The following is a 144,179-nucleotide window of genomic DNA, read 5'->3' as shown; positions in this document are numbered from 1 at the left end:
CAGCAGATGTAAATATAGTACCCATTATAAAGCTCCTCATTAGCATGCTTGTATTCTACCACTATCTAGTAGATGATAATATGTTGGGATTACAAAAGCTTTTGAAACTGTTGACGAACCAGAGTTTAAAAATGTGCATGTAACTTATGCATACATACAAGATGCATATATTTTAGTATATATCCACAATGACCACGAGGGAATAAAATGTATTTATGCCTGATTGTGGATTTAAATGACTACTGAGTTCTGAATTACAATTTTTTGGTGCTGCTTGAAAGACATCATTCCACACAACTAACCTGACTTTGTGTTGACGCCGATTGGTTGTCAGGGCAACAGCAATGTTATCCCAAGCTTTCCACCTGTCCCCCTGGCCTGGTTGTTCACAGCCTAGCCGGTGCCAGCATTCTTCAAACACAGCCTTCCACTTTTCATCAGCAGGAACAGCAAGGTTTCCAAGCTTCCTCCTGGCAAAGAAAAAAGTCTCATGGAAACATATGAAGTCAAAGTGGACAGTTTCTCCCAAAAGTCAGAACATTCTATTAGGCCCTGCAAGCAGGTTGGGACAGAAAATCAACACATAACTCTCAAAAAATCCCCAACAACAACAGGGTTTTGTGTCCCCCAATATGTTTGAGAATAGAGGCAACCCAAATTCTGCAACAAAAAACCCACTAAGGTGTCAAGCAAAGAGAGAGAAACTGTGTCATTTATATTGTTTCCACATAGCAAAGGGATTGGTGCCCTGACATTCTTAATGGTTTGATTAAACTGCTCATGATCTTCAGACCAAGCATTACACAAAATCTAATTATGCCCTAAATTTTTAATGAGTTTGTTCTTATTTGTTGCTCCACTATTACATTGAATTTTAATAACAAGCCACTTTAGGAGGGCATTAGACCTCAAAGGTGTGTAAGTATTTTGAATGCAAAAATCTCTTGCACAAAAGATATTTCCCCTTTGCTCCAATCCCCTTCTTCTGACCTGTAGGTTTCATTATACACTGCCACCGACTTTCAAGGCCTTCACAGCCTTCAGGAGTAAAAACATGCTTCCTTCAATTGTAAAAGAGAAGATAGTTGAAGAGAATGCCAAACTGTGTGAATTTAGTGCCAGTTTTTGCATTTGAATGGTATAAGCACATTTTTCTGGTTACAGATCCTTGGGCTATTGTTCCTTGGCCAAAATCATCTTAGAAAGTAATGCCACTGTAATTTTTCAAAGCAAATTGCCTCGAATTAAGAAATCACCGTAAACATTATAAATAAGCTCTACAGTGATTTCTTAATTTGAAGTAATTCACCTCCAAAAGTTACATTGTTCAACATTAAGCCAGTTTGATTGTGCCCTTCCTTTCTACACAGTGTTTAACTGTTGGAACACACTACAGTTTTAACAGTGAAAATGTCAGAGTACTTAACAAATGCGTTAGATAATGTTGGATGTCTGATACAGCATGTTGTAAATATAAAATAGATTAGTTTTTTTTAAAAAGGTCTTGCCAACATCCTGTAATGTATATATCCTGTATATACACATATTAAAAACAACCTGCTTTTCGAGGTTATGCTTTGACTCAGAATTCTTCCTAACTGCATAAATAAAGTCTCTTGTTCTCTGAAATCTAGTTATCCATGTCTTCATCTTGCCCAATTTAGCTTACTCTAATACATCTGGTGTATGATGAAAAGCCATTGATAATTTTAATAAGTTAAAGTAAGATCATTGCTTTCTCAATCAGTAAATGAATTATCTGTGCCCAAGGGGAAAGCCAATCTGCAACAGAACTGAGAAATGTACATTCAAGACTAAATCCATCCTTTTCACAATATTATTGGAATCTTCCAGTTTTGGAGCAACCACAAAGTCTCCCCTGAAAGCAGAAAGTCTGCCTCTCACTATGCTACTCTGGAAAAGTAAGTACCAAAAAAATTTCTAGTTTTGTTAAAGGAAACGCAACTACCTCACACTAGTTCTGAACAGAAAGCAGCTTTTAAAATAAGGACAGCCGACAATCCATGCTTTACGGGAGCCTCTATGCATTTATTCATAGACCCCCTAGTGGGGTCAAAAAAAAGTTCATAAGAATTTATGTTCAGTGCAGCAGGGAAGCTGACTTCACATTCAGATTTAGGGCATCAGTGATGTCGAAACTAATTAATAGCAAATGTTTTTGAAAAGACGCAGAAAATTTGGGAGCAAGAGACACAGGGTTATTATAAAAACAAGAGGGGGAGGGGAAACTTTGCTTCCAAGACCAAAACAATCACAAAACTATAACTTGAACGGCAGCTGCATCAATACTCTTCGGAGGTGACAAGCTACACACTATGCATAAGTCTTACATGCAACCTATTCCCCAATAGCACTTCTTTGATGATTTATAAAAATGCCTGAAACCAGGCTTGTGCATTAGATGAGTTGGATAGTTTCAATTCCTACTGTCTGAGAGGTATAACTCCAGTTTTCTGTAGGAGCTCCTTTGTGGACTTGCCTCTACAGTATAGATTCCCAAATCCCCTCACGTTCTATTCTTGAAACATTAATGACTTACTGAAGAATATAAGGAACAAATTACAAGTGACAGAATTATCTGTAATAAGTTACTTTTTGTGAATGGAATGGAGGTGAAACATAGCTACAATTTATAAGTAGCTTCGCAAATGGAAAGTGTGTGTGTGTTTGTAACAATTAACATTTTTCTAGTTACTTTTAAGGGACTTTTAACCGGCCTTACATTAAGGCTGTTTAAAAGGTATTTTAAGAGGACTTTTTCAGATTCAATGTCATTCTTTTATCAGTTTAAAGGCCAGGCTCCTCTGTGTAATGGAAAATTGATAAGGAGCAAAACATATGAATTGCTGGATAACTCTGTGGTTGAGACCAGAGGTTGGGAGTTTGATTCCCCCCCCCCGGTGCCTCTTTGACAGGGGCTGGACCTGATGATCCATAGGGTCCCTTCCAGTTCTGTAGTTCAAAGTTGATGATGACAATGAGAAACTTTCAAGGCATAAATGGTTTATCTTTTGGTAACAATACTGAACTGCAAAGGGATAGAAAATCTCCAGAGGAGTGGAAGCAACGTGTGCCCGTCCCTGGACCTTGAAGCACCACAAAGCACCCGCTCCTGAGACATCCCCCTGCCACTGTTTTTTCTTAGAATTGTTTAATTTAAAAAGGCCCCTTGTGCCTTCAGTCCACAGTTTAAATTAATAAAATAAAATCGAGGGGCATGAGGACTGGGGGGGGGGAATACTCAAAATATGGCCAAAATGTATATATATAAAACTGGAGGAATGTGAGCGCTAGGGAGTCACAGGGAGCTGGGAGCACATTTGGGCCTCTTGGGGCCACAGGGTGGCTACTGCGGAACCACAGGAAGAGGGCTGGTCTTTTGTAACAAGCTGTACAACAAATTGTCATCCAAAGATCACAGAACAACAACTGCACTGCCATGGATTAGCAGCAAGGGCGCTATGCCAAACCAGCTGCCCACCCAGGATTTATTTTATTTATTATTTATTTTATGAGATTTATACCCCCCCCCCATCTAGACCTATGGTCTACTCTGGGCGGCAAACAAGGTCATATAGGTATGGTCTGCAGCCACATCAATGCTCAGTACTCCAGCTAGTCACCGACGAAGATACAAGTACAGTAGGTAATCTGCGTCCACTCACAGAGTTTTGGGTTGGTCCTTCTCGTGATCGTATAGACTTGGCTTGATGTAAGTTCCAGCAACCTTTATCCCAGATCCCCATTCACCGCTAAAACTACCTTCAACAGTGTCTCCATTTGGCAATGTCAATGTTCCCTTAGGGGGAGGCAAGTGGGGAAAAAAAACAAAACACAGTGCAAAAGTCATACAATGATTATGAATGACTAGCTTTACTCTACAAAACTAAATGTCCCAAAAATATGAATTACCAACCTTCCCATTCAGGGTCCAATTATCTGAGAACTCTCCTTCGTACACAGTGTCATCTTCAGAAAGCAAGACGCCAACCCCCTACATCAAGGGGTATTAAAGACATTTGAACAAATTTCTAATTATTATGTAAACACAAAACCTGTTCAGTTTAAACCTTCCTACTTGAACAGACGTTACAGATGGAATTCTCTTTTCTTTCACGTTTACTATCTGGTATGTGGTTACAACATTTACAAATATTTTTGCAAATAACACAAAAGTTTACAAATTAATTAATAATTGTAAAAAGCCAAACAACATTACAGTAGACCCTTGACTTACAGATGGATTGACTTACAGACTTTTTGAGTTACAGACTTCTCTGGCCGCAAAATTTAGGTTTGACTTGCAGCCTGAGAATTGACTTACAGACCAGAAAAAAACCAAAATGGAACAAAAACGGCCTGTTACGGGATTAATTGGTTTTCAATGCACTGTAGGTCAATGGAGACTTGACCTACAGCCTTTTTGACTTGAGAACCGCCTTCCAATACGGATTAAGTTCTCAAGTCAAGACCCCACTGTAGTTTGTATGGAAACCACCCAAAAAAAACCCGCCTACCGGACCAGATCCTGATTTGTATTTCCATAGATCAAAGGGCACTTTGCATTTATGGAAAGGTCAGAGAGCCAATGAAATCTCCTCTTGGAAGAAAACCAGGGAGAGTCATCCACTGACTTCCACTTCTGCCTGCATCCCCACCACCACCACCACCTCCCATGCTGCTCCGAACAACTCCAGAACAGATTTAGATGAAGCACGGCAGCTGCCAAGGGAATCAGCAACAGTCACCTTTGTCTCCTCCAGGAGGAGCATGCGAGGAGTAAAATTCTGCTCATGGGTAATCCAGCTCCAACTCAGCATAAGAATGTACATATGCATTTTCCTATCTAAGAAGCAAAAAAGGGCAAAGACTGCTGGGTATGCTCCCTCTATCATTAAATCACAACACAATTTGCATACATGCAACTCACCATCATTTTATTGCTGTTAAAGGCTCCCTCGTAATACAGTCCAAACTGTGTAACCACAACCCCATTGCCTTGGCACAGGTCCTCTTGCCACATCCCCATGTATTTTTCTCCCCTGAAGACAGAGGAAAAAGTTACTGCTTGCAGCTATAAAGCACAGCTTCCTGTTCTTTGCCTCAAAGGGTTTAGCAACGGAGAGATTCTGCCCCACATAGCTGAGCATTGGTGATGCAACCACACAACCTCATCAAAGGTCTATGGCGAGAAAGGGGAGCCTAAGCAGTGTCGATTCGAACGGCAATGTGCAAATCATGCTCATGAATCTAACACACAACTAAATTATTAATGGTAAGCATAATCCCCCTTTTACTAAAATCCTTACAGCTGCCATTTCTTCCTTGTCTGTGTCAGAAGCAATCCAACAACGGTGCTTCCAGAGTGGGAGGATCAGCCAGAAGCCACTCTCTGAAGCTATCTAAAAATTAAAGCATTTTTTGTTCTGTGCCACTCAAGTTTATGAACGGATGCCTCCTTAGGGCTGCTGGTGCCCTTATTTATTTATTTTTGAGACTTACTTGGTCTAGTTTCTTAATACAATGGGGAGTGAAAAGGAAATTATATTATTATCGACTTTCCTTTTAACAAAATATGTATAGAATTTTATGAAGTTGCAAGTTTTCACTGTTCCCTAATTATTTCAAAAAGAGCACCTATATTAAGATTTTTAAATACATGACAGTGATATTAAGTATGAGTATTTATTTAAATACCGATTAATGAATAAGTTAAAAGTAGGGCTGGACACATTTGTCAACTCTGGTTCTCCATTTCTGCAGTCTTAAGTTTTGTCCAGTGTCCACATGTTTGTGATTGGTGTTTTAAAATGTGCAGGTGTTTGTGAGCACATCTCCTGAGACAAACACTCCTGAATACAGTTCTACTTGATATACACATTCATCAAAAGCAATTTCCCGTAAGACAGTGTAATTTACATTATTGTACTAATACAGTACATTGGTACCCTTGGTTCAAACATCAGTCCAAATGGAGCCTGCAGAAGAATAATGAGACTTGGAAGGGTGGCAATGAAAGAATTAGAAAAGATCCTTAACTGTAATTTTATTTATTTATTTATTTATTTATTTATTTATTTATTTATTTATTTATTTATTTATTTATTTTATTTTATTTTATTTTATTTTATTAGATTTCTATCCCGCCCATCGAGACCAAAGGTCTAAGAATGTGTCACTGGAGACCAAGGCCAAGATCATTAACACACTCCTGTATTCCTGATCCTCCTGTATGGGTACAAAAGCTGTGCAGTAAAGAAAGCTGACAGGGAAAAAAACCTGGTTCGTTTGACATGTGATGCTGTAGGAGAGTTTTCCGGATACCCTGGACCACGAAAAAGATGAATGATGATTGAACCAAAGATCCTGTTGAGGACAGGACATTTTGGAGATCTTTCATTCATAGGGTTGCCGTACATTGATGCTCTCATTGATGCTTTCCCTAGTATAATCAAACGTGCATACCTTTTTAATTGGAGAAATAATGGCAAAATTTGGAGCTGTGCAAACACTTTTAATAGCTGCTTTTCACTTTGTATCTCTATTTTGGGAAGAATTACTTAGGTAGGCTTAGATTGTGAAGAGATTTCTTCCCTATCCCTAGTTTCAAAGGCAGGTTATTAATCATTCAACATTTTCTGCCTATCTATCTGTTGGATTTCTATCCCACCTTTGAACTGACAAATGCCAGTCAAGATGCCACTTTTCTCCCAGGATGGAGAACTTAACAGATTTCAGAGGCAGTCAATGATATGCTGGGTCGTTATTTCCTTTGAGTAAACTAGGGTTGGAAGGAACTCCTGTTTCATCTAGAAGGCTCTTAGGTGACTATCAGCCAATAATTTAGACTTTATTCCCTAAATTTGTCGATTATTCTAAACAGTGCTACATGGTAATTTAGCACATTCATTCATAATATTCCAACTCTCTTTACCTTGTGATATCATCAAATACACCATATCCAGTCTTCTTATCCATCACCCACTGGCCAATAAACATACTGGGAGAGGAGGAAGTCAGTTTCCCACTGCGCAGGAGACCGTGACCGTGACGCATGTTATCCTGAAAGCTGCCTTCATATACTTCGCCTGTACCATAGCTGAAATGAAAAACATCTCTCTGCATACAGAACCTGAGAATTTCTCAGTAATAAATGGCACTTTCTCCACATGTTCTGCTTCTATTCTTGAAAGGCAGAAGTCCAGAAGGGTTTAGGACGTGATCATTTTTAAAAGGCATTTATTCCTCCACCAATGAAAAACAGGAGGGAAACTACAGTATATACATGTGTACTTGCACATTCTAAAGGGAATGTGAGAGATTATTTTCAGTAACATGGACATTCCCATCATCACACCACCTGATAGAAATCTCATGTGTTCTATTATGGCTTCTATAATTCTATAATCGGCAACAGCAACTGAGATTAAACCTATGAGTAAATTGTTGCAAAGATGTTTATTAAGTATAATTCATTGTGTGCTTAAGGCCAGGACCCAGACGGCGTTCACCTATCTATATGAGTGCTTGTAACACAGGTGTCTTATACTATTCCCTACAAGAAAGTGTACCTCATATATGAAATGCACTGTGTGTAAAATAGGTCTTTGAAATCTATTGTAAATTCAATTCCAATTTTCTCCAGGACCACACATTCTGCCCTTCAAAATCATCTACATGTTGTATGCGTATTACCTGTAGATGCCCTGTCCGCACATTTTGCCTTCCTTCCAGTATCCAACATAGTGGTCACTCTTTTTCAGTATTTTGTTTGGTACTGTATATTCACCATGTCTGCCATTATGAAAACAAACAAACAGACACAATAGGCATGAACAACCAGATGACAAAATACAGCCTAAAAAATAAACCACAATAGCTTTATCACTACCACATCAAATCTATAACATGGTCAGCAATCCTGTATATGTATATGTTGTAGCAAGATCCATCAGACTGGGTGGCTCTTACTTCTGACTCAATATGTACATGTGAATTATACTTAAAGAAGACAAAAGTGTCAATGTATAAATCATACAATACATTTATGTTGCATCAGCCTATTTCCTATTAGTACCTAGTAATTACCCTAGTGAAGGAACTACACAGGTGTACCTATATAATAATCCATTCAACAATTCCAAGCATTCATGTTAACTTCAATTGTCTTATTTTTGATACCTTATTGATGTCAAAAAGTAAGAACACTAATGACCTGTCTGACAGAAGACTACTCATAAGTTACACCCACTGAATATTTTTAGAAAAGACAACAGTAACCTACAGATGCCAAAACTTTTCAAAATGCTTGACTGAGGCCACTGAGAAAGGTAGATACATGTCTGTTACTACTGTGAAATATGTAGATAACTCCACCAATTTTGTACAGTGGTGCCCCACTTAATGATTACCCTGCTTGACGATGAATCTGCTTCAGGACGATGTCTTTGCGATTGCAAAATGATGTTTTAATGGGCAAAATCCGCTTTACGATGATCGTTCCCTGCTTCGGGAACCGATTCTCTGCATTACGACGATCAAAACAGCTGATCGTTGGGTTTTCAAAACGGCTGCTGGCTGTTCAAAATGGCTCCCCGCTGTGTTCAGGATGGATTTTTTGCTGCACAGGCATCGGAAAATGGCCACCCTATGGAGGATCTTTGCTGGACGCTGAGGTATTTTGCCCATTGGAACGCATTGAACCAGTTTTCAATGCATTTCAATGGGCTTTTTTATTTTGCTTGATGAGGATTTCACTCTACAGCGATTTCGCTGGAACAGATTATCCTCGTCAAGCAAGGCAACATTGTACTCAAAAATATCAATGGAACTTTTAAAGTTCCTTTCAAAAACATTTTTATTTCTTTTACTAGAGTAATCACTGACAAAGTAGGCCACAGGACAATAAATATACAGATATCTGAACCCACTTAGGTTCCCAATAATCACAACAAACATTTTCATAACACCCATATCACTTAACAAGCAGTGTTTAAAAAAATTTTAAACCCCTACTTTGGTACAGCGACTAAAGTTAATTTTAGAAGATGACCAAATACTCATGTTATAGTCAATAAAGGATTACTCCCAATGCTCTCTCTAATTTTTGTCCCCACTGGGAGGGGCTCCACTATCTGTGCACATAGCTTTGCCCCCCACCCAGCTCTGGCTGGGACTGGAACCAAAGGGGGAGAAACACTGGCTGTGGGTGCACACACCTGACACAACACTGCACAGCTTAGAGGGAACGTTGATCAAAATCATACAACTCCCACTGAAAGGCAGAGTACTCACCAATCCTGTTGGTGGCAAGTATATTTTGAGTGATAAACCTGCTGTCCTCCCTCCCTCACCCAGCTGACACCTGCCATTCTCCTGTCATTCTACCTACCCATCTTCCAGGCCATTTCTGAACATGCCAGAATACATTCTTCCATCTGGCCATTTTAAGACCCCTCTGAAACAGACAGAGAACAATAAATCATACAAATGCCTTGTTGGGAGCATCATTAAGTACTGTACTTTATGTAGGATTATTTCAGAGATGACTAGGCAGTTTCAGGCTAGTTTTTAGAGCTCAGGGAAAATGGGCACAAGAAAAGAAGCTGTCAACATACTTTGTTATGTCTTATTCAATTTTATTAAAAAAATTATTAAAGGCTCCGCTCCACTTGTTAATTGTTAAAGCAAAAGCACACATATTTCTTTTAACTTCTTATTTACAAGCAGTTTAAGTAAATAGTATGCCCTCTAACTGGCCAATATATAAAAAGATGTGCACATTTTCACCTGCCATGTGGTTTGCCAGAAAGCCATCGTCCATCATAAATGGCATCCTTAAGCCGAGGGTCCTTGTAAAAGGTGTACTTGGCAGTCCGTGAGATGGGGGGCTCTTGCCTCTGAATGTTTCCACTACCCCCATAAGGAGGCAAGTCAGATGTCCCCTTTAAGGCTTGATCCACAGCTTGGCTTATGGATCGCAACCACTTAGTCTGAAACAATTGCAGTAAAAGAATTCAAAGACTTGCCTGCCCCTCAGAGTTCCCCCTTCTCCTCTCTTTCCACAGCTACTTTTATAGAAAGACTCCAGGAATCACAGGATTAACCATATGTTTACATTCTACCTGTAGCACAAGCCCAGTTTTTAATCTGCTGGCACAATGTTCTATTGTAGCCAACTTCCCCTAACCTGTTTTTCTGCTTCTAAACTTCGAAGAAAAAACATATTGGCATTTGCCAGTGTGAATCACCTTAAGTCTGAAAGTGTCCACAGTGGATTACAAGCCAGTACATGAAGACCAACCCTCTAATCCGATCCTCCGCCTAAGGAAGGGTGTTGCACAGCCATACTGCATATTGTTGCTATCAGGAATCTGCGTTATAGTTTGATTCCCTCTGTCACTATATGAAACAAGGTCAGAACAGACACTTACTCTGCACCTTATCCCCAAAGGAAGAAACAGCTAGAACGGTTAAGATGTTCCTACAGGTAAGCCAACTGCTATCCCATGTGAATACAACTTTCACTAACTAACCCACCTTATGAACAGCAAGGCAGGGAAAGGGCAGGGAAAACAGAAGTCTTGTTTACCTTTTCCTGTGGTGTTGATGAAACAAGAATGAACTGTTCTTCAGGTGTAGTGATTCTCAAACCATTCCTAAGAGGAAGAAAATATAGGCAGATAAAATTGAGAGAAATAAACAAGAACAAATGATGTTCAATGAAAAAGAACACGGCAGAAGAGTAAAGTTTTAAAATAGTTGAAAAGATTATTGCAACTTGCAAAGAAAAAAATTAATACCAATCAAGCAAACAGACTGAAAGAATCATGTACTACTGCTTCTCCTTTTTCCTCCAACTTCTGGCTAAAATCAATGTCCTACTTTCAAATCCAAAACACTTGCATTCTCTAATTCAGAGGTCCCCAACTCTCGGTCCACGGCCTGGTGCCGGTCTGTGGCCTGAGCTACACCGGGCTGCCGAGACTGACCTCCTGCCCCACCCCCGCACGCACTCACCCCCGCACAGCCTGTTTGCACCTGCATGCGAGCGCCACATCGCCATTTGTGCATGCGCACAAGCACACCCAGACAAGCGCCATGTCAAGAGGGCGCACTTGCTTGTTTGCACATGTGCATGAGCACGGGGGGTGCCATGCCTTCCCCAGCCCGTCCGCAGACCGAAAAAGGTTGGGGACCGCTGCTCTAATTAATTGTTTTATTCTGAAACTATTAAAAAATGAGAACCAATTGCAATAATGAAGTATCACATAAGCATTTCATTTCATTTCCATTCATTAGCACAACTGTTTGCACAAATATATGGAGAATATGTGCGAAAATGAAATGAAACATTAAATTAAAAAGTACTACACCCTACACAAATTATCCAGATTGAGTGAAGTTGTAAATTTCTGCTTAACTGGGTGTATTCTATTCTATCTCTGTTGGATCTGCAAACTATCAGAAGGTCTACTTAGCAAACCTTCCAGTTTCTAGGACTAAAATCCTATTGGGGCGGGGGAAACTATGTGCATATGGTGAGCAGTGTTTTTTCCCTTGTCACTTGCTGTTCATTGTGCAGACAGATGCACAACTATTTCCTTGCCTTGGGAAAGCACTGAGAAACATGACAAATGGACAGGAGCGCAGACAGGCTCACTTGCACAATTGCTTACCTATGCAACACAGACTGATAGGATTTCAGCCTTAAAAAGCACCAAGCTTTGCTCTGACATTTTGGGGCCTATTCTCCCATCCATAAGTTACTTATTTAAAAAGAGAAAGAGTTGAAAGTGATTAAATCCAAGACACTCCTATTGGTGAATCCTGCAACAATATCACCCTGTACAATTCCACCCCCTTCCCTATGCATACAACTCTGCATACAAGGGGCTGAGGAAAATCATCATATGTTCCTACCTATCTGTGATCCTGTCCCATGTCCCTTACCCCTTTCAATACTTTTTGACTCACAGAAGATTGCTGCACACCAAAAATCCTCAAGTAGAATTGGTTTATTGTTTAACAAATCTTCTGCTTCATTTATATGTATACGTTCTGGTTTCAACAATAAGTCATAAGTTTTAACCCTCTCAAAATGCATCAAATTTCCTTTGAATGATAGGGGTGAAGAACTCGCAAATCCCTGGCTCCACTTGGGTATGATACCCGATGCATCAGGTGCATGCTCCATTAACATTATTCCTGAGGGTGGTAAACCCAACCCAACTGTGGCTCCCAAACCTTCTTGCCCAGTTGTTGCCTCCATCTCAGTCGGAAGGGACTGGCCCCACGGGATCTCCCAAGGTTCTCTATACATCTCCTTTGCTCTCGTCTCTGGGCCTCTCTTTGCTGCCAGGCTTTGTATTCTTTACATTGCTTTCTTTCTTCCGTCTCCCCCCAATAAGGTGGCTTTCTATACACTTGTCTCTTCCATTCCCTTTCTCTGTACTTCCTGGAACTCTGAACTCTACTCACTCCCCTGTCTGGGGGTCTTCTTGAACTATCTCTACCAAATCCTCCTCTTGTTCTACTTTCTCCTGTGCTCAAAAATCTTCTTCTTCCTCCTCCTCCTTTGAACTGGCCTTTCTTTTTTATCATCCTCTTTTTTATCTTCCTTCTTTCCTGCCACACTGGCGCCCTCTGGTGTTTCTGACTCTATCTTCAACTGCCTTAACTCTCCAACAATGGTTGCCACTTTGTCCTCTGTCTTTCTGCTGGGAGAGACGGACGGTACACTCTGTGGAGTACCCTATGGGTTACTCCCAGCCTTACAATATATAAACATGAGAAATGTGTAACCTCCTTTAAAGAAGCCATACTGAAATGTAGACTAGGCTTGTGTATAATATCTGTATGTCTGACATCCAACCTCAATAATTTCAGCATCAGCCAATCCACAAAATCGAGGGCCAAATCAACACCTTGGACAATTTTACCTCACTAACCATGAACAAGCACGATACCGGCTTTAAAACCAATATGATAAAAGATCCAAGAGTAGTATAAGGCTGGAGTATTTTTTTTAAAAAAGTCTTTGAGTAGTAGCCCCAAAATACTTACATATTTCCAGACTCTTCTGAAACAGGTTCGACCCAGAGTGTGGACAAGGAGAAAACATGATGTGTTGAAAACTACCAAGAACAAGAAAGAAATCATCATACTATGATTACATTTGATTGCTATGAGTGTTCTTCCTTTATTCCCCCACCCCCAACCCCTTTGGAAAGAGACACTAAACCAGATTGCGAACAGTAGTTGTTATTAGAAGGTGCAGCCAAACCTTACACTAGCTCCTGATTCGACTGTGACACTCTTGACTTCAGTTTTCAAATTGTCTGTGAATCACAACAGTGTGATACATCCCATCCTATATGTGAGTGATGGAAAGTGTCAACTCTGATATGCATGGATCACAAAGCCTTTTCCAACCTCCCCATCAATCTATAGTGGGAAAAATGGGATAAACGTATTAATTAGCAGAACCTTTGGCTTTTAGTGTACGTTGTGGGGAAAACGTGGTGGTAGCTTAAATGCCTACAACTTGAAGTCTGTCAGCCTAATGCTAGTGAATTACAAAATGTGAACTTTGAGAGTAAGGCAAAGAACAGGCCTCATTCTCTTTTGGCAAACTAGAAAGAAGAAAGTGGTGTAATGTGAACTGAAAATGACAAAAGTGACCAGCTCCCAAAACTCATATCCCCTGGATAAGCTCACACAGCTACCCTGATGGCCTTCAATTATTTGTTTTATCTGTTCTCCTGTAGATGCTGCATGCTTCCCTATGGAAGACGCAACTAGAGTGAAAACAGCTATGTAACGTTGAAAATAGCCTTCCACAACTGCTCAAAAACATCCAGTAATCAGACAGTTACTACTATGTATCTTCTCAAAATATCCCTTAAGAAAACTACCTCTGCTGCCTTAGTCAGCCAAGTATAACGGAAATGCTCCTCAGTTCTAGGTGTGCAACGAAGGCTCACCTGCGCATGGACCAATGCATCATTAAAGAGGATGAACCAGTTTACTGAGAATCTCCCAGCATGCTGCAGGGACAATCCCCGATTACTGCTTTCACAGATTAGTCGTCGCTCAGGTTTCCTCAGAGAATCCTATAATTGAAAAGAGAGATCAACAAACTTGACGATTAGTAACAACCTATGGTCATTAACTCTAGGATGAGTCATGCACCACAGCTGGGGTTTATATCTGCTTCTTGATGGCAATAAACACTGTGATGAATAATAAGTAAAAAAAGAAACATTAGCTAAAGATAACCATTTTTTGAAAATGAAGTGTTGTTAGTATAGAAAAGGGGAAAGGAAAGGGAAGGAAGCTACTATGATTTCACTGAAGTGCAATTAGCATAGAATATAATTAGTTTTAACAGGACATCCAAGTCAACATACTGTCATTTTCCCGGGAAAGGTCTTCCAGAAGCCCTGTGTGTATTCAGCTTCTTTTCTTCTTCTGCTCAGGTGGACTGCCAAGGTTTCATAACAAGAGCTGGAGTCCTGAAGACTCTGGTATTCAGGAGACGTCTACAGAGAATGAACAATTCAAGTAAGATTGGCAAATGACTTGGGTTTCCGCAGGCCTATCCTAATACCCTTCAGTTATTTCGTTCTGCTATCATTAGGAAAATCACTGAGGGCCATAAATCACAAGGAAATAAAATTGTTCTGTATGACCCTGAGACACTGAAGATGTGTTGAGAGTCTTTATTAAAGAGGGGAACTGATAAAAGCCAGAATGCTGGCAGTGCTTACATTTTAAGTTGCATTCCTACAACAATTTGGGAGTTCATAGCATGTGTCGTTCTGCCAACTCCTGCGACGTCGCTGAAACCAGTTGTAATGGCTTTTGCCTTTCCATTGGACTATTTCAGCAACGTGGAGAGGGGGGATCTGCTGCTTGGGTAACAGCCTATCCTCCATATAACTTTACTCAGGCTTCATGCTCTGGAGAGAACACTCCTCGATTCAGAGCATGTTACCATAGTCTCTCGAGACTGAAGGATGCCTATGATGATGAACCTCATGACTCCATTGTGTTTTCTAACCAACTGACTTCCAGTGTACAAAGAGCTTCGTCTCCTCCAGTTCTGTAGACTGCTAGCTCAGAAATGCAGTAGAGGGAAAAAGACAGAGAGAAAAGTAGTGATACCTAATGAGGAGAAGGACCTAGAATAAACTCAGATAGGTAAGTGTAACAGCCGCCATTGGGTGGGGCTGGATGTTTCCTTCCTTATAGATACCATTAGGACTTCACAGTAAGTAACCAATACACCATTGGGGGGAAGGAGTCCTCCATCAGGGTGAGACTTAAACAAGCAATCAGGAAAAAAGGGTGGGAAGGTGACTAGTATTCAAAAGGTTCAAAATTTTCCTCTGGTATAACTTGCAGGATTCTCCAGCAAAAGCAACCTCAGCAGAAGCATATGAATCAAGTCTTTAATGGTCTGTAAAGGTTGAGGGATTAGGCCAATCCACCACTTTACAAAATCCTGCTATAGAGACATCCACAGAAAAGACTGTCACAGAAGCTATGACATTGGTGGAATAAGCCATGCCATTTTTAGGTTTGAGAACATGAGAAACTTCACAGACCAAGGAAACTTAGGCCCTCATCTACCTGGCTAAATTGTTTTTAGAGAGCTGCTCTACTTCTCCATGAAAATGCTTAAAGTAGGAATAGGTGTCAACAGATGCCTTGCCTTGCTTGGACAGAACAAAAGAGAGGGTGTTGGCTCTTCGCTTGACGTCCCTAGACCAAACCCCAAGAGTGGATCTAGAATGATAACAGGAACTCTAAAAGTTCTGAGACGACTGTAGAAGAATGTGAAACAGATTTCCACCTATAGCAAAAGAGGAATGCTTCCCAAGTCATCACATAGATGCAGAGAGTGGAAGGATATTTTGAAGACGACTTATTAACTACTTTGTCAGAGCAAGCCACTTTCAAGTAGGAATCTATCTTTATGAGCTAAGCAGAGCCAATCTGAATGAGGATGACAAATGGTCCCTGTGTTAGGAGGTATAGCAGAACTGGAAAGATAGTGGAATCTTGATTGCTAGGTGGAAGATTTCAGAAAACCTCAGCCCGAATGCACAGCGAGGAGCTATTGGAATTGCCATGGCTTGCTCTCATGGGATCTCACGGAGGACTCTGGTAATCAGAGGAACTGGAGGAAAGGCATAGTGAATACTGGGTGGCCAGGATATTGGGAAAGTATCCTGACTTCCCACCCTGCTCTTCTGGAACCTGGTAAAGAATTTCATGTAGCTGCTGAATGAAAACAGGTCCACCAACATCAAGCTGAATCTATGCTGAATTTGTCTGAACACCAATGGATTTAGATTCCTCTCTCTGGGACTGAGGATATTCATGCCAATGAAGTCTGTATCTGTATTGAGATTCCCATTGATGTGCTGGATTACTTGACACTGCTGCACAATATCTTAGATGCTCTTTTGTACAGCTATAAATCCACTAATTATGCAGAAACTCAGCTAAGGGCTCTCAAGTGACCACTGCCAGCAGGGAAGCAGTTGTCCACAGCTCCACTGGCATCCAGTGAAGGCAAAAAGGAGCATGTAAGCAGTCTTAAGAGAAGCAGATGTGTCTGGGATTTGTCTGACTCTGCGGTAAATCTGGAAAAGACTTGTCAGATTTGTTGACAGGGGATACTGTAAACAAATGGGAAAATGGGATTAAAAAATAGAAAGACAGTGGGAAAATGAAGCAGTGGGGAAACAGCAGAGAACTGCAACTGACACTAAAGTATTTAAAACCCAAGGAATGACAAAGGGGAGAGAGAGAGAGAGAGAGAAATAACTCTTTGGAGAGTTAGAACAAATAATTTCTGTAACCACAAGCATGTATTATCAACACAGCAAGATGCAAATGACCTGGGAAAAGACAGGAGAAGAACTAGAGGAGGAGATAAACCTGCACAGTTAAAAGCTCCTCTTCTGATATATTTCACCCTATGGCAGAAGGAAATAACCTACACAGCTAAATGGCTCTTTCTCACAGACTGATAATAAACTGTAACTTTTATATAGTGTAATTCCAAAGAGCAAGGGTCTCCAAACTACAGCCCGCAGGCCCCATAGGGCATGCCTTGCCTTTTTATCCAGCCTGGCAAATATCACAAGCTCATGTCCGTTCAGTCCATGCATATGCATGTGTGCATGTTCCTTTGACCCTAAAAAAAAGTGGAAAATATATGATGTGGCCTTCATGCTGAAAAGTTTGGAGACCCCTGCCACAGAGCATAAGAATCTCCAGATTACTGACTCATGTAAAAGTTTCATTGAATTTAGGGTTACTATTCCATACTACATAGAGTAATTAATATAGGTGAAGAAGTTAATAGCTACAGGCATTTGGAACCATGACTATAAACCAAATATGCAAAGCACCTAAGCCTCAGAGGTTTTTGAAATTCTTACGTGTTGTGAACCAAAAGCATTTCCTGGCCAATTCCTGTGCTCCTCAGAAAAAATTCACTTCTACCTACATTTTTCCTCATTCTAATGAACAGTATAATTTGTGTACGTTTGTGTGCATACGTGCAAACCCAGCAGCTACAATAAAAATAAAAACAATAAAGGGGGAATAGCATGTCTCTATCTATGGTGGATACTTGCTAATGTGTACACACTTCCCCCCTTTCTCCTTACAGACCCTCACAATACCTAACAAGTGATTGTGGAGAATTCAGAGGTAGTTTTGGGGTACACACGGGGGGGGGGAAGGAAGGAAGAGGTGGGAATCTTTCTCTTCTACTCAGTCCCATTGATGGAAGCATTTCTGTCAGTGGAACCTCCAGCATTCGCTGGATTCTTGCCACAGTATTTTCATTGTATGTTTTATTAATCACATAGTACGTATATTAAAAACACTGAACTATTTTTACTTAATGAAACTACAATATCCATCTACTTACCACTTCAAAACATGTTGCAAGCTTTAGCAAAACTCTAGCATAAGTATGAAGTCGCCTGAGTGGCAAGAAAAACAGAGCATTGAGAACTTCCACTAATGGCTGAGCTTCCTCGGCTGTCTCTGAAAGATCCTGAAGCCATGCCTGGTTTTTACTTAAGAAATCCCTACAAAGAAAAACAGATGTGTTGTGATGCTTTGGTGTTGGCATTTAGTAATAAAAATGCTAGAAACAAATAGCTATATGATGAATTTCAGTCACACTTTTAAAAGAAGCAAGCATTTTGAGTATAAAACACTTATTCTATTGTGGCAAAGAAATAGTTGGGCAGTCATTTTTTAGATTTTAATGTTACTAACATTCATTTTAAGGAACTATTATGTTTCATGTATACCACACTTTTTCTCTGAGTTGCTCAGAGCAGCTAATGCATGGTTCCGAGGTGGTTTTCCATCTGGTACCTTACAAGTAGAATGGAACCTATTTGTCTTCAGCAGTGGAAGTATGTTGCCTCTTTGGGCCATTCTTTGGGTCAGCCTATAGACGACTATTCAGATGGCTAATAGCCCGCAGTGGGGAGGTCAACTCAAAATTTTGGGCTCCCACCACTGTAAGCTAGCTATGGATGACTACATATCCTTCTTTTCAATCACAGATTAGATCTAGACTCTACGTAGACCGCACATAATTCAGTGGAAGTAAAGTTAATGATGACTAACTTTCCACAATGAGTCCCAACCACAAGTTGGTCTGGGCACAAATTTATGTCTATTTGAATTTCTTATTAGAAGCAGCATGGCTCTATTAGGAATCAAATGGGGGGAAATTCTTTATTAACTATACATGTTTCAATAGGCATTGCTTGACTCTTATCCAAGTACATCTACTTTTTAGCGTTGCTGAAGGAACCTGACATGACTTTGCATTCAACAGGAAACCGTATTATCATATGTCCAGAAATGGAAAGAGAGTATTTTGTTTTCTGAGTGATGACCAGAAAGAAAGAATTTAAAATACCATGCTAGAGCACAATAGTGAAGATAAAAAGTTTACTAATCTTGCCTTCCTCTGTACTGTGGGCTCCATCTAGAGACTCCGCTATCCCTATATTCATACAGCTATGAAACAAGTTAGGAAGGTGAAAATCTGGAAAGGAGCAAGCAAGGCAGAGGAGAAAAATCAAAGCTTTTTGAACAAAAGAGTAGCTAGGGAACCAAACAGCAGGGCCACTCTACATGATTAATGAGGTGCTGCCAAAGAAGCATCAAACACAGAGACTTTCCCAGGTTCCACAACTCCTCATTTTTTAACCACATGGAAGAAAAAAGGTGCTGTTTTTATCAGAACCCTTCAGTTCATGGCCACTACACAGACTAACCATCTGGATAGTTTGCATTCTTTAAATGCTTTGAGATCAACACTTGGAACTCACAATACACAAGCATCAAGGACTATCAGAGCTATCATTACGACCAAGTCTCAGCTAATATCTCAAAGGAAATATAGCAAAAGTTGCCTGACAATGAATCCTGGTGAGTTTCTTCTTCCCTTTAACAGTGAATTACTTAAAAGAGCATAGAGTCAGAGAAGATACAATTAACCAGTGACATTCATATACGGAAGAAAGGATCTCATTGCCTCAATCTCTCATTCTGAACATACAGCCATTGTACATAAAGAGACATTCCTGCGGCCTTTGACTAGCATTGTTGAACAAGTCGTGAAAACACTTCTGTGGTTTCCCACATATATAATAAAAACAGAGTTGCCTAATGAGATGCTGGTCACCAGGTAAGGTCCTTATTACTACATACCATACTTGAGATTAGTATTCACGTGCCATTGATGTTTGCTGTAATTCCATTATTTGTGGCAGAATTTAGGCCAAACCTGACAATACCAGTTAAATCTGTGTTCCTCTCTCAGTGCACTAATTTTAAAAGGCAAAATTCTTTTTGTATGTGTGTGACTACACAAATAGCAGAACTTGAATAGTTCACCATTACATCCCAATAAAATTTCGCATTCCTTTGTCATAACCCTGATTTCTGGGACACTGAAAAAGAGAAACAACAGTACTAGGAATGGCAAAATTGGAACTAGAAAGACACGGTGGCTGAAATCCTGTTCTTTAGACTGAAAATTTCACTGAAGTAGATCCATTGATTCAATGGGGATTTGGTGAGTCAACTTATCCACAATTTCCATTGATTCAAATGGGCCTACTCTAGTTATGATTTACTAAAGTCACAGCTAGAGGCCCATTTGAATCAATGCCACTCATAGAGGAACTGATTCACTAAATCCCCATGGATTCAACGTGCCTATTCTAGTGGATCTTTCTAGCAAAAAGATTTCAGCCTATACCCCAGATACTAGAAAACCATGTGGAAATGAAAGGAATAGAATCATAGAAAAGTCAAGTCCAACCCCTTGCTCAGTGCAGGAATATCATCAAAGCATATTGGCCAGGTGATTATCCAAGTTTTTCTTGAATTCCTGAGGTAACTGGTTCCACTGTTGTACTGTTCTAACAGTTAGGAGGTTTTTCCTGATATTCAACCGAAATCTGGCTTCCTTTAATTTGAGCCCATTGTTGCATGTCCTGCACTCTGGGCTGATCGAGAACAGATCTGGTCCCTCCTATGTATGGCAGCCTTTCAAATATTTGAAAAGTGCTCAGTCTTCTTTTCTCAAGGCTAAACATGCCTAATTCTTTCAGCCTTTCCTCATAAAATTTAGTTTCCAGCCTCTTGATCATCCTTGTTGCCCTCCTCTGAATTTGTTTCAGTTTGTTAGCATCCTTCTTGAAGTGTTGTGTCCAGAACTGGACACAGTACTCAAAGTGAGGCCTAACCATTGCTGAATAAAGGGGGACTAGCACCTGGCAGGATTAGGAAACTATATGTGTATTAATGCAGCCTAAAATAGCATTGGCCTTTTTTGTAGCTACCTCTCACTGTTGGCTCATACTGAGCTTGTGATCTACAACAATTCCAAGATCCTCCTTGCTCTTAGTTTTGCTGAGCCAGGTATCCCCCATCTTGTAAACTGTGCAATTGGTTTCTTTTTCCTGAGGTGCAGTACTTTGCACTTATCCCTGTTAAATTTCATTCTGTTGCTTTCAGCCCAGTACTTCATCCTATCAAGGTCATTTTGAATTTTGTTTCTGCCTTCTAGGGTATTAGCTATTCCACCCAATTTGGTATCATTTGCAAATTTGATAAGCATTCCCTGCACTCCCTCATCCAGGTCATTAATAAAAATATTGAAGAGCACCGGGCCCAGGACTGAGTCTTGGAGTGCCCCACTTGTGACCTCCTCCCAGTTAGAGAAGGACATATGCTGCTACCAATTTTAGTGGGTGTCTTTTAAAATCTCTTTCCATTCTACACTTGCAACAGTTCTACAGACCTAATGACTGCTGCACCCTTTGTGATGAGTGTCCCTGAGGCACAACAAAGTCAACCCCCGCCCTTGCCTCCTGGCTCAGCTGGCTTAGGCAATTGTAGTCTATGGAATCAGTAAAGCAGAAGAAATGCAAAGAGAGAGAGAGAGAAAGTCAATGAGAGACTTGAGAACAGGGAAACTGTTATGGCGAGGGGTTCAGTGCTTCTGACTGGATTGCCAAAATGAGCAAAACAATTTAGGGCTAAAGGAAGCTATCACCCCCCCGCATTGTCACAGGGACTGCCTGCATATTTTCAAGGGACACCCTGCATATTTTCAGACGTTCACCACCCCTATCCTGCAAATGCTCCCTCTAGCTGCCAACAAACCACAGCCTTTGGACGCAGGCAAGCTGCAGATGCTCAGGAGCACTAATGGTGGCACCCTCCCTCTGCCTCTACTCTCAGTCTGCATTTTGGCTTTTTCTTTCAGCTGCCCATGTACATCTTTGTTGGGCAGGCAGTTGCTTCAGAGAGTGGGGACACATAGGGCACCTAGGGTACTGCCTCTGGCTACTGTAATTCTGCTTTGCATCAGAATCCAGACCTTTAAAGTAGTTAAACAGAGGCTAACTAGTGCAACAGTTAGCCAGAGGAATGATGGGAGGCATCACCACACAAGTTGGAATTGGGGGCGGTGGGGGAGAGACAGCGAGAAGTAAGGATTGGCTAGGAATATATCGTGGAATGCAGAGCATGCAGCCAGGTCTGCTTGCTTCTGTTGTGTGAGTGTGCTTGCCCCAATCCAATGGGCAGACCAATAACCTTAACCAGAACATGCTGGTATATGGACAATTATTTACTAGAGGGCATCTCTTGTTCCATCTTTTCCCACAGGAGCACAGGCCTATGAGGAAAAAACACACAAGAGTAAAGCAGCCCCTCACTGTTACCAGAAACAGCATGAAACAACACAGAAGTAGGCAACAGGGATGGGGACTCACAAGTTGTGACTAGCTGTCAAGTCCAACTTAAGTTCCATTGGTGACTTGACTCAGACTTGAATTTATTTATTTATTTATTTATTTATTTATTTATTTTATTTTATTTCTATCCCGCCTATCTGGTCATACTAGACCACTCTAGGCGGCTTACAATTAGAGCAACAATAAAATTATTAAAAACATTACAAATAGACAAAAATGGAAATCAAAGAATATAAAAGAAAAATCGTCAGGGATTATCTGTTGGGAAAGCCTGCCTATACATCAGTGTTTTCAATTGTTTCTTAAAAATGCCCAGCGAGGGAGCCGCGCGAATCTCAGGAGGTAAGTTGTTCCAGAGGCGAGGAGCCACCGCCGAGAAGGCCCGATTTCTGGTCTTTTCCTTCCGGGCCTCTCTCGGCGTCAGGCTCCTCAGCCTCACCTCCTGGCTCGCACGGGTGACACGGGTAGATCTAGGTGGGAGAAGGCGTTCCACCAAATATTGAGGTCCTAAACCGTTTAGGGCTTTGTAAGTAAGCATCAACACTTTGAAGTCGATGCGGAATCGGATGGGCAGCCAATGCAATGCGGCCAGAGTGGGCGAGATATGTTGGTATCTTCTCACTCCACTGAGTAATCTGGCCGCAGCATTCTGCACCACCTGTAGTTTCCGCAGCAGCCTCAAAGGTAGCCCCACGTAGAGCGCATTGCAGTGGTCTAATCTTGAGATTACAAGCGCATGTACCAAAGTGTTGAGAGCCCCCACATCAAGGTAGGGTCGCAGCTGGGCTATCCGCCGAAGATGGAAAAATGTGGTGCGGACCACGGACGCCACCTGGGTTTCCATAGTAAGCGCCGGGTCCAGATGAATCCCCAAGCTGCGAACTCCATCCCTGGCAGGCAGGGTCACTCCCCCAAAAATGAGGGAGTTTCCCAAATCCCCAACTGTGGGAGCACCCACCCTCAGTACCTCCGTCTTGTCCGGGTTCAGCCTCAGCCCATTCTCCTGCATCCATTCCCGAACGGTCTCCAGGCAGCGCTGAAGGGACAGAACGGCATCTCCTGTAGTTGGAGAAAAGGAGATGTAGAGCTGCGTGTCATCCGCATATTGATGGCACAGGGCTCCACACCCCCTGATGACCCTCCCCAGCGGCCTCATATAGATGTTAAACAGCATTGGGGAGATGATCGACCCCTGTGGAACCCCACAATTGAGGCTCCACGGGGCCGAGACATTCTCCCCAAGCTGTACTCTCTGGGGACGGTCCTCCAAGAAGGAACGGAGCCAGGCAAATGCCCGGCCACCTATTCCCAACTCGGTGAGCCTCCCCAGGAGGATACCGTGGTCGATGGTATCGAAGGCCGCTGAGATATCGAGGAGGACCAGCAGAGACATTTTGCCTCTGTCGGCCTCCCTCAACAGGTCATCACACAGGGCGACCAATGCCGTCTCTGTTCCATGGCGCGGCCTGAAGCCCGATTGGAATGGATCCAGGGCATCTGTGTCATCCAGGAACGCCTGAAGCTGATCGGCCACCACCCTCTCGACTACCTTGCTTAAGAAAGAAACATTGGCGACGGGCCTATAATTGCCAATTTCGTCCGCCGCCAAACTAGGTTTCTTTCTTATGGGCCTAATGAGTGTATCCTTGAGGGCAGAGGGAAATCTGCCCTCAAGGAAAGACCCATTAATTATTACAGTAGCCCATTCCGTTGTTGAAGGCCTGGCTGCCTTGATTAGCCAGGCCGGGCAAGGGTCCAAAGAGGAGGTGGAAGCACGGCAGCGATCAAGCGTCCTGGCCACAGTGTCGGGCGAAACAGGCTGAAAGGAGTCAAAAATCACCGGACAAGACGGAGCGCTGGACATCTCAGCTCGACTCACTGTATTCAAAAAAGGGGAGAGGTCCCGGCGGATGGCCTCCACTTTAGATTTTAAAAATGCTGCAAATTGGTCCGGTGTAAAACTAGGGGGAGGCCTATCACCCGGGCCAATTCCGGATAGGTCACGTACTATACGGAATAATTCCGCCTGCTGATTAGACGCCTCGCTTATCCGGTTAGCGAGGTATGTTCGACTGGCAGCCTTTACCTTGGCCTGGTAAAGGTTAGTAGCGACCTTAACAGCTATGCGATTAAAAACCGTCGGGTCCTTTCTCCATTTGCGCTCTAGCCGTCTCCTGACCCGCTTCGACATCCGGAGATCCTGGTTAAACCAGGGCGCCGGGCGATCTCTGCGGCTGAGAGGGCGTTTAGGCGCAATCGTGTCTACGGCACTAGCCACGGCTGTGAACCAGGCGTCAACCAGAGCCTCGACAGGAGCGCCAGCCAGGTCAGCCGTAACCCCTCTCATGGCATCCTGGAATCCAATCGGATCCAGTAGCCTTCGAGGGCGGACCATAACAATAGGTCCCTGCTCCCTGCGAGGGGGGAGAGCCATCTTGATGGTACACTTTATTAGGTGGTGATCCGACCATGACAAGGGGACCGACTCGAGGTCAGTCACCATCGGACCACTCTCGCTCCCATTGGTGAAAAAGACCAGGTCTAATGTGTGGCCGCCCACGTGTGTAGGGCCATTGACATGCTGGGACATGTTCAAGAAGGCCATGGTCTCCAAGAACTCAAGAGCTGGTCCGGACGTTTCTGCCCCCGCATGCACGTTGAAGTCCCCCAGGACTAGTAGCCTCGGGGAACCCAGCAGTGCCGCAGAGACAAAGTCCACCAGCTCCGGTAGGGAAATGGCTGGGTCGCGGGGAGCACGGTAACCCAGCAAGATCCCAATACCGTCCCTGGCCCCAATCCACACGTGGAGAGCCTCAAGACCCGGTTTTACCACCGAGGAGCGCCTAACCACCTCCAAGGTGGACTTATAGAGGATGGCTACTCCCCCTCCCTGTCCCTCCAGTCTACCCTGGTGTTGGACAGCATAACCAGGCGGACAAATAAGAGCTAGGGGGGGACCCCCCTCTCCGCCAATCCATGTTTCCGTTATGCAGGCCAGGTCTGCATCTTCCTCCAAGATAAGATCATAAATCAGTTGGGTTTTATTAGATACAGACCTGGCGTTCAACAACACCAGGCGTAGAGTTTAAAAGAATTAAGTCTTTTAAAAAGAGACTTGGGCTTGAGGTTGACTCAGCCTTCTGTCCTTCTGAGGTTGGTAAAACTGAGTACCCAGCCCGTGGGAGGGGGGCAACATGTAGCCTGTATAATTAAATTGTAAACTGCCCAAAGGGTGCTTTAAGCACTGTGGGGTGATGTATATGAGCACTGCACTTTCCTTTTGGCTTTTGCCAGCAAATATCACCCCAAACACAGATGGATGGACTCAACCTCAGGACAACTTACATTGCTGGTTTGGCAAGAAGTGAAAATCCTCCCATTACCAGAAAATTGGTCAAGGAAGTGCAATACCTAAACCAGAGAAATTGAAGAAAAGTGAGAATACTTGGCATTTAAAAACAACAACATAATGAATTCGCTGGATGGGAGTGGCCAAGGATTGGGCAAAAAGAACCTCTTCTGGCCCAAATCAACCTTAACCAATACTGCCCAGACCCTGCCCACATTATCTTTGCAACATAGCTCTTTCCCAGTTTGCTGACTAACACCCTGTGCCCAAATTGTGGCTCTTCTGGATGCTAGCTTTCCCCGCCACCCCACAACATTTGTGAGAAGCCCGTAGATGGAAAACACAGCATGCAGAACCTCCCGTGGGAGCCAAGGCATCTCAAATAATTGAAGAAGTGAAGCTGGGCAATGTCAAATCCTACCTCAAAAAGGTAAGATGAAAATATACTGTGCCCACCCCCCATTTTTGAACAACGGAAATGTTACAAAGAATGCAATCTTCCAAGCACCTTTTCTGGGCACAACGTCAATTTATACCTTGGCTTGCACACCTTCACTTATTTGCTGCACTGAAATGAGCAGAAATTTCACAGGATGAATTCTTGCTGGACTACCTCGTTAAAAGATTAATGAGTAGCAGCTTTAATATTCCATTTAATCCACAGAAGCAGGTAATTTATGTTGGTGAATTTAAAATACCCAGTTCTTCTGTTTTTCATAATAACTCAGCCATGAATGTAGTCATGAGGTTTCTGTGCTGAAGGGTGGCTTCATTCTCTGCCTATTGCCTGAAGCACTATAGCTCAAGCAGTCTGCTTTAGGATTTTGACAAAGACTGAGGGCAGCCTTAGGGTCCAAGTGCTTAACACGGAACACAGTGAACTAAGTCCAACAGCTGGTCCCAAATAAAGAAAACCTATTGCACTATTTACGCAAATGAAGAGTTGGCACTCACCAACTAATTCAGATGGCCTGTTCAAGCTGTAGCAATTGGATTGAGTCCATTAAGCACGATCCTTTGAAAAACTCTATGCACTTGGGGTTTTCTTTAACTATATCCATACTATACCCATTTCCCACCCTCTTCTGCACAGAACCATAAAATCTCCAGAAAACGAGAATGATAAATTTCGATACTTGCTCGGTGTAACTTTCCAAAAAGAGACTTGAATGCTTCAGGATAGCCAAGTTCTTTGCCTCTTTTAAACCTTTCAGAAAGGCAGTCAAAGAGGCGCCATGCTGACCTATTAGGTAGCACAGCTTGCTGAACGTACTTGCCATTTCTTGCAAGAGCTTGATGGTTGAAGCAGCACCTAAATTATCTGCAAAAGAACAAAGCAAGCCATACATATGTGTACAAGGATACTTGGATGTGAAATCATTACTGGCTCATAAATCAGAAACAGAAATAAACCAAGGTTATCAGGGCATTAATTTTACACAAGCTCATAAAGAACACTGTTAACCAGTGACCAATTTATGTTGTTCTTGCTGAAGGAAACTTGCTTATCAGGACAAAAGCATAAAGCCAGGGCACTTTACGCTAAGAGCATGAGATAGTTACCCTCCACACACAGGTTAGGAGAGAAACAGTTGTGCTAGAGAAGGGAGGGGGGGTCTGGACGAGCAGCAGGAGATCAGCAGGTGTGAGAAGCTTAAGGGAGAATTTGCAAGGACTGGGTGGCCATGAAGAAGGCAGCAGAAGTCTTGCCTGAGGGTTGGAAGCCTGCTGTGGAGTGTAGGAGTGAATTCAAAGATACTGCAGCTATGTAAAATATAGAGTGCACGGCTGCTAGCGAAGCCCCAAGGCTCAGCTGGTAAGAGAGCAGTGATGTATTAAGTATTAAAGGAGTGGCATTCTATCTGGGAACAGCGGGAGATGCAGCACTGCGCCGAGTGAGCACAAAGGTAGCTCGGCAAACACAATGCACGGCTGGTGGGGGCAGGATCCCTGATTAGAGAGGTCTGGGTACCACAGTAAAGCAGACAGCAAGATTGACAACGGCACTCTCTTTCAAAGGAATGCAAATAAAAGGCAGTGGTGCTTAAATCTTCACACTCAGTCAGAGGCAGAAAATAAAGCTGCGAAATACAATTTCTTACCTAATCCCAAGAGGGGTCGGAGAACTTGAGACTTTATAGCACTTAGTTTGGAGTAAAACTGTCTCTCTGTTGAAGCCAACTCATGCAAGCTAGCAATGTATCCCATAATGTTTTTGTCCACCAAAGCCAAACAGTTACTGCCACCTGCTGTCACGCTGCTAATATACCCTAGCTGGAAGAAAGACAAACTGTTTTTAAAATCCACTGAGACAAGACTTAGGGTTAGGATCTGCGTGGTTGTGAGACCCATTATGTGAGTCACAAAGATCACAAAAGAAATAAGAAATTAGGTTTTCCTTATAACAGTATCTGAAAGCACTTCTGACTCTCCTGTTTTGAATACAGTGAGTCGAGCTGAGATGTCCAGCACTCCGTCTTGCCCGGTAACTCTTGATTCCTTTCAGCCTGTGACGCCTGATTCTGTAGACAAGGTGCTTGATCGCTGTCGAGCTACCACCTCCTCCCTTGACCCCTGCCCGGCCTGGCTAATCAAAGCAGGCAGGCTGCAAACAACAGAATGGGCCACTGCGATAATAAATGGGTCTTTCCTTGTCAAGGAGACACTCATTAGGCCCATTAGAAAGAAACTTAATATGGCGGTGGACGAGATTGGCAATTATAGGCCCATCACCAATGTTTCTTTCATGAGCAAAGTGGTCGAGAGGGTGGTTGCTGACCAGCTTCAGGCACACTTGGATGAAACAGATGCCCTGGATCCATTTCAGTTGGGTTTCAGGCCATGCCACAGTACAGAGACGGCATTGGTCGCCCTGTATGATGACCTATTGAGGGAGGCTGACAGGGGCAAAATGTCTCTGTTGGTTCTCCTCGACATCTCGGCGGCCTTTGATACCGTCGACCACGGTATCCTCATGGGGAGGCTCTCTGAGTTGGGAATTGGGGGCTTGGCGTTAGCCTGGCTCCGTGCCTTCTTGGAGGACCGACCCCAGAGAGTGCAGCTTGGGGAGAATGTCTCGGCCCCGTGGAATCTCAATTGTGGGATCCCACAGGGGTCGATTATCTCCCCAATGCTGTTTAACATCTACAGTATATGAGGCCGCTGGGTGGGGTCATCAGGGGGTATGGAACCTCGTGTTATCAATATGCTGATGACACCCAGCTCTACATCTCCTTTTCACCAACTGCAGGTGATGCTGTCTGTTACATACAGCACTGATGTTACCTGTCTGTCATGGGTTTGGAGGGAAAGTTCCATCCTATGGGGAGTGGAAGGCGGGACATCAGGAGGAGGGGCTGTACTGTATATATATGTAGAGCTGAAGGAGGAGAAGCTGGGAAGAAGAAGCTTGAGTGGGAGTCTGTGTGTCAGACAGGGTACTACTGTGTGTCAGTCAGTACCAACCTGATAGGTTCAGGTGTCTGTATGGTTAGCCAGAACTGATAGGTTCAGGGTCTGTGCTTCAAGTTAAGTGTTCTGTGTGAACCAAACTGTGTGTATGTATGATTGAGACTAAGCCACGTTACTGTATCTTATTCATTTGATCATTTTATTTTCCCTGTGTGTTGTTTTAAATAAACCTTATTCCTTTATTTGTTGAAAATCCATCCCTGGTCTGTGTGACTTCTTATAGGGAATGGTTGGTGGCAGCTTAGTGAAACTGTGGCATATCCCAGTAGGTCTGGGTTTGTCACATTGATTGGTGTCCAGCGTGTGGGATACGACTGGTCCAGTTGTCCAGTGGTACAGCAAAGCCTTGGCAAGTGTGCCCAGAGCAAGGGGGGTCTAGTCAGGGACAATCTGAGAGCACGTAGGTAATCTTCTAGGTGTACCTCACGGGGGGGTGCGCTAGTAGAAGAACGTGTAACCTCAGATTGGGGACTAGATTAGGGAGCTCTGAGGTAACTTGTTTTGGCGGGAAAAAAAGCTGAGGCAAAACTGTGTAGTAGCAGTGATCTAGCCTGCCTGCTGAGAGGCCTAGCAGAGGGGGGTAGACTCTGGCTCGCAACTGTTGCAAGTTAGTGCTGAAGAACAGCAGCAATCTATAAGAAAGCTGGTTCTGAGGCAAAAAAAAAAAAAAAGTGGTCGCTTTATTTTGAGGCTTGACTTTGAAAGCAGCCTGTTCTGGGGGGGATTATGCCCTTGACTCGAAGCCAAATGGCAGAAATGGGTGAAGTGAAAGACCCCCAGGTTGACCAAGGTTCTGAGGATGAATTTGGCTCAGTGCAGGGTGACAGCACGGGAGAACAGAACCCAGAACTCAGGAAAATGCTCATAGCCCAACAGCATGAACTGAGGATGAGGGAAATAGAAAGGGAAGAGAAACAAAGGCAATTGGAAAAAGAAGAAAGATTAGAGAGAGAGAGAGAATGGAAATGGAGAGGGAATTGCAGAGAGAGAAAATGGCGTTTGAGTTAAGAAAATTGGAACTGATGAATCAGAACAATAATAACAATAGGGATTCTGAGGGAGGCCAATTGTCTAAAGCTGACCTGAAGAAATTCCCTGTGTACCACAAGGGAGATTGTCCTGAGGTGTTCTTTTCCCTAGTGGAAAGAGCGTTTGTGGACTTCTCAGTAAGGGAAACTGAGAAGATGACCATCATGCGATCTTTAATCAGTGGCAGCCTTGCAGAAGTCTATGCAGAGATGCCAGAGGAACTGATGAAAGATTTTGCAGAGTTTAAAAAACTGGTGTTTGCCAGACATGGGATAAATGCGGAACAGCTGAGGCAGAGATTCAGGTCACTCACCAAGAAACCAGAGCAGACTTTTACCCAAGTGGGGGCCCAATTGGTGAGGCTGCTAGAGAAATGGCTATCTCAGGAGGGGACAGAGACCTTTCAGCAGCTCAAAGACTTGATAGCGCTGGAACAGTTCTATTCAGTCCTGCATGGGGAACTGAAATTCCAGGTGAGGGAAAGGAAACCTAGATCTGTGGCCGAAGCGGCAGAGATCGCAGATTTTATTTACCAGATAAGAAAGCCCTTGGGTGAGGGGAAATCGATGGGAAAACCTAAAGAAACCTACAGCAAGTACTCTCAGGGACCAGGGAAAAGCCAGCAAGGGGGAGGGACCCATGGTGAAGGGAAGCCCTCAGACATGAAACCAAGACCTCAGATTTTGGAGGGAAAACCAAAACAAGATGAGAAAGACTCAAAATATAGCAGAAAATGTTATTTCTGTCAGGGAAAGGGCCATCTAATATCAGAGTGTGAGAAATTAAAACAGCTAAAAGGAATTGTGCCTCAGGATTCGAGTGGAACCAAGCCAAAAGCTGTGTTCTGTGTCCAGAAAGAGCAAAGCTCCTTGTCACTGAGGGAGCCTGTTGCCATGGCTACTCAATCTGGAACAAGTACATCTGCTGATCAGGCTGAGGAAAATGGTCCTCTTGGGGAGGTCAAGCGCTGCTTGCTCGTGAGAACAGATTCTCAGTTGTTTGAAACAGCAGGGGTGGACGTAGGAATACTTGACCATCAGTATCGGGGGCTGAGGGACACTTGTTCCCAGGTGACCCTGTGCCATCCAGATATTATTCCTAGGGAATATATAATCCCAAATGAGAGCATGAAGGTGGCAGGGATTGAGGGGCAGGTGATCTCACTGCCAGTAGCGGAGGTACCTGTGAACTTTCAAGGCTGGAGGGGAGTTTGGCGGCTAGCGATTTCATCGACTCTGCCAGCAGCCGTGCTCGTGGGAAATGACCTGGCTGAACATGTGAAACGGGTGCTAGTGATTACACGTTCACAAGCCACCACGGGGACAGTTCAGGGGGGTAATGATGAGCCAGAGACGGAAGCAGAGGGGAGTTCAGAAGCTGTGGTGGAAACCTTAACCACAGACAGCCGATTTGGCCAAGAGCAAAAGGCAGACGCCACTCTCCAAAAGTGTTTTGAACAGGTGACTGACGCCCAGCTAACACCTGAAACCCCAGTGAGATTTCTAGAGAAAAAGGGGATTTTGTATAGAGAGACCCTGAGGAATATCTCAAAAGGGGGAGATGGGATCCGAAGTCAGCTGGTGGTACCTGAAAAGTATCGCCCCATGATCTTACAAAGGGGGCACTCTGACATGTTTGCTGCACACTTAGGGGTGAACAAAACACAGCAGAGAATCACACAGAATTTTTACTGGCCTGAAATAGGGAAGCAGATCAGGGAGTTCTGTAAACAATGTGATGTGTGTCAAAGGCAGGGGAATAGCCGCGACAGGACCAAAGCAAAGTTGTGCCCTTTGCCTGTGATTGACACTCCGTTCAAATGCATAGGGGTGGATATTGTGGGACCTTTGCCCAAGGCCACAAAGAGGGGGAACAGGTTCATTCTCACCATTGTGGACCATGCCACGAGGTACCCTGAAGCCATTCCCTTGACTAACATTGAAACTAACACAGTGGCAGATGCCTTGGTGGGGTATATGTCCAGGATGGGATTTGCCTCAGAAATAATCACAGATTTGGGCGCATCGTTTACATCGAAGCTCATGAAACGCTTATGGCAAATCTGTGGAATTAAGCACAAGGAAACCACTGCCTATCACCCTGAAAGTAATGGGTTAACTGAGAAGTTCAATGGGACTCTAATGCGCATGATTAGGGCTTACTTGGCAGAGAATCCAAACAATTGGGACCAGAAGCTGCAATCCCTTTTGTTTGCTTATCGATCAGTGCCACAAGCCAGTACCGGGTTCAGTCCGTTTGAACTTTTATTTGGGAGAAGGGTGAAAGGGCCCCTTGATTTGATCAAACAAAATTGGGAGCAGATCACCCAGGATGACCCACAAGACGTTGTGACATACATAGACACCTTGATGAATGACCTAAAGAGAAACCTAGAGCTAGCAGCAGAGACCCTGCAAGCTCAAAAGGTCAGAAAGAAAACTTGGGATGACCAGGAAGGCAGGGAGAGGCACTTTGACCCAGGGGAGGAAGTGCTTTGGCCTAGGCTCTGCAAAGAGAGCAAGTGTCAGCTGGGTAGCCCAGAAATAAAATACTTGGGTCACATGGTAGGGGGAGGAGTGATAAAACCCCTAGAGGCCAAAATAGAAGCCGTTCGTGATTGGCCTAGACCCAACACCAAGAAAAAAGTCAAATCATTTCTTGGGTTGGTGGGCTACTACAGAAAGTTCATTCCGAGGTTTAGCGAGATTGCGGCTCCGCTGACCGATCTGACGAGGAAGAAGGCTGATGACCGCATCCCGTGGACCAGCGACTGTGAGGAGGCGTTCCAGAGGTTGAAGCAGGCGCTCATCAACTATCCAGTGCTGCGTGCTCCAGACTTCGACCGGGAGTTCATCATCTACACCGATGCGTCTAACAGCGGGGTAGGAGCAGTTCTTTGCCAGGAGGATGAGAATGGTGACCAGCATCCAGTGTCCTACCTGAGTAGGAAACTCCAGAAAGGTGAGAGACATTTGGCAACTGTGGAGAAGGAGTGCCTGGCCATAGTCTACGCGATCCAGAAGGCCAAGCCTTACATCTGGGGAAGACATTTTATTCTGTGCACTGACCATTCACCACTGCAATGATTAAAGACAATGAAAACCCACAATAGCAAACTTATGAGGTGGGCTTTAAACCTGCAAGACTATGACTTTGAAGTGAAGGTGGTCAGAGGGTCAGTGAACTGTGTTGCTGACGCCTTGTCAAGAAGACCTGAAGAATGAAGACGGCGAAAGAAACATGGACTATGTATATATTTTGATGACAAAAAGTCAAATGTGTCTGTTTATTAAACATGTTGGTTTGTATGAATAAAGGTAACTTGATGTATTGTTAATGGTAAATGTTTAAATGCCTAATAGAGTGTAAGTATAAGTAAGTATGGTATTGTATGTTATTATATGACTGTTTTTGTATGTTTTGGGTCCTGGTTGTTTTTTGGTGAAAAGCACCTTAGCTGTCCCCCTACAAAACAACTTATAAAGAGGGGAGGTGTTACATACAGCACTGATGTTACCTGTCTGTCATGGGTTTGGAGGGAAAGTTCCATCCTATGGGGAGTGGAAGGCGGGACATCAGGAGGAGGGGCTGTACTGTATATATATGTAGAGCTGAAGGAGGAGAAGCTGGGAAGAAGAAGCTTGAGTGGGAGTCTGTGTGTCAGACAGGGTACTACTGTGTGTCAGTCAGTACCAACCTGATAGGTTCAGGTGTCTGTATGGTTAGCCAGAACTGATAGGTTCAGGGTCTGTGCTTCAAGTTAAGTGTTCTGTGTGAACCAAACTGTGTGTATGTATGATTGAGACTAAGCCACGTTACTGTATCTTATTCATTTGATCATTTTATTTTCCCTGTGTGTTGTTTTAAATAAACCTTATTCCTTTATTTGTTGAAAATCCATCCCTGGTCTGTGTGACTTCTTATAGGGAATGGTTGGTGGCAGCTTAGTGAAACTGTGGCATATCCCAGTAGGTCTGGGTTTGTCACACTGTCCTGTCCCTCCAGCACTGCCTGGGGGCTGTACTGCGGTGGATGCAGGAAAACGGGCTGAGGTTGAACCCGGACAAGACAGAATTTCTGAGGGTGGGCGCCCCTGAGGTCGGTGGCCTGGGTGGTTCTCTCACATTTAGGGGGGTGACCCTGGCTGCTAAGAGTGGGGTTCACAGCTTGGGGGTACACCTGGACTAAAAGCTCACCATGGAAACCCAGGTAGTGTCGGTAGTCCGTACCGCCTTTTTCCATCTCTGGCGGATTGCCCAGCTGCGACCCTACCTTGACACGGGGGTGCTCACTACCTTGGTACATGCGCTCGTAATCTCAAGATTAGACCACTATAACGTGCACTGTTCCATTTTCAAAAGTTATTTATTATGCTCTTGTCATGCAACTTCAGTGTTTATCTTAAGTACTTGATGGGTATATTGTATTTTCTTTTATGCAAGAACATCTCTGATGATTCTAACACATTTCAAGAAATATGGATTGCAGCTACCTGCACTTCCTGTAGTGCCTTGAGCCTCTTGGGAAATTTAACCAGGAAAGAAAATAGAGTAGCTAAGATAAAGGAGGCCTGTCACCCAGGTGATGCCTGAATTTTGGTAGGATATGGATTCAGTTTAAAATGGGCTACTGGGGGTAAGAAAATAAATTTCACATCTTTTCAACCACTCCTATGGTGTCCCGACCAGAAAGCCCCCACCAGCAAGGTTTTCCATAGACACACACACGCACACACATCAATTCTACATACCTTGCTACAGTTTTGCAGCAGTACTGGATTCTTGAGTCCACTACCTTCAGATGAAACATCACCCTCTCCCTTTTCCTCCTGACCACTGTAATATAACGCAGGCTGAAAATCTTCCCCGTCTACCAGGAATAGTGAATAATCAGGACCTGCTGCTATATTCCAGATGCTGTGGTCACTGCATACCTGGAATACAACACCACAAGTGTAGATACTATTTATAAGGATAAAATTAAATCCTTCTTGACAACAAAGTACATGTTATAGTGTTTTACTGCAACACAATAGTGCAAGGACTGAAATATTTCACCTGTGAGATTTGTGCAGCAGTTTAAAATGACAGGGACATGTCTCAGACAATGTGAGTGACTGGTGTTATATTCTCTTAACTTTACCTATACAGCACAGCGATGTTATTTTCCTTTGTCAAAACAATGCTGACAAAATCTGGAAAGATTCTGATTCTGCTCGTAGTTCACTTGCTTAAGCTCTAGCCTTTCTGCATGATTGCAGGTTTCAGATTTACGTGGCTAGATCCAGATTCTGGGCTTTTCACTTGCTTTGGTAAGCAGGCCCCTGCCTTTGGGTGTTTTCTTCCCAGCCCTGGAGCAGAAGAGTCTAGAGACTACCCCGCTGTCTGGCACTTCTCTTGAGGTCCTCAGAAACCTACCCACTCCTCGGTTGCAAGGAAGGAAATAACAAGCTCAAGCTTCTTCATCAGATCTAGAGAGGGAGGGCCAATCTCATGCCAACAACAACAAAGGGCTAGTCAGTTCCTCCAAACTGCAAGATAACTACAGGGAAGGGCCCCCATTTTCAACTGCAAGCTGGACAGAAGGGCTAAGATCGACCCCCCTCCTCCTCTTCCTCATACTGACACGTGGCAATGCAGAGGGAAGTCAGAGACTGTTCATGGTTTTGCACTGCATGTTTTGGAGATGCAGTAAGAGGTCAGGAGCAAGACTGCACCCAAAGGAAGAAGTACAGGTCCCAGAGACCAATGGGGTTGGTTTGTTATCCAAGCTAGACTACATTTGTTGATCACTGGCAACACTTCCTTTTCCTCCAAAGAGGAAGCAGTGTTACTTTAACATCTGTCAGCTACAGAGACGCAAGCCTAAATTTTAAGCAAAAGATTTTTATTCTAGGAGAAAGAATCCAACTCTTAAAAATGTACCTTTGCAAGACGAGGGACTGTGGTCGGAGAACTTGAGTGACTAAGCTGTCCAAAAGTATTACTGCCCCACGAGTATACCTGTAAGAAATATTAGGAGAAAAGGAGGGAGGAGGATGAAGAGCCACGTTATTATGGTATACAGGTCAAAGCAAGATAGATATACTGCATAACATACAGTAATATGAATGAATACAAGTCCATTCAGATATTTTCCAGGAAGAAGGGGAAGGGATTACAGTATGTTAATCTTTGGGCAGGGGGGATGGTGAGCTTCTGAAGCATCAGCAGTGGCACAATTTAGTATCCCTCTGTTCAGAGGCCTGTCCATTTATGGATCCAACTGCACCCACGGAAGCCATGTGCAGTGTACCCATGCCTTACTGCCAAATAACTACACCCAGTGTTTCACACTGGCAGGACTGAATTTTGGAAGCCTCTGCTTTTTAACATCATAACATCTGTCAGTCTGGCGTATTTCCTGTCCCGCAGTGAACTATGGCCTCCCCTCCCGCATTTAATCTCCTCAAACATGAGGATGCATTTGAATGTATTTGCTTCAAGATAGATCTCGATTCCTCATGATGTACTAGAATGGAGGAATTGGGGGCTGCTTAAAGTCCAGTTATTTAAAACAGATTGGGGTAAGAGATCTCTACTCCTCCCACAGGTATCTTGCACCTCTTTCACCACGTTACTCCTCACCCATCCTATATTTTTGTAGGCGTTTAAACATCCTGTGTTCATTTTTCGCCTCTCCTTTATTATTCCCACACTCCCCACAAACATCTTCCAACCGTCATTTAGTCCAAAGGCAAAGAATTTCAATTGCTTCAAAAATTCTAGACTACAACTCCCAAACTGCCTTATGACTGTATTGGCAGGGACCTCTGGGAGTTGATGTCCAAAACATTTGCCCCTCCTTTAGCCACCATTCTTTCCTAGCTTCTCCTTTCCTGCTTTGCATTTGCACTCATTCATCTATGGGAGATCAATTAAATCCATGGGGACCCCATCAATAGCAGAGAGGGGAGGAGCCTTCAGGAGAAGGTCAGTCAGAATAGATTCTGCCCACAATCCTCTAGGTCAGAAGTCTCCAATCCCTGGTCTGCGGCCCGGTGCCGGTCCATGGCCTGAGCTGGATCAGGCCATGGAGACAGACCTCCCCACCCACCCATGCATTCACTCCCCCACGCACAGCCCCTATGTGCGAGCACGTGCACCCGTGCAAGCACTCCCCCACCCCTTCACACATGCGCATGAGTACCCCGAGTGCCACACCACCCTTCATGTATGCGCATGAGCGCATGTGCACCCACACAAGCACCCTCCCGCTCCTTTGTGCATGTGCACGAGCACAGGGGGTGCTCCGCCTTCCCCAACCAGTCCGTGGGGTTAAAAAGATTGGGGACCACTGCTCTAGGTACTTATCTCCACTTTAGGAGAAGCTTATATCCTCTTCCTGCTACATTTCAGTAAAAGTCTCCATACAGACATGTATGTTTTAAGTCTCAGACTGAATAAATATATTAATTCAAATTGATTTGCACAAGTTTCCTTTCAACAGCATGAAATGAGATCTGGATGTCACCAAGTCTGAGCCAGAAAACAGAACAAGTGAATGAAATTAAGTCCTGGAATTGAATCAAAATGCACATTATCCTCGTACCTGTGATTTGGCAGTGAGCGCCAAAGAATGACGGCCACCAGCAGACAAATGAATTACTTCCTTTCCATCAAGACTTTTCACACAGAGTGGTTGGAGCCTGTGAATCCATCAAATAAAATCAGGGTGATCAGTGCAGACACTAAAAAGCCAACACAATGCACAATGCTTCACAGGAATAAATATCCTTTAGGCTGATTTAAGCTGCATAAAATATTATTATTGATACAGGTGAGAAAGCAAGGTAATCTTGATCCACAGCTTGTTTTGTCTTATAAAAGATGGCATTCATATACTGAAGCATTAAAAACGTAGTGAAATGCTACAAATGAACTGCCCACCACCCCCCTTGCTAGTGCCTACACTGCAGGGGTGGGCAAACTGCGGCCCTCCAAATGTTGCTGAACTGCAACTCCCATAATTCCTAGCCCACACAGCCAATAGTGTGAGGAGAGTTGGGCCTAGCCCACACAGTGAGGAATATTGGGATTTGCAGTTCAGGAACATCTGGAAGACCTCATTTTGCCCAGGTCTGGCCTACAGGCACAAGAGACTTTTCCTCAGCAAACTCTTACCTTGGCAAAACATCCCCATGTCCCAGCTGTCCTTCTTTTCCTTTCCCCCAGCTCCACACCTCCGTTCGCAGAGATGGCAAAAGCGCATCAGCTTTGCCACTGTAAGTTGGAGTGAGCGCCACCGTCCTCATTTTGGCTCTCCCTACTTTCCTCAACAGCCTCGGAGAAACTTGAAAATGGGAAACAAGAACAAATCCTTAAAGGACAGAATTAAAACATATAGCCTATAAATTCTCCCTGTGGCCAAAACACAGAAGGAAGATGAACAGCTGTTTGGGCCACATCAGAATGTTAGCATCTATCATGAAGACCGACTTTATGGGGGGGGGGATCAGTGCCAAGTGTCTTCATGATGCTGTTGTACTATATAATACACATACAGTACTCCCCAGCCATGGTGACTGGACTTATGGGAACTATAGTGCAACATCTAGAAGGTCAAAATCTCATCCTTCTGGATCATATGAAAACAGATGGTGATTTCAGCTGTTTGCTGGGTGGATAAAAAAGCAATGATTTTTTAAAAATTAAATTGATTGGAATTATGATTTAAATTTAAAATAGATTTTTAAAATTTAAATCATAAAAAAATCTGATTTGTTGATTTAAATCATGACCTTCCTTGGTTCCTTGCCTAAGAGTTAAGGTAACAATGGCCAAAGTCTTGTTGTGCAACTACATATGCCATGCCAAGCTGATGACATCATCAGCCATGGACTTTTGTTGCTAATTTAAAATTTCTGATTCCCCAGTCAAGAATCTGAGACTCCCTAGAGATCCCTTTCAACCTGAGGAAGCCTTTGGGGGGGGGCCCTCAGGATGGAGTTGGAAGTCTGGTGGCAGTGATATTCAGCTATTAAAGATTTCCCTGCTCTCCTCTCAAGGCCCTCCCAAAAGATTTTGTAGGGCAAAAGGGATCTCTAGAGAGCTTTAGAAGTGGGGTCAGGGATCAGAAATTGAATTAGCAATAAAATGTCCTGGCTAATGATAGTATCAACTTTCTGCAGAGTAAATTTACACTACTACATTCCAGCCACTACACCATAAAACATATGTATTCTTGAAGGCTTTCACGGCCAGGATTCGATGGTTGTTGTAGGTTTTTCGGGCTGTCTGGCTGTGTTCTTGAGGTTTTTCTTTCTAACATTTCGCCAGACAAAAAGCTGATCCCACAGCTATAAATACTCAACTATTCCACAAAATGCACCAGCGCTCAGAGTTCTGACTCCTGTCCTCTGAAAATGCCAGCTACAGAGACTGGCAAAATGTTAGGAAGAAAAACCTCCAGAACATTGCCAGACAGCCCGAAAAACCTACAATATCCCATAGTTTATGAGAGCATTTCTTACTAAGCATCAATTAAAACTGAACTTTCTTTTGCTGTTTTGAAGGATATGGTTTTTGTCAAAGTTACCATCTCTAATTTGCTATCCAATCATCCAGAATGTTTGTGTCCCAAGTTTTTCAGCATTTTTAAACTTAGGGACCATCTGCTAGGATTCTAGCTTCCGAGACCCCTTCCTATTCTGGGCTGAACTGCTCTGCTGAACTGCTCTCCATACCCCTAATCCCTCAGGATCCTCCCCCTGCTCAAATATTTTTAAAAACTGGCCCCAAGGTTCCTTTCCTCAGAGGGGAATGTCACCATGCCTTTGCCTTTCTGCTGTACAAAGTGTCATAACGAGAAATATACAAGAGCAAGAAACATTAGGATTAGCACAAGAATGACAAAATTGCTCCCTGTGGCCACTACATGTTCAATAGAGCTTCCTCGGTTATTTTTTTAAAAAGAAAAATATTTCGTGACTTGCCAGAGAAGGTGCAGCCCACCAAGATCCAGGCCATGAGCAACCCTTAGTCCTCAATAAGTTCCCCATTCCTAATTTAGGAGAGGAGTACCACTATTCAAAGGAATAAGCTGTGCTATTGCCAGAAATCAGGGAGAGGAGGAGAAAAGGTTTCCTGCTTCTCTGTGGCAAACAGGGAATCACTGCTAGAATTCCTGAAGAGAGAGAGAGAGAGTGAACCATCTACCCCTTCAATCTCCATGCAGTATCTCAAACTCTTCAGGATTTTTAAAAAAGAGTCTTGAACTGCTTTACCAAATGAAAATCTGCACAGGCACACAGAGAAGATGGCAATTATTATTTCTCTTGCCACACTTTGTCATAAATGCAGCTGAAAAAATGGCAACCAGAAGAAACGCTATCTCTCAGTAACAAAACTAAAAAGTTTTCCTGCAGAAAAGATGATTTTTATCAGAGATGGGCCAGAACCCAAAGTAAGAAGAGCATCTACAAAGCTAAACAACCTAGCTGTAAGGGATCTGCTTGGGAAGATGCTATGATGCACGCAATATACTCAGTTCTCAAGTGTACATCCCTTTTCACATTTGTGACATTTTTATGATGTATGAAGATAAATGTGCATTGATGGATAATTAGTGGAAGGAAGCAAACAAACACCTCCTCACATGTGAAAAACCATATTTCTTGGGAAAAGAATGAAAATCTCTAGACTATGTAACACTGGAACTATAACATTGGAGCATCTCACCTTGGGACAGCAAACCAGGTAAGGAAAGTCTCCGAGAGACACCTTCAGATTCCTCCTCTCGAATATCTACCAAGCTTGAACTCTTTTTCCCTTGCATAGACTCCAATCTGACCTGCTCCTCTCGGCTGTCCTTCAAGCCGTCCTGGCCTGGAGATCCACCACTAGATGAGGATACTGTGTCACTGGGAGCTGTGCCATAGAAGTTCATCACCTTCTTCAGAGACAAAGCCCCAGCTTCATAAGTAGCAGCTACTCTTACACCAACAGCAGATGCACAAGAGACTACCAGACTGTTGAGGGCAGATGTGCCTGGTCCAGGAGGGCCAGATAGGCAAGCAATGAGATCCTCTTCTGATGGTTGCTGGAGGCAAAGTAAAAGAAATCTAAGAAAACTAACATAAGGTTCAACAAAGTCATTCTAACATAAGATACATCATGTCTAGACTTCTGTTTGATTTTCGATACTGTCATGATAACATACAAATATTAACCTGTCGCCTGAATACTCTCCATGACACAAACAAATAGGTTTGAGAAAACTTTGTAATTCTTTAAAAACAGGGTAAATTTCTGCCTCATGAGTTCTGCTCAGCACAAATTCAGACTAACTGTATAAACCCAGGAGGTACTTATCTCTCTCTATGTGAAAAGTCTGTTGCTCCTGTCTTGGCTAATTTTTCGCCAAATATCTTACCCTAGCAGAAGAGGGGCTCACACAAGAATTAAACAAAAACACCTTTTTTGGATAAGCAACTCAAGGCATTAATGGATGAAAATTGCCAATATCCCATTGAAACAAAGTAATTTCTAACCAGATTAAGTTCTATTCATACTTTTGACAATAATATTACCATAGTTATAGTCACTAGCTTATTTGAAATTTTGAAAAATAATTATGCTACTTACCCTTCTGGATAGTGTCAATACTTATTAGGGTCAATACTTATTAATGGACTTAAAAAGAGGGAAAATCATATTATACACATTTCTTTGGAAAGACCTGTCAGATTCTGTCTGTGAATGATTTGTGTATATAATTATGAAGCATTTTTCTATGCATTCCAAAATGTAGAAATGTTTTTAAATGAATCTGTGTTTGAAGCATTGCTCAGCTACCATTTCTTTCCACCCACGTACAAGTTTTATCTCACTTCTTTTGCTATTTAGTGTCCTTTCATATCTTGTGCTACTAGACAGGTGACACTGTACCTCCTGCTTCTGGGAACAAAGTGTATGAGGCAATGTCTATTCCAAGAAAATTCTACATAGATGCCATTACTAGGAAGCTAGAATGGTTCTTTATAAGTAGCCAAGTGGCAAAAGAGAAAAGCTATTCACTTTGGGGACAATGTTTATTTTTTCAGGAGAGTGGACTTCTGGATCTCTCCTTGGTTAAATGGTTTTGGGCTACTGTCAGGGATCTTGGTATTTAATTTAAGTAACATTTCCCTCACCAGTTTTCTGGAATCCATGAAGATGTTACACAAACATATCAATACAATTAGAATATTCGGAACAATCAAAAATTAGCAAAACAATTCAAAAGGTCAAGTTCAAATAATGTCTTCAAATTCCCTTCCTCAGCACAGAGGGGGACCAACTGCATGTCTAGAGAAAGTAGCTAGACTCCTGCAGGTGTTAGCATAAGTAAGGTATGTGTAATTTCAGTGGCTAATTGTGGCTAACCAACAAGATGCCAGGGTATATCTTGCTTGCATGCCTGGTCACACACCCAACTATAAAACCAATAGGTACCCTGGAAACTCATTAGGTAGCTGCAATTAGCCATGGCAAGTTATGGAAACCTTATACAAATAGCAACAGGATTCTAGCCAGATTATTCCAAAGTCTGAGTGTGATATAAGAGAATGTTCAAGAAGCAAGCCTGCAAACACAGGTATCTTCAAAAAGGCCTCTCCTGTCTCTCTTAAAGATAAGCAGGTTCATAGCAAGGTAGTTATGCAGAAAAGCCAGATCCTACACTATTGAGAGTTAAGAAGTTTGAAACTCACACTTTGAATGGAGCCCAGAAAACAACTGGCAACCAATTAAGGGCTTTCAATAGTGTAGTGATGCAATCACATGTTCCATTTTACTAGATTAGTTGCTGAATTTTGCATCAACTAAAGCTTCAGAATAGTTTCCAAGAGTAGCCCCTCTTACAATAGTCTACATGTGATGTAATCAAGGCACAAATAATTGATACTAGATCCAATCAGATGAAGAACAATGACAGCACACAGAAAAATATTTGTACAAAAAAAAAACCCTCCTCACCACCACCAATGCAATGTGGGTTAAAACTTTCGTAAGTTTGATGCTGTCCAGAAGCTTGAAAGTCCCTTTCATAAAGAAAAGAAGTTTCCAATATATCATCACAGAAAGAATCAGCCTAATTTTATTTGTCACAGCTAAAGGCCTTCACGGCACATTATTTGAAACCTGACACTGGTCTCTTCATTAAAGAAAAGCCAAAATTTCCACAGTTCTTAACACTAAGTCATTCAAGAATCCAGAAAAAGCAAAGTTTATTAATTTATTTAACTATTTCTGCTTTTACAGTTTCAAGTGTTAGTACTGAATTCCTGGGGTTTTGCATTGATTAAGAAAAATTATCAAACAATTGCTCCCTTAACTACCAACTGTACTGAATAGGAACCTGGCATATGAAAATAACAACTAGTTCAGATATGCTAGTAAGTGCTGGAGACTATTTTGGACAAAAAATCCATTTTATCCCTTCTCTGAGTCTAATTAAACTACAAGAAACTGCATTCCTTTAACAAGGATTCCATTTAACAGGAATTTAGTTTAAAAGAGAAAGAGAGCGAGAGCGAGAGAGAGGGAGAGAGCAGGAATTCTTACTAAGAACAGATTGAATACATTTGTTACACTCAATGATGTTATTTCATTTTACTTTTAAAATTATAAAATACAAGTGAAATGCCTAGAATATAAAATAGATTGACTCAATAAAAGAAATCATGACTTTTAGTCTGCAAGACTTGACCTGGACTGTTAAATGACAGGACTTTTTGAAGGCCATTAATTCATACCATCACTCTACCTTGAAAGTGACTTGATAGTGTATAACAACCACCACCACTTAGAATCAGTTTTTCCAAAGTACAGTACAACTCAGCCAACAGTGGAGTACTTGCCCAACACAGAAAGCTGTGCTAGTAGATGAAAACAGGCAATGATATTCTTCGTATGGTACACATCCAAAGAACAATCTATCACCATGGGAAGGTCAGAAAGCACATATATGTACTGCACTACTCACGTTGCATAATTTGCAATAACTTTCAAAATATGAAGGAAAAAAATAAATAGTGTTCCAAAATTTAAAGTTTATTTAAAAGACATAGACTCAACTCCTTGTGTAGGAAAAGAGCTCAATATTATTAACCATGATCCCAGAAACAGTGAGAACGTGTTGGCTAATATTCTATTGTTAATTTACACCAGCGTTACTGTGACTGTGTAAACTGAAAGAGCTAATTGTTACTAATTAAAACGTTGCTGCTCACATTCCTGGCCAAGTGCCAAGTTGTGTGACTGGCATGTGACTCCCAAATAAGAGTGGCAATTTGTGGCCCTAATTTACATAATCCCATTTATAACTTCTGTGAATCTCCATAGGGATCTATCCACTACATTCTTAAAAACTATAAAGCTTTAAGTTTTTTGCGGTATTGACTTTCATGTTTATGCTTTACCATAGGGGTGTGCATAGGGATCTTGAAGTTTGTTTGGCTTATAAACTCACCAGGGGCTATGCTGACAAGGAGTGATGGGAGGTTTACATTAAAGCCATAAGGAGAGCCAGAGTTGTCTATTCTGCTTTACAATAAAACAACTAGACATAACATTTAACACAATTACGTAAAAATGATCTTTAAAGCTAATTGTAGGAACTCAAATTGTAAAATAACTGCCAGATACCTGTATTTATGAAATAATTTTTCTAACGGTATCAGTTAATCACATAAAAATGCAGCAGAAAAAGAGGATCAGCAGAGAAGTAAAACCTAGTGTATAAAAGCTGAGTGAATGAAGGCCCAAAGGACCAGAAACCTCCGCAAAAACCAGTGCAAGGACAAGTCTTTCCAGTCATTGCATTCCTGGTTCAGGGCAACACAACACACTGAGTGTAATGTTGTAGAAAATAATCCACTTTGCTTCCAAGGAAGGGAAAAAAGGGCCTTAGTAGCATGGTCACTTTAAAGCTCTTTTCCTCCTGCTTTGGAAGCTAAGAGGATGGTTACCTGTAACATTACACTCTCAGTTGTGGTGCTCTGAACCTGAAAAGGCCAGATTACTTAACCTATAACTGGCTCTTCCAGTGATCCTGTGAATTCACATACATGGGTACCTTCTGCATCTGCACAGAGACCCTTGAGAACATTCTGGATATTTACTTTTCTCCTTCGTTAATATACAGTTCCATCCAGGATTACTGGACGCCATAGCACAATTGTGGGTAGTGTGAGAGACAGAGGGGAGGATGGGTAGTTCTACATTCAAGAACTTGTGAGACTCAAGGCAGGAGTGTAAAGGCTCTCACCAGAGTGTCATCCTCCCTCAAAAGAGAGCTGGAGGCACAGACAAACCCGCCTACACCGCCCAGCAAAACTAGACAGCAGGGAGTTGACACCCGGGAGTTGGAGCGGGAACTTTTGAAAATGACGGTGGCCACACAAACAGGAGGTGAACTGGCTGGAAGAGAGGAAAGGGGGAGGTCCACTGTGGAGGCAGAAATGGGGGATATAAAAGGGCATGTTGACCAGAGACATTGGGGGGATGGGGAGATGATATGGGTAGAAGACCCATGGACTGGTAAATGGGAAACAGTGAGGGTTCCTTGGAAGGAGGCAGACTACCGAAGAAGAGGTCTGCTGCAACGTCCCTCCTATTGGGGAGAGTCTGAGGCCCGAGAGTGGTGCAGACGTCTCAGGGAGGAGAAAGAAGCGGTATCCAGAGAAGAGAGAGAATGCCGGGCATGGTGTTTAGAGGAAGCCCGGAAGAGGGGCTACTTAACGGGCCCTAGACCCCTCTATGAGGAGAGGAGGATGTCTACAGGACGGAGGGACAAGATGATGAGACTACCCCGCTTTTGAACCCAGAGATAGTGGTTCATGACTTTGAGGAGAGTAACCCGTTTTGAGGGGACCTTGGGACGAGTTGGTTAATAAACCCTTTGTTAAAGACATTTGGATGCCCTCGCCGGACCCATTGGCGCCGAGAGAGAAGATTGAAGCTAAAGTTATGCAACAAGATTTATTGCTAAATGTTCCAATAAAAACTAGTTATGATTTTACAGCAGACATGTCTCCAGAGTCTCAGTTGGACACCGGGGAGGTAAAACAAGAACCCTCACAGAACCACAGTTATAGGTAGGTAACCTGAACTACTTATCTGTGATCTCGGTGATTTACACACATGGGTGACTCCCAAGCTAATGTATTGACTGGTGGAATGTCACACAAACATGGAAGACAATAGAGTACAACACATCCAATTTGGCTCTAACATCCAGCTTGCAATGGCTGGCAAGGTCATAGGCTGGGTGGGACCAAGTGGCAGCCTTACAAATGTCCTGCAACTGAAGCCTTTCTAAAACAGCTCTTGACTCTACCAGTGCTCCTGTGCCATATCTCTCCAAGAAAGTTGGTAAGGGGCATTTGGTTAACTCATATACGAGATTGCTTTCACCACCTGCTTCGGACAGTCTCTGTGATGACATTTGTTCAACTTTTTTGTTTCCTTAGTAAAAAATAAACAGTCTAGTAGTTTTCCTAAAGGAAGTTGTTCTATCATTGTAAAATGCAAGAGCACATGTAATGTATGAAGAGTCCTTTCCAGGGAAATACTCGTGATGGAAAAAAATGTGGATAGGTCTAACGGCTGTCTTGTGTGGAAACCTGACAGTACCTTAGGTAGGAATGAAATGTCCATACACAAAGCAACTTTATTTGTGTACAGTTGTCAGTAAGGTTTATTGGAACGTAATGCAGCCATTCTGCTTATCTGTCTAGCTGAAGTTGTAGCCACAAAAAATATGGTTTTATAAGTCAGAAGGCTCAAATAAGCTAGAATGGAGGTTTTTAAAATTGATTTAACACCATTCTGTTAAATGAATTGATTTGAGACCATTGTAGTATTGGTGTCTTTATATTTGGGTACATAGTACTCAAAGTGCAATGAATTTCTTTTCCTGTTAAGCTGGCATCCGTTGTTATAGTCATAAAAAGTTGTGGAGTTTTGAATGGCATGTCCATTTGTACGTCCTGCCACCACTGAGTTGTACTGTAGTGCCAACTTTGATGTTATTTGTAGTCTTTTCTAGACATTGTCTTTCATGCTGTTGAAAGATGCAAGGAACCATAACTGGAGAGGTCTCATCCTGTGCCTGGCATGGGCTACTAGTGCAGTAGTGAATGTCATTAAGCCCAATAATCTTTAAACTGAATGAGTGGTAACCTTTGGCTAGAACTTCAAAGCCAGAGAAATAATTTTGGGCACTCTCTCTTGAGGAAGGCAAAATTTGGAACAGTCATAAAAGGGGGATTAGATATGACAATTTAATAAAATATTATGAAGTGCTTTAAATAGACAAAGCTGTTAAACTTGTAAAAATGAATAAGACCCCCAAGTGAACTCAAATGGGGGAAACTGGGGATATCTGTGTTGTTCACGCTATACATAGCTAAACTGCTAAAAAATAGGATTAAAATACAGAACCTTTTTACTAGTGAATTAATTTCTATATGGTGTAAATACATAGGATTATAGATTTATTAATAACAGGAAAACCAATTTCAATTGAGAGTTAAAAGGAAAAAAAGTCAAAAATACTTATTATTTCCAATCACTTCAAATAAATTGTTCTGCAACCCAGTTGTAATATTCTATTAGAGCACTCACCATATCTGAAAACTATTGTATATAAGATGATTTTAATTTTTAAAAAGGATAAAGTCAGTATTTTTTTTAAAAAAAACATTGTTAATAAGGAATATAATAATTATATGGGAGCTAAGACTGTTTGGGAAACAAACCTAAATAGTAATATATCAGAAGATTCTCGGGGAAAAATATGGACTTATACAATCTTATCAATCATTACTGGAGAATTCTAGAGAAATTGTATTAAAAACAGTTCATACACAGTATCTGTGTCCTATAAAACTTCATAAAATTAATAAGGAGACATCAGCCACATGCTGGAGAAATGGTAGTTCTAAAGGGTCACTGGAACATATGTGGATCTCCTGTCAGAAGGACAAATCATTCTGACATGATGTAATAGAGTAGCTGAGTGTGTTTAACATAGTATGAGATAATCCTTAATGAAATCCCTATTGTTCTTATTATTTACCAGAGAGAAGTTAGCTGATAAAGAGCTGGTGTCGATTCTTGTAGGGGCTGTGAGAACTGAAATTCTTGGACATAGAAAACTGCACAATGATGTTACTTCCATATTCTATTCAAATAGAACATGGAAGTAACATAATTGTGCAGTTTTCTGGATAGAATATGGATAATAACCGTAATGGGAAAATTGACTACTTGTCTTAGACTGCTTAAAGCGTGCTGCTTATATACTACCCCATAGTGCTTAAAGCACTCTCTGGGTGGTTTACAAGTTAATTATGCAGGTTGCACACTCCCCTCCCCCCCCAAAGAGCTGGGTACTCATTTTATCAACCTCGGAAGGATAGAAGGCTGACTCAACCTTGAGCCGGCTACATGTAATTGAATCCCGGGTTGTGTGAACACTTTTGGCTGCAGTACAAGTAGTTTAACCACTGTGTCACGAGGTTTAGAGAAATTTTAAAAAGATAATTTCATTAATTTAAAGATAATTTCCCCTGTCGTTGGGGGAGCTGCTGGTAACATCTGCCGTCCCGAGGCACTGGGTGAGAGACAGTGCCTGGAAGTATTTCTGGCCTGCACTCCCCTACCCTTCAGGACCGGGACCCTGCTGCTGCGCTGCTGCTGCTTTGGGCAAACCCACCCCTTCCTCAACACCAGCCACCTGGCTGGGAGGGGAGGGAAGCTGTAAAAGCAAGAAGCCGGTGCCAGGACCCTCTGAGAACAACGTTCCTGTCGTTGGGGGAGCTGCTGGTAACATCTGCCGTCCCCAGGCACTGGGTGAGAGACAGTGCCTGGGAGTATTTCTGGCCTGCACTCCCCTACCCTTCAGGACCAGGAACCCTGCTGCTGCTGCTGCTGCTGCTTTGGGCTACCCCACCCCTTCCTCAACACCAGCCACCTGGCTGGGAGGGGAGGGAAGCTGTAAAAGCAAGAAGCCGGTGCCAGGACCCTCTGAGAACAACGTTCCTGTCGTTGGGGGAGTTGCTGGTAACATCTGCCGTCCCCAGGCACTGGGTGAGAGACAGTGCCTGGGAATATTTCTGGCCTGCACTCCCCTACCGTTCAGGACCAGGACCCTACTACTGCTGCTGCTGCTGCTGCTGCTTTGGGCTACCCCACCCCTTCTGCAACACCAGCCATCTGGTTGGGAGGGGAGAAGGGGCATTAGAAGGGTGTGTGGGTTTGTTTTGTTTGTTTTTAACTATCATTGAGTTGCATAGAGACCCACAGTGGACCTGATGGAACAGGAAGGGGGGAGGGCGTTGGAGGGGGCAGCCATTGAGGTGGTGCTGGGTAGGGGAAGGAATGGCGGTGGGGGTAGAACATGCCCGCGTAGGAGAAGAGAGGTTAGATATCTTACATCTATCCCCTCTTCTAGTCCTACCTCCAACCAGATGGTATCAGGCAACCATATCAGCAAACCCTCGAGCCACACGGTGCTGTTGATGAACGCCAGGTCAGTACAAAACAAAACTGCCCTCATCCATGATGTAATTCTGGATGAGGGGGCTGACCTGGCGTGCATTACTGAGACCTGGGTGGGAGAGGAAGGTGGTGTCCCCCTCTCCCAGCTGTGTCCTCCTGGGTACTCAGTCCAGCACCAGTGTTGCTCGGAGGGTCGGGGAGGGGGAGTTGCTATAGTCTATAGGAGTTCTATCTCCTTGACCAGGCTTCCTATCCCTTTGAGAGGAGGTCTCGAGGGCCTGTATTGTGTGTTGGGCTCACGAGACAGATTAGGAATTCTGTTGGTGTACCGCCCACCCTGCTGCGTACCAACAGTCTCCCTACCTGAGCTGACGGAGGCAGTCTCGGACCTGGTGTTGAGGACTCCCAGGCTGCTGGTGCTGGGGGACCTCAACATCCATGCTGAGGCTGCCTTGACTGGGGCAGCTCAGGACTTCATGGCCGCCATGACAACCATGGGGCTGTCTCAATGTGTCATCGGCCTGACACATGAGAAGGGCCACACCTTGGACCTGGTTTTCACAACGGGACTGGAAGGTGGTGGTTTGGATGTGGAGGGGCTGGTCGTGACCCCATTGTCATGGTCAGACCACTTCCTGGTCAAATTTAGTCTATTAGCTTCTTCTTCCCTCTGCAAGGGTGGGGGATCGATTAAGATGATCCGCCCCCGGAGACTAATGGATCCGGATGGTTTCCTGAATGCTCTGGGGGAGTATCCGTCTGATATGGTTGGCGCTCCTGTCGAAGCTCAGGTCACCCTGTGGAATAGGGAGATGACCCGGGCGGTTGACACGATTGCGCCTAAGCGCCCTCTCCCTGCTCGCCGAGCCCAGACAGCTCCCTGGTATACTTCTGAACTGCGGGCGATGAAGCAAGAGGGGAGACGGCTAGAGCGCAGGTGGAGGAAGTCCCGCTGGGAACCCGATCGAACACGACTTAGAGCCCATTATCGGGCCTATTTCGTGGCAATACGGCTGGCGAAACGGCAATATTTCTCCAGCCGTATTGCTTCCTCAGAATGTCGTCCAGGAGAGCTGTTTCGGGTGGTCCGGGATCTTCTTCAACCGGGAAACCCGGTGGAGGTCCCGGACTGCTCATCAGCTCGCTGTGATGAGTTTGCTATTCATTTTGAGGAAAAAATCGCTCAGATTCGCAGTGGGCTGGACTCCACTGTTACTGCAAAATCGGAAGATGTGTCCAGTGTGCCGTGCTTAGGTCAAACTTTAATGGATGAGTTTCAATTGTTGAGACCCGAGGATGTGGACAGGGTGCTTGGATCTGTCCGTTCTACCACCACGCCGCTCGACCCTTGCCCATCTTGGCTAATTAGAAGATCTGCCAGGGGGGTTCGCACTTGGGTCCAGGAGGCCGTGAACGCCTCTCTGAGAGAGGGAGTGGTCCCTACTGCCTTGAAAGAGGCGGTAATTCGACCACTCCTTAAAAAGCCTAACCTGGACCCAAGGCTGGTGGTCAACTACCGACCAGTGGCGAACCTCCCTTATTTGGGCAAGGTGTTGGAGCGGGTTGTGGCCGGGCAACTCCAGGCGCTGCTGGATGAAACGGATTTTCTGGATCCATTTCAATCGGGTTTCAGGCCGGGTTTTGGTACAGAGACTGCCTTGGTCACCCTGTACGATGACCTTTGCCGGGAGAGAGACAGGGGGAGTGTGACCCTGTTGATACTCCTGGACCTCTCAGCAGCTTTCGACACCATCGACCATGGTGTCCTTCTGGATAGGCTGGCTGGGTTGGGACTTGGGGGCACTGTTTTACGGTGGTTCCGCTCCTTCCTGGCTGACCATGTCCAGAGGGTGGTGCTGGGGGACAGTTGCTCTGCCCCATGGCAGTTATGTCATGGGGTTCCTCAGGGCTCAATACTGTCCCCCATGCTGTTTAACATTTACATGAAACCGCTGGGAGAGGTCATCAGGAGGTTTGGGCTGAGGAGTCAGCAATAAGCTGACGACACTCAGCTCTACCTCTCGTTTTCCACCAAGCCAGGTGAGGCGATTTCTGTGCTGAACTCGTGTCTGGACCTGATAATGGACTGGATGAGGGTTAATAAATTGAAACTCAATCCAGACAAGACGGAAGTGCTGTTAGTGGGTGCTTCGCCGGACAGGTTGGAGGGCCACTTCCCTGTCCTGAATGGGGTTACACTCCCCCTAAGGGACAGGGTCCGCAGCTTGGGGGTGCTCCTGGACCCCAGTCTAACACTGGAAGCCCAGGTGGACTCGGTGGCCAGGGGCGCCTTCCTCCAGCTGCGGAAATTATACCAGCTACGGCCCTACCTGGACGAGCGGAGTCTCATGACAGTTACACATGCACTGGTAACATCTCGTATTGATTATTGCAATGCGCTCTACGTGGGGCTGCCTTTGAAGACGGTCCGGCGACTGCAACTGGTCCAGAATCGAGCTGCGCGGCTGGTGAGTGGTGGGGCCGCCAGAGAGCACATCAAGCCGATTCTGTATAATTTACATTGGTTACCAGTTGCTGTCCGGGCCCAATTCAAAGTGCTTGTTTTGACATATAAAGCCCTAAACGGCTTGGGCCCTGGATACTTGAAGGACCGCCTCCTTCCATATGAGCCTACCAGGCTGTTAAGATCTTGCCAGGGGGCCCTTTTGAAAGAGCCATCCCTCAAGGAGGTAAGAGGGATGGCTTGTAGACAAAGGGCCTTCTCGGCAGCTGCCCCCAGACTATGGAACGCCCTCCCAACTGAAATTCGCCTGGCGCCGACACTGATGATATTTCGGCGCCAGGTCAAAACCTTCCTGTTCCAGAAGGCTTTTAATTGAAATAACATTAACTGTGGGTCTTAATGATGGCAATTTTAATTGTATTTTTTAATTGTATTTTAATTGTATTTTAACTGTATTTTAATCATTTTGTTTTACTGTATTGAATTTTGGTTGTTGTGAGCCGCCCAGAGACCTTTGGGTAGAGTGGGCGGCATATAAATTAAATAAATAATAATAATAATAATAATTTGGCGCTATTGTTAGTTTTTAGTTCAGAATTAAATATTGAGGTTGATATTTTGAGAAGTTGGCTGAAGTGTTGGTCTGTTTTTTTTTTAAGTTTAACAGAATGAATATATTAAGGGACTATAGGAATGAACTGTATTATTTTTACAGATATATTGCTGAATGTGTGATTGTACTGGCAATTGGGCTATAAAATAAAAACTTGCATTTAAAAACCTCTCTTTTGAGAAAGAAAAGTTTTTCCTTTGTTTGAATCTAAAATGGCACTTATGTATTGCGTTGTCGTTGTTGTCTGACGATTTGACTTTTTCAAGTTGATTTTGAACCTGAGATCCCACAGAAGTCGTAGTGTCATTTGTAGATTTTTTGGAAATTTCCCCATCAAATTCATTACAATTAACCAGTCATCTATACTGGGGAAAATATTTACTCCCCTAACCCTGAGACATGCTGCAAGTTGTGCCATATATTTGATAAAAAATTGGAGTGTTGTTGAGAGGACAAATGGAAGCACCCTGAACTCATAAATTTGATGTCCCAAGGCAAAACAGAGGAAACGACGACGGTTTGGTGTTGTCGCTATATGGAAATAAGCATCTTTCAGATCCATTACTGGGAACCAGTCCCCTCTTTCAAAAGTGGGAATATATTTGTTAGCATTATTTTTGAATTTTCTGGCAATAATGTAACTGTTTACAAGTCTAGTATCAGACATAACTCTTTGTCCTTTTTCAGCATAGTAAAATAATGAGAATAGAACTCTTTCCTCATGTAATCTACAATTGCATTCTTCTGTAGAAGGGTTACAATTTATTTCTCTAAAATTTCTGATGATTTTGTTGACTGAAAAATGTTGGTTGGTGGAATTATTTCTAATTCGATGGAATAATCAAGAGCTATGATACCAAGCACCCAATGGTCACTGGTAATGGAGCACAAAGTGTTGTAAATGGATGCTCAGGTGGTCTGGGAGGAGTAGATAGTTGGAAATTCCATAATTTTTTCATGTATGCTGTTGGTTTCATGTGCATTTAAGCCAAAATCTCTGTATGGTAGTTTTTTGTATATTCTAAAGTAGGTTTGCATTGGGGCCAACTGTGCTGGTATTTGCAGAAGCTGGTGGATGGTTATGAACATGACATTTGCTTTTCTACAGGAGATCTCCCTCTCTAGTATGTACATATGATCTTTTCAAAGAGGTTCTGCACTGCTTTTATAGGTACTATGGTGTAAAACCCACTCATTTTGCTGTGTTTCTCTTTTCATACAGATCCGCCATAATGCAATCTGTTTTGCTGATGAACAGGCTTCCCCCATCAAAATGCAAGTCCTTTTGCAAGCTTAGCAAAAGAGGCTGCATTTTATCTGCAGAGGAAAATAGAGCGGTAGTATCTCCTACATCAGAATCTGGAGATAAGGAGATAGATGGGGATAACTCCAGATCAGGTTCAGTATTGGTAGACTCAGTCTTGCTTGACTGTATCAGTTGTGGTTGATCAACACATTCTTCAGCAGACTCTGTTTGAAACACATGTAAGTCTATGTACTAAGAGTTTCTAGGTACCAGCACTCTGATTTGAAATACTCGAACTCAATCACAATCTCAGTAACAGTTTTATCCACTTCAGGAGAATTGGCAAAATGTCAGCTTGGAGAAGAAGCATAAGAATCACTTGTTGGTGACCTCTGTCACTCACATACAGAGAGGCCAGCTCCTTTTTCTGACATTGACTCCAGGCATACAAGGTCTATGGTTTTTCTGAAAAGAGGAGTACACATTTGTGCTGAAGGGAAGACTACCACTGATGTGAGTTGTTTCTTATCTGCCTTCTTTGTCTTTTTAGGTTTTGAAGGCTCTGTTTCAGAAATTTTCCTTCTTTCCTTCAATGTCAAATATGTTGGTGTGGAAGCCTTAGATGACTTGAAAGCATCTGCTGAGGTATATCTATTGTTCAATACTGAAGCAAATGCTTTGGTATTAGGTTTTGCCAAATTGATTCAACAGAATTATTTTGTTGGATATTTTGATCTTCTTTAAGAACTGTCTCCATTACTATATTTTTAAATTAGATATTTACAAATGATTTAATCTAAAGTTTAGGCCTGCTCTTTTGAGATGGTATCAATGGCCTTAAATGACTCTTCCCATGAGAAGAATTTTAGCCATAGCTTCCTATCCCTAAGTGCCACCTTTGTGAAGCTTAGGCAAATTTTACAGTTCTGGGCGCAGTGACCCTTACCCAGACAGTAAAGGCACTTTCTTCGGTCATCAATTAGTGGTATCTTGCTGCTACAAGACACACAGTGCTTGAACACAGGCGCCTCAGAGGCCATAAACAGTGAAGACAATGATGAACAATGCTTACATTTTTTAAAAGAAATGAAGACCAACCCCCCCCCCAAAAAAAACCCAGGAGGAGGTAAAGAAGGAAGGTAAGTAACAGAAATTTTCAAAGGAAGAGAAATACTTGCTCTCAATGTTCTCAAGATGCTGCCTAGTTGACAGAAGAAACTGAGGAGTGTCCATTGTCTGGAGTACTATACATTAATTAAAGGGAGGTATAAAGCTCTAGAATGTTCCTAAGAGTATCTCCACAGGTACAGAAGTAATCTATGTGTGGGAATCACTGAGACCAGAAAGCAGCAGCAGAGACCAAAATCTCATCCTGACCTGATTTTTGAATGGTGCAGATAAAGACTTTTTCATTTGCCCAGGATTTTGGATCTTGAGTTTTTATATACTGGTTTCTAATTTCTTTGCTGACCCTCTCTTTCTGCTGCATTTTTATTGTAATTTGATAACTGTTTTAATGGGTCCTTTATATAAAATTAGATAGTTCTCGCTTTTGAATAACAGACTAATAAGAGAAAAAATGTTTTCTTCAGAATCATAGCACTAATGCAAATTCAAAAACCCAGCTATTTTGAGAGTTTTGCAAAACCTGCACCTCACACAGAAACAAAAGTTGCTACTACCTAATATATGTAGATACCTGTTCAGGTAGTGGGTTGTTTTGCTTCTCCTCACTCCTATCCAATGAATGATCTGGAATGCTTTCCAAGTTCTGCTTCACTGCTGGTTTGTCAGTTGCCATGAGATTTCCAGGACTTGAAATGCCATTGCCTTCCTGTCCACTGTTTTTTGAAAAAATACTTGTTGCATCACAGTCTGCAGCAGCAAGTGCCTCGTCTTCCTTAAGGGTTTTCTGACAATCCTCACTCTGGCTGCTTGTTGCACTCTTCCCCTCCAGAATGTCTAGGGAGGAGCAAGAGATGTGGCTTTCTGACTGGGAATCAGCCAGAATCACCCCCAAAGGGCAGCAGTGACTATCTGAGATGATGACATGGTCTTCTTTGTCGGTCATGGTAATTAGGAGCTGGCTGCAATGATTGCATCGCTCTGGGATGGGTTTTACGTCCTGGGTAGGGAGGCACTGGACAAGAGCCAGGCTATGAGAGGTCCCACAAGCGACCTGAAGCACAACACGCCCTGCCAAGTACTCAACCTTTTGGGGCTTGGTCACTGGAAAAGTATTGGTGATAAGTCCAAGCTGGCAGCCACTTCCCCATGCCCATATTTCCCTACTCAGTGATAGGGCCAGGGTATGCTCCTCTCCACATGCCAGTTGCAAAATTCTTGTTGGCAAGAAGGGGCTAGCTTCAGAATCAGAAATACTGATGGGTACAGGTTCTGGCACCATGCCCTGGTTGGTCACAGCACACTGTCCAGATGAATTTTCTCCCCACATGTACACCACGCCGCCTTCAGTCACTGCGCCACTATGGAAGCTGCCAGCGGCTACTGTAATTACATGCTGTCCACTCAAACTCTTTTCTAGTATAGGACAATTACTATTGGCATCTCCTAGCCCGACCCTCCAGGGCTTTTTTCCAAAACTGTAAACTTGACCATCTGAAACAAAGAAAACATTATTTAAGCAAAATTCAACTCCCAGGCATATACTATGCAAAAAAAAGTAATTATACTAGCACCAAAGTACAACAGAGTGGAAATACAGTACAGTTACTGCCTGGCTGGACAATTATTGAGCTACCAATCGTTGAAAGCCAATTTATACAGAACATATTTACCAGAAAGTATGATGCTGCAGATAACACTGGGGAAAATTTCTCTAGCAGAAAGATAAACATAAAACTGAAGTAAAGTTCTGCGGGCTTCCCATATCATGCTATACACTTTATTAAAGTGGAGTATAAAGAAAAGCAAGAACTCAATCATGACTATTAAATGTATAGCCATGACTGAGTTCTTGCTTTTCTTTATATTCCACTCATGAAGAACAGAACAACTGATACAGAAGTAACAGTGTATAACTGCAGATGATCTTTTTTCTTAGCTGTTTGCACACAATAAAAAATAATAATGATTTTAGGACTATTGTTCCATACCATCTGACAGAAGCACGCCATGGTTTACTCCAAGTGCTGCTTGCAATACTGTCTTTCCACTCCAGCCTGGCAGTCTTTCTGGGGCTGGACAACTGCAGCCAGCCTGCCACATATAAATTTGGCCCCGCTCTCCTCCTCCTTCTTGGTCTGCCGAGCTATTTAGAAAAACAGACAATTAACACTGTATAAATCCTCAGAGTGTTAGAGCACGAGAAAACCAGAATTGGCAAAAATCCCATTCTCTCTCTCTCTCTCTCTCTCTCTCTCTGTGTGTGTGTGTGTGTAAATTATCCACACTTAATTATTCAGAATGCAGACTTTGTCCATACATGATAGAGATGGGGGTATTCATATACAATTACCCCTGCACAGCTAGATGTAACGAGGGTGCCGCCCCCTGGGTCTGGACTGTCAACTCATGTGTCCGCCGGCGGCGGCTCCACTCTCCCTTTCAATCCCTCCAGAACTCCCGTTAAACTATCCACTCTTGGCGGCAGGAGGAAAGATGAGTCTCCCTGCCAGGCTGATGACTGGATAGCCGACTGGGACCTCCAGAGCGACTGGGAGAGTGGAGCCAGCAGTGACAAACTGGTCCCAAGGGGGCTGGCCCCTCATTACGTCCAGCTGTGTGTGGGTATTTGTATACGAATACCCCCATCTCTAATAATAGCTTCTAGAAGGGGTAGTCAGTCAGTGAGAAGAGTGCATCATCAAATCAAGCAGCTGTTAAAAGTCTAAAGGCACTTCAGATGATCTCAGCATTACTCAGTGCAAGTCAGAAATATGTCATGTGCCTATTTCCAGTATTCTCTGTTACCTACATACCTCTATACCTCTGTTACCTACCCCCCCATACTATCGTACAGCACTTGTACTTGCAGTTCCTCTGGTATCTGCGCATCCTGGAAAGAGGGAATCCCCTGACCCAGGACTGGGTTTCCTGTGCTCCTGATAGCAAGGGAGCCTCCCCTGCCCGCCCCCACAGAAAAGGCAGCTTCTCCATTTTTCCAGAAGCTGCTTTTCTCAGAGAAGTCAGGCCACTAAGGAATTTCTCTTAAGCTATCTGTATATAGCATTGTCTCTGGTTCCATCAAGTAGCCATTCCTGGAAATATACCCCTGGAAGGTGTATTCAAGTGTTTTTTTTAAATTCTTTTTTTTATTTTTCCCCCCCGTGTAGTGGATAAGTGAAACTGAGGGTACTGGTCCCATATATATATATGGCAGTCCTACTGTACTGGGGAGCCACAGCCAGTGACCAGTAAGTAAAGGGAGCCACGAGTCAAAAAAAGTTTGGGAACCACTTGTCTACAGGGAGTCCTAGGCCCAAGTCTCTACTTGGTCCTGACTGACTTCTCTCAGGCCAGCCTCTCTCACTCAACTTACAGCTTTCTTTTTAGTTCCAGCTCTAAAGAGAGTGCCATGGTTTTAACAGCTATACTGCAATACTGACATCTTCTTCCTCAGCTTAAAATACTGCACAACTTTAAAGGCATAGGTATTAACATACTAAATTAGTCTTTACTGATTAACTGGACTCCCAATGGGGTGTAGTGGGTAGAGTGATGAACTAGGACTCTAGAGAATGGGGTTCGAATCCCTGCTCAGCCATGGAAACTCACTGGGGAAGGAGAACTGATAAAACCACTCCTTAAATGTTTCACTTACCTTGCAAGCCTTGTTAGGGTCGCTATAAGTTAGATCCGACTTGACAGCATGCAACACACATGAATCAGTTCACTAACCTGCAAAATACTTTCATTGGTCTACCTGCTCATATACCTACAAAAATGTGAATTACTTCCACATCTCAGTATTCCGAAAGTATCAAATTTTCCACTTTGCAAAGACCTACATCTAATTTCCCAAGAGAACATCTTATCTGCTGTGAGTATCTATTTACAAATTGAAGTTAAACATTCAATTACCAAGTTGAAAATGTATGCAAAATATACCCTCACCTTTCTTCTTGCGAGTCCATCTGTCAGTGAGAAGAGTCCATCACCAAATCATTCCTTTTTGAGATAGTAATGAGACAGTTTTGAAGACCATTGAAAGTGAAATGCAAACTCAGCAGCTGACGTCCATCCACAACAGACTCACTACAAAATTCAGGGAAGACAAAGTCATCTCAGCCATTCAGTCAACGAACATGTACACAAGACCGGAATGCTAAAAAATCACTAACAAAACCTCAGCAGAGAAACGTATTCTGCCCACAGATCCCATGAAAGGCCTTTACAACTTTTAAACAAAACTAGTTTGCAAGAGAATGTGCCTATAAGACAATGTGGTCTTTTCAGTCAGCACCGCTCTCTTTATCAGCTATGAAAAGGCCAAACTAGAACCGCTACACTGGAAGTTATGATTATTCAACACTTTGTTTTCTGAATAGAACAACACTGTTTTTAACACAGACCTTATCTGTATCAAAATATTTATCTCATATGATGCTGCAGCAAAACAACAAGGGCTGTTTCTCACCATTTTATATGGACTAGTACTTGCAAAGGGGGAATGTAGGATTTTGTACTAGAAGAAGCCATGAGCGTCATCTCTCTGCAGTGATACAAGGAAAGCAACTGTGAAACTATCAGCTCTTTTTCTTGCAGGACAGACATACTGCTGCTGAATTGCCACAGACGCATCATGTGAAACAGCAACACAGCTTCCCTACAATTCATTACTTATCAGAACAGTAATGTTTAGAACAGAGGCAGGGAGCCTTCCACTTTCCAAGTAACTTGGTCTACAACTTCTATCAGCCTCACATACATGGCAAATTGTAAGGGATGGTTGGGAGTTGTAATCCAAGCTCAAGGTTGCCAAGTCACCAAAATTCCATTCTCTGATATTTTTAGGGGTGACACCACAGGAGCAGAACCTTGTGGTGTCATACAGTGGAGCAACTGATTGTGGAAAAATGTACAAAGAGAATATAGGAAAAATAGGCCTAGTATCTGGTGACAGTCCAGCTACCCAGCTAATGTGGCAGGTCAAAATCCAAGGGAAAAACTTATTTTGGAGTATATCATACTTCTCGGCCAGTGGTTCCCAACCTTGGGTCCCCAATGTTCATGAACAAAACTCCCAGAATCTCTCACCACTAGCTGTCCTGGCAAAGGTTTCTGGGTGTTAAAGACCAAGAATGTCTGGGGACCCAAGTTTGGGAATCACATCTAGGCTCTTTGTGCCATACAGCATTATTATACAGAGCAAATGACACATGGGGATTTTGAGGCTCTTTGCTGCTGCAGAGACTTGTGAAAGATTCACAACAATCCCACAAATATTTTTCAGGTTATTAGCGTCAGGGCTCACGCAACAAAAAGATGAAATGTTTTGATGCCAGCACTGTTCTCCTTGCGTTGCTCCAAATGGCAAATGATGAACCCAAGTGCATCTACCCACTGAATCTCTCTTGTTCCTTCATATTTGTCCTGGATTTCAGTTGCACCAACTTTGAAAAAGCACAACACATGTATGAGCACCTTCACATTGAATCATTGAGCACTGAAGTCAGCTGAGAATGGGTAGAGATAGAAAGCTTCAAAACCTGAGTACCCAAAACAAACAAGTAGGTTTCCTTCTCTGATACTCTTTGTCCTTAAGAGATAAAGTCTACTTACTTGGTTTCCTTCTCTGATACTCTTTGTCCTTAGAGATAATGTCTACTTGCTTGGACAAAAGCAATACGACTTCCTTGAAACTTCAGTTGCCACTCTGACAATTGGCAATTCTATTCAAACCATCTGGAGGGACAAAGTTTCCCCACCCATGAAAACTGTAATGTGAGGAGCAACTTAATGAGTGAGCGCATACAAAATAAAAAATTCTTCAAGTGTATATAGTAATCTATGTGGCAATCAATGATGTATCAAAATCTGGCAAATAGCTGGGCTCAGTTTTGCTGCCTTCCCCAAACTACCAAGACTGCTGGAGATGTTGTCTAAAATTTAAGTGTTATTTAATCAAAATCTTCATGCCTTCACAGCTACAGAATTATCTTCCAGATTGACATTAAATATTTACAACTGTTGTGACTCCTAATTGTGTAAGTCAAGCCCTATATAATTGGCCACCTGAAACAGCTGTGCCACACTATTTTGAGCACCGTTTTCTTTGTCATTTTGAAAGTGCAACACTGGTTACATGTTGTTTTGAACAATTTCAACATCTTGCAAAACCCATTAAGGGATTCCAAAAAGTATCCCTTGGACCACACACCACTTCCCTGCTAATTATGCTGTTCCATGCAACTGTTTCGTTTGCACAATATGGCAAGCCCTGAATGTTTCCCAGTGCTTCTGTATTTAGCCACTTATATAAACCAACTCTTATTAAATTTGGGAGGTTCACTTTTCAATCTCAAATGATGCCTGTTTTTTTATTTGTAAGATATGAGAATTGAGAAGGAAGACGGCTAATCATTTTCGTTTGTATCGGTTTACTGCCCGACTCACAACAACAACCCAGTCATTCAAATTAATTATACCACATTTCCCCAAGGCCTACTTTTAAAAATATCCAATACCACAGTAAAAGCAATTAACTACCACTAGCAGGATGTGAATGAAATGCTTGTAACAATATAATAAAACAGTAATTGTAATATGAAAATAGCTTTGTTATGTTCACTTATGTCCTAAGACTTCCATTGTTATGGTAGGATGTTATTTTTATTAGGCAAGGAAATAGACAAACACATCTAAAGTATGAACAGAACAGAACTTATGAGTTGTACCTGACAAGTTTACTTGGTGCAAGGAATTCAGAATATCTGACTGCATATTTTCCTTGCTGAACAAAACACTACAGTTCTTCAGTACACAGTATGAATTCTTAACTAAACCCCAGGATGCTCACATTCCAGCAAGGAGTAATATACATACAGTACATGTATACTATATAGACAGATGTATCTATTGTATAGAACAGCCATTCTCAACATTTGTTGTTGTGGGGTTTTTTTGCCACAGCCGTAAACACAAAAAGAAAGAAATACAAAGTGAATCAGTGGTTTGGAAACCTGGGTTCCCAGATGTTCTTGACCTAAAACTCCCATAAGCCTTCACCATTAGCAGTGCCAGCTGGACTTCTGGGAATTGTAGTACAAGAACATCTGGGGACCAAGGTTGGGAACCACTAGTCTAGAACATTCAGCATTTCGTATTTAAGAGAATAAACCAAATCACCATAGTTTTCCCTGTTTACTAGTAGTTCTGCTTCGATTTGAACACAACAGGCACCATTCTCAAGGAACACTGAAACATCAGAAACAAATGGTCAGGAAGCAGAGAAAGTGGACAAAGTGCAGCACCCCAGGTCCTTGGGGTCTACAAATGCCACCATTCCTCACTACCAGCTATAACGTATGGGAACTGCAGTCCAACAACATCGGGATGGTTACAAAGTTCATTCATGGTTTGCCATCACATTTGCAAATATACTCCAGTTTACAAACCATTCTATGCAAAAGAGTGGAAACCAGGATATCAAGACCATTTGTTATTTGCTGTTGAGTTCTGCTGTTTTACATAAATCAAATGATATGACATACTAATTCATGTCCTTATGGAAACAAGTCTTTGAGCATCAAATGAACACTTCTGTTCCTTGCTACCTTCAAGACACATGGCTGAACTTTAGAATCTGGACCCAAGTCATCAACTGGAATGAACTGGCTTATGAGAGGTAGAAACCTGAAGGTCTCCTGCCCGAGGCAAGCCCTACGAAGAACTATTACACCATTGCTCATCAGGAGAGGATGAAAGACTATTATAGCAGCTTCCCATTTTGGAACTTTCATGAGACCTGTCACAAAATGTTACAGCACGCAATATTCCTGTTCCAAGGTTCCAGCCCGCCATGCCTTCTTGCCAGGCTACTCCATTCCTTTAAAATCTCCACGGTTAGCATTCCTCGGCCACTGAGAATGCACAATTTTCACTGGCTTATGAGAGACATCCCTGGAGTAATTTTTGCCTGAAGATTGTGGGGTTTTATGGTACTTCTGTAAATCCTGGGGTTTCCATGCTTCACAATCTCTCCCTCTTCTGTGGGGTAGAGTTGTTTTGGATACATAATAACTGACACCGAGTAGTCTGCCTTCACTGTTAAAGCACATAAACAGTACCATAGCTATCAGTTGCACAGCACCCTTGACATTACTGCGCTAGTCCCTCTTGATTTTTACTCCTCTTTAGACGCCCATCCTCTAAATGAATTTCTCATTTCTGTCCTTTCACATATATAATTCTCTTTAGGCCTTGTGAGCATACTATTGCAACTCATATGTTTACAAATAGACCAATCCTCTACAAAAAGGTTTGCCCCACTCAACTTTTGAGACTAAAATAAAATTTGTTGTGACTAGTAAGAGCAATGCAACATAATCAGCATCTCCCACCACCAGGAAAATTTCTCTTTGGAAAGGCCCTTTCCCAACAGCTGCTAAAAAAGGTCAAATGAGGCCATGCATTGACACCATGCCAGATACTTAATTTTTCCACGAAAAAGAGAACACTGAGCGAACACAATCTAGCCCATCTAAGAGGGGGGGGGGCAAACAGATATTTATTCTGAACATGATGAACCACAAGGCAGGAGACAAGAATACTCGAGAGCAACAGGTAAACACTTGAGGCTGTTTCTGCTGCCTAAAAATTCTGAAGTAAACGAAAAAGGGAAGAAGGCATTTTCCCTTCGGGATGGAAAAGGGACATGTATTTGAGGCAAGGGTCCCTTAACCCCTTTTTTTTTTCATTTTATACACAGAGAAAACACGTGGGGGGTGCTTTTCTCTGCAGAAAAAGGGCAGAAATTCGGCATCTCTTTAGGAGTTCAGAACGGGCTGGGATGCTAGAGGAAGGCAATATGACGACAGCCAAGGCAGACGAGACACCCAACATGCCCCTCCCCGCCGTGTCCTCATCACGTGACTGAAGTTTTTCTCTCTCTTCTCCCCCCCCCCTCCACCCCCGGCTCTAGTTTAGACTCCGCTCTAAGGGTCAGCAGCGGAGGGGGGGGGTAGACGAGGGAGGCACCACCACACGGCCGTTGGAGATTGGGTCCTGGCACGCGCGACGTACGGCTCGCGCCCCCCTCACCTCCCGTCGTCTCTTGCCTCCTTCCCCCGCCCGCCAAACCTCTCACCATGAGGTGTGTGTGCGCGCGCCCTCGCCTTTACCCGCCAAGATCCCCCGCCGGCTTCTAGGGACGCTCAAACCAGCTGATTCACGTAAAGAGAAGGAAGAGGGAGGGGGAAAAAGGCGGAGCTTGCTCGCCTTTAGGGGCGGGGTCAGCCTCTGGCCCGATGAGATGATGAAGAAGCCGAGACAGCAAGGGGAGGTCGGGTTGGGCGCGCGGACGGGGGCTGGAGTGGGACAAACTAGTGAAAGCACGGTTAAGAAAACAAGAGCTGCCAGGGAAGAAGCGGCCGCAGCCTTTGCTTAGGAAGGGGACCCTTGAGCTCTTCGTACATTGTTTAACATTTTCAGAAAAGATAGATAATAATTGCCATGGCCTGTGATTAGTGCAATAAATAATACACAAATAGTTGTTGTAGCGTGGAAGAGCGTGCTTAGGGCTGTCGCGATTGCTCTAGCTAGGGGTTACCTACCTTTATTTCTCGTGTTTTGTTCTGCGTAAATCACAGTAGTATTCAGGAGATCATCCAGGTTTTGCCCTCAAACCTTCACCTGCTTAGCCTCAGCAAGATGATTGTTGGATCACACTTTGTAGAAGTTTATGGTTTTTTGCGTAATTGAAATGATAATTATAAGCTGCTAAAACAAAATAGCGAAGTGTTGTTGAAGTGACTGCGGGCGCGCACACACCATATTGGGTAGTTTCATGTCAGGCATATGCAGACAAAAATAAATAAATTAAAAACAGACCTTGTGGCAAGAGAAAGACTAACTGTCATAGTTCAATATGAGCTTTTGTGGATGTTATCAACTTCTTCGTCGTTCGTTTAGTCGTGTCCGACTCTTCGTGACCCCATGGACCAGAGCACGCCAGGCCCTCCTATCTTCCGCTGCCTCCCGGAGTTGGGTCAAATTCATGTTGGTTGCTTCGCAGACACTGTCCAGCGATCTCATCCTCGGTCGTCCCCTTCTTCTCTTGCCTTCACACTTTCCCAACATCAAGGTCTTTTCCAGGGAGTCTTCTCTTCTCATGAGATGGCCAAAGTACTGGAGCCTCAGCTTCAGAATCTGTCCTTCCAGTGAGCACTCAGGGTTGATTTCCTGCAGAATTGATAGGTTTGTTCTCCTTGCAGTCCAGGGGATTCTCAAGAGCCTCCTCCAGCACCACAATTCAAAGGCATCAATTCTTCAGCGATCTGCTTTCTTTATGGTCCAGCTCTCACTTCCATACATCACGACAGGAAAAACCATAGCTTTGACTATTCAGACTTTTGTTGGCAAGGTGATGTCTCTGCTTTTTAAGATGCTGTCAAGATTTGTCATCGCTTTCCTCCCAAGAAGCAGGCATCTTTTAATTTCGTGGCTGCTGTCTCCGTCTGCAGTGATCATAGAGCCCAGGAAAATAAAATCTGTCACTGCCTCCATATCTTCCCCTTCTATTTCCCAGGAGGTGATGGGACCAGTGGCCATGATCTTAGTTTTTTTAATGTTGAGTTTCAGACCGTTTTTTGCACTCTCCTCTTTCACTCTCATTACAAGGTTCTTTAATTCCTCCTCACTTTCTGCCATCAGAGTGGTATCATCTGCATATCGGAGGTTGTTGATATTTCTTCCAGCAGTCTTAATTCCGGTTTGGGATTCCTCCAGTCCAGCCTTCCGCATGATGTATTCTGCATATGTTAAATAAGCTGGGGGAACAATATATTCTTCAGCAAACCAAAAATAAATGTATCCAGGATAGCTTTTCAGGTGCCACACCTTATGTTGTTTTTATTGTCTTTAATTTTGCCTGGATAGAAAGAGAGGGTATCTGCATCTCTACACCAGCTATCCTATACAGTAAACCCATGGCCCAAGCTATTGTGGGATATTTGTCCAGAGAAGCACACTGTATTCCATTAATCCTTGCAGGGAAATGAAATTGTTAATTTGAAGGAGCTACAGTACTTTGGTTCTGTTTATGATGTTGCTAAAGCAGACTGTTACTATATGCCATCAAGTCACCTCTGACTTATGGTGACCCTATGAATGGGCCATCTCCAAAATTTCTTCTCTTCAACAGCCCTGCTCAGCTCTTGTAAACTCAAACCTATGGCTTCCTTTAGGGCAGGGATGGGTAATTAATTTCTATGGGGGGGGGCCACATGAAAAATCTGAACTGTGTTCGGGGGCCGAACCAACTTTACTTAAAAATAAAATGGAACAGTGATGTTATGATTGTTTTTATTTTAAACTTGTTAAACTTCACAAATACTAAAGAGGTTTTTGCAGCATGTTAAAGATAAGCAACTGATCAACTTTAGACAAAAAGCTATACATGGTTTTGATGTTCAAAACTGTCAGTGGGCCGGACAGGAGCAGCTTGCGGGCTGTATGTGACCCGCGGGCTGCACTTTGCCCAATTCTGCTTTAGGGAGTCTGTCCATCTCCTGTTTGGTCTTCCTCTTTTTCTACTGCCTTCCACCTTTCCCAGCATTATAGTCTTTCCCAAATAATCCTACTTTCTCATGATGTGCCCAAAGTAGAACAGCCTCAGTTTCAATGTTTTTTGCCTCCAGAGATAGTTCAGGCTTAATTTGCTTTAGGACCCACGTCTTTGTCCTTCTGGCAGTCCAGGGTATCCACAAAGCTCTTTTCCAGCACCGCATTTCAAAGAAACCAATTTTTTCCTGTCATCTTTTTTAACCATCCAGCTTTCACATCCATACAGTGATCAGAAATGCAAGAGTGTGGATGATCTTGGTCTTGGTCTCCAATGACACATCCTTACACTTGATTATCTTTTCTAATTCCTTCATTGCTGCCCTTCTGAGTCTCAGTCTTCTTCTGATTTTTTGGTTGCAGGCCCTATTTAATCTATGATTGAACCAAGGCGTACAAAATAAAAAAACAGACTAAAGGTGGCTATATCTGAAAAAATGCTATACCTGGACCAAGCTTATTTGTTTATATTTCATTGTAAAAGAAGGTATGAAAAATTGTGCAATGTTTTAAAAGATCAGTCTGATTTTTTAGTTTTCTAAAACATGAACATTTGAATTGCTCAAACAATTGTGTAAAAACAAAAAAAGAACATAGTTATAATATGAATGCATCTACCGATATGTTTGCTATGTACTTGCTGAACTTTTTCTTTAAGCAAACAGATGCTGAAGGAAAAACTGTGAATGGGACCTCAGGATTACTCATTAAGTTGGTTTTAATCAGCTTCTGTTTAACGTTTGTCTCAGCAGTTCTAAACAGTCGCTTTCACAAACCTTGTTGTTTAAAGCCAAGAGAGTTACACAAAGAATGAAGGTGAAACACCTGGTCTTAGGATGTGTGTTTGTGTGTGTGTGTGTGTTTGGATTTGGGGGGGGGGAGGGAAGGGAGTGTTTTTAAGTCTTGAAAATCATGAGACTACTTGTGGCAGAGATCTCATGCAAGTCATATGAACATGCGTTTCCAGTTTCTGGCAATGAAAAAGACAAGGAGGAGTGAGATGATCAAGCATTCGGAGGACAGGAGAATATGGGAGTCATTCTATGCGGAAGTGCTTCTAACCCTAGATGTCAATGTTGCTCTGAAGAGAGAGAAGTCTCACGACAAGACAATATTCAGCCTAAAGTGGTGGAGTATGTTGCAAAGGTAAGTAGCACTCCTCTGGGATCAGATGTTCTTTGGGGAGAAGGACTAAATTTCCCATTGACTGTACATAGGAGTTTTCAGGTTAAAGTCTTACTAGCAATGATAGCTCCACAAATTCAAAAGTATTAGAGAAAGTAAGGCAATTGAATTTATTGGGCCAACTTCTATGTAAAATATGTAAAAACTATTCAAGTCTTTGTAAAAGGCAAACGTATGTGGTGCATTTCTAGAATGATAGTTCACTGAAAACTGCTAGATAGAACTGTTGGATAGCTCAGTGGTTTAGGCCAGTGGTTCTTAACCTTTGTTACTCGGATGCTTTTGAACTGCAACTCCCAGAAACCCCAGTCAGGACAGCTGGTGGTGAAGGCTTCTGGGAATTGCAGTCCAAAACTCCTGAGTAACCCAAGGTTAAGAACCAGTGGTTTAGGCCACTGGTTTTTAACCTTTGTTACTCAGATGTTTTTGGACTGCAACTCCCAGAAGCCTTCACCATCAGCTCTGCTGGCTGGGGTTTCTGGGAGTTGCAATTCAAAAACACCTGAGTAACCCAAGGTTAAGAACCACTGGTTTGGGCATCTGGCTGGGGGGGCAGAGGTTCGGTGTTTCATCCCCACTGTGCCTCCTTGACAAGAGGCCAGTTTTGTTGATCCATAGGGTCTCTTCCAGCTCTGCAGTTCTGAGATGATGATGATAAAAAGTCTGTGCACGATTCTCATGGAGAAACATACATCCCTGTTGTTCTTGTTATTCAACAACACAAGACACAGTCAATCAAAATTATAAAACCTTGATTGGTATTTGTGGCATCCACTCAGGTCATGAATATTAATATGATATCTGCATAGACCAATGGGAGTGCTGGGGGGGCAGAGTCACGAGATATAGGAGACTCAGCAGTGGAGGGAGACGGAGAGTTTAAAGAGAGTTGAAGAGTTTGGGGATATTTGGGCAGGAGAGTGGTGGTTGAGAGTGGATGAAGGAGGATGTCTGTTTAAGTGTTAAAAGCATTGCTTGATCTATCATAATCTGTAATACTAAACAATTTCTATTTGGTTCTTTTAAAAATGACACCTTGCCTGGACCTCTGTTATTAATATTAAACAATAATGATGTAATCAACTGGTGGCAGCTGAAAGACGCGTAGTGTGAGCTTTTAGTTTAGTGAAACAAGCAGCAGCCACGTGGAGATTGTGAAAGTATTATATAAGAGATACAGTACAATTTTTAACTCAAACCCTATATATCTGTTAAATATCAGTGCAGTATGTACTGTATGCTGTTCCTAATATCCCTGCATTTTATAGCTCTGATGGCGTGATTTCTGAGATCTGCAGCTGCTTATAATACTGTATGAAATTTCTGATATTGTTCCCAAAGACTATGTGGACCAATGAAATATCTTTCATCCACAAACAAGATGTTTTGATTGCCAGGTCTCTGAATTTTGTTAGTTTTTGCAATTCTTTATTTTCAGCCCTGGCATCCCTTGGAATTGCAATGTCAATGATCCAGACATTTCTTTGTTCTATTACTACTATGTCTGGCATCTTATGTTCATGGTGTCTATCCATTTGCATCTGGAAATCCCACAAGATCTTGACTTCCTCATTTTCTGACACCTTCTCTACCTGATGTTCCCAGGGGTTTGGGGAGGCTGGCAAGTTATATTTTTTGCATAAAGACCAGTGCACTAATTTTGCCACTCTATCATGTCTGCTTTTGTAATCTGTGCAATCTTTGAACATTTACAGATGAGTTGTGACACAGCTTCATCTTTTTCTTGGTAGAGATGACATTTGCTGATTTCCTTGGATCTTAGTTTTCATCACATTGGTTTGGACTGCTTGTTCTTGTACAGCAAAAATGAATCATCCGGTTTCTTTCTTAAGGGTCCCCAGTTATAGCCATGCCCATGTTGAATTATGATCATGCTTTTCCTCAGTATTTTTCAGGTGTTGTCCATGTATGTAATGGTTTATTTTTCCAGCTGTTTAATTTATCTTCAAGTGATTGTTTCTTATATTGAGCCTTTGTTTCTGTTGTTTTCAAAATATTCTCCATTTTCACTGCCTTAAGTAATTTTTCTCTGCTTATACTGATGTAATAATCTAGGCTTCTTTTTTCCTCCTCTGCTATCTGGTGTATTTGCAGTAATCTACAGGCCCCAGTTTTTTTGTGGTAAATATAATCTGTCCACATTACTTTTTTGTAATGCATGATGCATATTCATTAGTTTCCGTTTTTTTTTTATCCAGTTCTTCTAATTAGTTTTGAGTCCAATCTATTATTCCAACTGGGTATCTAACTACTGGAACTGCCTGTGTGTTTATGTCTTTGATTGTATTTCCCCCATTTAATTTTGATTTTAAGATTTTCCACTGTCTTTTTATATATCCCCTTTCTGTCAGTTGTGCACTATCCACGCGATGGAGTGAGCTCCCGTCGCTTGTCCCAACTCCCGCCAGCCTAGCGGTTCGAAAGCATGCAAATGCAAGTAGATTAATAGGGACCACCTCGGTGGGAAGGTAACAGTGTTCCATGTCTAAGTCGCACTGGCCATGTGACCACGGAAGATTGTCTTCGGACAAAATGCTGGCTCTATGGCTTGGAAACGGGGATGAGCACCGCCCCCTAGAGTCGAACACGACTGGACAAAAATTGTCAAGGGGAATCTTTACCTTTACTTTTATGTTATCTGCTTCTAGTATTCCAAGGTATTTATAATTTTCATCACTTGAGAGTGATTTTATAATATTTCCATTTTTAAAATTCTATTCCAGCTAGTTTTTGGATCTCACCATGGTGTATAGTCAGAAATGCACATTTGTCAATTCCTAATTTCATTTGGATATCTTTCACTAAATATTTGCACTGTGTTTAGCAATGATTCCAACTCTGTGTAACTTTTTGCATATAGTTTTAGATTATACATGTACAACAGATGATTATTTTTCCTGCTTGTTCTGAAATATGGTAGCCCATTCCAGTTTTATTTAAAATTATTGACATGGGGATTAGTGAGATATTAAACAGCAGTGGTGACAAAGAATCCCCCTGAAATATTCCTCTTTTGATGCTAACTTCCCCAATTTCTTCACCATTATTCTTTTTTTAGAATTTTATTTGAATTCAGACATACAAAAAACAGGAATAGAAAAAGAAAAAAAGAGAATAATAAAGAAAAAAACTAAACTAAACCCTCTACTAAGCTAACCCCCCCTTTGGAGTCAGAGACTCCAGCCTCATTAACCCTCCGCTCTCCCCGGTTTGGTTTCCAGTGTATACTAAGTAGATATACATATATGATAAAATTTGCCCTACGCTCCTGTCTTCTTCTGGGCCCTAGAGTATATTAGTTCGCAGCTTTGTTTTACATAGTCTCTTGGTTGTTCCCGTAGTGCTTCTGATAGAGCGTCCAGTTCTGCTATATCCCATAGCTTCTTTAACAACTCTTCTATCGTTGGAACCTCTTCGCTTTTCCATTTTTGGGCCCAGAGTAATCTAGATGCTGTGAGTATATACATCAGACAATGCTTCATTTTTTTTTAATCATTAATTCCTGGTATGACATTCAATAATGCCATTTCAGGTTTTGTATCTAATTTCTGCTGGGTAATTTTTCTTAATGGGACATTAAGACAGTTTTCCATTTTTCCATGTTTTTCTTGAGGAACTTCTGAATATATTTACCAGTCCTAAACATTTTTAGGCAGGTGTTAATCCAGCTGTGTGGCAAGGAGTGAAATGCCTTTTTATAGTCTATCCAGGCGATATTACCATTTGTTTTTCATCTTTTTGCATTTTCACTTCATTTTATCAATAAGCAGTTGATCTTTTGTGCCTTTATACTTTTTAAAGTTCCCTTTCTGTTCCGTTGGGTATAGGGAGTTTTCAGTTAAGGAATTGTATATTGATCTTGCAAGTACTGTACTCCTGTGAGGAGGTTGAAAATTGTTGGAAGGCATGTAATTGGTAGGTAATTATTGAGTTCATTGCCCTTTTGATATTTATTATCAGAAATGTGCGACCTGTTGTCATCCAGTCTTCAGTTGTAGAATTTAGAAGTAAGTGCTTAAACTGTACTGCTATACATTGATGGAGACTTACTTTAACCAAAATCTGTGCAGCTCATCTGGACCATGTGCACTCTAATTTTTCATATCCTTTTCTTGCCTCTTAATCATATCAGTTGTTATTACAACATCATCCATTTGCTTTCCTTGAGTTTCTTTACAAATGTCTTTAATCCGTGAGTTATTTGTGTTATGTTTGGTTGGGCTTTCCGACATTTCTTTCCAAAATTTTAGAGCATTATGTTTACATGGGCCTAATCTCTTTTGTTCTGCATTTTCTTCTAGTGATGTATAGAATAATAGTTGGTTATTTCGGAATTGCGTGTTTTCTCTATATTGTTTAAAAAGCATCCATCATATATTTCAATTTTCTTTCTGTAGCTGTTATGCACTGTTTTAATTCTTCCATAGTTTCAACTATTGTTTTCCTTTCCAGGTCATATGTTTTGCATAGTCTGGCTTTTACTTTTTCATTTTTAAGTTTTGAATCTTCCAAGTGTTTTAAGTTGCTACTGTTTGCATATAATTTGTTTATTTTTATTTTCAGACAAATTTTCCATTTTGCAGTGCCACGAGTTTTCTGGGTTTTTTGCAGCTTGTAACCAAGTTCCATGGTTATTATGGTAGCTGTGCTATACATGAGCTGGGTTTTTGACTTTAGCATGTTGGCTGGGATTGTACTGATGACAACATTTTCATCATTCAGTAGAAATTTTACTGGTTTACTTTGTAATTGGTGTGAATTGGGGAGCCTTTGTCTTTCTGTGTTCTTGCTGATATGGGCTACTGTTTTTTCCCTCAGTGTAGTTTGCCATTTTGTCAACTCATAATTTCTTGGTTTTTCCATAAGTTGTTTCTCTATTGATACATTTTCTTCCACTATTGTGTCTACCTCTATCCTCCATTTGTCTTCCATATTATGGTCAATGTTCTGTGTTGATTTTGCCACCTTTTCTAGTTCTTGCAATTCCAGTTTTGAAAACACTTCACTCCAGATGATAAACCTTCTCTGGTCCATTAATCATTCCAGCTGTTGCTATCAGCTGTGTGTATTTTCCACCTTTCCTTCAGTAAGCTCAAAGCATTCATGGCTCTCCTTCAGTTTTATCCTCCCAACAACTCTGTGATGTTATCAGGCTGAGAGATTGACAGGCTTCAGGTCACCCCGTGAGTTTCATGGCCAAATGGGTATCTGAAGTCAGGTTTCCTGAGTCATAGCTTAACAATGTAACTGCTACAGCACACTAGGGCTCCAAAGGCTATCTTTTGTAGCAATGGAGGGCATTACAACAGTGTCCCCTCTGGTTTCTGATCTGACCTGGAGAGGTTCCTCATCCTCCTATTTCAGGGTGAGCTGACCCTTGCTTAGACCAGGAGCTGCCCCTGCCAAGAGCACTGCTTAGATGCATGGAGCAGAGGTATATATTCCCTCAGCAAGTATATTCCCAATGGTTGTTGTGGATTTTTCGAGCTCTTTGGACATGTTCTGAAGGTTGTTTTCCCTAACATTTCACCAGTCTCTGTGGCTGGCATCTTCAGAGGACAGGAGTAGGAACTCTGTCCATGCTCTGGAGTTCCTACTCCATTCCTCTGAAGATGCCGGCCACAGAGACTGGTGAGACGGCAGGAAGAACAACCTTCAGAACACGGCCAAAGAGCCCGAAAAACCCACAACAACCATCAGATCCCAGCCGTGAAAGCCTTTGAGAATACAGTATATTCCCAATGTTGCTTTCATCAGGAGAGATCATGAGTTAAAGGGGGAGTTTTTCTTCCCCCACTGGCCATCCTTCCCCCAATGTTTTGGAGTCAGCTAGCGGCAGTGGGAGGATGTTTTAAGGCATTTATGAGAAGAATCTGAGTGCTGGAACAGCTTAGCATTTACTGACTAGCTTTTGATTTTCTGCTATACATACTTCCATATCATCTTTATTAGGAAATGTATATGGGAATGTTTTCTTTCTGATGTGTCATTCTTCCCAGAATAAAGGAATGAACAGCTCAAGGGGGGGGGGGTACAACAAAAATATGTAGGCAATAACAGGTATATTCTTATTCTTAAAATGGTTTCTTTTTCCACCCTGCCAGCTGACAGAAGATTCCAGAAAAATGCCTCAGCCAATGACATCATTGCAGCCACAATGGTTCCATACACTTCAGACACAAAAATCCAAAAGAATACAGCAACGGCGCCTCAGTGATCCCTCCCAGGAGCAGGTTTTGGCAGAGAAATTCCAGTGGGTGAGTGTGCATTGCATGAAGTGACTAACAGAACACAATTGCTTTAATGTTGGTTAGCTATTACACTGGACATCCCACTTCTTTTCCTTCACAGAAATCAAAGTGGTGTCTCTGACAGATCTGAGGAGGTCTGTCACTGTAGCAGTGACCACCCCAGAGCTGCTTAGCTTCAGTAAGGTGGCTGCTTCTTTAGCCCCCAGTCTAGTTATCTGAAAGGCTCACTAGCAAGATGGTGGGAATTGATTTGAACAAATATTTTAAAAATGTGGTATGTTGACTGTATATTTTTATCTCAGGGTAGAAAAGAAAAGGGGGAAAACAATATAACGGTGGTCCATGTAGATGTTTCAAAGCTTATTTTGAACATTCCTCTGTGCTAGGAATGTTGGATTTTTGCAGCATTTAGATTACTGCTTTTCTTTTAAGACAGTGATTTTCAAGTTTCCTCATCTCAAGTCTGAAGCTTTTTTTTTGTTTTTGCTGAGAAATCATATTGAGCCCACTTGTTAGAATACATCTTCAAACATCTCCAGTATAGTCAGTGGAGACTTGTCTTGCTTTAGAAGTGTTCAGTGTTGTATGACTGGACTACCATTGTGCTAAAGCAAACAACAATTCTGCCTTTGTTACATACATAACCTGAAATCTGGGTGGCAGGGCAAAGTTCCGGAACTTATTTCAGTGCCTGGAGTCAGCCTTGGGAAGAGAGTTCCCCCAAGCATGTACAAAGTACTAAAACTATCTACTCCTATATATATATATACCTTGGCAGGTGGCATACATGTCAGACACTGTGATTTTCAGGTAATGTTGAGTCCTTTATTAGCTGCCTGTCCAGTCTTTAAGTAGAGGCATTTTTAATAACTTGGAAAAATTAGTGGCTCGAATCCTGTTGCTTAGTGTCTAAGTCTCACTAAAGCTGGTTCATTCAATCAGTAGGGTTTTGGTGAGATCGAGAAAAGAGAATGGACTTGCTTTTTGATATAGTAATGGCCTTTGAATCCAAGCAGAACTCAAGACGTCACAGGTAGAGTAGGCCCATTTAAATCAGTGGAAGTTATGGAGGGGCTGGCTCATCAAATACCCATTCAATCAATGAGCCTAACCTAGTATGACTTACTATGCTTAACAACAGGATTTCAGCCATTCATATCTATGTTAAGCTACATTAATATAATAAAAAGTATTTTCTGTCTGCCTTTTCGTTCTTTCATGGTGTGTACATAGTGAATAAGCCTCTCTTTCTGTCTGGGTCCAAAGACTGTTCCTGTATCAAGTCCATACTCTCTCTCTCTTTCTTTCTCTGTATCTCGGTTTGTCCCTCTCCCATCCAAGCAAAGAAGAGGTCTTCCATTTGGAAATGCTTCATCCTACTTGAATCTGGAGAAGCTGAACGAGGGTTCCCACTCAACAGTATACAAAGGGATCAGCAGGTAAGTTTTAGAGAAGCCTCAGCCACTGTTACATAACACAATGTATCAGAGATTAATTGACTACAATTAATTTAAAATCCCAAAGTAGGTGGAAATATTATAAATATCATTCTGGAATTCAAAGGAAATATTCAAGGATAAGCAAACTAATAAGATGAAAAGTCTGACTTCTGGACATCTGGACTATGGAAAGCAACCTTACATTTCTTCTGAAAGAGCTCCCAAGGAGTTCTACGGCATTCAAGAATGGTTGTACTGAAGATAAAAAAAAAAAGAGTATTTGATTATACAGTTCCGTGCGTGTTTTACAATTACAATACAGGAAATGTTATCTGTGGTGGAGGTGAGAGTGTGCAACTCAGCTTATACTGGCTTTGCATGAGTAGACAGAGAGAAAATGACTTCCTTGGGTTTCCTTGTTCACTGGTTCTTAACCTTGGGTTACTCAGGAGTTTTGGACTGCAACTCCCAGAAGCCTTCACCACCAGCTGTCCTGACTGGGGTTTCTGGGAGCTGCAGTTCAAAAACATCCGAGTAACAAAGGTTAAGAACCACTGTCCTAGACTGTCCTTTAGATGCTCTGGATTTTGCTCGCCTTGTTTAGCCTAGACTGATAGGTTTTTTACCTTCTCTTGTTTTGCTCCTAGCCACCTCTGGGAGAAGAAAGAGGAGGCATTTTGACTTTCTTCCTTCACCTCCACCTTAGTTCCTTAGAACTAGGATCCCTGTTAACTTTTCTATCTCATTGTATTCTCTAATAAACACAAACTTACTAATTTTGTTAGAATAAGACGTATAGAGATAATTTCTTTCCAAAGCAGGAAATGTGCACTGCTAACTATTCCTATTTTCAGGAACTGAATCCACAAATTAACCTGGCTGCCGCTCACTATGGTAGCAGTCTAAATATTTCTACTGCATCATGTGCACAAAAACACATCTTCCTCTGTATGCAGGGCCATGTAGCCAGCAATCTAATTAACTCATGTGAAACTCAGACTCTTTGTATGCTGTCAAGACTCAAACTCTTCTTTCGGCATTTATACAGACAGAAGACCTGACTCTGTGTCTGCATGTCTGCTGCAGCACATCTCTAAACTGTTGCATTTCAAATGAGTCCCTGTGTGTTTCACTGGCAGACAGGGGAAAGGAGAATTTATTGCTAGATCTTAAGTGAAGGCTGGAAATGTTGGCAGAATCTTACCTTGCATAAATGTAATTGCATAAATGGCAATTTACACTAATTTAAGTAGAATTGCATAAATTGATGTAGGGAATTGCTGCTAATGAGTGAATTGCTACCCACATTGTTGGTAGTATATCAAGTCACATAACTAGCACATGAGCAGGCATGTGAGCAGCAACTCGTTAATTGGATGCAATTCACTGCCATCATTACACTTCTGCTAGCGTAGATCTTCAGTAGGATTCTGGCCATTATTTTATGGACTAGAGTTTCTACTATCTGCTTGTTCACCTGACCTGACATTATGTACTCATGTTTTCAAAAGGTGTTTGAAAAAGTCTTTCAGTGAAGGTTCTGAACAAACTTAGTAGGGAAAAGATCCTCTTATAGTGTCCTCTTATAGTGTAGTACTGTACTTGGGGAAAAGACAGAATACAGAAGATAAGAATGAGTAAGAGTTCTCATCAGGGAGAGATGTAAGAAGCGGGGGTAAGAAGGGAGGTGGGTCCTCCAGGCTTCTACATTGGGATGGAGCTTTTAAACTTAGGTCTGCTGTAAATTGTGGCTCCTGCTATCAGATGATGCATATACAGTCACTGCTGATGATCTGTTTCATTAGAATATATGGACAGCTGGTAGCTCTGAAGGTCGTCAGCCTAAAGACTGAGGAAGGACTCCCTTTTACAGCCATAAGAGAAGGTAAGGTTTCCAGTATGAACACAATTTAATCCGTGCCAGGGCTCAACCCCTGAATCCGTTTTCAGTGCTGGAACTGACCTCTGAAGTAATAAAGAAGATTGCTTCTGGTTTGGTGTCCGCCTTTTCTTTATTCTAGTCTATTTACTTGCCCCCATATATGATGAAGAGGTGTCCCCATCTGATATCACCAGATCATCAGGGGTGAGGGGAGAGATTTGGATTACCTTTACTGTCCACTTCCAGCTTGTATATGTTCAGCTTTAGATTGAGGTAATCCTATGTGAGTGCAAGTCAGAACTAGGAACGTAACTTTTTAAAAGGTAACCATTGTTCTGCTAGCAATTGCATTACTTTGAGTCATCTGTGGTCCTTGTTATCATAGCTCCTCTGACTTATGTGCTGTGAATTTGGAATTGAATTACAGTCACCCAGAGCGAGCTTTCAAGGTGAGGTATTGAAGGGGTAGTTTTACCACTGCCCTCCCTCCCCCCCCCAATGACTTTCCGTGGCCAAGCAGGCTTTAAGATTCAGGTCTCCTGAGTCCTAGTCTTTCACTCTATCCATTTCACCACACAGGTAGGATATGGCTTTAAACTGCCTTAAAAGGCAACATTTGAAAGTAACTAGAAAACTACTCCGTACCCCAGAAATAACTTGGTAACTACTTGTTGCATTGCTCTTGAAATTTGATTTAGGTATACTCTTGTTGCCACCAAAAGCAATAAGTTGCAGGTGGCTACATTTCTGATAGTAGTTACTATGGTGTAACTGCATAAGTGCAGCACACCTTTTTTAATGCAATCAGGATTGAACCAGTGGAAGCGCTGGAGATGCTTGTGCTCTATCCTTCCTCTGCAGACCCCACAGAGGTCCATGGAATCCTGGAAACCAAACTCAGAGGAGGAGATGAATCCATGCACTTTTGTGTTATGCAAATGCAAAGGAAAAATAATCCCCTCCCTTACTGTGTTTGAAGGAGGGGAGGCTGAGTTTCCCCAGCCCAACCTGCTCACTGCAGCCCTTTATAGAGGAATCCACGTATACACAAGTCCAATTTTCCTCTGGGTTTCCACACCCCTTTCTTGCTAATATAAGAGGTAATTTTTACATCAGGTGTATTCTTGCATAGCTGGCTGGATAGCTTTAGCGAGTTAGGTAGGAGCCAGAGGTTGGGAGTTCGATTCTCCACTGTGCCTCCTTGACAGAGGCTGGACTTGATGGTCCATAGAGTCCCAGCTCTGATGTTCTAAGACAGGGGTCCCCAAACTTTTCAGAGTGAGGGCCAAAACGTATGTTTCAGATTTTCAAGGGCCAAAGGAAAAGGCGTGTGCACGTGTTCGCCCGCACACCCACACTCCCACACATACGCACTCCTGCATGCCTGCATGCATGCCAGACTGGATAAAAAGGCAAGGCAGGCCGGATGAGGCCTGAGGGCCATAGTTTGGAGACCAGTGTTTTAAGATGATGCTGATGATTATAATGCACATTATTAAAGAATGGTATGATATATGTGACATGTGTTTTGTCTGAGACTATTGCTATTATTACTTAGCACATACAAAGCATTAAAAGTTTTTTGGTTTACACGAATTGTTGATTAAGACAGTCCTATTCTATGGTTCACAGACATAATACAAAAGGAAGAAGGACTGTCAGGGAAGAGGAAAATACATTGCAACAGTAACTCTTTGGTCAGTGGATGGGGCCTGGATACTGTAGTCCCTTCCTTGTCCTAGTCTTCCTAGAAGTGAAGGATACTATTCCAAAGTGGTTGTCTGCTTGCATCTTACTGAATGTGGGAATTGTTGCACTTTGTTTATGCGTATGCACGTACGTGCAGTTTATATGTTAATCACATGCATTTCCTCTTTTTCTGAATGTGCTTTTTGAAAAGGTACTTTTCCTCTACTTTGTTCTGGTTGGGTGTGCTGGGGGAAGTCTTTTGCTGGGCAAAATGTCTGCAATTTTCTTGATGTCTCCAATTTATGTATTTGCTTATGTCTGTAATTATTTCTTTCAGTCCTTTAGATACTCCCACAGATATAACATTCAAAACAGCTTGTTTAAATTACCATTAAGAATGTTACTTTCATCTGTGAAAAGAATCAAATTTCTTTCTTTCTTTTTTTCCATGTGAAGGAGAAAGGCGGGGAAATAAACAATTTAATGCCAACCTCTTAGGAACAAGGCCTGCAGACTGAAGTGCTGCCTAATGCATCAGCTTTTGCTTCTTTCCCCTGTGCAAATCTAAATTTCGTAACTCATTCCGGATGAAATTACACACTCTGAGAATACATAGTTAAAATGAGTAATCATTGATGTTATTTATTTCTTATCATCTTCTTTTAAAGCATTTACACCCAAACGTACAGTCCCATGAAAAAGAAAGTACACCCTCTTTGAATTCTATGGTTTTACATAACAGGACATAATAAAAATCATCTGGTCCTTAGCGGGTCTGAAAATTAGGTAAATACAACTTCAGTTTAACAACAAGGCATGACATATTATGCCATGTCATGATTTATTTAACAAAAATTAAGTCAAAATAGAGAAGCCATGTGTAGAAAAACTAAGTACTGTACACCTTTATTCCATCCATAGGAATTAAGTAGCATCCAGGTAATGCTAACCAAAGACCCTTGAGTAATTGATCATCCGCAACTGTGACCACCTCTATAAAAGCTGAGGTTTTAGCAGTTTGCTGGTCTGGAGCATTCAGATGTATGTTAACACAATGCCAAGGAGTTCAAACATCAGTAATTATCCTAGAGATGCAACTGTTGCTGCCCATCAGTCTGGGATGGGTTATAAGACATTTTCCAAATGATTTGAAGTCTATCATTTGACAGTAAGGAAGGTTATTCACAAGTGAAAACGTTCAAGTTGTCAGTGTTCAAAGGAGTGGACATCCAAGCAAATTCACTCTATGGTCAGACTGTGCAATGCTCAGAAAAACTGCAAAAAAAAACACAACACAAAACAAAACAAAACCCAAGAGTTACATCTCGGACTCTACAGGCCTCAGTTAGCATGTTAAATATTCACGACAGTAGAATTAGAGAAAGACTGAACAAGTGTGGTTTGTCTGGAATAGTTGCTAGGAGAAAGCCTCTTCTCTCTAAAAAGAACATGGTAGCTTAGATTTGCCAAGTTGCATCTGGACAAACCACAAGAATTCTGGAACAATGTCCTTTGGACAGATGAGACCAAAGTGGAGATGTTTGGCCAGAATGGTCAGAGCCATGTTTGGCAAAAACCAAACACAGCATATCAGCACAAACACCCCATACCAACTGTCAAGCATGATGGTGGAGGGGTGATGATTTAGGCTTGTTTTACAGTCACAGGACCAGGGCACCTTGCTGTCATAGAATCAACCATGAACTCCTCTGAATACCAAAGTGTTCTAGAGTGAAAGGTGAGGCCATCTGTCTGTCAGCTAAAGCTTGGCTGAAACTGGGTCATGCTACAGGACAATGATGCGAAGCACACCACCAAAATCTACAACAGAATGGCTGAAAAAGAGCATCAAGGTTTTGCAATGGTCCAGTCTTGGGACCTAACAAGAGCTGTGCATAAACAAGTGCCTGCAAACATCTATGAACTGAAGCAACATTCTAAAGAAGAGTGGGCCAAAATTCTACCACAATGATGTGAGAGACTGATAAGGTCATATAGAAAATTACTTCAAGTTATTGCTGCTAAAGGTGGTCCCACAAACCATTGAATCACAAGGGTACTTAGTTTTTCACATATGGCATCTCCATTTTGGTGTAATATGTCATGTGTTGTTCATCTGAGGTTGTATTTGCCTAATTTTCAGACCTGTTGAGGATGAGATGATTTTTATTACATTACATCCTGATACATAAAACTGTAGAATTCAAAGAGGGTGTACTTTCTTTTTCACATGACTGTATGTCCAAAGATTTAGGCAGCTTATGACACAGTAATTTAAAACCTTCCATCTTACGTTCACAGCATCATATTACAGAGGCCTTCTGCCTCTGATACTGGAGAGGATACAGAGTCATCCTGAGGAGCAGCCTTCAAGGGTCCCCATAATGTTCCATGCATTTCTGCAGTCCTTTTTCAAAGCAATCCAGATCGATTCCCCTCACTAGGTCTTGTGGCAGCGACTTCCTCGGTTTAACTATGTGTGCTGTGAAGTGCTTCCTTTTGTCTGTGGAAGGAGTAGAAAATCTCCCTGCCTACTTTTTCTTTCCAAATGTACCTTTATACAATTCTATTGTGTCTCTTCTTATGTGCCTTCATTCTCTGCCTGCCACAAGTTAAATAGCCCCTAATTTTATAACCTTTCATCATATGGAAGGGGCTTCAGTCCCCTGTTTGTTTTGGTTGCCTTTTTCTGCTACGGTATTTTTTTAAGGTTCAGTGACCATATCTGTCATAGTATCCCGGAGGTGATCACATCTAGAATTTGTATAAAGGCAATTTTAATGGTGCAGTTTTATTTCCAACTCCTTTAAGTTAGTCCAACACAGTTTGTCTTTTTAAAACAGTAGCTACGTACTGGGTTGACATATTGTGGAGCTATTTTCCCCAGCGAGATCCCTTCACAATTTAGTTGCTGCTAGCTCAGATCCCTCCAGTGTTTATGTTAAGATGGAATATATATACTGTATATTGCTCCAGTGTGCACCACTTTACATTTGCTCACTTTGAATCTCATTTGCCGTTTTACTGCTCATTTGACCACTTTTGCCCAGCTTGCTTTCCGTACACTCACCCTCTCACTGTCCAATGCAATGTAAAATATGAAAAAGAGGAGCAGAAAATGAAAATGCAACAGCAATCAAAGAAATTTAAATATTTGGAAAAGTGGGGACCAATTAAAACAGAGAATACTTTATGACAGCAGCTGTGTGGGGCTGTGTGGGGAAGCTGGTCAGGCACCTTCGTACATTGTCTCTCCAGCAGCATGATCTGCCCTTTGCACTGTTCATGAGAAGAGCCAACCCAGAGATGGGTTGGGAAGGGAAGCATAAGAGTCTTCCAAGTGGGGCTGATTCATACCTCTTGACTTCAAAGCATAGGTTTTACCAGCATCTGCATCCATAAAAATAAAATTCCAAAGGTTAGGGGGATACCATGTGGCAACAAATTTTTCCTTCACATTAGCATTTCTTGTCTCCTCCGTTTCCTTTGATTCTCACCATCTCAGCTTTGGCACCAGAAAGAAAAAAAAAGAAAGAACACAGAAGTCAGAAAAGAAAAATAACAAAATAAAAGCCGCAACATAAATGAAAGCCTCTCCAGGCAATTAGCATAGACATGAATTGAAGAAAGCTATTGCACAAAGCAAATAAACCTTGCCTTGCAGAACGAACATTTTGCCACAGACAGAGTGCAATCAAATGGTGGTAAAAGGGTGTGTCCAATCACAGTGGAAAGGGTCACCTTGCAGGGAGCTATTGTCTTTAAAGCTACCCTTCTGTCTGTTGGATCTGTAGCTCCATCTTCGCCTCAAAAAGTAGCAGCTCTGCTATGGATCAGGCTGGGCTAGAGCACAGCTCCCTGAACATCATGTGATAACCAGAGTGCTCCATCAGCAGTCCAACATGTGATCTGTTATTCTGTGTGATCACATCCAAGTCTCAGTTCCTATCACTGTCTGCTACTGGTTATGCTAAGACAAGCCTTACATTGTCTGGATGGTGGGGGGAAAAACAGCAGCATCAGGAATGAATGTGGCACATTTCAGGGAACAAATGCCCCATTTGGAAGACCCCAAATGGTTTTAACTATTCAGTCCCTTCTGAAGAATTTCTCCTGAACACCAGCTCTGATAAGCTCCTGTTCATACTACAACTTTCAAATGTCCAGGCCTAGAAATTATCTGTGCTAATTGCCATCTATTATTTCCTTTCTCACTGCTAGCAGTTTGACTACTGTTTATGCATCCTTAGCATCTCTTCTCAGGGGCTTGAAACATGCCAATATTGTGCTCCTTCATGACATCATCCAGACCAAAGAGAAGCTAACATTAGTGTTTGAGTACATGGTGAGTTGTGGGTTGTTGTTGTTCTTATTTGCCAGAGTTTTTAATTTATTTATGGTTGATTCATTGATTTAAAGATTTCTGAGCCTTCAGACAAACACACTGTCCTCTTGCTGCGATACTTCAAAACATTTTGTAGTGCAATGTAAGTTATAAGTTGATCCTGGTAACCAATGTTTCATGTTTGCATTCCCTTCCTTGCCCTTGAGAGCCTTCTGTTCCCCCGATAACTTCTCTCAAATAGTAGCCACATACTTCTTTTAATTTTTTTTATTTTTTGCAGTAAAAGCTTTCAGGAAATTATTGCTTTTGCAACTACTGTGACAATGAGCTCTTACTAACTGTAAAACCACAGGTTTTTTTAAACAAGGTGAATATGGAACAAAAAACACCCTCACTTTTCTTTCTTGTCACTTTTGTTATTCCTTGTGAACAAGCAATTGATATGGAAACATATGTGACATTTATTTTTCTCTGTTTTATAACCCTCTGATAATATTCTGGCAAAATCCTTCTGACACTGAGGGTTTCTGGGGCGATTTCATTGTATTAGGAGAGCATGGAAAGGTTTTATTTTTGAACTACAATGCCCAGAATCCCCCTTCCCCCAGCCAGTATAATCTGTGGCCATGGTTAGGAGATTCAGCTGGGAGCTGAATCTTAATAGCTTATTTTTTTGGAAGCTCTCATTATTATATATAACTATGTTATGTAAGGTAGAGGATGTAAAACAAAAACCCTGTTTCCTCATCCAAGACATCATAGCCTTATTTCAACCATAAGAAAGATTTTAGGGTGAGATCAGTTGGTGATATAGCTCACATCTTTGACTGTTTTGGGGCCATAGTCCAGTATGAGCTATTTCCTAGCAAATACATGACATACAGGAAATCACAAACCACATCAACCCTGCTCAGTGCCCAATCCAACCTTTTTGGTTCAGTGACAGGGCTACTCACTTTTTTGGAGTTGGCCCAGAGTGATCAGGATCAGATTATGTGTGTACGGAAGGGTTGCTTTAAAGGAGATCACGCCCAGGAAACCAACCCATTCTAGCACAGTCCAACATGATCATATATTGCCATCTGATCCCACCGTAAGTGGAAAGATGCCGGTTCATTGGGCAACTGTAAGCCAATCCATTTTATTTTATCTACAGTACTTATATCCCATCTTCCCATGGTAGAGTCAGTAGGATGGTTAATGAAAAAATATAAAATACAACTCAGATTTGGGAAGGGGGGAAAGCAAAATACAACCCCCCCCCCCCGCTAAAAACACAAAATCTGTGATTTTTGCATTTCAGGAAGCCTGTTATACATGTGGGATAGTGTGGTACTGTCATGCAAACAGCTAGTAACAGACTTTTGTATATTTTATCTACTCATTGAGTCTTTAGTTTACACATCTGACAATGATCCTGTAAAACTGGATGGCCTCATTCCTTGGGTGATCAAAGTTGGCCCAAACAACAACTACATATTTTGAATTATATCACCAGTATAATTATATAAAAGTATATATTATATATTAAAAATTATATATAATATATAGGCTAAAGACTTACATTAAAAAGAAAATCTTAAAGACTGAGAGCCAGGGTGCCAGAGAAGAAGGCAGGCAGGGAACCTCCCACCAGCACTTGTCTGTAGTTGTAGCTTTTGTGAATGGATTCAGCAAAATAAAGCTTTCTGCCAACCGGTTTCAGCCCCATTCTTTCTCTCTTCCATGCCTTCTTAGCATACAGACCTGGCACAGTACATGTTCCAGCATCCTGGTGGGCTTCATCCCCATAATGTCATGGTAGGTTTTTGAAGAAACAGTTACCTCTTGTGTCTGTGATATATTGGTATGGATGTATTGCTAAACTGAGTTGGGCTGACTGGAGTTCAAATATATCATTTACTTAGTGATTTTAACATTTCTAGCCTGGCTCCATGCCCTTGCATGGCAGCTTACAAGCAATCCATTGCAAGTTTTTAAAAAGGAGAACAAGATGAATACAAATGCGGAACATTTGCAAAGATCACTGAGCAAATTGTTGTCTATCAGTTGAGCTTCTTTTGCGGGGCTGTTGCAGAGATCCAACAAGATAACCCTTGTGTGATCTCCTCAGAGATCACATATGGCTTATCTTGCTTAAAATTTGACCAATTTCTCTTTTGTTTTGAGTGTGAAACCTGTGCATAAAACTTAGGGCTTACCCATACAGTGGGGTCTCGACTTAAGAACTTAATCCGTATTGGAAGGCAGTTCTCAGGTCGAAAAGTTCTTAAGTCGAATCTGCATTTCCCATAGGAATGCATTGAAAACCATTTAATCCGTATCTGCTCTTTTCCGTCCATAGAAACTAATGGGAAGCTGCTATTCCGCCTTCTGCCACTAGAGGGGGATATTTTTTCTTTTTTTCCTTTTAACCTAAGATGACTTAGCTTTAAAAAAAAAGGAAAAAAAAGAGTTCGTAACTCGAATCTAAGTTCGTAAGTCGAGTCCATATATTCCTATGAGAGCGGTTCGTAAGTCGAAACGTTTGTATGTCGAGCCGTTCATAAGTCGAGACCCCACTGTACTGTGGCATGTTCTCTGCTTGTTCTGGTTGTTGATTTGGCTCATCCTGGTACAGATTTGAATAGACCATTCCAGCATGGATGCCATACCTAGCGAAGGTGGTTGTTGCTGGATGTACTGGGCCTTCCTTGCAACAGCCTCACCTTTTGGCCACAACAATTTTAATGTTTAATTTTTTTATTTTTTTTTCTCCTTTTTATGCTGTGGTATAGAAGTGATAACATTTTTGAAAAGCAGACGACAGAAATAGCTGTACCTTCTCTGCCCTCTCCACAGACATTTACTTCACTTCTTCCTTCCTTCCTTCCTTGTTCTACCCACGCACCAATTCTTAAATCTTTGGCCATAATGTTTCTGTTTCGATTTCATTTTTAGTTTTCACATTTTTGCTATAGTGCAAAAGTGGTATTTAAAAAAAAAGATACAAAAAAACCACACCAAAAAACAGAATAGCAGAACAGGTAATACCGTCTCTGCCTTCTTCACTTTCTCATCCCTTCACTCCTTGTTTTTATCCGTCACTATGCTCAAACTGTCATGTTTTCCCTTAATTTGTGAAATTATTAATTTTCATTTAATTTTTTAAATGTTTAGTTTATCACTTCTGCATTGTTTTGCATGAGGGATAATGTAAAATAAATTTAAAAAGCAGGAGGCAGAAGTGGGTGTTATTTAGAGATGGGCACGAACCGATGGTTTGTTTCTCAGCCCATCAGGGGCTTGGAGCGCCCCAGACCCGTCTCCTCTGCTGGGTGCCCACTCAGAGGGCAGTGCCTGGAGGAGGCGGGGCAAGGAAGCTGGAGCCTCTGAGTGGGCGCCCAACGGAGGAGGCGGGGATGGGAAGCACTGAACACCTGTTTGGCTGAGAAAAGAACTGGCATGGACTGCTGAACCAGCAAGCCGTGCCCATCTCTATATTCCAGTTACATTAAGCAGGTGAGGGAAAGTAGAGTGAGCAGCAAAAAAACAAGAACAAAGGCAACAAACAAAGGAACACCATCAAAACACCCACACACACACACACACACACAGGGTGCACAAAGCAAATGAAGGGTTTTTTTGGGGGGGGGTTGTCCCTTTTGACTCTGTTGACACTTCCATCCTTTGAACACTGGGATACAGTTTTGATATTAAGAGAGCGAGGAAAATTGAACAAATGCTCAGTGGACGGGCCCTTACTTAGACAAAAGTAAGTAGAAGCCTTCTAAAATATTGATAGGAAAGACTGATAATTCCAAGAATGTGAGCATTCTATACAAAATATATACAAAATGCATAGATTAAAAAAAATACTGTAATAGAAAACTTTTCTTTTAATATTCTTCAATACATAAATATACATAACTTCTTTTAACATGCAAATTCATTCACAGAGCAACATATAAGTATTGCAATGGAATAAACTAATACAAGCTTGTCCAAATCTTAAAAGAAGCAAATTTTAACCTGCTAAGTAATTGCATCTGCACAGTAGAGCAGTGATGTTATTAGGATTTGCTCGTCTTCACAATAACATCATTTGCAGAGCAAAGCAACATTCTACAAGACAATTCTAAAAATAGGAGCATCCCAAACAGAATATGATAACAGATCAGCACTAAATTTGGCACAGTTGCAACAGAAGGTCTGCTCTTGCTCTGTGCCAAATTTGGGGACATTTGTGCAAAGAATTTTTGAATTATAAAGGTGAAGGTGGCACAAGTCAAGTAATGTGTTTGAGAGAAATGAATTAATGTAACTCAATGTAGAAGTGTTTTTGGTTTCGTTTATGCTGTTTTCAATGTAATCAAATGTTAAAAACATTTTTTTAAAACTAAGCTTGGTTTTCTTTCAGTGCTAAAAGATTTTGTTCTAACCCATACTCAACTTTCTCAGCTGATGCTGTTGATTAAAAGTGGTGCTCAAGATTTCCTTTTTTCTTTTTTCCCCCTTTGTATTCACTCTATTTTTATTTTATTTTTGCATCAATTGCTAACCACAGAGATCTGATTTTTCCTTCTTTCTCCCAGCTCTTCATGTTCCAACTCCTGCGAGCCTTGGCTTACATCCATGAACATCACATCCTTCATCGGGACCTGAAACCGCAAAATTTGCTCCTCAGTTGCCATGGAGAGCTCAAGTTAGCTGACTTTGGTGAGTTATCATAGCCTGTCCCCCAGACATGGTTTTTGTGGGTAGTCGGCTTTCCCATGCTTATGAATGCAAAGCCACCAGTTCTTCCTCTTGGTAAACACAGGGAAAAGAAATATCCATCTTTAAATTTCATCCTTCTTCTCTTTATAACAGTGAATAAATCTAGAATGTAAATCATTTCACATGAAACTGCATGGAAACAGCAACTAAATTGAAATGAGAATTCTTACCAGTTCCATGGAAAACATTTATCTGCCAACATTTTAAAATATTACTTTAAAGAAAATTCTTATACTAAGGAGGGTAATCTGTGTCAACCTGAGGGTTGTTAGTCTGCGGAACTCCTTGCCACAGGGTGTGGTGATGGCATCTGGCCTAGATGCCTTTTAAAGGGAATTGGATAGATTTCTGGAGGAAAAGTCATTGCAAGCCATGATGAGGATATATAATCTACAGGCTTAAAAGGAAGCTACCTCCAAATGCCAGATGCAGGGCAGGGGTATCAGGAGAACGGTATCTAGTTGTCTCCTGTGCTCCCAGAGGCATCTGGTGGGTCCACTGTGAGTTACAGGAAGCTGGACTAAATGGGCCCTTGGCCTGATCCAGCAGAGGGCTCTTCTTAGAGTCTTATGTTGAGAAATGTCCTCAATGGGTGCACTTCAGAGATGGGTGAGCCGAAGTCAGAAGAATGCCGGCCAAAATACCTGCATGTCTGAACAGATAGTAGCTAAGCCTTAGGGAAGGCATGCCAATCTTCTAAGGAAAACAAAAAAAAAGAGGAAGGGACATGCAAATCCTGGAACCAAGTGATGATGGCATGCAGAAAAGATGTGGACCTCTGAGGAGCACCCGTGTCCCAAGAATGGCCAAACTGGGACTCCAAGATGGATGGATTTAGCCCTAGGGACAGAAGTTCCACAACTCTTCCTTGGGTGCAAGAGGTCTGTAGCTCCCTGGAAGGGCATCAGTTTTACTTATGAAACTTCCCATATAATCACTAGGTAAAAAGAAATAATGAGGAAGTGGCAGAAAAAGATCTGGGAGTGCTGGATTGGGTGGACTAATAGTTCAAGGCACCTTCGTACATCAGGTAAACTCACTACACAGCAAATAATATGTGTAACCGTAACAAAGCTTTCTTATGCAAAGTTTGTTTAGGATTTAACTGTTATACCTCTTCCATTTCCCTAGAAACTTTTACAAGTTCTTGTTCGTAGACTTCTTATATATATATTTGTTACCCTGCTCTTCATTTGGAAAGCTGTACTAAACAAATCAAGATTAATGGGGCTGAGGAGCAACTACATTGGTGATTTACCTGCTGTCGTCACTTAACAACCTACCCTCGTAAATCCATGCTTGTGTCTTCGCCATGCCCCTTTACATACTATTATTGCTCCTTGGTTATCGACCCATTCTCGTCATGACCTTGTCATAAGAACAGAACTTGGTCGTTAAGTGAGGAGCGCCTGTACTCAACAGTTTACACCAGATTTTGGCATAGATGAAATCAAACAAAAAACCGGTGACTACACAACATAAAGTTTTGTATGCGGAAGCCCGATGGGGAATCATCTCAGCTGAAAAGGGTGATTTATTTTACTCCAATTTGGCTGACCTTGTTTTTCTCTGCTTTCTGCCATGTACGATTGCCTGATCTGACTGATGCAACGAGGTGTGTCTCAATTCCTTTCAACAGACCACCTCTAAGCAGTCTTTCTTTCTTTGAAAACTTCTTTCCAACGTTAGCAGTGATTACGATAACCACCGTGTCATGTCAGAAAAAATAATAAATTAGTTAAATATGTATTGGTAACAATGAGAGATGGAAAAATATGCACTGTTTTACTTCTCCTTTTGTTGAGTGGAAAGTTGTGAACAGCTGATAGGAGAGGACAATAAGAGACTTCTCTCTAGAGTTGATATATTTGCTCCCTTATGTTAAGAAAAGTACAAAAGACTGGTAACTAGTCTCCCTCTTCTGTCCTCCTGCACTAATCATACTGAAAATACTCTACTTGTGATGTATATACACTGGCACTACATTCAGTACTAAGAGTGGCCATTTCAGGTTTGGGGGGTCTTGCACAAGACATCTGCAGTCGGTTCACCTCTTCCTGCTTGCCGCTCCCCCTGCCTGTTTGCTTGCCTTTTTGACTAGGAGGAGGAACGAGATGAATGGAACCTGCTGGCTTGTTCAGATTGGGGGAAGAATGCATGGCAAGGATGGGGAGCCCCTAGGCTAGGAGCTTCTGGACTGGCCACTGCATTCCCTGATAAGCTGTGGGCCACAGCAAGTGCCAACCCTTGACATCCTCAGTGCTACGCTTAACAATGGCCCTTTAAAAATACATGGGGACAAGCCTTCAGTGGCATTCCATGAGCTTGGGATAAAAGTAGCTTATTTGCGACACCTTCTAGTACACACAGTACTGCAATTAGTACTTGCTTTGTTATATTTTATTGCATTTTCACTGCTATTTTGGCTTTCTCTCTTTGAACAAGGATAAACAATTCTGATGCTATAGTAGCTACACCTGTGGGAAAGTAGTATATAATGAATTTAGCTCCCTCATTAATGCAGAGGGAATGAACTTTCCCATGTACACAGGCCTTCAGACGCTTTATACTGCAGCAGCAATTATGCAAACTTCAAGGCCCTTTCAAAGAAAATTCTTGTCTATTAAAATGTCCTAAAGACATCCAGAACATTCAAGCTGAACAGGAATGCGTGGCACATACAGTAATGAACCAATTAAACATGAGAACTGGAATATGAGCCAGTTTGCCACCAATGAAGTCACTAGGACAAAATAACCTTAAATCTTTGACTTCAATTGAGTTGAGCGGAGGTTTTGTTGCTCACTTGGATCGTCACTACAGTATACACTTGATTCGAGATGTAGGAGCAGTGTGATAGTGAAAGCTTGACCTGGAGCTGCATGGGGCATTGGCTGTTCGGAGTGTTGGTAATTAATATTCAAAAGTTGACAAGTGTATAGGATTTTTAAAACTGGCAGTCTGTCGGAAGCTTTGCATAGTTACCTGTATTAGTGTGCCATCTTAAATGTTTTGGATCTTTTTAAATGTTTTATTTTGATATATTTCTGTGTTTTGAGTTTATTGCTTATTTGTTTTTTATTATTTCTATTATTTTCTTATGTTAAATTATATTTGATTGTATTTATATGTTGTAAACTGCCCAGAGTCGCCTCGGTCAGATGCACATATAAAAATTAAATAAATACATAAATAAACAAACAATATGACCTTTTCCACCTGAGACTTCAAATCTGCCATGGTCAGACGCAGAACCTAAGAAGCAGAATTATCACCATTGGTAATGTTAGAGGTAGAAGTTTGTAATATCATGTGTGATTTAAAATTTCTAATTGCTGCCTCATCTGTTTTGGCAGGCCTGGCTCGTGCCAAGACCCTCCCCAGTCAAATATATTCTCCTGAGGTGGTGACACTTGAATATCGGCCTCCTGATGTGCTACTGGGAGCCACTGATTATTCTTCAGACATTGATATCTGGTGAGAGCTAGTTTTGTAACCATTGAGATGAAGGAAATGGATCAGACTATACTATACTTTTCTTCCTCTTTGAAATATATGCAGAATGTTGAAGGGTCTGAAGAGAACCTAGTTGTCTATGAGCATCGTCAAATCCTTCGATTACACCAAAACAGTTTTTGGAATCAAGGTACAGGAAACAACTTTCCTTGACTCTTTGAAAGTCCTCAGGTGTTAAATGACTTGGAGATTTAAGACGGAAACAGAATTATCTGCTCCTTCCTGAAACTGTCAACTGTGTAACTTCAATATTTAATTTAAATTGTGCCCAACATTGAATGAAGAGATTTCCCAGGTTGACAATTTGTGCCATTCCTATTCCCTTGAAATACCTCAGAACGTCCTAGTAGTTTATTTTGATAAGCTTCGGCATAAAGTAGCCACCAGCACTGGGATCAATACAATTTTTATTGAAAGAATGTACATAAGAGAATATTGGCACTTAAACTCTGGGATTGAAAGCTTGGAGACACTAAGGGAATGACCAGACAATGATTGGTTGTCCCCTGCTGCATCACATTCCTTATGCTGCACAGTCACAGACCATAATGGTCATATCATCCCCATGCCCAAGTTTCTTTTATTCCAGGATGGTTGGTAACATCACAGTGGGTGATGTTAGCAACATTTCTCCTGTAGCCCCCTCCATCCTTAACTCCTCCTCCTCCTCCTCTACCGGTATCACCACCCTTTTCTCCACCCTTTACACTTCTTTTTATATTTTGTTCTCTCTGCTTTGGTTGCATGCCCTCATGCATTCCTGACTCTAAATTACAAGTTTTGAAGACATAGATTTACCAAAGATTTTTTTTGAAAATCTGTTGCATACTTCAGTTGCAGATAGTTGTTGATTCAATTTAAACTAACAATCAGTATCATGTTGAAATGGTTTAAGAAAATACCAGTACAGCACAAAACCTGAACAAGACTAATCATTTCAGTTAAAGCCACAGTTTTTTGAGACATGAATTTACCAGTTTTTTTTTGTAATGCATGTATATTTCATGATTCCACTGCATATTGTTCAAAGTCCTTTTAAAAAAACAAAGACAGGGGTCTGGAATTGTTTGGGTCTATATTGGTATAGTCTGGAAGAAGTAATCATCACTTAAAACTACAGTTTGGCAGACATGTTTTTTTCTAATTCTTTTAATCCATATTTATTTCATGCTTCCATTGTATATGGCTCTTGAGTCAAGGTCTTTTTATGAAAAATTAACAACTAAAAAGTGCTGAAATGGTTTATCAGTATATCAGTATAGCACAAAACATGTTTGAACTGCCAAGTGATGGAGCATTAAGAATGATTATCATATCTGAAAGTGATCTGGGAAGGAAAGTTATTTTCATGGCACTGCAAAACAGTGGGAGGGAAGATGCAAACGTGTTCACTCCTACACTTTCAGTCTATATTCTGAAGACACACCCAGCAGTGTTCTGGAAGGACGGCAACAATGAGTCACACAATACAATTCCAAGCCAAAAAAAATGGGGAGGGGGAGAAAACACGGCAATGGTAGCAAAACAAGAAGAACAAAAATAAAAGCAACATGGTGGAGGATTGAGCAAAATGTACTGAGTACTCATGCAAATATTATTCAGATCTACTCAGAAGTAGCAGTAACGTTTTCTGATTGTCACAGAAGATACTGGGATGAACAGTGAATAGTGAGGACTATGGGACAAACAGCCGGACAATGGCTGTCTGCTTGTACCCAAGTGTTTTAATGACCCTTTCTTAAGGATCAAGAAACATTTAAGTATTTTTGTTTTTTAACCTTCAGTCAAATTCCCTGATCCTCTGCCCCAGGTCAAGTCACTCGTAAACAGGTCCAGCTACTACATACAATCTCTTGGAAGCTCCTCCTGTAATATTTCTGGCTTCTTGAATAGTTCAGATGGTTTTGAAAAAGCAACCGGTGTAAGCGAAGCTTCTTTTTTTTCTTTACATTTTTATTAAGTTATTAATAAAATAATGTCTATCAATAAAAAAGTAAGATACGCTTCTTATGCTAAAGGACAGCCTCCTGGTCTTCTTCATCATGTGTAGGTAATCCAATGGTTCTTTTGGAGTGGAGGAATCAGCCGACAGGGCTTCTATTGTTGCCCAGGGGATACCTAGATTGTTCACAGTCCTCCTATTCTTTGAGGAAGCTCCTGTCATGTTCCCCAGCCTCCAGATACAACACAACCACCTGTTCCCTTCTTCTGATCTTCACCAGCACAGCATAATTACCAACACACAGTAGAACAGCTTAATATTCAGGTGGGCTTCAGCTATTCACCTCAGCTTTCTCCAGCCCTCACCTCATAAAATCAAGTTCCTGCAACTATAATTCTTCTTACCGTCAATTGCCATTTCCCCTACTGAGTAGAATTTCCAATGTCAATCACTCTGATCTTTCTCACACCATTTTTTTAAAAAAATGTACTGAATCCAGCCCCCATATGTAAACCTTAAAAGTGGTAGTTTCCCCCACCCCACGTTCCTTCAGAATCTGTCACCAGGCAGTGATGGCCAAACAGGCTTGCATCATAAAAAACCAAAAGGTCTAAAATGACTCCAAAGTCAGTAACGTGGAAACATGGCCAACCATGTAGTTATTTCCCCTCTGGAGGAGGTGATCCAGGACAGAAGTGATCATCTGGATTCCCTTAAGCATGATAAGATTGTCTCTTGGGGGGGCGTATGTTTTAGATCAGTTGGGACCCCTCCCTGAACATGCCGATAGGTATTATTTCATATTTGTACACACAATTTCCTTTCAGTAGAAAACACGGTCATGAATGCATCCTGTTCTCTTTCATCTTGACTTGGACAAGACACAAGCTCTTAGTTTAGTGTTATATCCAGCAGCACAATCACCATGGTCATTTCCTTCATGCCATATCTGAAGAAATGAGTTTCCTGCTTGTATGTCAGCTCTGCCATGAGCACAAACCCTGGAAGATCTTGACTCTTGCTTGCATGTGGAACAGGAATCTGTCTTCAGAGGGGTCACGGCTCTTGTGGAGAAACCGACAAAGGAGTGCTTCCTTTTAACTGTTGATGACACCAGATGCAGTAACACTTGAACATGTCTGTGTTGGTTATGTATTTACAGTCTCTGTTGTGTATGTGATGGAATGAAGTGGATATCATTTTTTTCCCACTCAGGGGTGCTGGCTGTATCTTCATTGAGATGTTTCAGGGACAGCCACTGTTTCCAGGAGTTTGTAACACCTTTGAACAATTGGAGAAGATCTGGGCGGTGAGTACAATGGCACATTGCCGAGAACCTGCAAGGAAAAATCGTTAGCATGCAAAAGGATCAACTACACATATTTTCTCTCTCTTTCTCTCTCTCTGTGTCTGTTGCTCTCCCTGTTTCATGCATTGGAGAAGAGCATTTGAATGATAGCCCCAATGTGTTAAGTTTAGGGTTGTGCCCAATAAGCTGAACCATATTTGGTGGTTTTCTGAAAATACTAAGAATAATTCACATTCCTTTGATACAGTATCTGTCTTATCAAAGAAATGAGATCAGTTGAACTGAGGGCAAGCTGAAAGGGGCACACAAAAGTAAAGTTGCTGGGCTTCTGTTCCCTCTTCCTACACTCTTATTTTAATATTATGTGTATGTTGATTTTCTAACATATATCGCTGAAAGTACCTTGCAGCCCAATTTAATCAACTGCAATTGAAATATTAGTAAATAAAAATTCAATTGTTCAAATTTTTGTACAATGATTTTAAAAACAACCAAATAAACCCAACACCAGAAACATCCCAAATCAGATCTTACCACCTGCCATTATTAACTGGTTGATAAAAGAAATATTGTGTGTGGGTGTCACGGTCAGTGTGGGGAAGCTTTGCCCCCCCCCCAGATGCTTTGAACGTTGTCCCACATTCCTTTCCATTGGCTGTGCTGAGTCAGGCTAGTGTGTGAGTTGTATACGAAAGCAATGGAGGGCCAAGCGTTCCCTGCCTAGTGAGATGCTGCCCTACAATATCAGCAATCCTCAGCAGTCTGAATATCTTTCTTATGGACATTCCGGTGGTCTATTCATTCTGAAAGGACATTTTAGGGTTCCGTTATTTTCTTTATTTCACAAAATGAAGGTTTCTGAAGGCTTTTGAAGTCTTAAAAAAGCAAAAGCATGTCAAAACAATAGCAAAACTATCCCCCAGATTAGAAAATTGCCCAATATAGACGTGAGTAGGTAAGAAGAGGCTCCTTTTCAATTTGTAGAATCTCTCTCCCCCAAACATTCCTCAGCCAAATACATATGCTTAAAAAACCCCATCTGAAGCCTTCGTTATGCCCAGCTATGCATGCAGTTCTCCCAGTCTTTAGCAGATGAAATGTGTGTTTTTTTAAGGGGGGGGGGAAATACAACATTTGTTATGCTGTTAAAGTCATGGAAATTTTTAGATAAACTCAATGCAAGATGGAAAATAGGCACATTAGCACATTATCTCGGACAAAGCCCACTGTGAAGAAGACAAAATATAATTTATTTCTTTGGAAGTAATAAAGACATAATTATATTCCTTTTATTATAATAACACTGCTGTTTTTTCTATGTAATGACTAAATTCCAGTTCCATTTCTTGCATTTGTGTATGGCTCCTGATCTTATCAGTACGGGCAATTTTTTTTTTTAATTTAGCATTTCCTTCTTCTGTCCTGAGGCTCCCATGGCTTTCATTGTGGGTACCTCTGGACTGAAGTATGAAGAGATTTCCAACAGATTGCTCCTGCTGATGACATCAGCCTTATGCTGTTTTTAAGTTACGAAACAGAATTTCAGCCAACAAGTAATATTTATCCATTCACATTTACCCCCACACTCACCCTTTTCTTACTTTTTTCAGATGGATTTTAAAAAAAAATACATACCCAAATATAAAGTAGAAGTAATGATTACCTAAAATCTTTTTGCAGTGTTAATGGTAATAGGCTCTTTGGTCATAGGAAGGTTAAGTTACACAATGAATTACATTTTGAAAATGTAGCTTGCCCAATTATGAGAAACCCATCCACTTCAGCCCATTGGATTTTTGAACGTAATAAGTGGCATCTTGTAGTTTGAATTCTGAATCAATTCAAACTGGTATAAATCCCTCTCCTTTGCCTTATGAATTTCTATTAAATCTGGAAAAAAACAAAATCCCGGAGACAGAAGTGGAGGGGAATCATATCTGTACCACTGTTGTTGTGAACATTGGATTTCCAAATGTACTAGCTGAAGCGTCTTGCCTTTGGAGTTTGCTGAGTGTACTTTTTAAAAGGAGCTCTATGACAACAGTGCTTGGCAGAGGCAAACATTATACAGAATAACTTATTCTGGCATCATTCATTTATCCAGCCAGCTTTGGGCTGTCTTGTCTTTTATTGGCATGGATTTCAGTGCTCGAGGGCAGAGTCCCAGGTGGACTCCGACCTCCTTATCAAGATGCAGGAGAGTTCGTGAGACCCAGAAACATTGTCTTTGAATTGTGCCCTGAATTGTTTTTGAACACCTGTCAGATGAGCCGTTTACTATCTATTCCCTTTCATCTCACAACAGCAGGGGCCTCTCACACAGCCATGGTAAGGGGCTTCGGAGTGCCTGTCATTCTGAGCAGAGCTTTTGCTACTGTTGAGAGAGAGAGAGCGAGAGAGAGAGAGTCACTCATCCGTGCGATCCTGCTTTCCAGGGGAGCACCTTGGGTCTAAATTCAATCGCATAGTGATCTTGACAACCACAGTTGTGTTCAGATGGCTGCTGTTGGTGCAGTCACTCACAGACCTTTGAAGGACCAACATTCCTGACAAAAAAAAATCCTGTTGAGTGCCTTTTCAAGAGTTTTACAACAGCTAGAATCTAGTCTGCTGCACACATGTAGTTAAAAGGGAAATTGATATGTTCTGTTGTTATTATTATCCTTATTTATCGGACTTTTTGCTTCTTGCAGGTACTGGGATCCCCAATGGAGGAAACTTGGCCAGGACTTTCCAAGTTTCAACGTTATAAGCCAGGTATGTTCTCAATGGCTGCTACTTCGAATAGTGTCTATCTATGTAATGCTAGTAGGCTAGAACTGTTTTTCAGATTATTAACCTTGATGTTGAACCATAAAATTAACAGCACTTGAAGGCAATTTCAGGAAAAGGATTACCATCCCTAAAACAGTTGTAAGGTCACCTGAGCTGAATAGGGTTGTAAAAGAGACTGTGAATCAAGCTGATGCAAAGCCAGATTGCTGTGATTTGGCTTGGAAATGTAGTCACACGCACCCAGAGTTTGGTGGCAGATACACATCATGTGCCCTATAGACGCGCAATGCTAGAGGAGCAGCAGGCAAGATTACATTTTTTCCAGCAAGGATGAGGAAGGTCTGTTGCAGAAGGTGGTTGCAAAAGTACATGGGCAAGATCCCAGTGGCATATCACAAGCCTGGTCATCAAGATCACTATATATGCCAGCTATGTAGAACTTTTTTTTTTCTTTAGCACGAAGCTCAGATCCTAATTTCACAGGGCCAGTACATTCTGTTTCTGCACGGAACAGGCAATCACAGCATGGCTCAATCTTTCTAGGGTTGAGTAGCAAGTTCCCTAAAGCCCTCTGCTCCTGATTTTTGATGTGAGCAAGGTGAGTGTGTATTTGTGTGTGTGTGAGTGTGTGTGTGTGTGTGTGTGTGAGAGAGAGAGAGAGAGAGAGAGAGCACCAGCCACACACATGATTTATAAAACAACTTTCCTTTTTATGCCCCTGCAGATTGGGTGAGAATTCGGTGTCCTGAACTTCAAAGAACTAGTTGTCTCTTATTCTGATGTGGGCAGACTGAGAAGTACGCTTTGAAAAGCAGTCTTTCTTTTGTCTTGCCTTGCCTTTCCTCTCCCTCCACCCTGCCCTTTTTGTTTAATGTTTTTTTTTTTTGGGGGGGGGGTAGCTTTCAGAGCAGTATACCCAAGTATTAGATCAGGGGTGGGGTGGGGTGAATAACACAACTCCTCTAGGTCTCATCAGAATTCTTTTTGAGGAAAAGGATATAAAACTGAAATATTGAAACCCTGAAATGCAAAATCTGTCTACCTGTGCATTAACTGATACATCTTGCTTGTGCTTGGAGAAGGAGCAAGATCTGTTTGAAACCCACGAGAGGCAAGAAGGTGGTGGTTGGGGAGGCTTTCAGCTAGAGGTCTACGGATTTAGCAGAGCATAGTAACATCTCTTCAAAGCAGTGGGTGTTGCTCCAAGCTGCCCTCGTTTAGCTTCAGTGCTGGAAAACTAAACATTTCTTCTTTTGACATGCTTGCTAGTGTTGGCCAAACAATAAGCTGAACTCACCCAGTCAAGGTCTGGAATCTTTCACACAATTAGTCAGGATTCATTAATCAAGCCAGCATGAAATGAGAATGTGTCCTTTAACTCTGGGGGTGCGGGTCCAGTGCCTCCCTGAACCTGTTGAGGGGAGTTCAGGAGAGGGAATAGGATTGCTGTTAAAGCTGGCTCTACTCCTTTTTGCCACCCTTACAAACAAAATCAAAAGGGACGTGGTGGCGCTGTGGGCTAAACCGCAAAAGCCTGTGCTGCAGGGTCAGAAGACCGTCGCTTGTCCCAGCTCCCGCCAACCTAGTGGTTCGAAAGCATGCAAATGCAAGTAGATCAATAGGGACCACCTTGGTGGGAAGGTAACAGCGTTCCGTGTCTAAGTCACACTGGCCATGTGACCACAGAAGATTGTCTTCGGACAAACGCTGGCTCTATGGCTTGGAAACGGGGATGAGCACCGCCCCCTAGAGTCGAACACGACTGGACAAAAATTGTCAAGGGGAACCTTTATCTTTACCTTACAAACAAAATCAGTGGAATTATGTGTTCCAGGAAGAGAGAAAGATGAAGAGAGACAGAAAAAGTGAATATCTTTCAAAGAACTCTTCAAAAAAACAAGGAAAAAGCCTGCCATGTTAGCAGCAAAGGATCAGCCAATCTGCAGCCCTGGGGCAACTACCTCACCCGGCCTGTTGGCAGGGCCAGGCCTGGAGTGGGGCCAGAGTGAAATAGGACACTGAAGGCAAGAAAGGCATCAAGCATTTACAGTGTTGGTTACATAAATATCCTAGCCTATGGTAAACATCTGTAGGGTAACACACAATGAATAGGCTTTGCCCTTTGAAGTGCTGAAGCGACAAGTGCTGTTTCTCAGAAAAGTCGTGATTGTTTCTAAGACTGAAAGGCCGGGATTTTTGTGAAAAAGAAAACAGTTCTTTGGCAATACACAGAATTGTCTCAAAACCTCAGGAATTAGACCTTTAGGGAAAATGCTAGTATTTTCTTTATTGCACTTCTATGCCACCTTTCTCCCAGCAGTGGGACCCAAGGCAGTTTACAGATCGTTAAAACAAGAATAATAATAAAAAAGAAGCATTTAAAAATTTTATAAACATGGAAATCTTGAAATCGTCATATAAAACTATTTAAGAATTGTAAAACCATTTTGAAAGTACATCTAAAAGGATAAATGGCCAGCAAGCTCAGGGCAGCTGGCTATGTTAAATGTACACATTAAACACTAAAAATCTGTTGGAATGAAGGTGTCTCATTCACTCCTGAAAAGTGAGGAGAGAAGAGCCAGCCTAGCCTCATGGGGCAGGGCATTCCATGACTTGGGGCAACAACCAAGAAGGCCCTTCTCTTGAGTCCCTGACCGGTGTATCTGCAAAAGTAAGAGGACTGAGAGGAGGACCTCCCTGGATAATTATGAAACCCAAGGAGGGTTATATGGGGAGATACAGTGTATCATGTGAAGGATCATATCACCCCATATATGCCTTCTTGGTTCTGAAGATCTTCTGGGGAGGCCCTTCTCTCAGTTCCACCACCTTCTCAAGATAGCTTGGTGAGGACACAAGAGAGACAAGGCCTTCTCAGTGGCTGCTCCCAGGCTTTGGAAGGCAATGCCCTGAGAAGCCTGACTGGCCACCTTCCTCTTGCCTCCCTCTTGCCCTTCAGGAAAAGACAGGCCTTTAAGCAGTAAGTTATCTCAAAAAGGCTGGTTTTTAACTTACAGGTGTGTAAATGTTTCTGTAATGTTTTTAGATTTGATTTTTAATCTTAATATACGTTTAATTGTTTTTAAAATATATTTATATAATATTTTTTAATTTGTTGTTTTCTCTGTTGTAAGCTACCTTGGGTCCCCTACAGGGAGAAAAGCAGCATACAAATGAACAAACGTCAGATAACCTATACCCAAGCTATACAGTGGTGCCTCGACTTACGAACTTAATCCGTTCCAGAACATGGTCATAACTCGAAATGGTCGTAACTCGAAGCACCGTTTCCCATAGGAATGCGTTGAAATGCAGTTAATCTGTTCCGGCCATTTTTGGTCATATCTCGAGGTGCCAGTCGCAAGTTGAAGCATTCGTTCCCATAGGAACTAATGGAAAAGCGGTTAATCCATCCATTACCACTAGGGGGAGACTTTTTCTAAAACCTAAGGTGACTTAGGTTAAAAAAAGGCCAGGAAAGGAGGGAGGGAAGGAACAATGGGGAAAAGAGGAAAGAAAGAAAGAAGGTCATCACTGGGGCACACAGACCCCTCAGACAAAAGTTTGCGCTTTTAAGCACAAAAAGAGAGAAGATAGAGAGAGAGAAGACGGGCGGGGGGTAGAGACTTTGGAGTCTAAAACACATTTTAAACCCACACATTTTAAACCAACACCTTTTAAACCAAACACCTTTTAAAACAAAAGAGAGGTCACAGTACACAAACCCTAGGAGCCATAGAACAAAAACTAAAAATGTTACAAATACACACTGCAAGACCCATCAGAGCATAGAAACATAACTCCCCAGCCCAAACCCACACTGCAAAAACCCTGTACATACAGTACTCACCTAGAACAGGCAATCTCTCTGTTTTAAAACAGAAAGTCAAAAAGCAAAAAGCAAAAATCCAAAAAGTAAACAATTTAAAAAAAATGCCCCCCCATACACTACACTACACTACAGTACTAGGGAGTCTGAAGTCTCGCTCCGGACCCACACTCTCTAACCGCTGGGGTGAAAGAGCTACAGAGAAGTAGCCTCTTTGCTGATCAATGGTTAAATGAAAGCAGTTCAAATTCCCTGCCTTCCCCACATTTTTTTTCCGTTTATAACTCGAAGTGCCGGCAAGTGAAAACAAAATTTTGCGGCTGGAGCTGGTCGTAACTTGAATTGGTTGCAAGTTGGGACATTCATAAGTTGAGGCAACACTGTATAGTGCTTTATAGGTTTTAACCAGCACTTTGAATTGAAGGAGACCAGTAGCCAGTGAAGCTGCTGCCACAGGGGAATTATATGATAATATTAGCACAAGCAGTAGTACTGAAATGAGACTCAATTAGAAGCAAACTAGAGTCTAACCATGGGTTGCCTCCGATTATACCAGTGGAACAAATATCAGCAGATTCCTCACCTCTTGCTGTCCCCCTAGATGTGTTTTACAGAGGCAGAGGGTCGAGGAGAATGTGACAAACCCAGACCTACTGGGATCTGCCACACGTTAACTAAGCTGCCACCAACCATTCCCTATAAGAAGTCACACAGACCAGGGATGGATTTTCAACAAATAAAAGAATAAGGTTTATTTAAAACAACACACAGGCAAAATAAAATAATCAGGTGAATAAGAAATAGTAACGTGGCTTAGTCTCATTCATACATGCACACAGTTTGGTTCACACAGAACCCTTAACTTGAAGCACAGACCCTGAACCTATCAGTTCTGGCTAACCATACAGACACCTGAACCTATCAGGTTGGTACTCTGACACACAGTAGTACCCTGTCTGACACACAGACTCCCACACCAGCTTCTTCTTCCCAGCTGCTGCTTCTTCACATCCCAGCGTCTGCTGAACTTCTCCACACACGCATCACATATATATACAGTACAGCCCCTCCTCCTGATGTCCCGCCTTCCACTCCCCATAGGATGGAACTTTCCCTCCAAACCCATGACAGACAGGTAACATCAGTGCTGTATGTAACACCTCCCCTCTTTATAAGTTGTTTTGTAGGGGGAAAGCTAACGTGCTTTTTCCCAAAAAACAACCTGAATCCAAAACATACAAAACCATTTATACATACAATATCATACTTACTTATACTTACATTCTAAGTTAACCATATCAATTAGGCATTTAAACATTTACCATATACATTACATCAATTTACCTTTATTCATACAAACCAAGTTCAAAAAACAGGTACATTTAACTTTTTGTCATCAATTTATATACATAGTCCATGTTTCTTTCGCCGTCTTCATTCTTCAGGTCTTCTTGACAAGGCGTCAGCAACACAGTTCACTGACCCTCTGACCACCTTCACTTCAAAGTCATAGTCCTGTAGGTTTAAAGCCCACCTCATAAGTTTGCTATTGTGGGTTTTCATTGTCTTTAACCATTGCAGTGGTGAATGGTCAGTGCACAGAACAAAATGTCTTCCCCAGATGTAAGGCTTGGCCTTCTGGATCGCGTAGACTATGGCCAAACACTCCTTCTCCACGGTTGCCAAATGTCTCTCACCTTTTTGAAGTTTCCTACTCAGGTAGGACACTGGATGCTGGTCACCATTCTCATCCTCCTGGCAAAGAACTGCTCCTACCCCGCTGTTAGACGCATCGGTGTAGATGATGAACTCCCGGTCGAAGTCTGGAGCACGCAGCACTGGATACTGGACGAGCGCCTCCTTCAACCTCTGGAACGCCGCCTCACAGTCGCTGGTCCACGGGATGCGGTCATCAGCCTTCTTCCTCGTCAGATCGGTCAGCGGAGCCGCAATCTCGCTAAACCTCGGGATGAACTTTCTGTAGTAGCCCACCAACCCAAGAAATGATTTGACTTTTTTCTTGGTGTTGGGTCTGGGCCAATCACGAACAGCTTCTATTTTGGCCTCTAGGGGTTTTATCACTCCTCCCCCTACCATGTGACCCAAGCACTTTACTTCTGGGCTACCCAGCTGACACTTGCTGGCCTTTACTGTTAGCCCTGCTGCACTTAACCTCTGCAGCACTAACTCCAGGTGTATCAGGTGATCTTCCCAGGTATTACTGAAGATCCCTATGTCGTCAATGTAGGCCACAGTAAAGTCACTGAGCCCTGCCAAGGTCTGGTCCATCAGCCTTTGGAATGTGGCTGGTGCATTTCTGAGACCAAAGCTCAGGACTCGAAACTCATAGAGACCAAAAGGGCTGCAAAAGGCAGTCTTTTCTTGATCCCTGGGATCAATTCTTAATTGCCAATATCCCTTTACCAGGTCCAATGATGAGATGAACCGACAACCCCCTATGGTTTCAATCAGGTTGTCTGGCCTGGGCATTGGGTAGGCATCAGGAGTGGTTACACGGTTTAATTTCCTGTAATCGACACAAAACCTAATGCTCCCATCAGGCTTGTCCACAAGGACTATCGGAGAGGACCAAGGACTAGAAGAGGGGACGATTATGTTCTCCCTAAGCATCTCGTCCAGCTCCTTCCGCACCTTGTCCCTATAGGGTCCCGTTACTCGGTATGGGGATACTGCCTGCGGGGGTGCATCCCCTGTGTGGATCCGATGCATCACTCCCTTCACTATCCCCGGCTTGTTGGAAAACACCTGTTGATATTTACTAAGCAGCATTTTTAGTTCTTGCTGCTGGTCTTGGGTGAGTGCAGGACTGATCTTTACCTCCTCTGGGTTGTATTTTACTTCCCCTCTACCCTCCCAGAAAGGTAGTTCAGCTTCCTCACTCTCAGCTGCTTTTATCGCAAATAAAACCCTCTGTTCCCCTCTGTAGTAGGGTTTTAGGGCATTCACATGAACCACCCTCCTTGCTTGGTTCTCCTCCTGCTCTATAAGGTAGTTCAGGTCTGACATCTTGGAAATGACCCTATATGGTCCTGCCCATTTGAGCTGCAGTTTGTTCTCTCTGCAGGGCCTAAGCCAAAGCACTTCCTCCCCTGGGTCAAAGTGCCTCTCTCTAGCTTTGTGGTCATACCATGTTTTCTGTCTGACCTTCTGAGCTTGCAGGTTTTCTGCTGCCAGCTCTAGATTTCTCTTTAGGTCATTCATCAAGGTGTCTATGTATGTCACAACGTCTTGTGGGTCATCCTGGGTGATCTGCTCCCAATTTTGTTTGATCAAATCAAGGGGCCCTTTCACCCTTCTCCCAAATAAAAGTTCAAATGGACTGAACCCGGTACTGGCTTGTGGCACTGATCGATAAGCAAACAAAAGGGATTGCAGCTTCTGGTCCCAATTGTTTGGATTCTCTGCCAAGTAAGCCCTAATCATGCGCATTAGAGTCCCATTGAACTTCTCAGTTAACCCATTACTTTCAGGATGATAGGCAGTAGTTTCCTTGTGCTTAATTCCACAGATTTGCCATAAGCGTTTCATGAGCTTTGATGTGAACGATGCGCCCAAATCTGTGATTATTTCTGAGGCAAATCCCATCCTGGACATATACCCCACCAAGGCATCTGCCACTGTGTTAGTTTCAATGTTAGTCAAGGGTATGGCTTCAGGGTACCTCGTGGCATGGTCCACAATGGTGAGAATGAACCTGTTCCCCCTCTTTGTGGCCTTGGGCAAAGGTCCCACTATATCCACCCCTATGCATTTGAACGGAGTGTCAATCACAGGCAAAGGGCACAACTTTGCTTTGGTCCTGTCGCGGCTATTCCCCTGCCTTTGACACACATCACATTGTTTACAGAACTCCCTGATCTGCTTCCCTATGTCAGGCCAGTAAAAATTCTGTGTGATTCTCTGCTGTGTTTTGTTCACCCCTAAGTGTGCAGCAAACATGTCAGAGTGCCCCCTTTGTAAGATCATGGGGCGATACTTTTCAGGTACCACCAGCTGACTTCTGATCCCATCTCCCCCTTTTGAGATATTCCTCAGGGTCTCTCTATATAAAATCCCCTTTTTCTCCAGAAATCTCACTGGGGTTTCAGGTGTTAGCTGGGCGTCAGTCACCTGTTCAAAACACTTTTGGAGAGTGGCGTCTGCCTTTTGCTCTTGTCCAAATCTGCTGTCTGTGGTTAAGGTTTCCACCACAGCTTCGGAACTCCCCTCTGCTTCCGTCTCTGGCTCATCATTACCCCCCTGAACTGTCCCCGTGGTGGCTTGTGAACGTGTAATCACTAGCACCCGTTTCACATGTTCAGCCAGGTCATTTCCCACGAGCACGGCTGCTGGCAGAGTCGATGAAATCGCTAGCCGCCAAACTCCCCTCCAGCCTTGAAAGTTGACAGGTACCTCCGCGACTGGCAGAGAGATCACCTGCCCCTCAATCCCTGCCACCTTCATGCTCTCATTTGGGATTACATACTCCCTAGGAATAATATCTGGATGGCACAGGGTCACCTGGGAACAAGTGTCCCGTAGCCCCCGATACTGACGGTTAAGTATTCCTACGTCCACCCCTGCTGTCTCAAACAACTGAGAATCTGTTCTCACCAGCAGGCAGCGCCTGACCTCTACAAGAGGACCATTTTCCTCAGCCTGATCAGCAGATGTAGCTGTTCCAGATTGAGTAGCCATGGCAACAGGCTCCCTCAGTGACAATGAGCCTTGCTCTTTCTGGACACAGAACACAGCTTTTGGCTTGGTCCCACTCGAATCCTGAGGCACCATTCCTTTTAGCTGCTTTAATTTCTCACACTCTGAGATTAGATGGCCCTTTCCCTGACAGAAATAACATTTTCTGGTGTATTTTGATTCTCTCTCATCTTGTTTTGGTTTTCCCTCCAAAATCTGAGGTCTTGGTTTCATGTCTGAGGGCTTCCCTTCACCATGGGCCCCTCCCCCTTGCTGGCTTTTCCCTGGTCCCTGAGAGTACTTGCTGTAGGTTTCTTTAGGTTTTCCCATCGCTTTCCCCTCACCCAAGGCCTTTCTTATTTGGGAAATAAAATCTGCGATTTCGGCTGCTTCTGCCACAGATTTTGGTTTCCTTTCCCTCACCTGGAATTTCAGTTCCCCATGCAGGACTGAATAGAACTGTTCCAGCGCTATCAAGTCTTTGAGCTGCTGAAAGGTCTCTGTCCCCTCCTGAGATAGCCATTTCTCTAGCAGCCTCACCAATTGAGCCCCCACTTGGGTGAAAGTCTGCTCTGGTTTCTTTGTGAGGGACCTGAATCTTTGCCTCAGCTGTTCCGCATTTATCCCATGTCTTGCAAACACCAGTTTTTTAAACTCTGCAAAATCTCTCATCAGTTCCTGTGGCATCTCTGAATAAACCTCAGCCAGGCTACCACTGATTAAAGATCGCATGATGGTCATCTTCTCAGTTTCCCTCACTGAGAAGTCCACAAACGCTCTTTCCACTAAGGAAAAGAACACCTCAGGACAATCTCCCTTGTGGTACACAGGGAATTTCTTCAGGTCAGCCTTAGACAATTGGCCTCCCTCAGAATCCCTATTGTTATTATTGTTCTGGTTCATCAGTTCCAATTTTCTTAATTCAAACGCCATTCTCTCTCTCTCCAATCTTTCCTCCCTCTCCATTCTCTCTCTCTCTAATTTTTCTTCTTTTTCCAATTGCCTCATCCTCAGTTCATGCTGTTGGGCTATGAGCAATTTTCTGAGTTCTGGGTTCTGTTCTCCCGTGCTGTCACCTTGCACTGAGCCAAATTCATCCTCAGAACCTTGGTCAACCTGGGGGTCTTTCACTTCACCCATTTCTGCCATTTGGCTTCGAGTCAAGGGCATACTCCCCCCCAGAACAGGCTGCTTTCAAAAGTCAAGCCTCAAAATAAAGCGACCACTTTTTTTTTCTTTTTGCCTCAGAACCAGCTTTCCCTATAGATTGCTGCTGTCCTTCAGCACTACTTGCAACAGTTGCGAGTTAGAGTCTACCCCCCTCTGCTGGGCCTCTCAGCAGACAAGCTAGCTCACTGCTATTTCACAGTTTTTCCTCAGCTTTTTCCCGCCAAAACAGGCTGCCTCAGAGCTCCCTAATCTAGTCCCCAATCTGAGGTTACACGTTCTTCTACTAGTGCACCCCCCCGTGAGGCACACCTAGAAGATTACCTACGCGCTCTCAGATTGTCTACCCCCTTGCTCTGGGCACACTTGCCAAGGCTTTGCTGGACCGCTGGACAACTGGACCAGTCGTATCCCACACGCTGGACACCAATCAATGTGACAAACCCAGACCTACTGGGATCTGCCACACGTTAACTAAGCTGCCACCAACCATTCCCTATAAGAAGTCACACAGACCAGGGATGGATTTTCAACAAATAAAAGAATAAGGTTTATTTAAAACAACACACAGGCAAAATAAAATAATCAGGTGAATAAGAAATAGTAACGTGGCTTAGTCTCATTCATACATGCACACAGTTTGGTTCACACAGAACCCTTAACTTGAAGCACAGACCCTGAACCTATCAGTTCTGGCTAACCATACAGACACCTGAACCTATCAGGTTGGTACTCTGACACACAGTAGTACCCTGTCTGACACACAGACTCCCACACCAGCTTCTTCTTCCCAGCTGCTGCTTCTTCACATCCCAGCGTCTGCTGAACTTCTCCACACACGCATCACATATATATACAGTACAGCCCCTCCTCCTGATGTCCCGCCTTCCACTCCCCATAGGATGGAACTTTCCCTCCAAACCCATGACAGACAGGTAACATCAGTGCTGTATGTAACAGAGAATAGGTCTGCCTGTGCCGCATTAGATGCCATCCCAAATGCGAGTTATGGTTGCCTCTGACATTTCTCCACTTTTTCCCATGTTTCTTCTTGACACCCAAAAGCTTTTCACGAGATGCAAATAGTTTCCTATACTTTTTGATTGGTAGCACTAGAAGCTGTTCTTCAAGAAGTCTCTTCTTCAAGAAGTCTCTTTGGCTTTGGCTGATATCGCTACTTTAAAGGGAGCAGGCAGATAACAGCTGTCATGTAATAAATAAGGAGACACACTTCTCTATTGCCTAGAGCAGGGGTCCCAATCCCCGGCCTGCAGTCTGGTGCTGGTCCGTGGCCATGGCAGGACTGGGCCGTGGAGACAGATCTCAGCCTTTGCACACACTCCCCCCACCCCACCTGCACGATGGGTGACCCACCCACCCGCGAGCACGCTCTGCCCCTCCGCGAGCACACCCCACCCCTTCGTGCATGCATGCAAGCACCTCTGCCCCTCTGCATACACGCTCCACCCCTGCACACCCTGGCCCTTCGCAAGTGTGCCCCTCCCCTCCATGAGCACGCCCCACCCACCTGTGAGCACAGGGAGCCCCACCCTCCTCATGAATGGACCCCATCCCCTCAACTGGTCCACGACTCAAAAAAAAGTTGAGGACCACTGGCCTGGAGGTTGAAAAAAAATCAGCAATCTCCCAGCCAACGTGCCTTGCTGGCTTTTCCAAGCTTGGCTACTCCTGTCACATAGATCACATGATATATGTCACGAATTCCAACTGGAAATTTAATCACTTGGGTCCCACAATTGCACAATCCTTTTTTTTTCTTAAAGGGAATAGTTAAGCCATACCTATTTCTGCATTATTGTCAAGATGTCTACTAGACTCCAGTTCACATCCTCATTAGCCAGTATGGCCAATGGTCAGGGCAGATGATAGCTGTAGTCCATCAGCATGTGGAGGGCTGCAGGTTGCCTGCCCATGCTCTAAAGCAGGGGTGTCAAACACAAGGCCCGCGGGCCAAATCCGGCCCGCCAGACCTCGTCTGATGGCCCGCAGAGCCGCCGCCAGCCTTGCAGCCTCCCCCTTTTTTTTTTCCAATGAATTTACTCCGTGCCTGCATGGAGTACAGTGGTGCCCCGCACAGCGAGGTTAATCCGTTCCGGATTAACCTTCACTGTGGGAAACATCACACTACGGAACACAAAAAGGCATTGGAACGCATTAAACAGCGTTTAATGTGTTCCAATGCCATAGAATACTCACCGTTGTGCGATGTTTCCCAGGGGCCGGCAGCCATTTTCGCGCCCTCCCCTCGCACAACGAGGGCGCCAAAATGGCTGCCATCAGCTGCCCGGCGGGTCCAAAATGGCCGCCGGAACAGCCGAAAGGGCCCGGGGTGCAGCGTTTTCGCGCCCTTGGTAAGCAAGGGGAGCGCGCGAAAACGCTGCCGGAAGCCCTGAAATGGTTGATTTTGAAGCCGCGGAACAGCTGATTGTCGGGTCACAAAGCGAAGGTCGTTAAGACCTACAGATACAACTGGCCCTTTGATGGGGACCAAACTGCTGATGCGGCCCCCGATGAATTTGAGTTTGACACCCCTGCTCTAAAGCCTAGCAAAATTAGAGAGTGAATAGCAAGTGTAACTGAAATAGATGTTTTAGATTTGATTTGTCCAATTCACTCCCACTGTTCCCTGGGGATACTTTATGCAGATCTTTAGCTCGTTTTACACAGGGCCAATTGCAGTCAAAGATGAAGTGACTGGATTCCTAGAACAAGATCAGAGCAGAGGAACAATTACGTGAACCTTCTCAAATTAATTATGACTTCCAGATCTATTGGCTGAATCTTAAGTTCTCATTACATGTTCTATGCCTTGTGGTTTCAGCAAGGATAAGGAATGTGTGGTCCTTCAAAAGTTGCAGGACTGTAATCTCCTTCATTCCTTACCACCCCCTCAACTATGCAGTTTCCCCAAAGCTCTCATGTTGGGTTATCCTAAATCCTTGCATTTATGTACCTCTGTGTTTGTTTCACTACACTGAAAAGCAGAGCACTTGAATCTCTTCTCAATCTCACTCATGCTCACAAAGACCAGTGGCTTGATCTTCTTCTAGACGTGTTAGAATTAGACCAAGGTAGAATCCACATACTAGGGATCAAGATAGGAAAGATTAGGAATAACAGAACATAGAACAAATTGTTGCTCTAGCAAAAATAGATAGCTAGATCCAAAGATTTTGGATTGATTATATCCTGCTTATATTGAAACTAGCAACTCCAAACAGTGATTCAGTGTGGCTGCAGAGGCTCCCCTACTTATAAAGACATTTCAATAGATGTTACAGCCTGATATATGGTTACCTGTTCCCATTGTAGTGAACTGGGAAACCATAATGGAACCATAAAGTTCCATTATGCTCACACAAGGCTCTGTATTTGGGAGATTATTCTAAAGATGCATTCTTTAGTACATTTGTTTGGAAACACATTCCACTGAAATTAGTGGGATCTCTTTCTGGGTAAACTTAATTACCACTTGTCAGTTCACTGTGCTGACAACCAAATGTAAACTATTTCCTGAAATACCATCCTCTTTGAGCTAGTTGATTCATGAATCCAATACTGGCATGTCTAACATGGTTGGTGGAACTGGCCTAAAATACGAGGCTCACTTTATGAAAATATTTTCATCACAATGAAAAGTGGGTCTTTCAAAAGAATTTTTTAGGGATTACTATAGGCTTGATAAAACGATTCTTGCTTCCCCCCCCCCCCCAAGACTGAGGCAGTGGACTTTGATCCAGAAAAACTCACACGGAAATAAAATTGTTAATATCTAAAGTCCTACAGTATTTTGTGGGTGTGTGATTTCCCCCCACTTTCGGCAAAATCTTTTACAGGGACATTTGGGAAGAGGAACTAGTGGCCATCAGGTGGCAACCTGCAACAAAACTAGGGGCAGTGAAAAGGCAAGGCCAGCAAAACAAGAACCCTAGTTTTGCCTCCCATGTCACCCTACAACCAAATTCAAACCAAGGGGGTCTCCTCCTGACAACTTTCTGCTCAGCCCTATATAGCTTTGAGAAAGAAATTTGGAAGATATTGCCACCAACTTCCCACACTTCTCTGAGCACCAAACCCCCTTTTTTTAAAAAAACGGCTCTGTAATTTGTTCACTTTCTACCAGCAGATGGAAGCAGAAAACAGCCAGCAGAGTCTTCTCCACAGCCAAACGCCTTTTAGTAGCAAATGTGAGCTCTTGAATTTGAATCTTACTATTTTCAAAGCTTTTTTCCCCTCCTAATGTTGATGCTTCATTTTAAAAGGAATCTCTATGGGGCAAAAGGAAACAGAATTCTAAAATGAAGGAAATCTTTCTTGGCAGATGAGCTTTTAGATCTAAGAGCAACCATATTATGTGTGTGGCTCAACTAGGGAGTTTGCTCTCCACCACTGCTGGGAAGAAGATGTATTTACAGAGTGTGTTATTCTCCAATGAGAAATGCAGGATGTGTCCATTCAAAATAATCCACCATGATAGTTCGAAGTTTGGATGTGATAAATTCAGGCTGCAGTTCTAATAAATTAAGGGACTAAAATTCGTTTATTGTGTTGGGATGCTGGATTAGCTGCTGTAATCTAACCTAACCGCCTCCTCACATGATTTTATTCTTAGAGTAAGAATGAATCCTGAGATCTTGAGGAAAGATACAGTGAAGGGTTTTGCAGCACTCAAAAATCTAGTTCATGTATTATGGTGTAATCTTTATTGCAACTGAGCTGATTTTGTACAATCATACATATGTCAGTCTTCTAAATTACCACTAGACTATTTTTGGTAATGCATATTTCCAGTGTGGAAAAAACCCAAAAATAGAAACCTTCATCAATGTCCTCCCACATATATTTGATTCTAGCCCTTTTGCTTTGAAATGGAATGTAACTAGAGCTGTTCACATAACCAAAGTTTGTTTGGTGCATCCAAGACAGAATTTCACATCTAGTGTAGAAACAATTATCTAAATATGTGTTGACCGCGTAACTCAAACTAACACACTTTCTTCACCTCTGCAGTTGCTTGACAAATTGGATAACTTTATGCTTCCTTAAATACATTGATGGACAGGTGCAATATAACTATAACAGAACAATTTGTATGGATGCTGAGTCCCATAATAACATGATCTTTAAAAGACTAGATCGATACTATGATTTGGCATGCTCACCATACAGTGGTGCCTCACTTAACCATTGCCTCGTTAAATGACGAAACTGCTTCACGACGATGTTTTTGTGATCGCTTTTAGACAAATATATCTAGGGACGTGGTAGCGCTGCGGGCTAAACCACAGAAGCCTGTGCTGCAGGGTCAGAAGACCAAGCAGTCATAAGATCGAATCCACGTGACGGAGTGAGCGCCCGTCGCTTGTCCCAGCTCCCGCCAACCTAGCGGTTCGAAAGCATGCAAATGCAAGTAGATAAATAGGGACCACCTCGGTGGGAAGGTAACAGCATTCCGTGTCTAAGTCGCACTGGCCATGTGACCACAGAAGATTGTCTTCGGACAAAAACGCTGGCTCTATGGCTTGGAAACGGGGATGAGCACCGCCCCCTAGAGTCGAACACGACTGGACAAAAATTGTCAAGGGGAACCTTTACCTTTACCTATCTACAGTCCTGAAGAGAATACGTTTATACCCCACTGTCTTCAGTGTATATAAGGAGCTTGACTATGTTGAGTTACAGGTAGAGATGGGCACAAACCACCAGTTCATCAGTTTGTGCTGGTTCATCCTTTGAACGAACAGGTGTTCAGTACATCTTGGCCCCACCTTCTCAGACTCACTCAGAAGCAGTGCCCCGGCTTCCCGGCCCTGCAGGGAACTAGCACGAACCGACAAACTGCTGATTCATGCCCATCTCTAGTTACAAGCTTCAGTTGCTGATGAATGATTAGGACCTTGGAGCTAATGTGATCAGCTGTATGCATTTCTACAAGAAGACATTATTTAATTAACTTGTTAAAAACCAAATCAAACCTTTTAAGGCACCCCACAGTACAGTATTTCAAATTTTCAGTACTGAAATTTATGTAAAGCATATTTCTTGAACATGTGCTCCTAAAAAAGGACTGCTTCTAAATGCTTCCATTTTCAGTTCTGGGTCTTTCTAGGTCTTCCTTTTGCCCTTGAAAAGCCTTTGGAAGCCTCAGGAGGAAGGAGGCTTTAAAAACAACACTGCCAATGGTCCTGATTCTGGTGGCGGCAATCCAGCTGCAATTTTTTTGTGATTAAAGGCTCCCCCCGCCAAATAGGCTTCCCCAGGGCAAAAGAGAGCCCTAGGTAGCCTTGGAACTTAAAACCGGGGGGGGGGGGGGAATAGGAAGTGTTTAATTAATTTAAAATAAATTTTAGCACTGTGGACTGATGACATTAGCTTCCACCACGTACAGGAACGTGATTTGGGCTGTTACGTTTGTCCCAATCGTATGCTGCAAGTTTACAGGCACAAACATGATGTACTTAAGACCTATGCCATTCTCTGTATATGCCACAGAAAGAGAAAGAACACTATCTGCATACCACCTCATTCCAGTGATTTTTTTTTTTACAAATGCCAAAGGTGTTTTTCATATATAGGGGTTTTAAATTCACAGATTTAATTCAGTTCATCCACTCAGTCTGGGAAAAAAAATTTTAAAGTCACTTATCTCTCATCAGTAGGCACAGTGTCTCGCATTTTGACAGATATGAAAGGACAGCTTCATTACATTAGAGAGCTCCAAGGGAATCTTGCAGTCATTGCAATCAAAGCAGTAGTTCACTTTCCCTTTCTCTTTCTCATACAACTTGTGCACACACCCCTATGTGCTCTAAGTCAACATTTTTATTGGCACCAACATTTTAGTGAAATATTTTGCTGTGGCGCCTGGAATTATGTTGTTATTAAGAGTTTAGGCATAAAATTTGATTTCAGTGAGAACCTGGAGTGGCGAGATAAGACACTGGGACCAGCCCTATCATCATAAGAACTTAGGAAGATGCTTCATACAGAGTCGCCCCACTGGTTCATGTGGCCCCATATTGTCAGCTCTGACCGCCAGTGACTATCCTGGGTTTCAGGCTAGATTTTTACTCTTGCCCTGCCTGTAGAGCCCTGTAAATTCCTGGTGGTCTCCCAAAAGAAACGAAATATGTTCAGGGTGGTTCAGAAATAGTAAGACAACCCAGCAATGATTTTGTCTTATTGATTCCTCTGAAGTCCTGTTTGTATTGTATCACAAAACCCTCTTTATTGTACTTTAAGGCCAATTAATGTGCGTTGCGCCCGCCAGCATGCTGTTCTGTGTGAAAGTTGCCTTACAGGTAATTGAATTAGATGGACATCATGGTGCAGATTAACCCTAGGCTTAAAGGTTACCTTGGTTTTGAAGCTGACCCCATCTTCGTAAGCTGCCTCGCTGGCAACACTGCAGATAACAAAGTACAATTGACCCTAGGAGAAGGGAAGGAAGAAATTGGGATAGAACAGAGGATAAAGTTTTTTAAAATAGCGTAGTGCCACATTGATTGTGGCACTACGGTAGTGGACACACTAAAGCTCAGAACCTCACACAACTTCAGTAGTGATACATTAATATGGCAGTTCAGCGATCTAGATCTAAAATTAAAACAAAAAAGCACAAAAAATAATTTTAAAAAATTATTACCAGCATCCCGGAATAAGTTACTGAAGATAGCTTTGTATAGTTCTGTCTTCACCAATTTCCTGAATGCCAGGAAGATAGGAGCCTGGCATACCTCAGTTGAGAGTTTATTCAACAGATTTGAAGCCATCACCGGAAAGGCCTGATTCCTTGTTGCCTTTTGGCCTCCCTCAGCGTGGCGACTTCTAGCAACCTGGATTAAGAACAGCAGGTGGAAAAGGTAGCTGTTTTCTGATAGAGACATTTCAACAAGCCCTAAACCATTAAGGGTTTTGTAGGCAATAACCAGCACCTTGTATTGAGCACTGAAACTGACATGGAGCCAATGCAGGCAAGCCAAGACCTGGGATATATGATTGAATTTACTAGTCCCAGGAATCAGTCTGGCTGCTGGATTTTGAACCTGTTGAAGATTCCTTATTGTTTTTAAGGGCAGCCTTCCATAGCATTAAGTTTATTTTTCAGATTACCAGTGTGTGAACCACTGTTACTAAGCATTTCTTATGCAGGTAGGGGCACAGCTGAGCAATTGACTGAAGGTGATAAAAGGCACTCCTGATTGTTACATACAGCACTGATGTTACCTGTCTGTCATGGGTTTGGAGGGAAAGTTCCATCCTATGGGGAGTGGAAGGCGGGACATCAGGAGGAGGGGCTGTACTGTATATATATGTGGAGCGTGTGTGGAGAAGTTTAGAAGCTGGAGGAGAGCTGAGAGAAGAAGCTGGTGTGGGAGTCTGTGTGTCAGACAGGGTACTACTGTGTGTCAGTCAGTACCAACCTGATAGGTTCAGGTGTCTGTATGGTTAGCCAGAACTGATAGGTTCAGGGTCTGTGCTTTATTTAAGAGTGTTCTGTGTGAACCAAACTGGTGTATGTATGATTGAGACTAAGCCACGTTACTGTATCTTATTCACTTGATCATTTTATTTTCCCTGTGTGTTGTTTAAATAAACCTTATTCCTTTATTTGTTAAAAATCCATTCCTGGTCTGTGTGACTCCTTACAGGGAATGGTTGGTGGCAGCTTAGTGAAACTGTGGCATATCCCAGTAGGTCTGGGGTTGTCACATTGATTGGTGTCCAGCGTGTGGGATACGACTGGTCCAGTTGTCCAGTGGTCCAGCAAAGCCTTGGCAAGTGTGCCCAGAACAAGGGGGGTCTAGTCAGGGACAATCTGAGGGCGCATAGGTAATCTTCTAGGCGTACCTCACGGGGAGGTGCGCTAGTGGAAGAACGTGCCAACTGGGGACTAGATTAGGGAGCTCTGAGGCAACCTGTTTTGGCGGGAAAAAAGCTGAGGCAAAACTGTGTGAAGTAGCAGTGATCTAGCCTGCCTGCTGAGAGGCCTAGCAGAGGGGGGTGGACTCCGGCTGGCAACAGTTGCAAGTTAGTGCTGAAGAACAGCAGCAATCTATAGAAGGCTGGTTCTGAGGCAAAAGAGAGAGAGAGAAAAAAAGAGTGGTCGCTTTATTTTGAGGCTTGACTTTTGAAAGCAGCCTGTTCTGGGGGGGGGATTATGCCCTTGACTCGAACCCAAATGGCAGAAATGGGTGAAGTGAAAGACCCCCAGGTAGACCAAGGTTCTGAGGATGAATTTGGCTCAGTGCAGGATGACAGCACGGGAGAACAGAACCCAGAACTCAAAAAAATGCTCATAGCCCAACAGCATGAACTGAGGATGAGGCAATTTGAAATGGAGGAAAGATTAGAGAGAGAAAAAATGCAGGAAAGGGAGAGGCAAAGACAATTTGAATTGGAATTGCAGAGAGAGAAAATGGCGTTTGAGTTAAGAAAATTGGAACTGATGAATCAGAACAATAATAACAATAGAGATTCTGAGGGGGGCCAATTGTCTAAGACTGACCTGAAGAAATTCCCTGTATACCACAAGGGAGATTGCCCTGAGGTGTTCTTTTCCCTAGTGGAAAGAGCGTTTGTGGACTTCTCAGTAAGGGAAACTGAGAAGATGACCATTATGCGATCTTTAATCAGTGGCAGCCTGGCAGAAGTCTATGCAGAGATGCCAGAGGAACTGCTAAAAGATTTCGCAGAGTTTAAAAAACTGGTGTTTGCCAGACATGGGATAAATGCGGAACAGCTGAGGCAAAGATTCAGGTCACTCACCAAGAAACCAGAGCAGACTTTTACCCAAGTGGGGGCCCAATTGGTGAGGCTGCTAGAGAAATGGCTATCTCAGGAGGGGACAGAGACCTTTCAGCAGCTCAAAGACTTGATAGCGCTGGAACAGTTCTATTCAGTCCTGCATGGGGAACTGAAGTTCCAGGTGAGGGAAAGGAAACCGAAATCTGTGGCGGAAGCGGCCGAGATCGCAGATTTTATTTCCCAAATAAGAATGCCCTTAGGTGCTGAGGGGAAATCGATAGGTAAACCCAAAGAAACCTACAGCAAGTACTCTCAGGGACCAGGGAAAAACCAGCAAGGGGGAGGGGCCCATGGTGAAGGGAAGCCCTCAGACATGAAACCAAGACCTCAGATTTTGGAGGGAAAACCAAAACAAGATGAGAAAGACTCAAAATATAGCAGAAAATGTTATTTCTGTCAGGGAAAGGGCCATCTAATCTCAGAGTGTGAGAAATTAAAGCAGCTAAAAGGAAATGTGCCTCATGATTCGAGTGGAACCAAGCCAAAAGCTGTGTTCTGTGTCCAGAAAGAGCAAAGCTCCTTGTCACTGAGGGAGCCTGTTGCCATGGCTACTCAATCTGGAACAGATACATCTGCTGATCAGGCTGGGGAAAATGGTCCTCTTGTGGAGGTCAAGCGCTGCTTGCTAGTGAGAACAGATTCTCAGTTGTTTGAAACAGCAGGGGTGGACGTAGGAATACTTGACCATCGGTATCGGGGGTTAAGGGATACTTGTTCCCAGGTGACCCTGTGCCATCCAGATATTATTCCTAGGGAGTATGTAATCCCAAATGAGAGCATAAAGGTGGCAGGGATTGAGGGACAGGTGATCTCGCTGCCAGTAGCTGAGGTACCTGTGTACTTTCAAGGCTGGAGGGGAGTTTGGCGGCTAGCGATTTCATCGACTCTGCCAGCAGCCGTGCTCGTGGGAAATGACCTGGCTGAACATGTGAAACGGGTGCTAGTGATTACACGTTCACAAGCCACCACGGGGACAGTTCCGGGGGGTAATGATGAGCCTGAGACGGAGGCAGGTGGGGGGAGTTCCGAAGCTGTGGTGGAAACCTTAACCACAGACAGCCGATTTGGCCAAGAGCAAAAGGCAGACGCCACTCTCCAAAAGTGTTTTGAACAGGTGACAGACGCCCAGCTAACACCTGAGACCCCAGTGAGATTTTGTGAGAGAAAGGGAATTTTATATAGAGAGACCCTGAGGAATATCTCAACAGGGGGAGATGGGATCAGAAGTCAGCTAGTGGTACCTGAAAAGTATCGCCCCATGATCTTAAAAAGGGGGCACTCTGACCTGTTTGCTGCGCACTTAGGGGTGAACAAAACACAGCAGAGAATCACACAGAATTTTTACTGGCCTGAAATAGGGAAGCAGATCAAAGAGTTCTGTAAACAATGTGATGTGTGTCAAAGGCAGGGGAATAGCCGCAACAGGACCAAAGCAAAGTTGTGCCCTTTGCCTGTGATTGACACTCCGTTCAAATGCATAGGGGTGGATATTGTGGGACCTTTGCCCAAGGCCACAAAGAGGGGGAACAGGTTCATTCTCACCATTGTGGACCATGCCACAAGGTACCCTGAAGCCATACCCTTGACTAACATTGAAACTAACACAGTGGCAGATGCCTTGGTGGGGTATATGTTCAGGATGGGATTTGCCTCAGAAATAATCACAGATTTGGGCGCATCGTTCACATCGAAGCTCATGAAATGCTTATGGCAAATCTGTGGAATTAAGCACAAGGAAACCACTGCCTATCACCCTGAAAGTAATGGGTTAACTGAGAAGTTCAATGGGACTCTAATGCGCATGATTAGGGCTTACTTGGCAGAGAATCCAAACAATTGGGACCAGAAGCTGCAATCCCTTTTGTTTGCTTATCGATCAGTGCCACAAGCCAGTACCGGGTTCAGTCCGTTTGAACTTTTATTTGGGAGAAGGGTGAAAGGGCCCCTTGATTTGATCAAACAAAATTGGGAGCAGATCACCCAGGATGACCCACAAGACGTTGTGACATACATAGACACCTTGATGAATGACCTAAAGAGAAACCTAGAGCTAGCAGCAGAAAACCTGCAAGCTCAGAAGGTCAGACAGAAAACATGGTATGACCACAAAGCTAGAGAGAGGCACTTTGACCCAGGGGAGGAAGTGCTTTGGCTTAGGCCCTGCAGAGAGAACAAACTGCAGCTCAAATGGGCAGGACCATATAGGGTCATTTCCAAGATGTCAGACCTGAACTACCTTATAGAGCAGGAGGAGAACCAAGCAAGGAGGGTGGTACATGTGAATGCCCTAAAACCCTACTACAGAGGGGAACAGAGGGTTTTATTTGCAATAAAGGCAGCTGAGAGTGAGGAAGCTGAATTACCCTTCTGGGAGGGTAGAGGGGAAGTAAAATACAACCCAGATGAGGTAAAGATCAGTCCTGCACTCACCCAAGACCAGCAGCAAGAACTAAAAATGCTGCTCATCAAATATCAAAAGGTGTTTTCCAATAAGCCGGGGATAGTGAAGGGAGTGATGCATCGGATCCACACAGGGGATGCACCCCCGCAGGCAGTATCCCCATACCGAGTGACGGGACCCTATAGGGACAAGGTGCGGAAGGAGCTGGACGAGATGCTTAGGGAGAACATAATCGTCCCCTCTTCTAGTCCTTGGTCCTCTCCGATAGTCCTAGTGGACAAGCCTGATGGGAGCATTAGGTTTTGTGTAGATTACAGGAAATTAAACCGCGTAACCACTCCTGATGCCTACCCAATGCCCAGGCTAGACAACCTGATTGAAACCATAGGGGGTTGTCGGTTCATCTCATCATTGGACCTGGTAAAGGGATATTGGCAATTAAGAATTGATCCCAGGGATCAAGAAAAGACCGCCTTTTGCAGCCCTTTTGGTCTCTATGAGTTTCGAGTCCTGAGCTTTGGTCTCAGAAATGCACCAGCCACATTCCAAAGGCTGATGGACCAGACCTTAGCAGGGCTCAGTGACTTTACTGTGGCCTACATTGACGACATAGGGATCTTCAGTAATACCTGGGAAGATCACCTGAAACACCTGGAGTTAGTGCTGCAGAGGTTAAGTGCAGCAGGGCTAACGGTAAAGGCGAGCAAGTGTCAGCTGGGTAGCCCAGAAATAAAATACTTGGGTCACATAGTAGGGGGAGGAGTGATAAAACCCCTAGAGGCTAAGATAGAAGCAGTTCGTGATTGGCCCAGACCCAACACCAAGAAAAAAGTCAAATCATTTCTTGGGTTGGTGGGCTACTACAGAAAGTTCATCCCGAGGTTTAGCGAGATAGCGACTCCGCTGACCGATCTGACGAGGAAGAAGACTGATGACCGCATCCCGTGGACCAGCGACTGTGAGGAGGCGTTCCAGAGGTTGAAGGAGGCCCTCATCAACTATCCAGTGCTGCGTGCTCCAGACTTCGACCGAGAGTTCATCATCTACACCGATGCGTCTAACAGCGGGGTAGGAGCAGTTCTTTGCCAGGAGGATGAAAATGGTGACCAGCATCCAGTGTCCTACCTGAGTAGGAAACTCCAGAAAGGTGAGAGACATTTGGCAACCGTGGAAAAGGAGTGCCTGGCCATAGTCTACGCGATCCAGAAGGCCAAGCCTTACATCTGGGGAAGACATTTTATTCTGTGCACTGACCATTCACCACTGCAATGGTTAAAGACAATGAAAACCCACAATAGTAAACTTATGAGGTGGGCTTTAAACCTGCAAGACTATGATTTTGAAGTGAAGGTGGTCAGAGGGTCAGTGAACTGTGTTGCTGACGCCTTGTCAAGAAGACCTGAAGAATGAAGACGGCGAAAGAAACATGGACTATGTATATATTTTGATGACCAAAGGTTAAATGTATTTGTTTATTAAACATGCGTGGTTTGTATGAATAAAGGTAACTTGATGTATTGTAAATGGTAAATGTTTAACTTAGAGTGTAAGTATAAGTAAGTATGATATTGTATGTATAACTGTTTTTGTGTGTTTTAACCAGGTTGTTTTTTTGGTGAAAAGCACTTTAGCTTTCCCCCTACAAAACAACTTATAAAGAGGGGAGGTGTTACATACAGCACTGATGTTACCTGTCTGTCATGGGTTTGGAGGGAAAGTTCCATCCTATGGGGAGTGGAAGGCGGGACATCAGGAGGAGGGGCTGTACTGTATATATATGTGGAGCGTGTGTGGAGAAGTTTAGAAGCTGGAGGAGAGCTGAGAGAAGAAGCTGGTGTGGGAGTCTGTGTGTCAGACAGGGTACTACTGTGTGTCAGTCAGTACCAACCTGATAGGTTCAGGTGTCTGTATGGTTAGCCAGAACTGATAGGTTCAGGGTCTGTGCTTTATTTAAGAGTGTTCTGTGTGAACCAAACTGGTGTATGTATGATTGAGACTAAGCCACGTTACTGTATCTTATTCACTTGATCATTTTATTTTCCCTGTGTGTTGTTTAAATAAACCTTATTCCTTTATTTGTTAAAAATCCATTCCTGGTCTGTGTGACTCCTTACAGGGAATGGTTGGTGGCAGCTTAGTGAAACTGTGGCATATCCCAGTAGGTCTGGGGTTGTCACATTGATCATGGCCGATATTTGTGCCTCTATAGAGAGTGCAGGAGTACCTCCAGGCTGCAGACCCAGTCCTTCAGGGGAACACAACCCCATCAAGAAAGATCCTTCTAACAGTAGGATCTGTACCTTATCTGCATTCAGATTCAGGTTTTTTTGGCCCTCGCCCAGTTCCTTATCAATGCTAGGCAGTGCTCAATAATCTGCACAGTGTCCCTTGCATGATGAAAAGAGAAGTAGAGCTGTGTGTCATCAGCATACTGGTAATAGCGAACCCTACATCTCTGTATGACTTCTCCAAGAAGCTTCATGTGGATGTTAAAGAGTATTGGGGAGATGGTTGACCCCTGTGGAAGCCCATAGCAGAGGTCCCAAGGGGTGGAGACAACTGCCCCAAGCTGTACCATCTGGGATCAGCCATCAAGGAAGGACCAGAACCAGTGAAGAGTGGCGACCCTAAGCAGTGTGCAGAAGGACACTGAGGTTGTTGTCATCATGTTTAAATAAGCTCACTATGCTTCCTGTGAGAAAAGTCAATGGATATGGCCTTGGGCAAGCTACAAGGTTGCAGTGAACCCCTAGAATAAGGGAACAGTAAACTACTTCTGAGCGCTTTCTATATCCAGAAAGCCCCAGAAAAGGTCACCATAAGTAGAATTGACTTGACAACCGACAAGTTTTTTTTTAAGCTCCGTTAATGGCCATGGGGTAACTACAGATGAACATAAAATATAACTGAAGAATTAAAATATAAATCTTTCTTTTATGATTTGTGATATTGTATATATGTAGATGGGAGTGTTGTATGCATCTGGAAAGAACTCAATGTGATGAATTTATACCAGGTACCTGAAATAATGCTTGAGCCATGTACACCAATATCACAAGTGTGTGGTGTGGATGTCCATAGCTTGTGGTATGTATTTCTCCTTTGCATATCCTATATGTGCATGGCCTTCTGGTCCTGCCACTTCAGGAAGATGCTTTCTCCTGCCATATTAGGTAATGCCTGCAAAATCACAAGAAACAAAATTCCTTTCATGTAGATTTCAAAATATTTTACTCGTTCATTCATAATTTTCAGAGTTGGAGTGCAGGAACATTCAGACAACCTTTGAAAGAAACCCAGCACATGACAAAATCAAGGAGACTATTTTGTGGGTCTTCTTCAAAATTTTTTTTGAAGGCTGCACACTCCTCCTGTGCAATACTAAAGATAATTTCATTTCTGATCATTCTGCAAGTAAGACATTATTTCACATACAATGCCCTAGGTCAGTGGCTCCCAACCTTGAGTGACCCAGGTGTTCTTGGACTGCCATTCCCAGAAACCTTCACCGCTAGTTGTGCTGGCCAGGATTTCTGGGAGCTGCAGTCCAAGATCACCTGGGTTACCCAAAGTTGGGAACTACTAGCCTGGAAAAATCTTTGCTTTCCAGTAGCTTAGCCATGTTAGTCTATGGCAGCTAAAACAGGAAAGAGTCTTATGGCCTCTGACTAACATTTTTTATTTGGCAGCTTTTGTGGACTGTGAACTGACTAGATTGCTCATGGGCTTGAAATGTCTAGAACAAGGGGTCAAGAGTTTGATTCCCCACTGTGCTTCCCGGAGAAACAGTCAGCCTGTGTAGCCTTGGGCAAGTTACAAAGTCCCAGAGCACCTCCAGAAGGAGGGAACAGTAAACTGCTTCTGAGTATTCTCTACCTGGAAAACCCCAAGAAGGGCCACCATAAGTCAGAATTGACTTGATGCCACATAATTATTATTTTGCCGACTGTAGCCCACCTCCCTCTGAAGAAGTAGGCTGCAATCCAGGAAAGCTCATGCCGCGTAAAACCTCATTGGTCTTTGAGGTGCCACAAGCTTCTTTGTTGTCTTTGTTGTCATAGGTTGTCAATTTCTTTGATCATTTCCTGGATTCCCAGTGACATGGATTGCTGGCAGGGAAGCTCAGCTTGCTAGTGCTGTGTATTTGTCCTTTGCATGTTCCATATGTCGAGTATGTCTAAACTCTCTCTTTGTGTGCATGACACACAGAGAGAAAGCTTCACCCTGAAAATGCCAAGAGTATTATCTAGTCTGGAAGAATATGATGCCTAGCTGTGAGTGAATGGGTTCATAGGTGCAGTGCCAGAACAATATCGATAACAAGAAGAGAGGGGGAAAGAGGTTCAGTTATTCAAAAGAAAGACCAGAACAATGAACAGTTCAGGACTAGTGTAAGACTTCTGTCTAGATCAGTCACAGGATGGAAAACTTTTTATTGGGTAAGGTAAGACGATCAGGAAATGTCAGACTGCAGAATTAAAGATAGATCGTATCATTGTGCAACTCTGGAAGGTCATGCGGAAAACAACAATAACAGATGGTTGGGCCCACAGTACAGTATATGTCTCAGCTAGTCTTTATGGCTCCCATTACATCTCCCTGCTGTCCCCATCACTATTTCAACAGTTCCCCACTCCTCTTCTCCCAGACTGCCATACATCTGTACACTCATATATATATGCACCCAAATAGACATATCTACATATACACATACCCACAGAGTTTACACAATCTATCTCAGATGTAAGACTTGACAGTTTGGTTGCAGGGTTGTGATGTTTGTGCTAGAATTCAAATTCAAGAATGTTTGCCTATATTCTCTAGCAAATGGCCAAAGCAACTCACCAGAATCGCATTTTATCAATGCCAGTAATCGTGCTTTTCAGAAGTAATGTGCATTTATAAAAAGAGCAGTGGCACCTTCAGTAATAAATATAATAATCATGCGCCTCCAAGTCACTTCTGACTTATGGTGATCTTTTTCAGAGTTTTCTAGGTAGAGAGTACTCAGTAGAGAATACTCAGTTTGCCATTCCCTTCTTTGGGGGGGGGCACCCTGGGACTGTGTAGCTTACCTGAGGCCACACCATCTGTCTCGCATCACAGGAGGCACAGTGGGGAAGAATCAAATTCCCAACTTATGGCTCCACAGCCAGAGACACAAACCACTGGCCTATCCATGCAGTTCAGACACCTTCAGTGGAAGAACTAAAAATTCCACATTCAAATTGTTTAATTTTTTTGTTTAATCTGGTGATTGCATATTAACTTTCCAGGGAGGTTCTTCTCCAGTAGACCTCAGAAACTCAGAATTATCTGTGACAGGTAAGCTTACTTATTATAAAGAATCGTAAAATTCTCCCTTAGGATTGGTTTCTTTTATGTGTAAGATTTCAGTGCTAGATTTGGTTTCTTTGAGTTTAGTCTGATGAAGGCAATTCCATATAGTTGGTAATAGTAACAGTATCAGTACTATTTAAACCTAATCAAAAAAACAAAACAAAACAATAAGCAACAATGCAGGAATGGCACCTTCTTGAAATAATTGTTATCATCAAACTATTTGCGTGAGCAGATAGTTACAGATCAATCATTTCATGAGTAATATTTTACAAGCAAGATGTCCCTCAACCTTGGACTGAACTATGGAGAAGATGCTTAACTAGCAGCTTGTCCAAATCCTAACCGAAGATAGACTATAGGAAGTCCCACTAGATATCATGTAACATTGGCAATTCCTCGAGTTACATGGGTGTCACTGGACTTGAGAAAGCTGTGGCTTCTCGAGAACTGGAATAGGGACCGGAATTGGCCCTCCAGATGTTGCTGGACTGCAGCTTCTGTCCTCACTGGCCATGGCCTCCTGCCTTACATCATGGTTACCGACCAGTTGTGATTTGCTTCATAAATAAAGGTCTTGATCCCCAGTATGTGCCAAGTATGTTAAAGGAAGGCCCATACCTCGGTCATAGAGCCTATGTTTTTCCTCCAGAAAGTCCCTGGCATCACCAGGTAGAGCTGGCAAAGACTCTGGTCTGCAACCCTAGAGAACTGCTACAGGCCAATAATGACAGTACTGAACTAAATGGCCCAATGATCTGATAGGGTATAAGGCAATCTCTGGTTTTCCTAATTCATCAGCACTACAGTGTAGTTCTGCAGTTAAAATTCTGGCCACAGTTGTGTCCATCTAAAGTGGCTTCCCTTCTTCTCTTTTCCTTTTGGCCTCTACCAAGAAAAGGGGCGTTAGAAGCTTATGGGACGTAGTCCTAAAACTCCAAGCCCAATTACCAAGTTCTGAGTTGGGGAATACCAACATTTTGGGTTAAGGCAAACGTTCTGAGGAGGCCAAAGCTCTTTTTTTGGGAGGGGGGGTAACACTTTAGTGGTCCAGTTTTTTTTTTAAAACAAGAGATATTACCCATCCCTTGTTTCTGAGAATGGATCACACAGCTGCTTTTTGTCCAAGCCTAGTTAGTTTAATAGGTGTGTTTTTACTGGGACTAACAGTGAAGAATGAAAGTGAGCAGATCCTGGCAGCGCAATATCGTTTGGAAAGGAAATGCCAGCTGGAATGGGGGTGAGGAGAAACAGCAGGCTGGGCTCTAATGGGCCACCTGACACTTCGAACAAACAAGCAAATTAAAAGCCATAAAACTCAAGCACTGTTTTTGTTTGCATGCTTGTTTAGGCTTCCTCTGTTTCACTTCCTCTGCTTCCAAGCTGCCATCTTTCTAAGAAGTCAGCCACTTGGCATTACATTTTGCCAGTGAGAGGAAGATGCCCAGATTTGCCATTTGAAGGGGATTTATTTTTTTTTAAATCTAGAATGATTTTTACTATTCCAGATGCCCAAAAAACTTTTAATCAAAGAAACAACAATGAGAGCTGAGCATCAGGGCTACTAAGCGGGCCATCAGTTCTGCCCATTAATATCTGAGGGATGTTTTTAGAATAATTTTGTGATGTTTACATTCATAAAAAGAATTTTCTTCCTGTTTGGTGAAATGATTGACAGGAGGACCAAGAAAAACAAAACAAAAACACCAACCTCTCATAAGACAGTAGAGTTGCAATGCCATTGGCATGAGTTAGCTTTTCTGGCCTAGGGGGCTCTGGCCCTCTCATCTCCTCACCAGTCCCCCTCCCAGATCAACCCCATGGGGCTTTCCCCTAATTTGACTTTCTCAGCAGCCCTTCTGGGCTACTGTGGGCAGGCTTTAGCACCAGCACTGATGTCTTCATTTTCTTGGAGTTCTTTGCTAACACAATGATCCACATCCGATCCTGCCATTACACAAAGCGAGGATGAAGATGTTTATAGTGGATTTGGACTCCATCACATCTTCAGTTAATTTTATTATGAACAGCTGATACTACTCATTGAGGAAACAACAGAAGCTCTTACTATCGTGTGTAGGTTACTTTAATATAAAGATTCACCTGGAACACAGTTTTAAGCCTGCTTTCACATTCTGATTGTCCACCTACCTACTTGCTATGCAAGTAGCCATGTTTCCAGTGAGGTAATAATTTTCCTAGTTTCAGAACCTGGCTCAAAAGAAAACAGTCTTCTGGAAAATGGCTCACGTTAGCCAAGGAAAACTCTGAATCAAGCTGCGTGGTGCTCACCTGTCATTAGTCTGTCTTCACATTCAGACAACTTTACCTCATATATTCCTTGCTATACACAACATTCAACCAGGCACCAGAATTGGCTGAGGTCTTGTCTGGTGTAGACAGAACTCCTGGTTCACATCCATAAATTTACAAGAAACACAGTACAGTATGTGTGGAACCTGGAAAGAAGCAACTCTGCTCAATCCAACATACATATTTAGCATGAGCAGTCAAAATAATATATATAACAAACAATAGCATGTCATGGTATGTTGACACTGGCCCCAGATAGTCAAGCTGAAGTTTGATTTTAAGAGAAATATTACATTTGTTTGCGATTGCTCTTTTGCTGCACATTTGAGCCCTTTGTTTGCAAACAAATGATTTAAATGATGTCAACATGGATAGTTCAGGAGGGAGATAATGGAAGGAAATCTTTCATTCAGGTATCACTCCATCCCAACATGAGAGAATTTTGAGGTGGAAAATCTCCTGACCTATTGGTATTTTTGTCATTAGCTTACTCCTGGAGTCAGCTGTTGGAACACCCAGTTTTTCAGAATGTTGACATGGGGCTTTGAAAGGCCTTGCTCTTTGTTTTCTAGGTTGGGCAGGGTGCCTGAGGCTGAAGACTTGGCAGCAAGAATGTTGAAAGTTTGTCCCCAAGACAGGATCTCTTCCCAGGAAGCCCTTGTTCATCACTTCTTCAACCCCTTGCCGTCACAGTTGTACCAGCTTTCCAATGGTACGTCCTTCCCAATTTCTCCTACAAGAGTGTGAGAACAAATTTACTGACTTATTTTGTTGTTATTTTAAAGTATATATTGCCCTCTTCTTTTTTTTTTTTTTTTACCGGAAAGCCTCCCAGAGTGATTTATAAATATATGTGGCATCACAGCCCACAGCCTCAGGCTTGCAATTTAAATTGATGTTGTGATACACAAGAAAAAAGGGAAGGGGAGGGAGGAAGAAAACAGTGGGTTCTGGTAGCTGTTCTTAGGACGGCCAGCTGAATGGAAACGATTCAGGCAGTCCACTTAGAAGTTTGGAGAATAGTTGTGTGAGAAACAAAAGCAGCCGGTGTCCCAGCAGAAGTGGTGGGCTATCCCTCCTCTTCTTCTCTTCTGGAGCCTGTTGACAACTTAACGGTGTTGTAAGTTGTTTGTGGTGAAGTCACTCTGAATACGAACACACACACACACACACACACACACACAAACACACACACACCTCTGAGAAGCCACCGATGATGTCTGTTTGAAACTCCCACATGAGCTACAAGCTTCAGTCATTAGATGTTGACATAAGGACAACTTCCAGCCATTTCCCATTTGTAATACCTACAGCACAGCTGCAATTAAAGCGAGGTTTTCAAATGACCTCTTAAACTCAACATATATTGCGAAACAGAGAGCCCGCAGCATGTGGTGCAGTCCTTTCTCTGGGACTATACCACCTTCAACTTGATTCCAGGCTTAAAATGGTTCCTCCTGTGAGCACTATAGTAGGAAGAGAGTGATTGTTTTCCAGGGATGGCCCTAAGGTGCCTGTGGTGCCCCCCCTCCCCACACTGACCATGAGTCACAAGGACCGATTTATGAGATGTTCCTTTTGTATTTTAAAGCCGTCCTCAATTCCCATGAGAACAAAAACCTCTAAAGGCAAAGTGAGAGTTTAGGAAATATCCCTGCAAATTCCAAAAATAAAAATAAAAATGCAAATGTGGGCTTCCCAGAGCGAAAAGTGCTTGGGGAGGGAGTGGCCAAAAGGGAAGGGAGATAAGGAAGGGTCTTGGGCACCCTCCACCCACGGCCGCTTTTGCTCATCAACTTGCCCCCCACTTCACCCCAACACCTGGCTTCGATGTGACTGGGGCAGGATCCAGATTGTTAAGCACAGAGGTTTTCTGTTCTTACTACCTAGTTTGGCCTTCTGTATGTGTGTGTGTGTGTGAGAGAGAGAGAGAGAGAGCGCACAAGAGGGAGATCTGCATTCCTTTTCTGTCCAACCAGCCACAGAGCACAAATCAACTCTGACACTTTTTGAAAACTGAAACGAGGGAATCTCGCTGGCGTCTGCCTTTGCTGGGGGATGGGGAGGCAAAGGAGGAGGGGCGGGAGGACTTGCAGCAGGGGGGAAGTTGACTTTTCTTTATACATATAGGGTTTTTTCCATGCAGAGTTTAAATTATGCCTGATAAAAGGAGTTTTCGTGGATGTTTCAGTTCTTTCAAACCCTCCTGGCTTCCTCCCAATTAAATGAGGTTTGTCAAAGCCACAGGGCTCTGCTGCTGCCTGAGAGGCAGACAAGCACTTCCTGCAGTGACATCTCGAATCCCTGAGGGAGGAGATGAAAGTGCCCGTGCCAAAAAAGACAGGAAAAGAAGGAGTGTGGGGGAAAAAAAATAGGTACAGAGGCAGAAAGGCAGAAGGAGAAAGGTGGGGAAAGAATGAACAGAGGGAGAGGCAACAGATTGGCACACTACACCTCTCACTCTGCGACAAGATTGATCATTTCCATATGAGGAATGTGTTCTTGGTCTCTTGGGCTGATATATTAGTGTGTTTTTACGATGGCTGCGATTTCACTCCTCTTACAGCCAGTGGGGCCTCAGCGGGCAGGAAACCTACATGACGTTATCATGGCAACCGGCGTGTGTGCGGGGAAGCAAATCAACGTCTTATAGGCAGAAATAGTCACAATTTCTGATTCAGCAAGTTCATATTCATGCGCCTATCCCTAGGGTAATAATTGTAATTAATAATTAATAAGGACAATGCTGTAGCATCAAGATAATTCCCAGCCTATTGAGTTCCACTTGCACATCCACACATCCCTCGACCTTTGGACGAGGGGGTTACTGGAGGTGGCTTAATCACATCGGTCGAGAATGCTGAGTGCCACAAGAAGGAGCAGCAAGATTCTGTTCTAGCCCCCTCGTAGAGGATGCTCATGATTAGCTTCTTGTACACTCAAGAACGATTTTGAAGAGGGTTAAAAAAAATAAATTAGCTTGTTATCTTCATCTGAAAGCATATGTTGGATATGCTGGAGAGAGAAACAAAAATATAACAAGTTTTCCTATGTGGAGATCTCTCCCTGCCCCATTGTTATGAAATCATTACAAGCAAGGACTCTTCTGTTGTGTGGATTGCCACTTTGTGTCTGCAGCTGTATTTCTTTTCTTATTTATCATACTTTTAGGCTACTCTGGGCAGTGTAGGAAACATTACAGAATATAAGATATGGGCAATAAGGTAGCACATGATAAAACTGAGATTAAAAACAGCAATAAGGAATAAAAGTAAAATACTACAGCATATAAAATCAAAGTTAAAATGGAATCAACAGCAAAGTAGAAGAGTACTATGCTTGAGTGAACAGAACGTGTAACTGGTGTTGCCATGAAATATTTCCAGGTTATTAGGGTGAACTCGAGGGGTCGTGATGCACATGCATGCACAGATACAAACACATTTCTACTTTGAGAAGATCTCTTCCCACAATAGCTTAAATTTTTGAAAAATTGACTACGTCCAGCATTATTTTAGCAAACATCTAACCTTGCTGCAGGAGTTTCTTCTTCCTCCTTCTGCATCTCCCCAAGTCCATGGGAGTGGAAGGGAGCAGCAAAAAGGTTCTCAGCTGTTCTTTCTGCTTCACTGCCCAGAAGCCTCACCCAGCATGATCAATGCAGAGCCACTCTTTCCTAGTCCAACATCATCTGGGAATCTGTATTTAGGAACTGCTGACTTGAAGGATCAGATCCTAATTTGAAGACTCTACTCTTATCCCACAGCTTTGTGGAGCAGTTGAGCAAGAGGGTCTAGCTGGAAGGGGTGGGGGGACCTCTATGGTCCTGGTGGCCGAATTTCCCCTGCAACCACTCTGTCAGGCCAGATGTTGTATAGTTGCAGGACCTTCCCTGAACCGCCACCTCTGACATCACTGAATCTGTCTACTAGGCCTATCCTAGCTGCCTTTTCCTTTTAAGGAGAAAGGTGGGGTAAAAATATTTTAAATAAATAGAGTTTACTTTACCACTCTGTCTGCATACAGAAAGGGGCCCAGATGCACTGAGTCGCACACCAACTTATCACACTGCTTGTGATTGCAACCTGAGCTGGAAATATACAATACAAAGAAAAAAGTACAAAAATCCAGATAAAGTTACTGCAGTCAGAGGACTCTGTATCCAACCCCGTGTTTTATTTGGTAGACCACACTGGCGTTGGTATGTAATAGTTCAGAGGTAATAAGGATCTCTTCCATCTCTTTCTGGCTCATTTTCAAACTGTAATTAATGCCTTGCCCTGTCAGAAATAAAGCTGACCTCAAACAGTCTGTTCCCTGGAGAAGTTGACTTTGATGTGAAATTTCCTCAAGATTGGGAAGAGGAAATACATTCAATTGTGGCTGCAAGCTACAACTGTTGATAATGCATTCATAAAGAGCTCTCTGCAAGAAAATCCAGTGAATTCCACTTTTTAAAAAAAAATCAAACAATTTGTAAGCTTTCGTGGTTCAAATCCACTTCTTCAGGCTATGCAGCTTTTCAACCAATGAACTGCCAAAGCCATTTGCAAATATCCTTCCTCCACACCTTCCTCCATTGCTTTCAATGTGAAACACTAGGTTCCTGTTTAGCTGGGGGTGGGAAATGGTAGAAACAGTTTCTTCTGGGAGAAAGCTTCCGAGCTTCTCATTGCAAACTTAATTTGCAATAAAAACCAAACCAAACTAAACCAAACAAAACAAAAAAACCCAAACCTGTGAATGTCATTTATTACATTTGAACACACAGACACACACACACACACACACACAGAGAGAGAGAGAGAGAGAGAGAGAGAAAGAGAGAGAGAGAGAGAGAGAGAGAGGCAGGCAGGCAGGCAGGCAGGCAGACAGACAGACAGACAGACTTAGTATTTGATTTTGGTCAGCAGCTTCCTCATCCCACTTCTCACTGTGTGAGGTTCAACCTATATATTATATTCAATGTGAATATTAGTCTCCCAGTGGAGAATACCCTCAAATGTATTGTTTAATAGTACTAACTGTGTGAATGTTGTCTTTCTCCACGTTTGGAGTGCTTCAATCCTTGGCATTAAAGCTTTCCCTTTATTAGAATTATGTGAGAAATGTTCCTGGACTGAGGAGTCAGATATACTTGTGGAGGCTCCTCATGGTGTGATAGAGGATCCCCTGTGAACAGGGACCTAAAACGCAGGATGCTTAACATGAGTAAAGCAGATATTTACTTGCCACTGCGGAAAGGGAACTAGAATCAGGTCCCAGAAATGAGATGTTTTATTGAGGGCAGAAAAGTCAGTTAGCCCATTGCCACTCTTCCTTTGTTGTAGGAGTTCTTCAGGTCAAAAAGCTACCATATTTTCTAGGCTGGCTTCCTTTGTATAAATATTCTGTTGTGTAGCACTACTGGTACAACAGGAATGCTGTCACTAGCAGCAGCTAATTAATGGTAATTAAAGAGTTCCTTCTTCAATTTCAAATGGCACATGATTCATACACAACCCAAAATCAAAGCAGGAACTTCTTAACTAGAGGCAGGCTGCCCCTGCCAATAACATCACTCCCGCTATACCCGCAAAGATATACAGGATTCTGGCCATCAATTAGCAATTAGGTAGAGCAGAGGGGGGCAAAATGTGGCTCAAGGGCTATATCTGAGCAAACTCTTTTGCCTCAAAAAGTCCTCTTGTACAGTCGAGACATGGGGGCAATTTGCCCATGTTGGGAGCCCCCCAACACCCTTGGACTCACTGCGCCTCCAAAATGCTTTGAAAGCATTTAAGGTTGCCACTAGAGGGTGCTAGGAGGCTTTTTAAGTAGAAAAGAATGTTAAGAGAAATAGTTTGGGGAAGGGGGTGTCATGAGAGTGGGTACAGTTCTCCAAGTCCAGGGACAGAACATGTGTGGCCCCCAGATCTCTGGAAATTATAGGCTTGTATTTAGTGCAGAGGAAGCCTGTGAACCTTCAGGAAAAGTTCAAAATCAATGTTTTTTGGGATACCTTTATAAAGCCAACTAAAAAGGCACAGAATTCTTCATACAGACTTTTGAGGGGGGAAGCTTTGTTGAGCACATATTGCAAAAAGAGAGGAGGGAGCTTGATGTTAGATGAAAATAGGCTGCATGCCATGTATTTTGTAAAGATGTGCAATATAGATGCATTCTACATATTGTTCTCAACTATCCTCACAATACATGTATAGCATACGTTTGTGACATACTGTAAATCTGGGAGAAAGGCTAAATTACTCTACAGGTAGGTCCAGCTTTACAAGAGGCACCCTTCAAAAAAAAGTTACCACTCTTCAGGTGGAACCTAAGCTGTCCAGATTGAGCACTCCCGCCTTTAGCCTTGCATCAGGGGAAAAAAATAAAGTCTTTGAATTTTCCTCCCTCAACGCCCAGACAACATAAAAATTAAATCTCTGCCCTTGAAAATACTGTATTAGCATTTAATTTAACAAACTGAATGTTAAATCTTCAATTTATTAATATTAGAAAGAAGCGATTAAGAAACTGATTCACTGTGTTGATTGTTTAATAATAATAATAATAATAATAATAATAATAATAATAATAATAATAATAATAATAATAATAATAATAATAATAATAATAATAATAATAATAATAAAATCTTAAAAACAAAATTAAATGGGGGAAATGCAATCAAAGCCATAAACACATTGGCCGTTCCAGTAATTAGATACTCAGCTGGAATAATAGATTGGACTCAAAATGAACTAGAAGAATTGGATCGAAAAACACGAAAACTAATGAACATGCATCATACACTACACCCAAAAAGCAATGTAGACAGATTATATTTTCCATGAACAATCGGAGGCTGTGAGTTACTGCAAATACAGGAGGTAGTAGAGGGAAAAAAAGAAGAAGCTTGGATGATTATATCAGTACAAGCAGAGAAAAATTACTGAAAGCAGTGAAAATGGAGAATATTTTGAAAACAACAAAGGCTTAATAGAAGAAACAATAATTTGAAAATAAATTAAACAGCTGGAAAAATAAACCACCACATGGACAACACCTGAGAAATATTGATGGAAAGCGTAATCATAATTCAACATGGGCATAGCTAAAACTGGGGACTAGAGATGGGGGTATTCGTATACGAATACGACTATCCCCGCACAGGTGGAAATAACGAGGGTCTGGGCCCAAGGGGCCGGACTGTCCACTGACAATTTCGCTGCTGCCACCAGCTCCGTGGAGGCTTCCTATCGCACTGTTCTCCACAATGGATTAGCCATTCTTTGACCTAGCAGAGAGCCTTGTCATCCTGCCTCCTGCCAGGATTGCAAACAATGGTATGATAGGAAGCCTCTGCGGAGCCAGTGGGAGTGGCAAAATCATGAGTGGACAGTGCGGACCATTTCCACCTGTGCGGAGATATTCGTATTTGTATACGAATAAGAATACCCCTATCTCTACTGGGGACCCTTAAGAAAGAAACTGAAGGCCTGATTTTTGCTGCACAAGAATAAGCACTCCAAACCAACGTGATGAAAACTAAGATCCAATGAGTTTGCGCTAACAGCAAATGTTGACTGTGCCAAGAAAAAGATGAAACTGTGTCACACCTCATCTGTGAATGTCCAAAGATTACACAAACAGTTTACAAAGTTAGACATGATACAGTACAAAGTTAGTGCACTGGACATTATGCAAATATATATATATATAAAACTTGCCGGCCTCCCCAAAACCCCTGGGAACATCAGGTAGAGAAGGTGTCAGAAAATGAGGAAGTCAAGATCTTGTGGGATTTCTGGATCCAAACGGATAGACACCTTGAGCATAACATACCAGACACAGTAGTAATAGAACGAAGGAATGTCCGGATCATTGACGTTGCAATTCCAGGGGATACCAGAGCTGAAAATAAAGAATTGGAAAAACTAACAAAGTACAGAGACCTGGCTATTGAAACATCTAGTCTCTGGTCCCCATAGTCATTGGGGCTTTGGGAACAATATCAAGAAACTTCACATAGTACTATAAGCAGTTGCAGATCTCAGAAATCACAACATCAGAGCTATAAAAAACGGCAATATTAGGAACAGCACACATACTGTGTTGATATTTAACAGGTACTTGTGTTTTTGGTTAAAACCTCTATCTGTTATATACCACCAATCAATGTTTTTATAATTTTGATTGTGCCTGGAGTTTTTGAATAATAATAATAATAATGTTAGAATTGCAGAACTGGAAGGGACCCAACAGATCATGGAGTCCAACCTCTTTCAAGGAGGCACAGTAAGGGATCAAACCCCTAGCCTCTGGCTCTGCAGCTAGGGGCCTAACCCACAGAGCTACCCAGCAATTCTGAAATAAAGAATCAATTAAAGTTACAATGGTTTGCCTAAATGGTGAACTCCCACTGCTCTCTAAAATTAATTAATTGATGCAAAACATAAATAATTCAAAGATTTGACATTGTTTTCTTTAACTCAATCAAAATAAAATTTAAACTGTTATTGAAAAATTGAATACATTAGAATGAGACATTGATGTTTTACAAATTATTTCCAAATGCCGATGGAACCTTGTCAAAAATGCTGAGAATGTAAATGAATAGCAACTTAGTAACTGTCAGCTTTTCATATGGGAAAGGGTTTAGTGAGAAATTAGCATTTATTTTCAAATACAGTGGTGCCTCGCTTAACGAGCACACCGTTTAACGACGAATTCACATAGCGACACATTTTTTGCTATCGCTAATGCGATCACATTGCAAAGTTTTAATAGGGAAAACATCGCATTGCGATGATTGGTAAGCGTTTCGCTTACCGATCTTCGCATTGCGATGTTTTTTAAACAGCTGATTGGCGGTTCCAAAATGGCTGCTGCATCCGCAAAATGGCCGCCCGCAGCGTTTTCGCGCCCTGCCCTCATTTACTGGGCAGCGAAAATGGCGGCCGGATCAAGGATTCCCTGCATAGCGGTGAGTTTTCGCCCCAATAGGAACGCATTAAACCCATTTTAATGCGTTCCTATGGGGTTCCCCCCCGCATAGCAACAAATCCACATAGCGACGTTAATCCTGGAACGGATTAATGTCGCTATGCGGGGCACCACTGTATCTGAATATAAATAAAGGAATGTTTGGTGAGGGGGCATGAGAGGAAATGAGAGAAAGGAAAGGGGCTACAGCCTTGCACAGAACATTTCAAATAAAATCATTTTTTTAAAAAAAAAAAATCTACCATAGCTAGTTACATGTTACGTACCTTAGCGCTTGAGTGTCAAAGCATATGCAGAGTTCATTGTAGAAGAAACAGTCTGAGAGAGAATATTCTGAATTCTAACTACATGTAATTAGGAAAATAGTGAGGTGTGGGCACACCTTCATGTTTATGAGCGTATTGAGTTTAGTGAAAACTGGGCCCAGAGCAAAGCTGTTTTTTTCTGACAGTGCCACTCCACAAGGTAGACTTTCTTGTGGCTGGACTTACATTCATGATGATCCTACCTTACTGTGTTTTTTTATAATTTAAATTTTAAATTTTTTTAAATAAATGCAAAAAAGCAACACATCTAAAACAATGTAAACATCCAATAAAAAAATTCTAATGAAGAAAAAACTAAAAAGAAAATCCATATCCATAGTGCAACCTACCACAGGGACTATTGGCGGGTGGAAACATGCTGATACTATTTACCCTTGTAGCACCCTCATCCCCTTCCGAAATTGTATGGATTCTTGAGCTGAGCTTGTTCCTTCTCCTGTACTAATACAAGATGAATAAATTCTTCCCATATTTCTACAAATACATCCCTATCTATTACCCTCTTTTAACACTTATATCCCATCTAAGTTTATCTTTAATTGCTACATCCCAGACTTCCCTATGACAATTACTTAACAAAATATTATGAGCTGTTTTCCATTTCTTGGCAATAATCAGTCTCATAGCTGTTATCAAATTGGAAACTATTTCTCTAGTTGTCCAATTACCTACTTCCTTTTCAATTATTGATAAAAGTGCTATTTTAGGACATACAACTGCATTTAAATTGCTTATTTCATTTATTTCCTGCAAATCTAATTGCCAAAAGTTCAGTATATACTCCCATTCCCACCACATGCAAAAATATGGACCTGTTTTTCTGGCACCCTCTCCAGCACATCTTAGAGTAATTACCATCTATTTGATTAAGTTTCACTGGAGTTAAGTACCATATCCAAACTAACATACAAAAATTCTCTTTTATCTTGATGGACATTGATTTCAATATTCTAGTGTTCCACATATTTTCCCAATAACTGGAACCTATTTCCCTAACCATGTATAAGGCTGCTTAAAGAAAGGCAGTGGTTGCGGCTAAAGCTACAGTTTTAATGGGAAGAGCAATACAGAGGGAGAGGTGCTTTTTAGCACCTTGTCCTTCCACTGTTCTTTCAATGTAAGACCACCCCAAGCAGTTTGTATTCCTCTTTTTTTTCTCCCTCAAGTGCTGCTAAAAACATTTGAACTAGAAGGAGGTTTCAGCAACAACAACAACAAAGCACAAGGAAAAGGGGCTACAAAACGCTTCTCCTCCCTTCTGGTCTTCAGACTCCTGCCTCAAAAGCAGCAGCCTCTTACCAAAGCAAAGCCCTGCCCTTAAAAAAAAAAAAATCACCCGGCTATAAAGAGAGCATGGGCCCACCTGAGCGTGGGACCTCAGGAAGGTCTGCATTGAGGCTCAGGGATGCTGAGGGCAGCCAAGCGACCAGCAGAGCCCTGTGGACGTGTTCATGGCTGTGCAGAGAGAAGCGACTCCTCCTGCCACCATCTGTGCCTCCGCTCTGGAGGTAAAAAAAAAGGTGCTGCGAACAGATTTCATTGGGGGGGGAGGAAAAAAGTTGAAAAGTTAGCACTGGAGATGGTGACAAGCAAGCATCCCCAAAATGAGGAACTCAATTAGTCCAAAAAAGAACCCACAAAGATCTCATTATCTCCCTCCCCAAAAAATGCTCTAAATAGGTACGGATATAAAAATTTAAAACTCTCTCTCTCTCTCTCTCTTTCTCTCTCTCTCTCCTGCCTGGATGACTGCATTTCTGTGCCCATTTTCTTTAAACATCCACTTTCATATTTATTTATTCCTAGCGCAGAGCAGCTGCGATAATTAGACTGTCAGATTCAGTAAGTTAATGAGGAGTCAGTGGAGTGGAAGCGTTTGCGTTTGTTAAGATTGCAGGAGAAGAAGAGAGAGACTCCATGCCTTCAGTTCCCTCTGTCTCTCTCTTTTTTTTTTTGTCTCTTTCTCTCCCTCCCTCTCCCCCTCCATTGGGTGGGAAGAAGAGAGCTTGGCAGCACATAGAAAGATTTGAATCCTTTTGATTAGCAGGCTGCATTCCCACTACTGCGATGCCAAATTATTATATTTTTTTTTCCTGAGGTTCCTGGCTTTTTTGAAATGAGAATTTCGAGATAAGAAATCTATGAGGACAGGGACCTATGTTACACACATGATGCACACTTGTGAAAGTTTCTGGACTATTTTATATCACAATAATAACCACATATTTAGGGTAGAACAAAAGCCAACATTACGCAGGCAGACTTCTGCCCATTCTCCTCCTCTTCCCAAAGCCTCCCACTTGCAGCTCAGATCTTCTCTGGAGGTCTCCCAAATTCATCAGAACAGGGAACTGCTGGATCGCTCAGTGGTTTAGGTCTCTGGCTGAGGAGCCAGAGGTTGGGAGTTCAAGACCCCCTACTGCGCTTCCTTGACAAGGGCTGGACTTGATGATCCATAGGATCCCTTCCAGCTCTGCAATTTGGGGTTAGGGTGGGAACTGCAGAAGAGATGGGGGGGGGTTTCAATCCAGAAGCAAGGTCTGTTCACCTAGAGCAGTGATGGTGAACCTTTTTGAGCTCGAGGGCCCAAACTGCAACACAAAATCATCTTATTTATTTCAAAGTGCCAACATTGCAATTAAACCCAAATACTGAGGTTTCAGTTTAGGGGGAAAAAACTGCCCTTGCACTGCAAGGGTTAAATACTTGTGTGTTTTTTTTCCTATGGGTGGTATTAACAAATAAATACTTACTGGTCCTCCAATCCCCCATTGGGCTAGACTGGTAATGTTCGCCATTGCACCCCTCCGCTGGACCACTGCCACAGCAGAGGGGAGTGCCAAAATCTGGAATCAGAGGATGGGTAAGTATTTCTCGATGGCAACTTATGGCTCATGTGCCAACAGAGAGGGCTCACGTGTGCCATAGGTTCGCCATCACTGACCTAGAGCAAGGATACGGTTGGATACAACTCTTAAGATTCCTCCCCGTGAGGATTTCTAAGGCTTAATCTAATTGTTAATCTCATTGAACCAATGGGACTTGCCAAATACTATATATCCCACTGATTCATTGGGTCTAGTATAATTGTAGTTTAGGCTTGCTCAGTTATGTGAAATATAGACAAATATAGCACCCAGGATCTTCTTCCTAAGGACCTGCACTAATTACAGTTACAGGAAGAGCTCACTGGGAAACACACACATACGTAGGTTAATGGAGCCTTGTGGCACAGTGGTTAAACCGCTGTACTGCAGCTAAAACTGTGCTCACGACCTGGGGTTCAAATCCCAGGTAGCCAGCTCAAGGTTGACTCAGCCTTCTATCCTTCCGAGGTCGGTAAAATGAGTACCCAGCTCGCTGGGGGGGCAATGTGTAGCCTGCATAATTAAATTGTAAACCGCCCAGAGAGTGCTTGAAGCGCTATGGGGCGGTATATAAGCAGCACGCTTTGCTTTAACAAGCCCTTAAAAATGTTTGAAGGGTCACAGCTCAAGGGGCTAAAACATGGATCTGCTACCCACAGAGTTCTTTTGGTAAACCATGGAGTAAAAGCCAAGAAAAACAACACCGATTCAAGTCAGGAACCAGTCAACGACTGCTACAAGCATGAAGGCAAAGAGTAGTTGAAGTCAGAAGTAGTTAAGACCACCAACTGATAATCAAGGGAACTACAACTGATTAGGAAAGAGCCCACGAGGGAGATAGCAGGATAGGAATCCCAGATAGGAATGAAAGAGAAAACCCCAATGCCAAGCGAAGGTAACAAACAAGTTACCTGGACAAAAGTCTATGTCTAAATTTTGTATCCTTAGGATTGTCAACTGTGTGATGTCAGCAAGGGCCTGTGTAGAGGTGAGGAGGAAATATGCAAGGAAAAATAAATGCCTCTGTTACTGGAAGCCTGGCAGCTTCGTCTGATAAGCACATGGTGACTGGAGCCAAGGATAATGATTCAGGAACCCCTCCCCACTGTGGGAGATAGCAAGCCACTGGCTCCTTTTTAATGTATTTGTCTAGGCTATGTGATAACAACGAACTCACATCAGCTGCACCAACAAGTAGAGCTTGCTCATCTCCCAGAGATAAAGATTTCCCAATGCCTGCTCCACACCTTACCTTGAGCGGCTGCTTCCCCCTCCCCTGCTGCGTAGTTCTTATATTGGTCATTTGTATTTTAGTGTCAGCTCTCAAGTCAACTCGTTAAAAATGTGGCATTGGAGAAGAATTTAAAGATATAGCAAGACAAATAAATCTTAGTAGATGCTGACATGATTTAATTTGGGCTATCTGAATTTTGGAAAATGTCAAGAAAAGCTGAAGGCAGGAGAAGAGGAAGACTGAATAGTAGATGGACTGATTCAATAAAGGAGCCCCTGGCTTTGTGTCTCTTAAGAACTGAGCAGGGCTGTTCATGAAAACAACTTCTGGAGGTCATTAATTCTTAGGGTTATCACATTTTGACAGCGCTTGACAGCAACAAGTTGTAAAAGGTGCTGTGAGAATATCTAGGGAGGGCTGTTTGAAAGAGACTCTGCATAAATCTTCAGAGTGGGTTGTTTGAGCAGAAAGAAGCTATATAAAAACCTCTGTGCTTTACCTTAGCAGAAAGGAATATGGGACAGCTGCTTGTTTTTTTTTTCCTTTTTCATTGCACCAGAGATATTATCAAAATAATGGTTTCACTAAAACCTGCTCCCATGGCATTAATTGTGGAGATTCTTTAAGGCCACCTGAGGTGGGGTCCTGGGCACAAGTCTTATTTCCAAGTGGAGTGACATCACAGAAGGAAAGTTTGCTCTCCAAAGCCATGGCAGTTAAAGGCAGGTTCGCTTCAGTCTGCCATTTAGGAGTGTGTGGTGGTCAAGTAGCTGCTGATCACTTTTGTTTCTTGTTTCTTTCATAGCCCAGTCCATCTTCACAGTCCCCGGAGTGAAGCTGAAGCCAGAAATGTGTGATCTGTTTGCTTCATATGAGAAAGGCCAACCTCTGATCACTTCAAGCAAGTTTTGGTGAAATGAAAAAAAGAAGAATTATAGTCTGGCAGTGGAGGGGGAGGAGTGCTGCTTATCATGGCTCTTTTTGGCCATGGCTGATACCCACAATAGTTTGAGGAGTCTGGAATCTGGATACGTCTTCATCAGGTAGCAGTAGATACAAAGAGAAGAAACAGGACATTTGTCTTTCTTCAGGTCTGAAAGGCAACATTACACACAAGTCTACTATAGCAATACAGTGGTGCCTCGCTTAACGATTGCCTCGCCTAATGAGGAAATCGCTGTACCATTAGGTTTTTGCAATCGCTTTTGTGATCGCAAAACGATGGTTTAAATGGGGTTTTTTCGTTTAACGATGATCGGTTCCCTACTTCGGGAAACGATTTTTGCTTTACAATGATCAGCCAACAGCTGATCTTCGGGTTTCAAAATGGCCACCGGCTGAAGAAAATGGCTCCCTGCTGTTTTCTAGGATGGATTCCTTGCTTTTCAGGCACCAAAAATGGCTGCTGTATGGAGGATCTTTGCTGGACAAGCAGGTATTCAGCCCATTTGAACGCATTGAACGGTTTTCAATGCGTTTCAGTGCATTCTTTTTATATTGTTTGACAATGTTTTCGCTCTACAGCGATTTCGCTGGAACGAATTAACATCGTCAAGCGAGGCACCACTGTATTGAGTTCACTAGATATACAGGTTGTGCAGCGTTATAACAGCAGACAGGTGTTGTTGTTTTTTAACCTTCAAGATGAGTCCATGGTCGGTACATGTGTTTCAGTTCTGTTTTCTTTCTTCCATGTTCTGCCTCGCTTCTTGATGCTGCTAATTCTCCTGCTTTTGGATCAGGAGAATTAGATGGGTGGGCTCCAGTCAGTTCTTTGAATGCCATCTTAAGCAAAAGGAGCCAGGGCCAATACTTGTTGAGGTTGAATAGCAGGCTTCGTGAAGGAAGACCTATGGAAGCAACAGGGGAATTTTGGCCCTCCATACGCTTCAGACTTTCATTCCCCATCCCAAATCCCAAACAGCACAGCTAGTGGTCAAATATTATGAGAGGTTCAAAACATCTGGTGGGCCAAATTTTTCCTGGATTATGGATCTGAATCTCTCCCTCCAGGTTGCTCTCATTCCTGGTTGCTCTCCCATTGTTGAGTAATCAGTGTGGAAGATGGCCAAGCAAGTCCATGTCAGTAACACAAGGAAAAGCTTTTTTTGCCAAAAGCGTGCTGCTTGCTGCTTATATACCACCCGCCCCATAGCGCTTCAAGCACTCTCTGGGCGGTTTACAAGTTAATTATGCAGGCTACACATTGTCCCCCCCCCCCAGCAAGCTGGGTACTCATTTTACCGACCTCAGAAGGACGGAAGGCGGAGTCAACCTTGAAATGGCTACCTGGGATTGAACCCCAGGTCGTGAGCACAGTTTTGGCTGCAGTACAGCGGTTTAACCACTGCGCCATGAGGCTAATACTGCCAGGGTGGCAGCACTGTAGGCCTCTTGTTTAGAAGTCCCAAGAGCCCTGAAACAGGGTGTTACATTCATTAAGAGGTATAACGTGGGAGTTAGTGTGGTTTAATGGAGAGAATGACAAACTGGGAATTAGGAGGCCTCAGTTCAAATTTCCACTTATCCAAGAAAACTCTCTGGTTTATAGCACTGATAAAATCACTACTTAAATACCTCTCCTACCTTGAAAACCCTATTAGGGTTGCCATCAGTCAGATGCAACTTGACTACATGTAGCAAATAAAAGGTACAACACAGATAATTTCCCCTTAGAGGGAAGCAGTGCTTTGCTGCAGAAATAGTTATGGGATAAACCATACTGCACAACCACAATAGCTACAGGAGGGACAGGACTGGGATGCTATTCAAGCGAGATCACTTGATCTAAAAATCTGTCACAAAAATAATTGAACTCTGCGATGTACTTTGAGTCTTAGACTGCTTTCACATTTGCTTTGATTTGTAATTAGTGAATTTTAAATGCTTACATCAATTGATCAGTGACACCTTTATGTTAAAGTAGAATCTAGCCATGGGGCAGATCCCCCTTCTTTGCATGGCTTGTCAATAAAAGACAAAAACATGCAGATGTCTTGAATTGTCTATTATCTTTTGTTTAGCAAACCATGCCAGGAAAATTGACTTGGTAACCAAGGTATTAACAGTGCAGATCTGATAACTGGATTTTTAAGACGGGTCTGACTGTCTCTTAATAGAGAGATCCCAGACCACATCATGGATGGACAAACAAACAAACAGAACAGATGGGGGCTGGTAATTTTCAGAAGGCAGGACTTAGAGACAGCCAGTCTTGTTATTCCTGGCAGTTGTTTCCAGTCTTTCCCAACAAAAGAATTCCTGGGGGAAGGAGGGGATTAAAGT

General features: G+C 42.7%; 2 protein-coding genes across 5 annotated transcripts in view; one reads left to right on the top strand and one right to left on the bottom strand.

The window, feature by feature from the left end:
* The window catches only part of ALS2 (alsin Rho guanine nucleotide exchange factor ALS2), a 91,005-nt gene extending 26,542 nt beyond the window's left edge, over positions 1–64,463 (bottom strand). For 2 of the 3 annotated variants that reach the window (XR_013538282.1, XM_020814474.3), the window contains exons 1-25: positions 64,318–64,463; positions 59,124–59,264; positions 57,164–57,318; positions 55,747–56,666; positions 40,917–41,277; positions 38,361–38,529; positions 37,789–37,885; positions 36,123–36,200; positions 34,949–35,131; positions 27,801–27,972; positions 26,839–27,019; positions 25,695–25,760; positions 17,978–18,140; positions 14,433–14,564; positions 14,007–14,135; positions 13,087–13,157; positions 10,613–10,679; positions 9,811–10,013; positions 9,413–9,478; positions 7,717–7,815; positions 6,956–7,120; positions 4,952–5,063; positions 3,938–4,015; positions 3,687–3,820; positions 303–470 (exon numbers count right to left, since the gene is read on the bottom strand). Coding sequence is in view for 2 of the 3 variants with exons in the window: in XM_020814474.3 (XP_020670133.3) it covers positions 303–470; positions 3,687–3,820; positions 3,938–4,015; positions 4,952–5,063; positions 6,956–7,120; positions 7,717–7,815; positions 9,413–9,478; positions 9,811–10,013; positions 10,613–10,679; positions 13,087–13,157; positions 14,007–14,135; positions 14,433–14,564; positions 17,978–18,140; positions 25,695–25,760; positions 26,839–27,019; positions 27,801–27,972; positions 34,949–35,131; positions 36,123–36,200; positions 37,789–37,885; positions 38,361–38,529; positions 40,917–41,277; positions 55,747–56,666; positions 57,164–57,318; positions 59,124–59,143 (3,989 nt within the window). In the remaining variant the exon portion in view is untranslated. The remainder of the gene's footprint in view (positions 1–302; positions 471–3,686; positions 3,821–3,937; positions 4,016–4,951; positions 5,064–6,955; positions 7,121–7,716; positions 7,816–9,412; positions 9,479–9,810; positions 10,014–10,612; positions 10,680–13,086; positions 13,158–14,006; positions 14,136–14,432; positions 14,565–17,977; positions 18,141–25,694; positions 25,761–26,838; positions 27,020–27,800; positions 27,973–34,948; positions 35,132–36,122; positions 36,201–37,788; positions 37,886–38,360; positions 38,530–40,916; positions 41,278–55,746; positions 56,667–57,163; positions 57,319–59,123; positions 59,265–64,317) is intronic. The other variant, XM_072978760.2, reaches the window with a different exon arrangement.
* Positions 64,464–67,483: 3,020 nt separating this feature from the next.
* CDK15 (cyclin dependent kinase 15) lies at positions 67,484–142,534 on the top strand. 2 transcript variants are annotated; one of them, XM_020814475.3, is made up of 13 exons: positions 67,484–67,937; positions 74,102–74,254; positions 75,590–75,687; positions 77,493–77,572; positions 83,509–83,603; positions 85,341–85,403; positions 88,178–88,301; positions 91,718–91,838; positions 95,035–95,128; positions 97,822–97,885; positions 125,103–125,151; positions 128,052–128,191; positions 141,700–142,534. In XM_020814475.3, exons 1-13 carry the CDS (start codon positions 67,821–67,823, stop codon positions 141,807–141,809), a joined length of 1,308 nt encoding a protein of 435 aa, XP_020670134.3. In that variant the 5' UTR covers positions 67,484–67,820; the 3' UTR covers positions 141,810–142,534. The 2 variants fall into 2 exon arrangements, with proteins under 2 accessions (XP_020670134.3, XP_020670136.3); XM_020814477.3 differs by lacking the exons at positions 125,103–125,151; positions 128,052–128,191; positions 141,700–142,534 and adding an exon at positions 98,628–98,816.
* Positions 142,535–144,179: the final 1,645 nt, after the last annotated feature.

This window comes from Pogona vitticeps, chromosome 1, assembly GCF_051106095.1.
Source record: "Pogona vitticeps strain Pit_001003342236 chromosome 1, PviZW2.1, whole genome shotgun sequence".
NCBI lineage: Eukaryota > Metazoa > Chordata > Lepidosauria > Squamata > Agamidae > Pogona > Pogona vitticeps.
This window is presented reverse-complemented; position numbering and strand designations above follow the sequence as displayed.

What these genes read in the sequence shown, in the direction of transcription:
- CDK15 (XM_020814475.3), top strand. Translation starts at nt 67,821, where the DNA reads ATGGGAGTCATTCTATGCGGAAGTGCTTCTAACCCTAGATGTCAATGT. An exon ending in GCTCAAGTTAGCTGACTTTG is followed by an intron (nt 88,302 to 91,717) that starts GTGAGTTATCAT and finishes CTGTTTTGGCAG; the next exon opens with GCCTGGCTCGTGCCAAGACC. An exon ending in GTTGTACCAGCTTTCCAATG is followed by an intron (nt 128,192 to 141,699) that starts GTACGTCCTTCC and finishes TTTCTTTCATAG; the next exon opens with CCCAGTCCATCTTCACAGTC.